Source organism: Neovison vison, chromosome 7, assembly GCF_020171115.1.
Source record: "Neovison vison isolate M4711 chromosome 7, ASM_NN_V1, whole genome shotgun sequence".
In the NCBI taxonomy this organism is placed as follows: domain Eukaryota; kingdom Metazoa; phylum Chordata; class Mammalia; order Carnivora; family Mustelidae; genus Neogale; species Neogale vison.
Genome location: NC_058097.1, coordinates 147,934,460 through 148,047,285, shown reverse-complemented (window position 1 = coordinate 148,047,285; position 112,826 = coordinate 147,934,460). Strand labels below are relative to the sequence as shown.

Genomic DNA, 112,826 nt, shown 5'->3' with positions numbered 1-112,826 from the left:
TAGCCATCTACTTCAGACCTAGCCTTCTCCTTAGGTCTCCGCTTCTCTCTCTGTTAACGGAGGGCATTTGTCCTTTCTACTCTGACCTTAGGATTCTGGGTTTATCCAGCAGCAGGAGCCTTAATTGACCCTTCTCTTTCAGGGCCAATACTGAGAATCACAGCATTCAGGTCACCCTGGAAGTGTTGGTGAGGCCTCAGAGAGTTAAAAAATGGAAGAGTGTGGAGGAAAGGAAGTCTCTTGGGATTTTGACATCTGGACCCACTGGAAACCAAGACCTTTCCTTTATTCCACCAATTTTGTGGACTCTTAGTTCAGGGACTGATCACCCTGTGAGCACCAAGCTGTGCATGGGGGTGGGGTAGAGGGCAGGGTATGGCCTGTGACCTGGCAGGCTTCCTTGGATAACAAAGACTTACCCTTAAAAGTGTTCCACAGGGGTGCCTGGGTGGCTCAGTGGATTAAGGCCTCTGCCTTTGGCTTGGGTCATGATCCCGGGGTCCTGGGATTGAGCACCGCATGGGTGGGGGGGGTCCTCTGCTCGGCGGGGAGCCTGTTTCCTCCTCTCTCTGCTTGCCTTTCTCCACCTACTTGTGATCTCTGTCTGTCAAATAAATAAATAAAATCTTAAAAAAAAAAAAAAAGCATTCCACAGTTGAGGCAGGAAGAGGTATGTAGAAACCAGTACAGCCACTCCAAGGAGATGGACACCACACCAAAGAGGAACAATTTTGTTAGTAATCGAACCTATCCTAAGAAAGAATACTGGGCTGCCTCTGTGGGGCTTGAACTCCCTGTTCTAAGAGAGGCTGTGCACTTGCCTTTGGGATACTGCAGAAGCTCCTGCCAGGGGCCACATAAAGGAACCCATGACCTCTGAGATATGTTGCGGCTCTGAGATCTGAGAGTTAAGCTTCTCTGACTCTGAGAGTTAACACTAAGATTCTCTAGATGGATTCAAAGATTTTATGGGGACTCAAGTAAGATATTACATTCTATGATGGTCACTTTTGGATTCAAGTCCTCTGATTCTTTGACCCTGACTCAAAGAGTCTGAAGCTCTTGGAACCTAAGATTTCCCACAGTCCTTTTCCTCAAGCTCTGAGCAGCAGCGCCTAACCCAGACTTGGTAGTTAGTCACCACCGGAAAGGGAAAGGGCCCTTCCCCCACCCCTGCTGCTGGGGACCCAGATGATTCACCTCAGCGGCTGAGATTCATTGGCTCCCCAAGATCCAAGGATGCACCTGGAAGACAGAAGACACTCAGCCCAGCTGAATGATTGGTTGAACGAATGAATGAATGGTCTCTCTGTCCTGTCTCTCTGCCCTGCCCTGTCCTCTCTATACTGGGCTCATCTGTTAGCCATCATTGCACTCCTGGGAGGTAGTGGGATGTCCTAAATAATCTTCTGAGGAGTTCCCTACTAACGATGCTCCTCACACTGTACATCCTTGACCATAGGGCTTTATCCTGTTCTTGGCTGCGGCTTCAGCACCTAGCACAGACATGAATACCTAGCTTAGCTCAGGGCTCAAGGGACTATCAGTTGTGGGAGGGGTGGGGTGAGAGGGTATGATAATGAGCCCTGGAGCCCTGGGAGGGGGCAGGGATAACCAAGGAGAGCGGGAGACAGGGAAGCGAGGGGGTGGGGGTGGGCGTTAGGCAAGGAATGACAGCCGCACATTTCACAGCCAAAGAAGGAACTTGGCCCGGAAAAGGCAAGTAACTTGCTTAGAATCATACAACGTATTCCTTAGTGGACAGTCAAGGTTCTCCTTCCTGTGCACTTGTCCAGACCCGGCCAAAGCACGACGTTCCCGGAGTCTCCGCCTCTGTCAGGACTTCCCAGAGTTAGGGTCAGGTATTGGGCCCGGAAGGATCCCTTTTGGGCAGGGCGGTCGCTGAGGTCGAGCTGTTCAGGATACGCTGCGGATGGAGAAAGATAACGGTCTCTCATTTCTGACCACCTCCCCTAAGACAAAGGCGGGGGACCCTGACTGAGAAGGGTTGTGTCCGGGGACCTAATTAAGTTTCCGTTCTAAAACGGGGGGGGTGGATCGCCTCGGGGCAGAGCCCCTGCCAGGGAAAGGGCTGCTGGAAGGGTGTGTGACGGGGGTAAGCCGGCATGTGGGGAGGAGGGAGCGCCTCTCCTGGGAGCTGGACCCAGGAGCTCAGTGTCCCATCCAGCTCAGCGGTTCGAACGACTGCCCTCCCCCCGCTCCCCATCTCCAGGACCTCGGAAGTCCGGAGTCTCCGCAGTGTCCGCCGAGTCAGAGGTCACCCGCGCCCTGTGCAAGTCGTGCAGGTCTCAGCGACCAGCCTCTCTGCGGGGGTTCTTCGAGCCCCGCCCGGTGTGGGGGGCAGTAGGACCCAGGGGCCGGGTGAAAGCCCGCAGAGGGAGGGGCGGGAGCCGGGGCGGTCTAGGGGAGGTCTTTGGCTTTTTGTGGCGGAGCCGGGGCGCCCTCCGGAAGCTTTTCCAACTTTCCAGAAGTTTCTCGGGACGGGCGGGAGGAGGGGAACGCCATATATAGACCTGGAGAGCCGGGAGCGGCGGAGAGTGGAATCGGTCCGCGGCTCGAGTGGGTCTCTAGTCCGGCGCCAGCCCGCCCGGCCCAGGTGAGGGCGGGGGGCCGGCGAGCGTGCAGCCGGCGCCTTGGGGGGTGCTCGGGAGAGTGAGAGGGGGTGGGAGGCCCTCGGGGAGGGGTTGGGGCCAACCTAGAGCCCGAGAACTGGAGGCCCTGGCACCCTGGGTGCTGCTGGAGCGTTTGGGATCCGGAGCCCGGGGGTAGATGGTGATGGCCGAGTGAGCCTTTAGGGGTAGGGCGGGGCGGGGAGTCGGAGCACTGGGAGGCTGGGGCAAAGTGAGGAGTTCTACAGAAGTTGGGGCAGGGGTTGCGATGGCAGAGAGGAAACAGTGGGCCTGGGAGCCAGGATGCTGGTACTCGCCTCTGTGCGGGAACCAGAAGGGAGAAGATGGGGTCTGGGGCCCTTTCCAGTTGGGGTAGGAGGCCAGGCCAGCTTTACGGCTAATGGTGCCTCCGCCTCCGGGGCTGAGGCCCAGGGGTCATCAGGGGTAGGTGGACCAGCTCCTGACGGGCTTGTTGGGGGTGGAGGGGGGCCTCCTGAAGGTAGGAAAGGAGGTGAAATAGTCTAGGCTCTTCTCAGGGCGGGGTGTGTGTGTGTCTTGGGTTCCTCACAGTTTGCGAGGGGTCACCAACCGTTGCTCCTTTTCTGATCAGCAGCCTGCATCGGTAGATGTTGGCACCTAAAGAAGGAACTTGACCAGCACCTTCTCCCCCACCTCCTTTCAGAACGGGGTGGGGGGGGGAGGAAAAAGCTGGGTCCCTATCCCCCCACCCAGGAGGGAAAGGTTAGCTGACTAGAAGGCACTCTTAACTCTGTCCACCTCCTGGTTCTGGGGGTAACTGCAGGGTTAAGGGTACTACTTCGAGAGGCCAGGGTTCCCTGCCCCCAGCCCAGGGACATTCCTGAGGTGGCTGGAGTGGAGAAAGAATGAAACCACTTCCAGCATGGCCAGGAGGCCCGGCCCCTCCTCTTCCCGGTTTCCGTCCAGCATGTCCCTCTGGGCTGTAGGGCCCGGATGGAGGCCGGAGGAAAATTTAGGGGGCCTTGGTTCCCTGGAAGTCTCTGGCTGGTACCACACCCTCCTGTCCTCAGATGGTTCATCTGCCCATCCCCCCTTCCTGAGGCCTCCCGATCTGATCCACTCCTTTTGTCTCTGGTTGCTGGGATTCCCAGCAGAATTTTTTTTTTAACTCCCTGTGTAACAGGATACCACATCCTGGCTTCCTCAGGGGGCTCTGTGGGTGCTTCTGGGAGGAAGGAGCCCTGAGCTAGGAGGCCTGACCCCCACTGATCCTTTTGGGACCTGGGGTGCGTCCCTGCCCCCTTTCTGGCCTCAGTTGCTCCCACTGCCCAGTGAGGTGGACAGCCTCCAAGGTCCCTGTGGATCTGGGACTGGGTTAAACCTTTTTTTGTGTGGGGGGGAGAGTCCCATTTTGGGGCTTAGGCCTTACAGGCCCATCCCTCACCACCACCCACCCCAGCTCTGCCCTATCCCACCCTCCTCACTCTTCTGTTTTCTTTCAGAATGAAAAAGGCAGGCATTGACCTCCCTCTGAGGCAGTTTCAAGGTACTTTAGACTCCCTCAATTGTTTGAGATCCTCTCTTGTGGACCCCCTGAAAATTTGCTACCCTTCCCCTCTTAGAGAAGCCCGGAATCCAGTCTCAGCTGAGTCTGGCTATGGGCACAGCCCTTGGCTCCTGTCCTTTGTGGGACTGTAAATTGTCTAACCATGGCCTCGGGCCTGGGATTTCTCTGTGGCAACATGGGCTGGGCTCCTGGGCTGCGGGAAGCTGGCTTGCTTGCCGTGACTTGTCTTCCTCTGTGACTGCTGCTGGATTAACAAGGCAGCCCCTCTACACAGCCACGGATCTCCCTGCAGAGCCAGATGTGCCTACTCATAGCCAAGGCCAGGGAGCCCCTGGGGCACCCCTTGGGACCTGAACCCAGGCCTCCTGCTTCCCAAGCTGGAAGCCCCCCTCTGCTGGCGGATGCAGATAATTCCGTTTCCAGCCTGTTTCCAGCCTGCCACGTCACCTAGAGCCAGAGTGGGAGCAGGAGCAAGAGCAGGAGCAGGAGCGCAGCTCTGTGGCTGCCTGAGGAATCCCAAACTAGTCATTTGGAGCTTTCTTGGAAGGCCCCTCCCAGTCCTTTGAGGTCCTAGTTGGCTGTGGGTGGGGGCTGTCAAGATGGTGTCTGCCACGTGGTAGAGCTGTGAGCTGGGCTCCTTGACTTTCTTCCAATGAGTTGCTCGTGGCCTCTGCCCAGGTTCTGTGCTCTGGCATCACAGCTGTATGAACTAGTGTTGGCTTTTTTTATAGAGTGCCATATGTTTGTTGTCCTGGTGTAATCATCAGTAGTGCTCCATTTCATTTTCTTAGGTGTCCTTGTTTGTGCAATAATCCTATGGTCATTCTGCTTTTGAGGCTCCAGGCCTGGTGGGGAAGGAGCTAGGGCTGGGAGGAAGGTGGCCTGGGCCCTGGGATAGATGATCTCCCCAGTCTGGACTCTCAGTAGGGTACAGGTCTCTCTGTGCCTTGCCTCCCCCCACCCCATCCCTCTCCCATGCATTTTTTGCTTTCCCTTTACACTGTACCTTCAAAGAGTTGGCAGCCCAGGGAAGGGGGACCTGCCCTGGTTCATAGGGTAGCTATAGTGTGGAGTCTTCCCAGAAACCCGGGGCTCCTGCAGACAGGCCTGCATGATCTGTCCTGAGGGTCCTGAGGGTCTTCCACCAGGATTCCGAATTTGCACTTTCTGGACAGCCACGAGATGGGATCTGCCAGAGCAGTGGGGTCCCAGCCTCAACTAGAGTTCTTCCAACTCTTCCCTTTGCCCTGTCATCTCGTCTGTCCTGCATGAAAGTAGGGGGGATGTATCCCATGTAGAGAGACTGTCCTGGTTGGAGGCCCCAGAGAGGTGAGTGAGGCTGGTTTTAGGGGCCACTGCTACCACTGTGGTTTGAGAGGGGTCTTGCCCACCCTGAAGCCATAGAGCAGAGGGCCTGGGTGGCAGTGACTGTCAGATGGGAGGGCAGAATGGAACCTGAGGTAGACCCAGTTTCCTGCAAACACACATCTGGCCAGCCTCTGGTGAAGGGGAGGGGGTGTCATTGCTCCACTGAGCTGTGACCTACCCCTCCTCCAGTATCCTTCCTCTCAGGAAACCTACCCCGCACTCAGCTTGTGTCCTGGGAATTTCCCCTTCACACCAGGGACCAGGGAGAGCTGGGCAGTCCTGTCCTTGCTAGGACACAGGCCTTGGGCACGGAGACCTAGACCCCGACAGCATGGAAAATGGGGACCAAGGCTGAGCAAGGAGGTGACACGCAAGGGCACCATGGGGTGAGAGAGTGGAGCATCTGGGCTTCCCTGCTTAATGAGTGAGCTAACCAGTGACTCATTAACATCCCAGGGCAGAAGGAAAGGCATGGGGGGAGGAGCAGGCCTTCGCCTGTCCCAACAGGACATCCTTTGCTCAGGCACCTGTGTTTCATGCAGACCCTCAGTCGATCTGCCCCTTTTTGCCACTGGGAGAAGGGCCCTGGGGTGGCGTGAGATCAGAGCTAATCTTTATGCAAACTGAGGACCCTGAGTCTGGCGGAGTGTCCCTGGTTTCTATTCATTCAGGAATAGCTGAGGCCTATTGTGTGCTAGGTGCTGGAGATACACAGGGAAACCAGACTGGCCAGATTTCCTGTCTTCCTGGAGGTCACAGTCTAGTTAGGCATGGAGGTAGTGCATAATGAATGCCTAAGACTGAGTGTTGTCAGTTCAGCCTCAGAAATCAATTGGGAGGAGGTGGTGGCTTGCTAGAAACGCTGTTTTGGATGAGGAGCTCAGAGAATGGGCCAAGTAAGACCTCGGATCTGTGCAGCTCTGAGTTAGGGCTGGTTTCCTCAGAACCTGGGGCTTTCTTGCTCCCATCTGCAGGGGACTTGGTGGCTGCCAGAAAGCTGGGGATGGTCATCAGGGAGGAATACCCTGGGTTTCAGGCCCACCCTCTCTGCAGCCCTCACAGGTCCTTCGTGGTGCATACCATCCGCCTCCCAGCCATGCGCTTCCTCCTGCTTACCAGCACTTGCTGCCTCCTGGCCATGGCCCTGGCTGCCGAGGTGAAGAAGCCGGCGGCCCCAGGCACAGCAGAGAAGCTGAGCCCCAAAGCGGCCACGCTGGCAGAGCGCAGTGCTGGCCTGGCCTTCAGCCTGTACCAGGCCATGGCCAAGGACCAGGCGGTGGAGAACATCCTGCTGTCGCCTGTGGTGGTGGCCTCATCCCTGGGGCTTGTGTCGCTGGGGGGCAAGGCCACCACAGCGTCCCAGGCCAAGGCGGTGCTGAGTGCAGAGCAGCTGCGTGATGAGGAGGTGCACGCGGGCCTGGGCGAGCTGCTGCGAGCCTTCAGCAACAGCACGGCGCGCAACGTGACCTGGAAGCTGGGCAGCCGCCTGTATGGGCCCAGCTCGGTGAGCTTCGCGGAGGACTTTGTGCGCAGCAGCAAGCAGCACTACAACTGCGAGCACTCCAAGATCAACTTCCGCGACAAGCGCAGCGCCCTGCAGTCCATCAATGAGTGGGCCGCACAGACCACCGATGGCAAGCTGCCTGAGGTCACCAAGGACGTGGAGCGGACGGATGGCGCGCTGCTGGTCAACGCCATGTTCTTCAAGCGTGAGTCTGGGCAGGGGTGGTGGCTGCAGCTCTGCAGGGGCCGCCCAAATGCCTGACAGGTGCCAAGTGGAGGGCGGAGGTGGGTGGTGGCTGAGCTGGGGGTCCTCCTCCGGAAGGTATTCCCCGTCACGTGGAAACAGCCAGGCCCTGACTGTAGAGCCCCATAGCTTCTGGCAGTGTCCTAGGGCCAGCACCTCAGTCCCCCAAAGTGGGGGAAGCATGTACTCCGGGGTGTGGGTGCTCAGAGGGGAAGGGGACTGCCGCTGAGCTCCAAAGACTGGAACGAAGGTGTGTTTCCCAAGCCGGGGCCTGTTTCCGATCCTGTTCTGCCTCCCACTACAGCGCACTGGGACGAGAAGTTCCACCACAAGATGGTGGACAACCGAGGCTTCATGGTGACCCGCTCGTATACCGTTGGGGTTACGATGATGCACCGCACAGGTGGGTGCCTGGTCAAGTAGGGGGCCGAGCTGGGAGTGTGAGGGTGCCTGGGGCCTGGCTCGCCCAGCGGCCTCCCTGCTGTCCCCGCAGGACTCTACAACTACTACGACGACGAGAAGGAGAAGCTGCAGATGGTGGAGATGCCCCTGGCCCACAAGCTGTCCAGCCTCCTCATCCTCATGCCGCACCACGTGGAGCCCCTGGAGCGCCTGGAGAAGCTTCTGACCAAGGAGCAGCTGAAGATCTGGATGGGGAAGATGCAGAAGAAAGCCGTCGCCATCTCCTTGCCCAAGGGGGTGGTAGAGGTGACCCACGACCTGCAGGTGAGGGGCGGCTCCACTTGGGGGCTGCAGGGCCTGCAGGAGAGGGGTGCTTGGGGCGCCCCTTTGTCCGCTCAGCAGGACTGTCCTGAGCCTCTGTCTCTGGGTGTCCAGGCAGGACTGGGCGCTGCTGAGGAAGGAGGCACGGAACCTGTCCTTGGGAACACGATAATGATCGCAGTAGCTAAATATAATGGGGCTCCTGCTATATACGGAGTACTTCATATATATTAAACTTTTCATGCTCGAAACAGCTTCATCAGGTAGGGCTGTCGAGCTCCTTAAAATGAGGAATTGGAGACTCAGGAAGGTTAAACAGCTTCTCCAGAGTCACACAGATGGTGGCTCAGGCGGCTGGTGCCAGGCTATGCCCTCAGAGAGTCTGAGGTGCCCCCAGTGACGGCCTGTTCAAGCCCACCTCAGACGCAGCAGTAAGACTAACAATGGCTGCCTGCTGTGTGGCACTAGCCATGACTGGAACCCAAAGCCACGTGCTCAACAGTCTTTTCCCCTCGTGACCACCCTGGGTGGTGGCCCGTGGCTCCGAGAGAAGCCGGGACTCGCTGAGGTCACATTGGCTAGTCAGTGGTGGAGCTGTAGTTAGTCCTCAATGTGAAAACTCAGGGTGGCCTTGTCTGTCCAGAGAGACTTCTTTATGTACTCAAAAGAGGAAGCTTTTATCTCATTCCTGCCTTGGATGCCAGAAAGGATTCCTTGGCAAGCTTCTCCCTCCCAGGATTGATTCAGAGTCACTGCTGACACAGAGGACAGAGAGCTTGAGACAAAATGGGGCACTTGTGAGACTGTACCGTGGATTGAGCTGCGCTTTCCAGACACGGACCATCCCTGTGTCCTGAGCCTGTCCCAGGCCCTTCCCAGCTCCTCCTGTAGTCACTGCTACCTGACTCCATTGTCCCCCTTTCTCTCATGTGTCTTCTTGGAATCCTTAGTGGACACTCCAGTCTAGTGGGTACACGGAGTTGGGAAATGGGAAGGGTGTAACTTGTATAGGGTCACTGGGATTGGAATCGCTGGCTGGGCCTGGAACACCTGCCTCAGGACTCCTGACCCTCAGGACCCCAGGTCAGGTGCCCGTTTGGTCCTGCCGGGGAAGTGGGCTGTTCCAAGGCTGCCAGGGACTCAGACGGCAGCCCTCCATGGCTGTGTTTTCCTCGCTGAGAGCCAGGGAGGATGTGGGACCAGGGCCCTGCTCTGGGAGAGCTCTGAGTCAGGGGCTAGAGACAGGCCCAGGCACTGAAACAGAGCAAGGCTGGGGTGCTGAGCCGCAGGAAGGCAGGGCTGCAGTCTTGGGGAGAGGGAAAGCTTCCTGGAAGATGGGGTGGTGAAAGCTCCTTACCGGGCTGTGTATCGGCCATTGAGACACCGTTGTGGGCGCTGATGGTTCAGTGAGGCTGTTGGAAAGGGAGACGGCTGGAGCCTGCTAGGGGGTGAGGCTACGGTGCAAACACAGTTCACGTGTGAAAGAGCTTGTACTTGGCTTCCAGGGCCTCTGCAGAGCCATGGAAGGTGTGTGTGTTGGGGTGTGCATGTTTGTGGGGCTGTGTTTTCTTTTTATGGAAATATATTAAAAATAGAGAGATCAGCATAATGAGCTCTCCTGTATCCATCATCCTGCTTCAACCCTCATTAACTCATGACCAATAAGGATTCACCCAAACACACCCATTCCTCCCTGGTCAGATTATTTTGAAGCAAGTCCCAGGCATCTGTCACTCTGGACAGGCTTTAACTCCTAGGGTTAGCTATCCTTAGATTAGTCTTCCTCATGTTTGAGTGTGCCAAGAGTTACCTAGACATTTTATTGAAGGTTCCCGGGTCCACCCCTGGAGACTGTGAGATAGTGGCTATGGGAGGGAGTGGGTCAGGAAATGTATGTTTCCTATAAGATCCTGGGTGCTGTCCACAACCCCTGCTTTGAGAAGCACTGATCCGGATTGCTTGGCAGGACCAGGGATAAATTCTTCCCTTTTCCCAACCTCAGTTTCCTCATCTTCGAAGTGGTGATTAGAAGGTCTTGGAGGGTTGTCATGAGCGTGACGAGGCCATGGTTCAGAGGGCCCACGTCATGTCCAGCACACAGAAGAGGACCAGGAGGGGAACAGACAGCATAGGAGGTGATGGGTGGTATGGGCGGAGGGTGAGGGTCTAGGAGCCTTGCCCACTGTGACCTCACCTGGTACCTCCCTTCTCCCACAGAAACACCTGGCTGGACTGGGTCTGACTGAGGCCATCGACAAGAACAAGGCAGACCTGTCACGCATGTCAGGCAAGAAGGACCTGTACCTGGCCAGCGTGTTCCACGCTACCGCCTTTGAGTGGGACACAGAGGGCAACCCCTTTGACCAGGACATCTACGGGCGTGAGGAGCTGCGCAGTCCCAAGCTCTTCTACGCTGACCACCCCTTCATTTTCCTGGTTCGAGACACCCAGACCGGCTCCCTGTTGTTCATTGGGCGCCTGGTCCGGCCCAAGGGTGACAAGATGCGAGATGAGCTGTAGGGCCCCAGGGATGGCAGGAGGCAGCCCAAGGCTCCTGAGACACATGGGTGCTATGGGGGGGTAGCTGAGGTACCGACCTTGGATGTGCCATGGGGTGGGGGTGGGAAAACAGAGCAGGCTTCCTGGATGTCTGAGCAGATCTTCCCAGGCAGAATTGACTCTGTCTGGATGTGGGCCCCCAGATACCGTGATGCTGAGCCCGGACACCCCACATTCTGTGGGCCCTGGGGCAGTTGGCGTGTCTTGCCTTCAGCATCCTGGGATTAAACCTGCCTCAATCAGTGTTCATATTTATAGCCAAGTGCTTTCTCATCTGTGAGACAGAATCGAGCTAGGGGGCTTCAGCCCAGCCCTGTGGAATGGGGACCCTCTTTTCCTGACCCTACCATCACCTCAGCCCTCTCTCCAGCTCTATTCCAGTTCTCTCCCAATTCCCCTCTAAAATAATGAGGTGCTGCAGCCCTGGGATAAGCACCCCCACGATGGCCCTGGCCCCAGAGAGAGGGATCAGGAACCTGCTCATGGTGGGGGACACTCATGGGCAGACTCTGATCAGGCATCATGGGGATGAACTTTTTTTCTCCTTTTGTAGATGTTCAAAGGTGGGGAGGGCAGGGGGAAAATGAGCCTTTGTTGCTGTCAAACCAAGAACTTATTTGTACAATTTCTTTTTCAATAAAACTTTTCCAGTGAAGTTTTGTTGGAGGTTGGAGGGTGATTGGATCTGAGATTCCCAGATCATTCTTCCCAGGGGACAAGGGCTCCTTCTGTGGAGCTAGGGCCCATCTCAGGCCCTGAAATGCCAGCAGATAACCGCAGGGCCGGTCCACCCTGAGTGGGGAAATTGTCTTGGCTCTGGCTTTACTGGAGAGGTGGCTACGGGGCAGGAATGGTAGTGCTGGGCCAGGAGCCCAGGGCGTTCCAGACTTGAACACTTGATATAATTTTATCCAAACCTCTTAGCAGCTTGGATAGGTTGGAATTACCCCTGTGTTAGTGGTGGGATGACTGAGGCTGAGGGAGATAACCTGCAGAGACCCCCAGCACAGCCAGGGGGCTGAGCTGGAATTGCTTCTAGTACTTTGGCTAGCTCCCCCTCCGTGCCACCCAGGAAGGGCAAGAGGGGACCTGGCCAGATTCTAAAGGTGCGTAGCCTGCTTACGGTCTATATATGTCGTCCCGCTTATTCCCCACAATAGCCCAGTTAGGCGGGAGTGATCATCCTAATGATCATCCTAACCCTACAAGCACAGCTCAGGGATGCGCAGAGACTAGACAAGGACTCCAGGACCCAGAGTTCAGCCTGCAGCAGCTCCCTAACCAGCTGGGAGCTTGCAGGAAAGGAAACCAGGCCTTCGGATGGGGGAGCGGCAACCCCCTGACACAAAGGGGGCCCTGAGGCCATTTGTTGCCATCTGGGCACATCCCAGGAGGCGATGAGAAGTTGTGCTCCCGCCTCACAGTGAAGAATGGAGTTGCTGGCATGGAAGGTGGCAGGTAGGTGGCAGAGGGGGACAGGTGAAGGGCAGGCTGGGGCTGAAAGCCAGGACAGTGTCTCCAGTGGCCCATCCAGGCCCTGTGTGAGCTTTCCAACGGAGGCCATTGGAGGGAGGTCCTGTCATTCCCACCACGCTGGTTGTTCAAGTCTCGGAGAGAGGACTGCTCAATTGTGAGGGTCTTGAGTGTAGGGCAGGTGTGGGGAGATGGAGAGTAACTTTCTCCTGAGTGCGGACTATGGGTCTGGCCCTGCTGTGGGTGATCTCATTAATTCCACAGAGCTTCCCTAAGGGGTATCACTACTGTCCCATGTTATAGATGAGAAGACTGGCTCAGAGAGGTGAAGTGGACAGCCCAAGGCTACCCAGCAGGTCAACGACAAGGCCTGGCCTCTATGGAAACACAAGCCTCCTGGTTGTGGAGGAGAAAAGTGGTGGACAGGCATGACTGTCACACTCCACAGTCACCAATGGGATTCCCTTAACCCCAAGGATCCCTGTGATCCTACACCTATGGAAGAGGAAACAGACCCCAGCTGAGACCTCCTTGAGAGCAGGCCCTGGTCTGCCTGTGTCCTGCCGCATCCTAGACCTTGCACAAGGCCTGGTACAGGGGAGGTGACTAACAGATGCTCACTCAAAGGACGTGGTCCAGCAGGTGCCCTAGTGCTTGGCGGCTGAGGCATCAGAGCCTGACAGACCTGACCTGTGGTCCTGCGTCCTGGCTTTTCCTTGGCACGGTGGCCTCAGGATTCTGAGAGGAGGAAGTCAGGAGCTAAGGCCCAGGGGCCTGGCCTCATGTCACTTCCTTCACATTCTGTCAGTCAAAGCAAGTCGTATGGTGCCCGGATCCCAGGGGTGAGGCACACGTTCCACCTCTTGACTACAGGAACAGTAAAAGAGCCTGGGTGTGCTTGCAGGCTACCCGCCAGAGGCAGGCGTTCTCATGGCCCACTCACCCCCTTGTCTCCAGTCCCACGGCTGGAGTGACATGCTCACCTGCCTCTGGGGGCTGGCCCTGGAGTCAAGTCTAGAAGGAGGACGCGTGCACACCCAAAGCATTGCAGGACTTTGCTAATTCCCATTAGCACAAAATCTGGAAAACATAGGTGGGAACGTTTTCTGTGGGTGCTAGTCCATGGAGGCAGAAATATCATTTCATCAGCCTGAATTAATTAATTAATCAATCGATTAATTCCATTCATGCTTAACCAACTGAGCCACCCAGGCATTCCTGATTTTATTTATAATACAGGATACATTTACCTGAGGTCCTAGATTCAGTGTTCCAGTTTGGGCAGTGAGGGCTGGTTTTCATTGTTGCTTAGCTTGTTGGCTGAACCCCAGATTTAATCGGGACCTGTGCTTTATTGATGCTGAAACGCCAGGAATTTCTTGCTTTAAAATAGAGGAAGGGGCACCTGGGTGGCTCAGTGGGTTAAGCCTCTGCCTTTGGCTCAGGTCATGATCCCAGGGTCCTGGGATCGAGTCCCGCATCAGGCTCTCTGCTCAGCAGGGATCCTGCTTCCCCTCTCTCTCTGCCTGCCTGCCTCTCTGCCTACTTGTGATCTCTCTCTGTCAAATAAATAAATAAATAAAATCTTTAAAAAAAAAAATAGAGGAAGGAACCCAAAGACTAAGGGAGGGAGGAAAAGCTGAGGTGGGTTTACCCGGTGTGACCTACTCACAGAGCCCCTAGCCAAGCTCCACACTCCTGACTTCCTATTACGGAGCCTGTAGGAAACTTCCTTCAGCAAGATGCTGGGAACTATGTTAGCAAGGGGAGTGTCTTTAAACTCGATGTGCTGCTTGTTCTCTGGAAGCTAGGGATGCTGGCGGAACACGCTGCCACAGAAACGGGCTCCATGATTTCAATGGAAATGTCGGGGCCCCGGGAGCAGCAGCACTTGGCCTTCTGGAACATCAGAAGTCAGGCAGTGATCGGAAGGGTCTAACTTACCCTAACTTACGTATCTTCAGCAGAGGTTAATTGTTCAGAGGCCAAATAGGACCAAAGGGACCAAACAGGCTGTTTCTAAGTCCTTCATCTGTAGAACAGAAGCAACAAAACAGTAAACAGACAGACACTTCCCTTTCGGGCTATGGGAGCCTGACTGGAGCCACTATGAGAGAGAGCTTCAGTTCTCCCCAACCACCAAATCTTTCCCGGGCCATTTGCCAGAGAACTGTGCTCTGTGAAGGGAAAATACACAGCCTTTTCAGGGGTGAGCAGACGTTGAGTCTATGTAATGCTAATCTCCGAGGGCACAGAGAAGCACTGTGCAGGGGCTCAAGTGGACCGGGCGGTCACTGGAGTTTAGACCCAAGTCCAGGCTCACGGCACCCAGTGAGACTCTGGACCCGTCCTGGAATTATTCTCTTAGTTTCAGGGTTAACAATAGAAATTTATAGGTGGGGGGCGCCTGGGTGGCTCAGTGGATTAAAGCCTCTGCCTTTGGCTCAGATCATGACCTCGGGGTCCTGGGATTGAGCCCTGCATCGGGCTCTCTGCTCAGCAGGGAGCCTGCTTCCTCCTCTCTCTCTGCCTGCTTCTCTGCCTACTTGTGATCTCTGTTGAATAAATAAATAAAATCTTAAAAAAAAAAAGAAATTTATAGGTGGAATTCACGCATGACTCACCAGGCCTATGAATAAGGGCCATTCTCATAGAAAAGGGACGAGTGAAAACTCCTAGGATGTCTGTTTCCTTCTCACCAATCAATAGCTTGAAACAATTTGAATCCGGGAGAATCACAGAAATTTGTGCCATCATCAAAGACTCCAAAGTGGCAGGGATGGTGTCTGTACCGTGTCCTTTAACTTGCCGGCATGGTCTGTGCAGAAGGCATGGGGCTCAGAGAGTGACAGGGAGCCATTAGTGGCTTGCTCAGATGAGGATTCCAGTTGTAGCTGCTATTCGAGGTGTGGATTTTATGTGCGTGTGTTTGTGTGAGCTAATGTACATATTTTTTTCACTTGATGTGAAACTCTCTGAAGCTAATTTTTTTCTCTTCCTCTATGGAGAACACCAGAAGCGGTCTTCTTTCCCTTGGCAGAGACAGCAGGATAGCTCTCTCCTCTGGTCTTGAAACCCATCGAGTTGCTGGTTCTCAGCTATGATTTAATCTTTGGGGATTTTGATTGTCCTCCCAAATGACAGGACAGCATCCTTGCCTGCTCCCTCGACTATAGCATGTTCCTAGGACTTGGAGAGTGGAAAGTAGCAGGTGCTTCAGATGCACTGATGAGGCACAGATGTGCTGAGAATGGGAGATAAATCCCATAAGAACATAAATCCTGCCCCCTGAGTGAACTTTCTGGGTGTTCTGTAGTCAGGGTTAGTGTTAACAACTCTCCATAGAAACAGGATTAGTAGAAGATACAGACATATGTGATACAGATGTAGATATAAATGTCTGTAGATAGATATAGATATAAAGAGATTTACTATAAGGAATTGGTTCACACAATTATGGAGCTGAGAAGCCCTAAGGTCAGCAGTTGGCAAGCCAGAGATCCCGGAGAGTCAATGATAATAGTTCCTGTCCAAGTTCGAAGGCCTGAGAAGCAAGTGAGTAGACGGTGTAAATTCTAGTCTGAAGGCAGAAGACCAATGTCTTCACTTGAAGACAATCAGGCAGAGAGCACATTCTCCCTTACTCAGCTTTTTGTGCTAAGGCAGCCTTCAACGGATTAGGTGAGGCCCACCTGCCCTGGGGAGGAAGTCTGCTTTGCTCAGGCCACAGATTCAATTGTTAATCTCATCCTTCACAGACACACACCCAGAAAAATGCACTACCAAGTCACCTGGCACCCTGTGACCTAGTCAAGTGGACACATAAAATTAACCATCATATCCCACAAAGGGAAAGAAAGAAAGTACTGTTGTTGGGCTTCTGTGTTTGTGGGAGGCAATCTCTACCACGATTTGGTGAGCTGCTCTGAGTTTACTGAGTTGCATGTAAGCTGCTTGCTTCCAGAGCAGGAGAAGGCTTCTGGGTGGTCCAGGCGGAAGGGAAGGCAGCTCTTCCAGGAGCTTCGATGACCCCAAAGGGATTCTGGTTATCTGCAGCCGATGAGGGTGGTGTTTGATCCCTGATAGAAGAACCGTCTAGGATTTAGGAGCAAATCCAGGCTCTCCTTGGTGAGCAATTTTCTTCCTTTCGAGAAAGAGCTCTTGGCTTATTGCTGGGCCTACCTGAGAATGGTCCCAATGGGTGGGAGGCCAGGTAATTATTTATTACCAATAAAGTAATTAATGACTGTCATCCACAGTCATCGCTTTTCTCAGAATACTTGAGGTGTGTGGGCTCAGGGATCGCTCTCTGGGATGTCAGTCAGCATCAGGGTGAAAATATACTCTGTTTCTCTCCCTTTTCCTCCTTCATTTCCTAGAATCAGGCTCTTGTTTCTTCCACTCCAGAGATTCTGTGCCAAGCTCGCCAGTGATCTCTTTACTGCGAGTGCAATGGGAATTTAAAAAAAATTATTTTGAAATAGGAAAAATTTTAAGCATACATGAAAGTTGAGAAAACAGTATAATGAACTTCATCACAAAACTTCAACATGTACTGACTTCTTACCCATTTGGTTCAGTGGACACTTCTTAACCCATATGGGAGGGAAGCACTCATGGTCTCAGATCCTGTAGGCCCCTTCTCCCCTGATGCTTTCCTGGAGGCGACATTCTTTTCTAATTTTCCTCTGACCTCTCTGCTGCTTGGCAGGCTCCCCTCAGGGGCTCCTTCCTCTCCTGTCCCTTAAATGCTGGTGTTTCCTGAGGCTTTGTCTTAGACCCTCCTCCTCTCACTTTCCACACTCTGCCTGAGTAAACACACCCTCTCTTGTGGCCTCACATATCTTTCCAGGGCTGGGGAGACCCAAATTTCAATGAGGTCCCCATCTCTGCCTTCATTCCAGATCACCGTCCAAGGCTGAGACTCCTACATCCAGGAGTCTCCTAGACACCCCTCCCCAACTGTCCCACAGGTGTCTCCCATTCAACATGTACCAAACGGAGTCCACCCTCCTGCCCCAGCCTGCGGTTGCCTGGATTCCTGTATATCCACTCAACACACACTGGATGTGTAAGAAAAAGTGGAAGATTTGGAATCAGCAAAGAAATCGCTGCTATAATAATAATAAAAAAAGGACAATAACAAGTGTTGATAAGACTGTGGAGGAATTGAGCTCTCCTCCATTGCTGGTGGGAGTGTGGGATGCCCCCCAAGAATTAGGTCTAAGCCCATTGAGGATGTTAAAGTGGCCTGCTTGAGGAGGAGAGGGGGTTCAAGTATAGGTGTTTGGGGGCATCTGGGTGGCTCAGTCAGTGAAGTGTCTGCTTTGGCTCAGGTCATTGGGTCTCAAGGTTCTGGGATTGAGCCTCACATTGGGCTCTGGGCTCAACAGGGAGTCTGCTTCTCCCTCTGCCTCTGCCCCTCCCCTCCTTGGGTTGCAGGCAGGCATGCTCGCTCCCTCTCTCTCTCAAAAAAAAAAAAAAAAAGTGTAGGTTCTTTGATGGGTGAGGAGGTAGAGTGGCCTGACTTGGGGAAGGAGGTGGGTGTGTGTACAAAGGGCAGGGAGCTGGCGAGCTGGATCGTGGGGCCTCTGGGGGATGGGTTACAGGGGTCCCTGGAGAAATGGCATAAATACCACTCAGTCTAGGAAGGCTTTGGGAGCTCCCGGCCAAGCATGGTGTAGGGGCCTGGGGCCACCAGTGCCTGCCTGGCTGAGGCTGGGAGTAGCTGCAGCGGTAACCAGTGTGTCTTCCTCTCTGGATGGCCTGAGCCTCCTGGGTTTGTGACTGGCCCTAGGGAGTGGGGAAGCCTCCTGGTAAATGACTAATAAGAGTAGAGGTTCTGCCAACCCTGGCAGTGAGAGGAGGGGACTCCAACTAGATTTCATTTGATTTATCAGAGTAAAGAAAAGCACATTTCTTGTGCCCTGAGTACTGTGACGTAATTCCCATGCAGAATTACAAATTGGGATAATTGTGAGGTATAAAAGGGATGGCCATAAAGAAAAAGGACAGATTCCCTATTTACTTAGCAGGTAGAGTGGGCATGTCGTAGTGTTGGATTAGAAGTGGGGGGCTGGAAATTGGTGCAAAAACAAAAAACAAAACAAAACCCCAAAACAAAACAAACACGCGAACATTTCCAGGTTTCTGAGAACTGGGTCCCTCAGGGTTCATTCCCCATCCTTTTCCACTAGGTCGCCCATGCTGCCCGGGACAAAGGCTACCAAAGGTACCGCCCCAGTGCCATCTGCCCCCTGTGGCCTACCGTGGATCCACTCGCACCGTGTCCTTGTCCCCCACTGTGTGGTAAGGTGTCTCCACTGCGTTGCAGGCAGGCAGACAACAGTTGCAACAGTTGTTAAGGGAAGCGATCGCTTGGTGACAGGAATATAATCTTGGCCTGTCCCGGGATCAGCCATCAGGTGCTCCAGCGAGGTCTCGGCCGGGCTCCTAGAGGGTCTCTAAGACCCGCCTTGAGGTGGAGCCCCCCTACCCTGCCCACCCCAGGCAGGGTCCAAGCCCACGCACCCCAGGTTTCCTTCTCTCACCCCCTCCCTTCATGTCTTGCCCAATGGCCCGAGGGCCCTGCGGCCGGACTGTAGGGGACGCGTGGATGGCACTGCCTGGGGCCGGGGCTCACTGATCACTCTGGGGCAGGATCCCTGGTTGGAAAGTTCCAGCCAGGTTCAGGAGCCCTTGAACTGAGTTTGGGCATCTTTGGACCCGAGTCTCGGATGTGGGCTCGGACACAGGCTGACCTGGGCTTGGCCCTGGCCTGGAACGGGAGCCTCCCCTTGCAGAGAGCTCCCCAACCTGTCCCACCCCTCCTGGCCTCCTCAGTGGGCGCCCAGACCCTTTGGTGGTGCTCTGTGTCTGTGCCTGTGGAGTGTTAGGCAGAGGGTCCTTTCACTGGCATCTCGGCTTGACCTGGGAGGGAGAAGAACGGATGAGGTGCCAGGTGCCGGGGAGGGGCCGGGACATGGCTGCAGCTGGGAAGGATCAGGCCGGGAATGAAGTCTGCTTCTGAGTTCATTATCCTGCCTTTTCCGGCCCCAGCCCTGGACAGGAGGCCTTGGCCCTCACCTCCTTCACTGGGCCCTCTTCCTATGCAGTGGAGAGCTGGTCTGTGGGGCCTAGGCCGGCAGCTCAGCCCTGGGCTGGAGGCTTCCCCCCAGCCCAGCCTGCACGATCTCTAATAGTTGTTGGGGGGGCTTTACAAGTGTGGAAACTGAGGTGATTGGCGCGGGGCTGGAGCCCAGGTCAGCCTGCTCCCCTGCTGAAGCTGCTTAACCAGCCGCCACAGCTGGGTCCTCATCTGCCCTCTCTCAGCCCTTGACTCTGGGCATTAAGGCCTGGCACCGAAGGTCCCTGGTTTCTTCTTACAGCTTGGGGCCAGCCTTCTCAGCTTTCTTTGTGCATTTCTTGTCCTACCTTTTAAAAGTCTGCAGAGCTCTGAACTGGGCCCACTTCTCTTGCGTTGGGACCCGGTCACTGGGACAGCTTTAACCTCCCGCCCGTGGAGCTGACTCCCAGAGAGCCCCCCCAACCTGCCCCACCCCTCCTGACCTCCTGGACGCCTGCCCCTGGAGGTTCCACGTCTCTGAGATGGCCCCATCACTGGCCTGGCCCATGGGGGTGTGTGAGTTACAGGACTGGGTGTGTGGGTCAGAGGGAGAACCGAAAGGAGGACAGTTTCCACGCACAACACTCCTTTCACCTCGGTGTGGCCTTTCTCTTCTGCAGGGCCCTGACTCTCAGAACTAGTATGGCAGCAAGCTTTGTGTGGGGCCAGGAAAAAACCTGTGTGTGTGTGTGTGTGTGTGTGAGAGAGAGAGAGAGAGAGGAGAGAGAGAGAGAGAGGAGAGAGGTTTCTGGGAGCAGAAAACCCTGGTGTTGTGGGGAGTGGGCCGAGGAGGCTGTCTTGGGCCAACTGCTCAAAAAACTATTTGGAAGTCATCAGTACTTTCTGTGATGGTTTCTCTCTTAACAACCCAGCCAAGCTCCTTTAAAAGGAACCCTGTAGAAAGAGACCTTTAAAGGGGGTTAGTGTCCATAATGGGTCTTAAAGGCCCTAAAGGGATAGGAGTGCTCCTTGGGAGCTGGTTTTAGTGGCTTTTGGTGGGGGCAACAGGTGAAGTTTTCCCCACTATCTTTGGGCTGTTGTGGCCCCTACAGTGGTGTCTTCACAGGACCCATCTCTGACCAAGGTGGAGCTTTGGCCCTAGATGTGCCCAGGTGTTCTTCCCCAGTCTGCCTCCCTCCCTCAGGACCTTAGATTCTGCCTGGACCTGGTTTTTTTGCCATAGAGCCCTGCCATACCCCTTGGTCAAGCTCTCATGCAAATTGGGTTCCTTTCATTCAAGGACTTCCAGAAAAGGCTTACCTTGTACTCACACCACATGAGACCCCAGGCTGTCTGTACTCCATGGTCTCTCTTTCTCCCAGAAGCCTTCCTGGCTCCCCCCACCAAGAATTCCCTCTTCACTGCCCTCTCAAAGCCACGCCTCTAGTTGTGTCCTTGGGCCTCATCCCACACCACCTTTTATTCTCATGAGACTGAGACTTCTTTACCCCTGTGACCTTAATGACTTTAGTGGATGTTAAGGAAAAGTCTGTTGTGTGTGTGAATGAATGAGGGACCTCAGGATTGTTCTGGAAGCCTTGGCTGGGCTGTCCTGGACATTGAATGGGGATTAACAGACGTTAGGTTCTACCCTCATGAGTGTCCTGGGACTCTCCGATCAGAGGCCTGGTTTTCTCAAGAAGCATGGCCTCTGGGGGTGCCTGGGTGGCTCAGCCAGTCAAGTGTCTGTGTTTGGCTCAGGTTATGATCCCAGGGTCCTGAAATTGAGACCCACATTGGGCTCCCTGCTCGGCAGGGAGGCTCTTCTCTTTCTCTCTCTGCCTGCTGCTCCCCCTGCTCATGCTCTCTCTCTCTCTCTCACTGTCAAATAAATAAAATATTTTAAAAAAAGAAGGAAAGAAAGAAAGGAAGGAAGGAAGAAAGAAAGGAAGTAAAAAAGAAACATGACCTCTGGGGACGCCTGGGTAGCTCAGTGGGTTTAAGTCTCTGCCTTCAATTCAGGTCATTATCTCAGGGTCCTGAGATGGAGCCCCGCATCGGGCTCTCTCTGTTCAGCAGGGAGCCTGCTTCCTCCTCTCTCTCTGCCTGCCTCTCTGCCAACTTGTGATCTCTGTCTGTCAAATAAATAAATAAATAAATCTTAAAAAAAAAAAAAAGAAAGAAAGAAACATGACCTCTGGATGAGCTTTAGGACTGAACCCTTGGATAACAACTGTCACCCAGAATTACCCTGGGCCAGCTGGGTCCCTGTTCCTCTTTCCTTTTTAGGCTTCAACTCTGACCAATCCAGGACTCAGCCTACTGTGGTTTGGAACCTGTTCCTCGGCTTTCATGGGACCCAACCTGTGAAATGATAGAAAATATTGGTCTCTGTCCCTGGTTCCTGGCAGAGTTCCTAAAACTCTTCCTAGGTGATAGGAACCTCCTAGGTGATAAGACTTTCTTTTGCTGTAACAAGGCAACTCTTAGTGGTCTCCTGGATAGCTTCAGGATGGGTGCTGGGCACTAGAAAGACCAAGCCATGATTAGAAGCTTGGAAATTTCAGCCCTACCCCTATCCTCTGGAAAGCGGACAGGGGATGGATATTGGGTTAATAATGTGTCGTGTCTACATGATGAAGCCTTTCAAAACCCCCACTCCCCAAAATATGGGGTTTGAAGAACTTCTGAGTTGCTGGAGGTACTGAGAGGATGGTGTGCCTGGTGAGGGCTTCATGCACCTTCCCCATGCCTTACTCAATACATCTCTTCCGTCTGGATGTACATCCATATCCTTTATCCTTTAATGGTAAACCAGTACACCTAAGTAAGTGTTACCCTGAGTTCTACGCGACATTCTAGCAAATTATGGAACCCAGGTAAGGGGTTGTGGAAATCCCAACTTATAGCCCACAGTCAGAAATATAAGTAATAACCTGGGACTTGCCATTGGCATCTGAAATGTGGGCGTGGGGACAGTGTTGTGGGACCTAGCCCTCAAAACCTGGGGGTCTGGAACCAGATAAATGATGTCAGAAGTGAGTCAAATGGCAGGACCCCAGCTGGTGTCAGATGATTGTTCCATATGTGGTGTCAGAAAGGAAGTGCTGTGGGAGTGTGAGAGTGAAGGAGAAACATGGGTTTGTCCTGTCCCACATCCTCATGATGAGGTCCCCTCCCCAATCTCCTAGCTTCTCTCACCCCTTCCCATCTTATGCTGTCTACTCGTAGGAGCTGGGATTTCTCAGAGATCTGCATGCCCAATTTTAAATGTTCATGGTGTATGTGAGCACATATTTGTGTGTGCACATGTACACACACACACACACACACACACACACACTCAAGGAGAGCCCAAGAGAAACACTGCTGAGCCAGAGGGAGAACTTTTATTAGATTCCAGCAAGACTATACGGTACATGTTTCATGCAGATTAAATATGTGTCTTTGCCGCCCCTGGGAGGGAGCACTTCCACGGCCAGCTCCTTCCTTGGCACGTCAAGGGATGAGTGTCAGGGGGAACTCTCAATATATTCTGCGTGGGGGACGGTTGGGATCATTACTGGGGGTGGAGGTGAGACAGTGGGCAGCTGGTGGCCCCTGGGACCTTGAGTCTTCAGAGGCTCAGGGACCACAGGACCTTGGTCTTTGGCTGGTGGTGGCATCAGAAGGTCTTGGTCTTTCAGAGGCACCGGAATTATAGGAACTTGACTCTTCACAGGCTCAGGGACCCCAGGACCTTGATTCTTTGGAGGCTCTGGGACCACGGGGCCTTGATCCTTGACTGGTGCTGGGACCACAGGACCTTGATTCTTTGTCTGTCCTGCAAGCACAGGCTCGAGATCCTTCGGAAGCTCTGGGACTGCTCCGCCTTGATCCTTGACTGGCTCCGACAACACTAGAGCTTGGTTCTTCACAGGCTCAGAGAGCATGGGACCTTCATTCTTTATAGGTGCTCTGACTGTAGCACTTTGACCCTTCAGCTGCTCTGAAATGGTAGGACCTTGATCCTTGACAGGTGCTGGGACGGTGGGACCTTGAGCCACAGTCTCAGGGACCATGGAGCTTTGCTCCTTGACAGGTGCCAGTACCATGGGACTTTGCTCCTTAACTGTTCCTGGAACCATAGGACTTTGATTCTTTGGAGGCACGGGGACCAAGGAAGCTTGGTCCTTCACTGGCGCTGAGATCACAGAACCTTCCTTCTTTAAAGGCTCGGGGGCCACATGATCTTGATCCTTAACTGGTATGGGGACCATGGGACCCACATCCTTCAGAGATGCCAAGACCACAGGAGCTTGACCATTCAGAGGCTCTGGGGCCGTGGGGCCTTGATCCTTCGGACGCTCTTGGATCACAGGACCTTGATCTTTCAGAGGCCCTGGGCCCGCAGGACTTTGATCCTTGCCTGGCTCTGTGGCTGTAGGACCTCGATTCTTACGTGAATCACTGGCGAGTTCAACCTGGCTCCTGCAGGGGAGAGAGAGGTAGTCACTGTGAGGGCCCAAGCTCAGACCAAGGAGCAGGCAGAGCACAGATTGCCTGATAAGTCTTGGCCTAGTGGAGCCTGGGGAGGGCAGCTCTTGCTGGAGAGCTGCGAGGAAAATCTGGTTTGCATGTTCTTAGAACAGAACATGGGGAGGAGTGAGGGGTAGGCTCAGGAATCAGTCATTCAATGTGCTTGCCAATTGATTATAACCTGCGAGTGGCACGGAGGGTGGTCCCCAGGTGACAAGGGCGGTGCCAGAGCTGGACTCAGAGTCCTCCTGTGGGCTGGGCGTCGCAGCAGCCCGTCCACCCCACTCTCCACCCAGGCTGTTCCTCCTGCCTCCGTGGTAGCTGGGCCCTCCTGCAAGCCTGTCCGCTCAGATGGCCCCATAGGCCAGCGCACTGTCTTCTCAGGGCCTTCCAAGGCTCTGTCCCCTCCCCAGATCCCTTGCTAAGGGCTAACTGTGGAGAGGAACAATAAAGAGGTCAGGGGAATGTCCCTCTGAGCACTGTCCCTGCCAGGGGGAAAGTATTTTATCATGAACATTGTTTAGAATCACTTGCACAAGGCGATAATAAAAAGCAGACTGGCTTTTGATCGGTTTTATCAGTGCATTTAATTTCTCTATCTACATTGTGCCTCATTGTTGCCCACGCCATTGCCATTGCCCCCACCTCGGGCAGATGACTGGCTGGGGCCCCCCATTGAGGCAGTGAGGAGGCCCTGCTCCCCTTGCTCTGTCCCTGCTTCTGGCTCCCTCCACCATCCCTGGGCCCTTGCCCTCACTTACTCCAAGGGTCTGGGGCTGATTTCCCTGCAGCCGAGTCCAAGCCTCCCACCAGGGTTCACTGCAGACCCCCGCCTCATCCCTTGGCCTGTCCACAGAGAATAGGTGACATCACTGACACCAAGGGCAAACCTTGCCACATTCAGAGCCCACCAGTCTGAGAATACACACTCATTCCTACAGGCCAGGCTGAAATTCGCCACTCAGGAACGGCCACTCAGCCGGTGTCACCGACCCGCGTACACCTCCAGCACAGTCCACTTTCCAGATCGCTTCTTCTCAGAGCCCATTTCAGCACCCCAGCCACCCCATGAAGCCACATGGATGTTACCACCCTCACTTTTCAGATGAAGAAACTGAGGTCCCGAGAGAGGAAGTGGGGTGGAAAGTGAGGGACCTGCATGGACTCCAGAGTCTGGGTCTTTCCACTCCCGGGGCCTGCGCTCTGTCCCCCTGCGTTGCTCAGCACAGGGTAACTATTATTACTCTCTAACACTTTGTGAGCAATCAAGTCTTACGTTTAAAACCATTTCAGCATTTTAACAGTTCCTATTAGCTTTTAGGACAATGTCTTTCTTACGTGCTGATTAAAGCTGGCCCAGTAAGACCCCTGCTTGCTCACACTTTCATAGCTGCTTATGGTTTCCTCTCTCTGGGCCCCAAGCTTGTCATCTATGTCAATGGATAGAAGGATATTTACTGAGAAATGTACGATGAGAGATAATTAGCCCCTTGTCATGGGATATTACCATGCAATATTATAATTATTTTTCTATTGACTTTGAAGTAAAGTTACACATATTTGGACCATTTTTGCTCTGACATGTCACCCCAATGATTCAGAAGCTTCTTACTGTGTTTAGCATCTTGAGCTACCCTGGGACCTGCCTCTCTCATCAGAGTACACAGTAGCAGTGGCATAGGCAGGCTCTCCGTCATCCCTCCGGATGGCTCTGAGCATCTCAGTGGACTGACAGGGGCCAGCGTGGCTCCCTGACTCAGCATGCCCAGAGCCAGATGGACAGAGCTGGCTGCCATCAGTGGGACCTTAGTGTTGGCAGAGAGAGCTAGGCAAGGCCACGAGAAGCGCACAGAATCCAAGGATGGTGTTAAAAGACGTCTAATACTTGCTGGCTGGTGAGAGAGGAACTAAAAGCCACCCAATTCAAAATAGAAGCAAGTGGAAAATCGATTAGATGAATCCTATCAGGGAGTGAACACCCTGGGTGGGGTCATCCTGAAGGGGTGACAGAGCTGAGGTAGGAGACACAAAAGTGGGGGAGCTTAACTTGATCTTGGGGGTTTGCACTGCAAGACCTACCTCACTGGCAGGACACGGACTCAGCGTCCTTGGCTGGCACGGAGATGAAACCGGGAACAGCCCCACAGCGTGGGCAAAATGCACTTCCCTGCATGTTGGAGGCCGGGGCTCCCGTGCCATGACCCACATGTCTGTTCAATAGGCCTCTCAGCCACCTGGGGGCTAACCCCGAATTTGCTTGGATGAATAACTCTAGCTTGCTTTCGCTAGGAACCTGTTTCCTTAGTAAGTATCCTTCCTTACTCATGGGAAGGTTTAGAATGAAGATTAGAAATGATAAAATCAAATCTATAATATTACCCTTTTGGGGGATTAAGTTAAGGAAAATTCTGTGTAGATTTATTTTTGAAAATACTTGTGATGTTTAAAATAATTTGGCATATCAGAATGTCTAAGAGATGAGCTTTGTGATTCCAATATAAAATACATAATGGGGGGGGTGCCTGGGTGGCTCAGTGGGTTAAGCCTCTGCCTTCGGCTCAGGTCAAGATCTCAGGGTCTTGGGATCGAGTCCCGCATCGGGCTTTCTGCTCAGCAAGGAGCCTGCTTACCCCTGTCTCTTCCTGCCTCTCTGCCTACTTGTGATCTCTCTCTCTGTCAAATAAATAAATAAAATCTTTTAAAAAATGCATAATGGAATAATTAATTCAAATTTGTGATTTTTAAGTTGAAAGGTATGGACAATTTTGTAAATTTTGAAAACAACAATGGAACTTTTATGATAACCTAATAATTATATTTTTAAGCTTACTTTATTGTAAATTACTAATAATTTAGCGGAACTGAATTACTTAGGTTTTAAAATCCTCCTTAAAGGAGATTGTTGAATTTCATTAGATTTTAAAGTGTTACTTTTATAAATTAAACATTCATTTTTAAAAACCAAAGCAGCTGGGGCATCTGGGTGGCTCAGTGGGTTAAAGCTTCTGCCTTCAGGTCAGGTCATGATCCCAGGGTCCTGGGATCGAGCCTCGCATCGGGCTCTCTGCTCAGCAGGGAACCTGCTTCCCTTCCTCTCTCTCTGCCTGCCTCTCTGCCTACTTGTGATCTCTGTCTGTCAAATAAATAAATAAAATCTTAAAAAAAAACACACAAAAAACCAAAGCAGCTTTGGGGCACCTGGCTGGCTCAGTTGGTGGAGTGTGTGACTCTTGATCTCAGTGTTGTGAGTTCGAGCCTCACACTGGATGTAGAGATTACTTAAAATAAAATCTTAAAAACAAACCAACAACACACACAAAAAAACAACCCAACGCAGCCTCAGCTGGTCTTCCTATGAACAGACCCACCCTCAAAGGCAACATAAAAACTCACATTGACCCTGACTGGCCATCATTTGGTTCCACGGTGCTCTGCCAGTCTCCCCATCTGTAAAAACGCCCCATCATGCCCAGTAAGGCTGGCAGAAGCCACATGCACAGTGCCTTCTGTGTGAGTGAGATGAAGCTGGGTGCTGAGTGGAGATGGGCTGCATTCAGCCCCGCTCAGCCCACGGGCTAGCTGTCCTTTGGCATGGCCTAACCCGCACAACCACATCTGTGGCCCCCAGCCAGCTGCGGATTGTCTCCTTCCTGCCTGCGTACCCGCTCGTAAACTAGAATAACCCTTTGGGTTTATCTTGGCTTCTGTGCTGTGTATTGCTGGCCAGATCTTGGGCCATCACTCAACTACTATAGACCTCAGTTTCCCCTGTTGTGAAATGGGGAGAATAGTACAAATGCAGGAACTGTTACAATAGAGGATCGGATGATCCTGTTGGACAGGGATATGAAATCACGATTCTTGACATTTACAAATTACATCACACAATGACCTCCATTCCCATTAGGTGCAGTAACAGCTTCCCAGATGCTCACATACTCCTTACTGCAGCCCACCCCAGACCCTCACGGCAGCCCCTGATGAAGGCAGGGAGAGGGGCGGCCAGCACTCCACACTCACCCTAGGCTGCTGCCCTCTGGCTAGCCCCTGTGATTTATCCACCCCCAGTACTTTATTGCTTTGCTCCTGCTGCCTGGATGGCCCCTTTCACCCACTTTGCTCTGCCTATCCTTGGCAGTTCCGCTTGCCCAGACCCCATCTCCTCACAAGGTCCTGGTGGCATCTTCCCAAATGAGCTTTCCCTCACTGTACCACTTTATAGTCTCTCCCACATTCACATGTGCCTCCATTAATTTAACCGCCCTGCTCCAGCCCGGTTTGACCATGAGTCCATCTTCTCCCCGGCCTGCAACCCCAGGGCCCAGCACAGTGCTGGCAACAAAGAAGATCAAATGGAAAGAGTTACAGATCATTGTTGCTGAGACCTGCTTCATCATCTATCCCATGGTCCCGGGCAGAACCCCAGGGTCCTCCCTTCTGTCTCCCTCTTCCTTAAAATCTTCACACTATCCATCAGGAACGACCCGTTCCAGCTCCTAACACTTCTCTCTGGAATATTCCCACGTCTTTCCCTTACTCCCTGCCACACCCCAAGCTGTGCCATCATCTCCGTGGACCACTGTCACAGTCCCCTAACTGGTAGCCTCTTCTATCCAATCCATTCTTCAAACAGAAATCAGAATGACCTTTCCAAAAATCACCCTCTTCCTTCCCTGCTTACAACTCTTCAAGGCTTCTTGCACTCAGAGTAAAGAGTAAAGCCTGTTGCGTGGTCCCACCTTGCTGACCAGCCTGCTCCCACCGCCTTCCCGGCTCTAGGTCCCCTCCAGCCCCTCAGGACTTTGCTCTCTTCCTCTGTATGTCCTGCTTCTTTCCATTTCTGACTTTGCGCATGCTGTTGTCTCCTGGAACATTCTCTTGCTCCCTCTTGCCTTGGTTAATGTGTACTCATCTTCCATCTCTCAGCCCAGTGGAGCACTTTCCCAGGGAAGCCTTCCCTGACCCCACTGATGAAACCCGGTCACCTGCTGCACACTCTCCTAGTCCCTGACCCTCCCCTTCCCCTTAACACAGCTCATTACTTGCATTCTTCTGGATTAATGTTTCCCCTACAGGACTGAAGCATTCAGAGGGCAGGACCAGGCTGCCTTTGCCTATCACTGTATTGTCTGTACCTAAAACAAAGGGAAGGACTCAAGTAAGTACTTGTTGAATGAATGAATAAATGAAATGAGACCTTTCTGTGCCAGGCTTTGTCCTATTTGCAAAATTTAATGTTCCAAGTTCACATGAGACATCCTAAGTCTTAGGAACTTAATTTTCTGCCCTTCTTCCTGTTACTATGGAGACAGGCAATGCCTCCTGGATACACACACACTGGCTTTGGATGCAAGCTTTATCAGAGTCTGGAAGCAGGATTATTGAACCCTGCCCAAGACTATCTGGAGAAAGGGCCTCCTTCCCTCCAGCTGGTTCCTACCCTTGCACACAATTCTAATTCCATCATGCACCCCTGTGGTTGTTTTCTTTCTTTTTCCCTTTAGACTATCTCCTGATGCATCATCATCAAAGCAGCCCAGAGCTGGGGCAGTGGTCCTGTAGGAGCGCCCTGTTCAGAAATCACGGACCTACGGCCGCGTCCATGAGTCCCCTTCCTCCACAGCTTGGAAAAGCCCTGGGGAAGGAAGAAACACCCATTGCCTGAGCAGGAACCATGTGACAGGCTCAGGGTCAGGTGCTTTAACAAAGATCATTTCTTAGAATGTAAAGAGCAGGGGCGCCTGGGTGGCTCAGTGGGTTAAGGCCTCTGCCTTCAGCTTGGGTCATGATCTCAGGGTTCTGGGATCAAGCCCCTCATTGGGCTCACTGCTCAGCTGGGAACCTGCTTCCTCCTCTCTCTCCGCCTGCCTATTTGTGATCTCTTTCAAATAAATAAGTAAATAAATAAAATCTTAAAAAAAAAAAAAGCAAAGAATGTAAAGAGCAGCCTGTTGGGGGAGAAAGTGCACAGGCTGGGCTAGGGCCAGAAGAGCTGGGTTTGAATGCCGACCCAACACCTTTCTAGCCCGTGCGATGTCATGACGGGCATGGCAGTCTCTGTACCTCAGTACCCATCATCTATACAATGGGGGTTGCAGTGCTCACCATTTAGGGAGGATTAGTGTCTGTGAACACTCATGGCATGATCCTGGAATACGGGTGATGGTTTGCAGATGTTAGTTCCAAAAAGGGACTGAGTGATCTAGTCCAGTTGTGTTACTCTGCAGATAGGAGACTGACCCAGAGTGGGCAAGTGATTCTCCAATAATCACACAGCCAATGGCTAGCAGGTCCAGGACGAAAACGCAGGCCTCTCAACCAATGTCTTAGTGATTGGGTGGGAGGGGATGGAGCAAACTCGCTTGAAGCAAAGATATGCAGGAGGGGCTAAGTCAGGACCCAGGCCTACTGCCCCTCAGGGGCTCTGGCAGAAGGTTGGGGAGACGGTGGACTGGCTTTACTCTTCTCCTGTCTGTTCCCATAAGCTTGGCACTGTGCTAGGGGCACAGGAGTAAATGACCCCGGGGCCTGTAAGGAGCCCCCGTGCAGAGCTGGGGACAGACCCGTAAACACACCGTGCACGCTGTAAAGCCAGCACGCCAGCAGCCCCGGCCCGAAGCCTTCATCAGCCTGTGTCTCTTAACCAGAGAGGCGCAAATGTCCCTTTGCTAGGGAAGTCCTCCCTCCCTGCTCTATGAAAGCACAACCCCTCTTGAGCCAAATCAAAGGTGACCAGGGCTTGAAGAACAGACCCGAGTCATCGAACCCGGTTTCTGTGGGCCTCCAGACCCTCCCATTCCTGCCCCGTCCCAGTCCCTCGGGTGTTGCCCTTTCAGAGGCAGCTGTGCTGCCTGCTCCTGGCCAGCCTTGCGGATATCTGGAAGGAGGAGCTGTTGTGTCCCCCTTCCTGGATTCCCTGGGCAGCAGACACCTGACCACAGCTCAGATGTTTGGTTTCCAGAGTCCTCACTGCCCTGACTGCTCTCCTCACAATGCATCTAGGTTGGTTCCCCACCCCTTGGCCAGTGTGACCCCCAGAGCTGACAGTGAGGTCTGCAGGCATCTCACAGCACCTCTGGAGTTGGCAGCTCTGTCCCTTGAGCTCTGGGCTTCCTCTCAGCCACGTCGCTGCCCAGCACCACTCCCCAGCCGTCTGTAATCCCCTCTCCTCCTCAGCAAGTAGAGATTTAGTGCCAGACCCCCTTCATCCGTGAAACCCTCCACCTGCAGCGGTCGGTCCTCCTTCTCCTGTGTTCCCACAGAGCTCTCCAGATGGGGGCGAGACCACGGTCTGCCTCACTATCCCTCCCTCCCTCTCTCCTCCCCTCCTTCCTTCCATGAAAATTTAGCAAGTGCCTACTATGTGCCGAGTCACTGCACAGAGCAGAGGAGCAGAGAGCTCTGGCATGGGGTGGGGACGCAGTAGGAGAGAGACGTTGTAAGCATAACTCACACAAGATCCAACTCCAGCAGCCGCCGTTACCTGACGCACAGATCCTGTCCTCTTTTAAACTTTGTTTGCCCCTTTGTGTCCTTCCAAATGTAACCTTTCCTGATGTGGCACACTATTCTCACAGCAGCCGTGTGGGCCAGGCAGGTGGGAAGGGTGCCGGGGTCTCACCCACAGCCCCCATTTTCCAGCTGCAGGTGGAAATGAGGCTCAGAAAGGGGAAGCGAGTGGTCTAAGTTCACAGAGTGAGTTTGTGGCGATATCAAGATTTTAACCAGGGAGAACAGACTTCCGTCAAGCTCTTTGCTCTCTACCACAATATCCCTGGGGGATGGGACCTCAACTAGAGAGATTCCAAATTCCTCCGCAGAGGTCTGGACAGGGTCCGCCTTGAGATGACCCTGACTTGTTCTGCCTGGTACAGGAGGCTGGTGCCACTGACCTCTGCAGGTCCCCAGCTCTAAGATCCCAACTGCATCTCCTGAAAAACTTGCCCCTCTGGGGGCCAGGCTCCCAGCAACCAGGCCCCCTTCACTTCAGCCCTTCCTGCATCCACTACACGATGACTCCCCCAGGCTTCCCACCTGGTATTCAGTAGACCCTGCAAAGAAGACAGTCCCAGACATCAGCAGCATCCTGGTCTGAGAGCGCCCACTACGTCCACGCCTGTAAGCCCTGTACAGCTGCCCCTTGGTCTGCCAGCCTACAGCCTCCCTCATCCAGAGTGCACCCAGATGTGGCACATCAGCACAGGGGAAATAGCTGGGACCACAGCTAGGAAAAATGCGGCCACCACAAGGCTTCATTCTGGTGGGAGCAGGGGGTCGTGGGGCAGAAGGTAGGTAGGGGTACTGACTGTGCGGATCAAACAGCAACAAACCTTCACCTGACTCATTTCCCACAGATGAGAAGAGTACATAGAGTCCTCGAAGGATTTGGAGCAGGGACAGGACAGGACGAAGAGGCCACTGTTTTAGGAGGAGGCACAACTTCTTTACAATGGAAATCCTAGAGGTGATCCCTCTTTGCAGGACAGAGTGGGTTTTAGTGACCCAAATTTGGATTCAAATCCTGGCCCACTTCTTACAAGTTGTGTGACTTTGCCATTTAATCACTAAGTCTTGATTTCTTTATCTGTAAAGACCTCTAAACTCTCTAGCCTTATGTGAGGGTTTAGTGAGGATGAGGGCGCCAAGGTCAGATAAATGCTCTCTCCCTTCCCCAGGGCCGGGCCAGCTCTGCATTTTACCGGCATGCAACCGATGAGGGCAGATTCCTGGCTCCAGCCACCACTCCAGGCTCCCTGCAGCAGACGCGTTCTTGTGAAGCACCGAGAGAGGGGCACACTAGGTTTTCTGCCCTGTGTTGTTGCTGTTTTCCCTTTTGCTGTTAAAATAGCTTTTCTAGATATAACCTGCTAAGAAAAACTAAATGGACTCCCCGTTGTATAATAAGAATTTCCAAAATGTGTCTTTGGTTGTTTTAATGCCAAGAAGGCAAAGGCAAAGGCAGCGTGGACTGTCTCAATGGGCTGCCAAAGAGCTGATAATTCAGCTAATGACCCTTTTAAGAAAAAAAAAATGTGAAGCACTGAACTAAGGCAACCAGACAGTAGAGGCTCAGTTCTGGTCTAGCTCTGTGCTCCTGGGAACTTGCAAATCAATTTTGGTCCTTTCTTCCTACCCCACCTAAAGCGAAGGGTAGGATCTTGAGCAATTAATCAAAATTTGTTTCATGTGTCCAGACGGGCTCGGTTAAAACAAAAGTGTAATTGTGGAAATGGAATCTGAACCTGGTGATTACAGGGTGTGCATGGAGAGAGAGGAGGGGCCGGAGAAGGGCTGCGGGAGGGAGGGCAGCAAGACCCATCGCTGGGTGGGCTTCGTCTCAGGCTGTGTGACAGAGGGAGTGGATTTAACCACATGTGGTTCCAGCCACCACACTGTGGGGACCTGGGGTGGGTCAGCAGGGAGGTCAGCAAAACCATCCACAGAATGAACTGTTGACAAGGGCGTTTCACTTTGCAGTTGATGGTGGGTTTTCCCACGGACCCTCATTGGACCCTCGTAACAGAGAGCCGTGCGGATCAGAAGTGCTATCTCCGGCCATTAGAGACCTTAGCAGCTGCTGTCCTAAACTCTAGAATCAAATAATACTATGTCCCTTGCTGACCTAACTCCTACTTTCTGGATTTGGGAACCAAACAGATTGGGAGAGTGATAGATACTTGTATTACTGCTATCTCTTTAGGGGTCAGAAAGATTAAGAGACTCAGCCAAGGTCACACAGCTAGTGAAGAGTAGAGCTTGGATTTAAAACCAGGCCTGTTGGCTCTAATTCCCCTGCCTTCTACCTAAGAGATGTCCCCAGGGGGATGTCTCTCTGCCATCATGAAGTTAGGTGATCCGCACTGGGCAGGGGGTGGGATTAGCCAACCTCATAAGATTACCCTATAACGAAGAGTCTATGATTTTTTGAAGTCAGGCCCGCTTTGAAAAAAGTGGCTACGCAAAGAACAGGGGCAGGCTGGCCATTGTAGAACCAGCCGTTGGCTGTTCTGTGATCTGTGCCATGCCCTCTCTTGAAACCACCCCTTTTCCATGCGCAGAGACAGTTACTAGTTAGTAGGCAGAATAAAGCCTTGCCGTGGCGCGTTAGTGAACATGGAGGCAGATGGCGAATAACGTCAACTCATTCGCTCACTCGTTATTCATTCAACAGACGATTTAGCAGACATTCTCCCAGGTAGACATTGGACCAGCCACTAGGGCTATAAAGGTGAACAGAGGATCCGGTCCTGGCCCCTGGGGGAGCACAGTCTAGCGAGGGGACACGCACACGAGCAGGTGGCACAGTCTATGTGATGAGTTTTGTGATGAAGACACACACAGGGAACATCTTACCCAGCCTGGGAGGTGCGGGAAGGGCTTCCCGGAGTGGTCGCCTGAGCAGAGTCTCGAAGGATGAGTTAGCCAGGTGGAGAAGCAGGAGGAGGGCATTCGGAGCAGGTGGGGCGGCGTGGGGAAAGGCATGGAGGTGAGAAGCAGCATGGTGCACTGGGGGGACAAGAAGCTTCTGTGGGCCACAAGGAGCCCAACGGATGGTTGAAGGCAGGGGGTGACATGGTCAGATTTGCATGTTCTAAAGATCCCTCTGGCAGCTTAAACCAGTAGCAGTGGCAGGAATTTATTTACCGCGGCATCTGAGGCTCCTTCGGCCCCGGATAAGATGTCTGGGTTGGGATAGTTATACATAATGTCAGGTTAATGAGTGATTGGGGACCATTTATATGAGGACAAGGGACAGAGAGTTGAGCTCAGTTCTACTGTTTGAAGTAAAAAGTGCAAAATGGTGGTCTCTGATCCAGGGCCTCAGGAAATGGACGCCAGCTTTTTCTTGGTATCTCCAGTCCCAAATAGATTCCTTATGAATGAAGAATCTGTTGGATCCTTCTGGGTTCAATAACCACGCATTTTAGTTACCCAGTCAGTTAATCTAGTACCCAAAGGAGAAAGCCTGTATATTTGGCTGAGACCGTTGAGTCAGGATGTTCGAGCCAGTTGTGTGTGGAGACCTGATCAAATTCTTAGTTCCCCCCATTTGTATTTGGAGCCCATGATTTAAAGAAGATCCTGGGTAAACCTACCGGTGGGCCTGCTGTGGGCTGACCAGACTGTGGCCCTGTGAGTTGTGGGTGTAGTTTTAGTTAAGAGTCCAGCTTGCCTGAAGCCTGACTCACCTCAGGCCAGCCCCGGCCTCCCTCACATGAGGGAGGGAAGCAGTGCGGGCTGCCGAGCAGAAGACCCAGGCTCCAGGCAGGTTCCCTCCCGTCAGAGCTTCCCTTCTCTGTCTGTTCCCTGGGGCACCCACCCACTCCACGTGGGAGGGCTCAGTGGAATGGCACAGAAGAAACGCTTTGTGGGCAGTCAATAAATGTAAACTGTTAAAATGTTATTGCTTAGGTCCGTGGACTCAAGGTGACTCAATAGCTAGAGTTCTTTAAAAGCCTTCTTCTCAGAGTGTTTGCCTCAGTCAGACTCAGGTTGTCTGAGGTGACCTAAAGTGAACTATCAGAAAGATTGTGAACATGGACATTTCAAGCAGTGTGAAGGAAAGGAGGGAGGCCTGCAATGACCTGTATTTAGTGTCCATTGTGGGTTACCTATAGCCAGCATGTCATTTCACCCTCGGTCTCTCCTCTGAGGTGAGGGTCAGTGTCTCCACCTTCAGAGGAGGACAGCAAGGCTGACAGCACTTAGGAATGACACAGCGTTGCACAGCTGGCAGCAGTGTCGTCCAAGAACATTGTAAATGCCTTGTAGGCTGCCAGTGCTAACCGGTTCTCATGATAACGGATGTGATGGTGCTGGCTCTGTTATTACAGATATTCTGGGATGGTCTAGTGTTCTGAGCATCTGGGCAGCAGAGAGTGGTGCGATGGAGGAGATTTGGGAATGTGCCTGCTTCTGTAAGAGGGGAGGCTAAGAAAGGTTTCATTCCAGTCCTTCGAGACGGTTGCCTCTCCTGTCTCTGTGGGCTCAGGTGAGGCTGGGGTAGGGCCCCCGCCTTAACTGTAGATGGTCCACAGGCTACATGCTGACAGAAACTTCTATACCTGTGGTCTTGAAAATGTAAACTGCTTTAAGACATTTTCGCAGTAAAAGGATCTTGAAACCACAATGACACAGTAAGAGGGGTTTTTAGCCTTTGTGAAGTGGGACTTAACACTCCCCAAATCTAGGAGAAACAGGTTATAAATTTTTTAAACCCTAGCAGAAAACAAAAACAAAAACAAACCAAACCAGGGAATGAATGAATAAGAACACGCAAACTGTAAGGAAGAATGATAATGTGCTTATAGCTAATTTAACAATAATGACCTATTTTAAAACTTGAGGGCTGGTTTTAATTTTGTTAGCTGTTCGGGGAGGTGACACTGGTAATGAGTTATAGATCTGCCTCCTGGGCTTGAGGCAGCATTGGGGAGCGTGGAGACACTGCGGCTCGGGGTGAGGCCCGAGGGCTGGTCACACAGATGAAGCTGGCAAGGCTCTCTCCCCACCTTCCTGCCTCCTCCCTTGCCGGGGCCTTGCCCCCGCTCGGAGTATATCTCACCTTCTCTCAGCTTATCATCAGTGTTCTCATATATGAGTTTTTCTGTGGGTCTTTTCCCCTCTCTGTCTCTGTTTCTACCTCTTTGTTTTTTTCCTGTCTTTTTACTTCTCTCCATCAATGGTTTTGATCAAAACAACTTTTGGGGCACCTGGGTGGCTCAGTGGGTTAAGCCTCTGCCTTCGGCTCAGGTCATGATCTCAGGGTCCTGGGACCGAGCCCCGCATCGGGCTCTCTGCTCAGTGGGGAGCTTGCTTCTTCCTCTCTCTCTGCCTGCCTCTCTGCCTACTTGTGATCTCTATCTGTTAAATAAATAAATAAAATCTTTAAAAAAAAAACAATTTTTAACTGGTCACACTAGAGTTGAATAATAGACCCTTATGTATTTGCAGAATTTTGTGTTCTCTGCCTTATACAAAAACAGGCAGGTGGGTGGAATGTTTCCTATTCATCTGGAAAACAAATATAGACTGGGTTTTCATATATACGATCCTTGATTGATTCCCACCATTGCTTCTCCCCCAAGCCCAGAAATTGGGGACCAGCAGTAGAATAAAAGTCCCAGCCTAGAGCTCCTAGCCTAAAGCAAGAGAGGACCTGTGGTTGTTGCCTGATATGTAGGTAAGGGCAAGAAGCATGATGGCAGGGAGCATGCAAAGGTCGGGGGGGTGGAGAGTGAAATCTGGGTGTATGGAATGGAGATCCCAGTTAGTAACCACCCACTCACATGGTACGACTTTCCATGATGGTCTCTGCCACTTTTCGGCCCTTGCCTTGACCCTCCCTGAGTGAACTGCTCCCCCAGGACCTGAGCTCACCTGGTGTCGGACCCCTCCACACCTTTGCTCTTGCAGCTCCTTCTGTCTGGCACGCCTGGGCCACCCCAGACTCTGGTCACCTGGTCATCACCTGCTCATCCATTGAAGTTCTCCCTGATCCATGGAACCAGCTAGAACAGGCTCCTCCTTCATGCCCCACAGTGACCAGAGGTGGGGTCTCAGTCCTCCTGGTTCCCTAGTGCCCAGCACATAATAGGTATTCAATCAACACATGTTAGTAAAAGGAAGAAGAATCCCATTCCAAAAGTCTATCCTCTCTTGTCTCCCACGTTAGCAGAAGGTTATCCAAGCAGTTAAACCTGGCCCTAGCTCTGATGTTCCCTCCCAGGTTTGCTCTCCTGCTTGAAGGCCTGGTCCACGTGCCCTGCACACCCATAACCCACCCACTCTCCAAGGTTCCCTCCCAGTGCAGCCTTCTGACTCCCCACCCCAGTAGGAAGAGACCTGTCCTTCATATGAGCAAGCAGCTACCTGGTCTGTTGTTACCTTACTCGGACCTCTTTTACGGCTGTTTCCACTCCCCGGTGTTAGGCACATACAAGGCTTTCCCGTTAACCCACACAGTGAGCCAGCCCCAGAGGGTGGAGCCTTCCCTGTGACCAGATTCAATGAGTTAGTTAAGGCATGTCTGCCATCCCTTGGGAGGAGAAAAACCAGAACCGCCAGTCCTGCAGGGTGACGGGAAGGGGGTGGAGACTCAGGGCCCAGCCTCCCAGTGTGGCGAGGAGGCAGTGCTGGGCACAGGCAGTCACTTGTCCCCAGCAACATGGGATCAAAACGTTACACTACCTTGTAGGCCAGTGAGTCTCTTGGTCCATCTTCGCCTTTCCCAACACTTAGCTCTGACTGCTTGCAATTAGAATCTGAGAGGCAATCTAAAAGAGTCAAGCTGCATTAGGGAGAACCCTAGAAAAACTGCAGGGCACAGCCCGTCTCGTGGGAGGTGGTTCAAATGGCAAAGGTTGGTTCCTTCACCTACTGAGCTGGGCCTTACTGAGGAAATAAGATCAAGAAAGTGGTGTTCGTCTTTAGCATTTATTTATACTTGGAAAAAAAAAACTGTTTGTTTGTTTGTTTGTTTCCGAACAAGCACAGACCACAAGCACGTCACAATCAATTGGCTATACATGAATATTTGTTGTCATTTTCTTACTAACAGCAGGAATGAAATAGCACCAAGAGAGGTGTGCGCTACACATTACATAGACAATCTGTGGTATGCAACAAAACCCAGGCCACAAAATCGTAATTAGACACTTCCTGTCTGCCTTGGAGAGGCAAAGAGAGAAGGGACCGGTTGGAAGCACCAGCAAGTAACAAAAAACTGGGGGAGCCAACGCACAGCCTTAGGGGTTATTTTTGCAGGCAAGCAAAGCAGACACTAGGAAAGCTTCAGGCCTTGCTCTCTTGCCAGGGGAACTCAGGGATCAGTAGGAAGATATAAAAAAATGGACAGCCAGGCATTGGAAGCTTGGTCATCTTCAGAAAGGCAAAACGGAAACACTGTTTGTGAAACCATGATCAGTTTCAATCAGTACATTTGAGATGCAGAATGAGACTGGCTGAGTTTTATTTGTAAACAGTCGAAATGAAAGGAGGTTTCTTGCCATGAAATGACACATTCAAGAGTCAAAGTGAACTACAAGTAAGAATTTTCCCAGTTGCAGGAGTTAAAAAGATGGGGCAGCTGAAGGGTTGAAAAGACATTATACAGGATCACGTCTCAAGCTGCAGGCGGGGCAGAGTTGGAAATTCAGTCCCTGGAGCTGCGAGGTGAGTGGGAAACCATAGTTTGGGTGAACAAACTAGAATCAGACACAGAGATCAAGTCGTATGGATCCTTCTGGTTGTGCTGTTGGGGACACAGGTGTATGTAAAGTGCCCTGCACATCTCGCACAGTGTCTGGCCCACAGGCATTCAGGACATGAATGTGGAACGAATGTTCCCCTGTGGATCGTGCACTTTGATTTACTTGACCTGCAGAACATACACGACTGTTCTACGGAGAAATCCAAAGTGCAGTTAACATCAACACACCTGACTGATGCCGGACCTCGAGACAACGAACGTCCATCGGCAATTGTCTGGGTAAAGTTAAGCTCGTGTTGATAGAGGTCTCTGGTTAACATTAAGATTAGCCATCGAATAGCTACAATCAGTACTGGGAGCTATCCTGGTCATTTCCAGACAGGCCTCCCAAACTGGGATGCTCGAACACTGAAACTCACTCATATTTTCTACCTTCTTCCAAGCTTCTTCTCAGCTGCATGCCCTGAGATAGAAAGGAAGATGACAGTGGGCCTGGCCAAGAGCCTTATTTCTAGGAGTCCCGTTCTCTTAACAGATGTGGCCCACAAAGCACACGCTCAGTGAATTTGCAGAAGACTTCTCAGTCAGCCCCAGGGTGACCGACAAAATGGTGTCAACAGAGACTTTGCTGCTTGAATGGTCAGAACAGGAGAGGACTGGGGGAGGCCCTGCTTCCTACACACCACAGGGACCGAAAGGGAGTGCTGCGGTGAGGAGCCTGGGACCCCGCTCACCGCTGCTGTCCTTCCACAGTAGGGGCGTGGCACCGGACCACAGCCCAGCCGTGTCACGGTGCTGGCAACAGAAAGGGCTTCAAGGACAGGGCAACAAAGCAAACTGAGCAATGTACACGCCACAAGGTTTGCAAATGTAATTTTTCTGGTAGGTATCTTGGGTTCCCTTGTGAGCACTGGGGGTCTTTGTACAACTCTCTAATGCCTACAACACAACTCTAGCACAACTAAGGTGCCACTTACCGCCCCCAGGGGGCGTTGGCCACACAGACACGCGAAACACAATACAGTGAGAGCTGCTTTTACTCATCAGTGAGGTCAGAAACGCTTGCTAATCACTTAGTAAGGAACTCTCCTAATCTTCAGCTAAGTCACAGAAATTTCCACTAACCTGAAACTCAGCGTCCTCTGCCCTCCCTGAGGAACAGAGCAAGCATGCGGCAAGGGAGAGTGAACACCGCCACACTTGCCACGATGTCGACTTCCCACCTTGCGTTTCTCAGAAGTGAGGAAGCCACATTCTAAGTCCACTACCCCTGGCCCCTGAACTTTCCTCCTCAGTCATCTGTGGCCAGCTGCTCTGCCAAACCGCTGGCACTGGATGGGCTGAGGGCACACAGAGGAGAACAATCTCCTCACGCCGGTGGATCTCTCCATGATGTCTAGAACGTACCTAAAACACCAAATCTTCTTACCCTGGCCTGCTTTTAATCATCAGTGGCCTATCTATTACTTGGCATACAATTTCAAGCCCACTGATAGGAAACTAAACGTAGTCACACGTTTCTAACAGAAAAGTCTATGAAAAAAATGACTTAACGGACACAATTCATCCTATGGACATTAAGGCCGAGGTTTTTTGCTTTTAAAATATTTCCACAAATGCCATCTACTGCTGAAGCCTCAAAGCGAGCTTCTCTAGCACATGATAACCTTCTGAATTTTGGAAAAGGACACATTTACCTACAGTTCAGAGTGGATCACTGACACAGACCTTGGAGGAGAAGAGGAGGAGGGCACCCTATGGGCATTCCCGAGCGTACCGGGAGACTTCCAGTCGCTGGGAATGGCCTCTGCGTGCCAAGGCCTGCCTCCATCCCTTGGCAGCCAGCGAGCAGTCTCACCTGCTGTGGGAGGCACAACCAGGGAGCAACGCTTCCCAGGGTTCCTGGTGTTCCGGGGGCCCTGCGGCATGGACCCCTGCGCCGTGCTTAGCCCGGCAAGGTCTCGATTTGGAGAGGAGGCATGCCGCTTGGGCTTGGAGACGGAATTCCTCCACTGAAAGAAACCAAACCGAAGAGCTCCTAGAACACTCAGGACCAAGGCAGATGAGAAACCTCTAAGCAATTTTGTGGCCTTTTTTGTTGGTTGGTTTAAAAAAAAAAAAGGAAAAGAAGAATAAAAGGAAAGTGCAGTGAAATTTACTCTTTAGCCTCAGCCAGTTTATTGTTCATCTCTTTACTTTGCTCCTTGTCTTCGGGTTGGGTGGCAGTGGGGCCCTCTGCGCTCTTTTTCTTGGAGGCCCGGCCTGACACCACCTGCTTGTCTTTGGCCTTCCTCGGGGGCTTATGGCTCGCTGAGGTCTTTTTTGGTTTGGAACTCTGAACGCTAGGTTTCTCCACCTGCTCGGAGAGACAGACAGACAGACCGCAAATACAGAAACACAGAAAGGGAGGGAGTGGGCGAGAGAAGTTAGAGAGAAGACATGATTAGCTCGACAGTAACCGTCATGAAGACACCTGATGGTGTCTGAAGTATTTTCAGTGACTCAGGTCATCTGGCTTTGGAACCAGATGGTCAGGGGTTTTGGCCACAGGCTCACCGGCCACAGGGGCTCCCTGGCCTGGTGGCTGTCACCACAGAACGACCGTGGTGGTAGATGGTATGGCTGTTTTGCCGATACCTGCTGCCCTCCCCATGGGAAGATTGTACCTCATTACTCTGTTCAATTCGGGCAGGCCTAGGATTTGCTTTAGTCAATGAAAGGTGAGCAGAAGGGATGGGGTCACCTCCAGAGGAAACTGGAGGGCCAAGCAGTACTTCCCCTGCTCTCTTCTCCTCGGCCACGAGAGAGGCTCTCTGTCACCCGAGGGCCACACTGTAGAGGCGGTGAGGAGTAGGGCTGCTGGCCCCCCCACATGGTGGACAGGTATTAATGAGAAATAAACCTTTGTTGGTAGAAGATGCAAAGATTCGGGGGCGGTATCACCACTGACCGTATAAACTGGCCTTTCCTGTTTCTGTCTCCAGGAAGGTGAGCTCGTGTGGAGAAATGGGCCAGGCAGTCTCACCTCAGAGAGGCCTTCACACTGCCCTCCATCCAGGCTTCCTCTCCTGCTGGCTCCCAGGACTCTCTTCCCCAGAGCAGCTCATCCACTACCCCCAAACCCTCACCTCTAACTCTGCCCCCTTATTCCCAGGAAACGGCCCGGCCCTCTCTCTCCCAAGAACTCTGGGGTCACTGTGTATGGTCCCTCGATATGCCCTCCATCTCTGGGTTCACCTTCCCCAAACTTCCCTCCTTCCTTCTCTTGAGTCTTCTTTTGTGCAAAGCGGAAGATGGCCAGAGATGCTGTTGGGCCTCCCAGGCTAAGACATTCACTCAGGGAGCTCCAGGGCTTTTCAGTCACCTCTGACCTGTACCTCCTGGTTTGCCCGAAATGAGGGCTTTGACGGAACATGGAACTCTCAGTGCTCCAAGTGGAGGAGTCCAGTCAAGCTGACTTAGTTCCCACTTTACCTAGAATTTAGTCCAGGGCCAAACAGGAAACTATCTCAGTGCAAGACTTTCAGACAAAAGCAAAGGAAAGGCTCTCACGCTTTTCCTGCTCTTATAGATAAAAGGGGATATTTGCACAACCCCATGTGGCTTGACTTCACAGAATCAGCCTTGGCATTTATGATTCCTGCTTCCAGCTGAGTCTCCAACTCGGTTCTCCCCCTCACAAGTGTGTACTGGGATGCAAATAAGGCAAAGTACTGTTATTAATGGAAATCCCTGAATCCACTGAAAGTTACTTAGAAATGTAAATCATTCACAAACTGTCTATTACAGTAACAAATTACCCGGAATACATCTTGCAGCTGATGAGACAGGTGCTCTGAGCTGATGGTGCCTAGTGTTTATGGAGGAAGAGGATAAAAAGGAGTAAGGAGTTGTCCATGGATTGGAGCCGAGGATGCTGGCAGGGGCAGGGTGGGAGGAAGCCAGCGAGACACCTCCAATGGCTAGCACTTCAGGGGCAAAAGCGGCTGTTTTAAGAAGGAGGGACTGAGGGCTCAGGTGGGGTTTTCTGCCACTTTTTTGGAGGGTGGTTTTAAAATCTAGAAGCTAGTTCTCTGAAAACCGGCCAGTCCTCAAGCAGTTTTATTTTAGGCACTGTTCCTTTTTAACATTTCTTTGAATTTAGCCAAGGTTCCTGTTCCCTGGTCTCTGTGCTACCAAAAAGAGGAGGAATTTCCCAGGAGCCCTTGGGGTGGGGCCAGGTGGGCAGTAGCCCCGCCCTCACACTTTGCTGCCCTTAGGCCCTTGTATCTAGGTTGTGCTGAGGGGTTCCCCACAATATCTAGCTCACCTTTGGGGGTTCCTTGAAAGGTTCGCTGTAGAGGCTGCGTATTCTTCTGCGATCAATGACCTTATTGTCCGCTGGTGTGGGCTTGTTGGCTTCCCCTTTGAACTGGGCACTGTAGCTGGTCTCGTGAGCCATCTTATCATCTGGAGGCTTGTACTGGGGCCTGGCTTTTATCGGTTTCACAGGCTTGATATCCGTCCATGCTCTGAATTCGTTTCTGTGAATCAAAGAAAGCATAAGCGATATGAAACACTATCTGGTGGGACACAGTGGTTCTCGAACAGGGCTGCAAGCACAGCAAAGCTCTCAGCGGGGCTCACTGCTGATGGAGGAGCGGCTCAGCAGTGAACTTCCCTGTCTCCTCATGGGGAAGCGCGTGGTTTCCTTCCTGCTGCATGGGTGCAGGCTGCGGCAGTAGCCCTTGTAGGAAGACAGGCTGCCAGCTACAACTGTGTGATCGTAGAGAGGCAATTCTAATCTCTGGGCCTTGTTTTTGCACTATCTCAGATGAGGCTGAAAACACTCAGTCCACTCCATCATGCCTGGGTTCAACCTCTAGGACTGAATGCCTGGCATGTGGGAGGTCAAGAGTGTGAGAATGAGATGTGTTAGAAGGTGTGTCTGGTGCCTTCATGCCACAGCCAAGGACCAAGGCCCCTCCCCCTCCTTGTCATGCTGAGACCCTTTGTCCTCAAGGATAATTCCTCCTCCTGTCAGCAGAGGGCTTGCTTCTTATGTTGCCAGAAATTTAACAGTCTTAATCCCTGTAGATGAAAACACTCATGAGATGTCTAAATGCTTGCAGATACAAACAAGCAAAATGTACCAAACACAGGTGGAGTCACTGTTAGGATGGGTATTTCAGTGAGTACACGCAGGACAGTCTTCGCGTGCTCTGGTGTGAATGGCTATCGGGCCTGACCTTTTAATGACCACCATCTGCAGCTCTTTCCTGAGTCAATGTGTCCATGTTCTTATCGTGGCTCCTAACCAGCTGTTTCTGATCTGTTACAGGGCTGGAGACTAGATGGGGACAATGTCTGAAGCAGGGTCGAGTACATGCGGCTGCTTATAGAGGCCATGCGGTCCATCCTGTTTGTTGAGTGCATGACATCCGGCGGATCTGTTCCCACTGGGAGCCACGAGAAGCTGTGTTGTGGGAAAGGGAAGAGGTAGGGTGTGCGTAAGTGCGGCTAGGTTCTTCCAGCGCCCTCGTCACCCTCACTGATGAGGCCCTCCTTTGGGGCTCAGAGACGAGTGGCACAAACAGGAGGGATGACGGAAAGAGCTGAGGCTGTGAGAGTCCTGCAGTCCCAGCCCCACCTCTAACGAGCTGTGGGGCAGGCCCCTCCCTTCTCTGAGTCGGTCAAAAAAAGACTCAGACCAGACAATGTCTTTATCCTATGACCTTCTAGTTCAGAGGGTCTCTGAGTTGATCAAGCTGGTTTGGTTAACACAGAGCCCCTTGTTGGTCATTTGACCTCCTGAGGGGAAGTGGCTCATTTGTGAGGAGAGAGACCACAGTTTCTTAAGGGACTGTCCTCCCCACCACCCAAGCATCAGATTCACCTTTCCAGTGCATCTTGGACCCCCACCTAGGGGCCCCACCGACTCAAATTCAACATCCCTAGAACCAAAGCATCTCGTCTCCCCCTCCAAATTGTCTTCATTCCCTCATCATTCAATTTATTTCATTCATTCATTTGCAACACATTTCCTGAGTGCCTAGGGTCTCTGGCAGGATGCTGAGCTCTGTGGAAACTCAGTAAGAGAAGCCCTGGGCGCAAGAGGGAATGAGATTTGTCCAGGATGGTAAGAAAAGAGCCATGAAAGAGGGGGGAGTGGGGAACACACCTATGCCAGCCTGGGAGGGATTCAGAGATGTGGGTTCTGGAGTGGAGTCAGAGACGGGATAGGGAGCTGGCAAGAGTTCCGGGCAGAATGAGGGGTACCTGAAGAGGCAGCTGAGACATGGCCCTTTGCACGCAGTTTGGGTGGTTGGGCTGAAGCTTGTGGGGAAGAGCACAGGAGGCTGGACAGATCGTGAGGTCCTGCCAGCCATGCTGAGGGGATGGTCTGGACTGTATCGAGGAGCTGCCAGATGGTTCCAAGCCAAAGATGAATATGGCAGATTAGTTTGGGGAGAGAGAACTTTGGCAGCAGTGTGAATGGCGCATATACGGGGAGAGGTAAGTCAGGAGGCCAGGCAGGAGACTGTGCAGTGAGCCCGGAGGAAGACAGAGGCCTGAACCAGGACAGTGGCAGTCGGGACTGAGAGTGGCTCCAAGTCAAGAGGGAAGTGGGCAGTACTTGAAAGCGGCTGAGTCGAGAGAGGCCAGGGTCAGAAGGGCATCTGGAGAGATTCAGGATTTGGGTTTGTGGATGTCAGCGCTACCCACTGAGTTGGGGAAACTGGGAGGAGAAGGGGACCTGGAGGGTTGAGACCCTCCAATTCTGTTAATGCCCCCCATCTGCTCTGGCCTCAAGGCTGCATTATATCTTTTCCTGTGCTCTCCTCCACCGTTTTACACTTCCGTGGGCTCACCCAGCTACTTCGACCTGACTTCTGAGCCATTCTGGGCTGGGCTGGGTAACACTGGGCACTGTGGCCACCATGATCCGCCCAAGTCTCCAGGCTCCCCCTCCTTCCTCCCACCCTTTAGGACCCGAGTATTGCCAAAGTGCCTTATACGTGGCTTACTGGTAACGACCTGGTTAGTGAATATATGAGGGCAGAACCCTGAGTTTTTTGCTCCTACTTCTGCCTGCTTCCAGAATCAGGATTGACACAGGTCTACACTAGCCTGAGAGCTGTTTCTGGATCATCTCTCCCAGGCCAGCCTCTGCAGCTTTCTGCATCTCTGGCCTGGCCTCTTGGCTGGCAGGCATTTCACAGTGAGCATTATCCATGGGATAATTGTCCTCGGACAATTGTCCTCGTGGGATCAGTCTGGTGACCCTGATCTTAAACAACTGATCTTCATATGAAGCTATGTAGTGAGTTCCATGATAAGGCCACTGCAATTAGGACAGACAGTTCAGCTGAAACCCAAATTCTGCTACTTAGAACTTTCTTCAAACTCGCCATAAAACCTTCCCCAGTCACAAGCCGTAACTAAGCATCTGTCACAAAAGTAGAATCAGCTACCATTCGTTACCCACCTTTTATAAGCTGGAGGGTTGTTTTGGGTTTGCTTTGGTATATTATCTGTAATCCTTACAACAACTTTGAGAGACGGTCATATTGTATCTCTCTTACAAAAGAAGGTAACCCAGGCTCAGAGGGGTTAGGTCGCTTGCATAGGCCAAAGAGCTGGCAAAGAAGCAGGACTGATCAATGAGCCCGGGTCTGCGAGGCCCCATGGCCCACATCCTTCCACTACACTTCTCCCATGTGTCGGCACTGCAGTGTGTTTGGCCTGTTCTCACTGGAGGGGCCTGTGCGGCTCAGGCCTGCTGAATGCAATGCCGTGGAGGGTTTGGTGACACAGCTGCACGAGATGACCCCTGAGCTCCTCCAGCCCTGAGATGCTCCTCTCAGAACAGCATGGGCCACGCTCTCAGCTCAGTCACGACCACAGCCTCTTGCCACCAGCCCATGGTCCCCTGTACACATGGACTCCCCTTTCCGTGCAGCTGGATTTCAGCTCGATGGTTCATTCCTTTAATCATTTGACAATTACCAAACACCAGCCATGGGTGGGGCGTGTGTCCCACAGGGCATGTGACCCAGTGGCCAAGGTGGCTACAGTTTAGTAGGTCAGAATCTGTCTGTGTGTGGTCCTAAGCAAATGGGACAGAGGGACAGAGGGACAGAGGGAAAAGGATGCTTAATTTTCAAGGGGGCACTAAAAGATGGAGACAGAGAAGTGGACAAAGGGAATTCAGGCAGCACTCTGAGTCCCTGAGGCAGGTTCAGAGAGCAGGTGAGCTGCTCAGGGTATGGAGGATGGGGTCCTTGGAAGGATGTCCAGGTGACCAGGCTAGGTGGGAGCTGGGGCCAGGCTTACAGGGCCTGGAATGCTTTGTTTACATGCTTGCAGTTGGCCTGGGGAGCTGCTGAACGTTTCTGAGTGAAGCAGTACTGTTCCTCCATTAACAATGTCCTCCTCTCAGACTGCCCCACTTTTCTTTAATCTTCAAGGCCCAGCTTGGGGTTCTCCTCTTCCAGGACTCCCTCCTGAATTTCTCAGCCCAAAGTTTCCTCTCTCTTGCCTCCTGGATACTTTACTACCTTGTCCAACTTTGTGGTGACCCATGCAGTTTTACATTGCTCTTTAATTATTTTATGAGTTCACTTTACCTCTCCTGAGGGATGAGATACATAACAGAAAATTCCAGACGGAACCCGACTTTTTAGTCCAACCTCATCTGCAAGGCTGTGAAGGGATATTCTTTAACTTACCCTATGTCAAACTGCGGGTTAGGGGCAGAGCTGGGTGAGAAACCCCCTGGTCTCTACGTGCTGTGCCAGGCCCTGGCCCTCACCCAGGCCCCCACTGAGAACCATGTTCCATATCTTTCTCACATTTTCCATGGGACTTAAGGGCTTGGCATTGAGTGACTATTTCATGGAATTAGCTCTTATTTGATCTCCTTTCTGGTCTTTTCTTCTTGTAGGAAAGAGATGTCCATACTAAAGCGAGCATCTGGTGTCTCCCAAGCTTTCGTAAAATCTACCCTCCCTAGATTGACAGGAGGCTGCCCAGAGCCCCCAGTGAGTGAAGCCACCATGGTGGCAAAGGGGTGGGGGCAGGAAGGAAGTCCTGACAATCAGGGGGCAGGTAAGGAACGGAAGAGTTTGCTAACACTTCCCAATGCCCACTTCCTTTAGGCTGAGCTCTCTGTGCATCCAGCCTTAGTTTACCCTTTCATCATCCCTGTGAGGTTGCTGTTATTAGACCCATGTTATATATGAGGAACCTGAGTACAGACAGGTGAAGAGACTCGCCAAGCCAGCAAGCCGTTATTGGACCGTGAGTCTGTCTGACTCAAAGCCCATGCCCCTTCTGCCATCACACACTTGGGGGTGGATGTGTAACCCACCGCAAGCTCATGGCAGCTTCGGCTCTGGGCAGCAATCACAAGACAGCCCTTCCCTTCAGCCAGTCTGGGTGCTCCAGTGAGGCTGTGAGCATATGGGAGGGTCCCACATCTACTGGCTGCTGCCCCTGGCATCCCAGAGAGGCTCCCCATGCCATGGCTCCTCCTATATCATGATCCAGGGTAGCCATGGGGATAGGATTTCCAACTGCATTGCCACGGGCCCATGATCCCCTCCACGGCAAATCATTCCAGACTCGATGCAGTTCTCCTCTCCTGCACAATCCCTGCAGGGACAGAGCAGGGTTTGGGATTATGATGACCCTCTGTGGCTGGGTAAACTACACAGGGAAGTAGGCTCAACCAGTATGTTCAGGTCTGGGTTTAACAGACTCCTCTAATGGCTCCTGTGTGCTGGAAAATCTGTGGAGGAAAGCTTGGGCCAGCCTCTAAGCTCCCATCAAGGAACAGCAGAGACAGGCCCAGGGTAAGCCACCTCACAGAGACCTGGTAGACAAGATGTTCCTAGACTGCTCCCACAGAGCCTTTAGATAGGTGCATTCTTGCATTCTGAGAAGTTGCTAAAGCAGTTTGCTGACCAGGCAAAGATTTTAAAGGAGGCAACAAACACCCTACTTTTGCCTCCTCCTGTCCAGTCCCCCTGTGCCATCTCACTTCAGCCCTCGAGACCTCCTCTTCCTGGACGGTGGCCTCAGAACCTCAGCATCAGAGTCCCAGGCTCTCCCTCCTCCCTCTGATTCTTCGTCACAGGTTCCAGGAGAGATTGTCCTCCAGCTCTGCCATGAGCACACTACTTCCCTGCTAAACCCTGAGGCAGAATCCCAGTCACAACAGGACCAGCTGTGCTCCAAGCCAAGGCCCCCTCTAGTTTGCTCACTCTGTGGCTCCTCAGGACGACGTGCACGGCCCTGTGACTCAGCCCCCAGTTATCCTTCTGGCCTTACTTCGTCCTCACCAGCCACCCCATCATCAGTCAGTGAGCACCTGCTCGGTGCCAGGTGCGGCACAAAGCTCCTTAAACGAATTACGAGACTAAGCCAGAGCCGCAGCTACCATGGCTGACTTTGCCAGTGACATCACCATGGCCCCTCCCCACACACCTGCCGCACTGCCCCTCCTCCGAACTTTCGCCCTTGCCTTTCCCATGCCCAGCATCCTCTTCCCTCCATACCCCCGGCTGGTGCGTGGAGCTTGTTCTCTGACCTTATCCCTCTGCAGCACTCACTGAGCATGTTAGGGCAGGTGGCCTGGGTAGGTCTCTCTCTTCCCTCCCAGAGGTGCCATCATCGAGGATCAGGACGGTCTCTCTGCATCTGTGTGATGCTGGCAGAGCCTGGGCCAGAGATTCAAAATGCAGCCTCCCCCTCTCTCTTCTGGCTGTCCCAGAAGTCCCGGCTGCCCCGGCTGGGCGAGGGCACGAGGGGGCCGTCCAAGAGTCTCTTGGCTTCGGGCATCCGTGTCACTTCTCACCATATCCACAGATTCTTGCACACTCCTCCCTCAGGTGGGACTTAGTTCCGCTTTCCTTGAATGTGATGGGACTCCGTGACTCCCTTGCAACAAAGAGAATACGGTGCCGGCGGCCGCACGGAGCTTTCCAGCCTGGGCTGCTACAGACTGGCTAAGCCTCCTGCTTGCTTCCTTGTGGAGCACTCACACTGAGGACAGAAAGTGGCCACGACAGGAGGACTCACACACACGCCCCACGGAGAGGCCTGTGTGCAAGGAACTGCAGTGTTGTGCTGAAGGGCATGTGAATGGGCCATCTTAGAGGTGGAGCTTCCAACCCCCGCAAGGATTCAGATGATGCTGGGAGAGTGCCTGGAACCATTCTAGAAGCCATTCCTTGGTTTCTGACCCTTAGAAACTGTAGGAGATAGTAAACATTGGTCGGCTTAAGCTGTTAAGTGTTGGCAGTCAGGTGTTACAGAGCAATCGATTCTAATACGCACCCTGATCAGAAATTATTCCTCTCCTCAAAAGGGGCTTAAAACACCCACACTTCACTTCAGCAAAGCAGAGAGCCCTGGTGTGAACAGAGCACAGGAACTTCAAGCTCCGGCAGAAATGTGGCACCAAGTGAACAGAAGGCCCTGCTCTGGTTGCAAGAAAATTGGGGGGTAGGGCAGGGTGGGACCATACTGTGGCCCTCACTAGGAGGTAGCAAGGCCTCCGATGCCACAAAGCGGATAAAGATGAGGCTGCCTTGAGGCCAGGTCATCAGCAGAAACAAAGAAACACAGGCTCTCAGGAGAAAACCGTGTCTCAGAGCACACGGCATATACAGGGAGGTACAGGCAGGGTTTAACAAGGTGAGAAATGGCACAGAGCCCGCGTCAGGACAGAGAAGGGGGTTCACTGGCAAGAGCACAGGCTCGGGAGTGGGATAAACCTGGGCTACAGCCCAGCTCCAACCCTCGGGCCAGGCCCTCCCCTGCTCTGAACCATAGGGAGCTTGAGACCAACATCACAGAGCTGATGCAGGGTTCAAGGAGAATGTCGTCATTGAAGAGGACCTGCCCATCTGTGTCAGTGGGACAAAGCCCATGCTGGATAACTATATAATAAATGCATTTGGTCTTTTTTTTTTTTTTTAAAGATTGTTTATTTATTTATTTATTTATTTGACAGAGAGAGATCACAAGTAGACAGAGAGGCAGTCAGAGAGAGAGAGAGGGAAGCAGGCTCCCTGCTGAGCAGAGAGCCCGATGCGGGACTCGATCCCAGGACCCTGAGATCATGACCTGAGCCAAAGGCAGCGGCTTAACCCACTGAGCCACCCAGGTGCCCTGCATTTGGTTTTCATCACAGAGTTGTTTGTTCAAGAAAAATTATTGAGTATCTTCTATATTCCAGGCCCAGAGCTAGCAATGTAGCGTGAACAGGCGGAAGCAACAACAGCCCCCACCGGCTTGGTAGTCGGGCTGGGAGATTCAGACAACCACGCTGTCAACTGTCTGTCCCCATGGCTGTAGTTCTTTCTCGTTTTTAAAAGATTTTATTTATTTGACCGAGAGAAACACAGTGAGAAAGGGAGCACTAGCAGGGGAAGTGGGAGAGAGAGAAGCAAGCTTCCCACTAAGCAGGGAGTCTGATGTGGGCTTGATCCCAGGACCCTGAGATCATGACCTGAGCCGAAGGCAGACACTTAAAAGACTGAGCCACCCAGGCACCCCCCACCCCCACCCCCCTGCGCAGTGCTTGTATTTCTGACCACTGCAGTCAACATTCCGGTGCTAGGAGAGGGCAAAATCCAGGCTGCAGCTTCCGATGCCAGGTTTATTTCTGAATGCATTTCACATTAGACTTGAACAAAGTAGCATTCAGTGAATGCCTGATTAATTGAATCTCCAATACTGAATGTCCACCATACACAGACGTTCGCTTAAGGACCTGCCCCACTTACACACATTTTCTTGCAGTGATTCAAGGGAGATACTGAAAGAGCTATTATGGGGGGAGGGGAGACTGAAGACAGGCAGGGAGCCAGTTGATTGATGAAGCCCGGCTCCAGGAGAGGGAGGAGGGCAGGCATCAGAAGAATGGCGAGAGAGTTTGGCCTTGGAGAGAAAGCATTGCCAAAGAAGAGAATAGGGGCTGCTCTTTCATTTCTAATTTGAAAAAGCCTAGCATTTACAAGAAATGATGAGATAGAATTACACAAGGAATAATTCTACTGCTGGGGAGAATATCTACATGTGTTAATTGGTGCAAATCACTTCTCCACAAAAGTAGGGACTCAGTAATGGATTACTGCCAGCCACGATAGAATATAAATTCCATGTCTCTGCCCATAAGGCCCCGATTTATTACATATCTAAGTTCTTGGGAAATAAAATTCTCTCCCCATCCTCTTGACAACAAAATTTCCAACAACATTCTTCCACTGCTTTATGATGGAAGAAAATCGTGCTGTTAAGTCTTAATGGTCTAAAATCTTCCTACGGATTCTCATAGGTAATTTACATTGTCATGGAAACATTAAGTTTCTGTTAAAAAATCTTGCCTACGTTTGTTATATTAAAGTGTTCTTGAAGAAGGGAAGCAGGCTCTTTCATGAAATCTGTTGGAAACAAGCCAGTGAACGCTGTCGGTTGCCAAGCTATTGTTAGGAGCCTATTCAAGGAAGTAGGATCTGGAGATTAAAAAGAAAAAAAAAAAAAACACCTGAGCCTAGAGGGGTGCAGGGGGCTTAGAGCGGCTTTTCTCTCTTTGGAGGGGAACGAAAGATTGTTTCTTCCTGGTAGAAATGACTGGGTCAGGAGAGGAGCTTTATGGGCTATGCCTGTGTATTTGCTTGCTTGTGTCTTTCAGCTTCTTTTGTGTGAGAGGGAGAAAGGGGATCTGATGGAGGATATCAATGTTGTAAGCATTTAGGACCACAGTTCTTGGCCATTAACATCCAGTAAACACATGCACAACACATATATAATAGTTTTCTAAAATGCAGAAGGCATGTACTTGAGCAAATCAATGTCTGTATATAAAGAAAAGCTTGAAGCTCATCTAATGTGAACAGAGAACGAGTGGAAAAGAATCCGCCCTTTCCTTTACATGGAAAGATCCACTATGGGTGGCAGTTGGCAATGACAAGATCAGGGCTTCAGTTTCTTCATTAGGTAAATGAAGATTCTGTGGGTAACTGCTAAGTCCTGTCCCAGGCTGCATGAGGCTCACAAGCCCAATGCAGGGAGCCTCATGGGAAATAGCGTTTCACACAAAGAAAGCTCATGTGCACAACATGTATAGAATTATGAGGACAAAAAGTTAAAAATAAAATTGCTCAATTAGGGGGTGCCTGGGTGGCTCAGTGGGTTAAGCCTCTGCCCTCGGCTCAGGTCATGATCCCAGGGTCCTGGGATTGAGCCCTGCATTGAGCTCTCTGCTAGGCAGGGAGCCTGCTTCCTGCCCACCCCCACCACTTGACATTTCTCTCTCTCAAATAAATAAATAAAATCTTTAAAAAAATAAAAATAAATAAAATTCCTCAATTAGGAGTCAGTGTGATTCTACACAAATTAATTGATGTTGCCATATTTACTAGGCTCTATGCTAAGAACTGTATGGAAGAAAAAAGTGCAAAATAGGAAAGCTATAGTTGTCAGGTGGAGGATAAGAGTGAGGGAGTGTGGTGGTTAAAATAAGTACACATACAAACACACCTCAGGTAGAAAAAAATAAGAACTAGAGGAGAGCTTATAGGAAAATCACAATGACTCCCTCTTTACTCTGTCCTGCTCCCCACTTCCCCATTAGTAGCTGGGCGTTTTAGTCATGGGAGTCCTGGGGTGGTTTTGCCATTAGACCACAGAGTTATCCGGCTGAGGTTGAAAACAGAAGACTGCATTCTTCTGGTTAGTTGGGTCCCAAAGCTCTGCATCCATTAGTTGCAGAAAGATGGTTCCTTAGGAAACAGAAACACTGAGAGTATATCCCCTGAAAGTGCTGCCTTCTTCTGGGGGTGGACCTAGGATTCTGGGAGGATACTCCCATGAGGTGAGCTCCACACAGTTCCAAGGATGTTGCATGATACATTTAGAGAAATGTTCAATAAGCTTAAGTTTCCTCCTTCTTTGTTTTGTGCCCAGGAAGTACTTAGTAAATATCTTTTTTGCAAATCAAGCTGGTGCTGAAGAAAATGGCATTTTGTATCTTATTGAGACCCATGCTAATTTATTCTTTAAAATGTAATTCAGTTATGCGGGAATACTAGGAGAACTTCATGTCAATATATCTGGATGAAACAGACAAATTCTTAGAAAGATGCAAATTACAAAACTGACTAAAAAATAGAAAAACTGAATAAGTACATATCAAGTAAAGAAATTGAATTAGTAATTTAAAATCTTTCCCCAAAGAAAAACCAGCCCCAGATGGTTTCTCTGGTGAGTTACATTAAACATTAAGGAAAAAATAAATACCAATCCTAACAACCTCTTTTAGAAAAGAGAATATTTCCCAACTCATTTTAAGATGGGTAATATCAGATATTTTTCTGATACCAAGCCAGTCAAAGTCCTTACAAGAAAACTACAGGCCAGTATTTCTCATAAATATAAATATTAAAACTCTTAAAAAAGAGGAGTAAATCAAATCTAGCAACATATGGAAAGGTTTATACACCATGAACAAGTGAGATTTATCTCAGGAATGCAAGGTTGGTTTACCACCCTAAAATCAGTTAATATAATATAACATTTTCATAGAATAAAGGACAGAAACCACAGATCAGCTTAATAGATATAGAAAAAGTATTTGCCAAAATCAAACACTTTTCCATGATTAAAAAAAAAACAAAAACCCTCAGCAAAGTAGGAACAGAAGGGAAGTTCATCAACCTAATAGCATCTACAAAAACCCTACAACTAACATCATGAAAGATCCCCCCGGGGCTCCAAGCACCCCGGAATGGACCCCTTCTCAGGAGGAGACCCCCGGACCCAAAAACCGAGCCGAGTCCACTGGTCAGATGCAAACAGCACGAGGTTTATTGAGTAGACACAGGTACCTGCGGGCGGTCAAGTCTTAGGAGGACTCGCGCGCCAGCCCTTTGTTCAGGGCCTTTTTATGGGGTTTGGGGAAGCGAAAGTATAGGTACAGAAGCAGAAGCATGGTTACAAAGTTTTCATTGGCTGGTTTGAATGTAAAGGCATACTTGGTGTTTGTAGATTGGCTAGTTCAAATGTAAAGGCATACTTGGCGCGCGGGAATACCCCTGATTGGTTCGCTCAGCATCCTTCATTTACATAGTGGGAAGTTACTTTCATTGGTCGTTAACAAAAGGGAAACAGACAGTATTGGCTAGATTTCAATCCTTCATTAGCATGTAGACTGACCATCGGCATTGACCAGACCACAATCCCTTATTAGCATGTAGACTGACCATCGGCATTGGTCAGACTACAATCCCTTATTTGCATGTAGACTGACCTTTCAACATTCCTTGTAGTATCTTATCACTTTTTACAACATGGGAGGAATGTTTAAGGGAGTGGGAGAAGGGGGTGTTGGCTAAGCAAAGAGAAGGGGGAAGGAGGGGGAAAGGGAGGGAGAAAACCCTTTTCAATCATACTCAATGGTGAGAGACTAAATAATTTCCTCCCAAAATCAGGAACAAGGCAAAGATGTCCACTGTCATCACTTCTATTCAACATTGTACTGTAGGTCATAGCCAGTATAATAAAGCAAGAAAAATAAATTAAAGGCACACAGATTATAAGAGAAGCATTAAAACAGTCATTATTTGTATTAATATGATCTTGCACTTAGAAAATCCTCAAGAACCTAAAAAAAGTACTAGAACAAGTGAATGAGTTTAGCACGGTTGCTGGATACTCAATATATAAAAATGAATTTTATTTCTATAGACTAGTAACAGACATTGGAAAAAGAAAAAAAATTTAAATCCATTCATCAGGAAGAGTAAAATACTTAGGAACAAGTTCAACAAAAGATGTGCAATGTCTATAACTGAAACCTACATAACACTGCTGGGAGAAATTGAAGACCTAAATAAAGACATACACCATGTCCCTAAATTGGAAGAGTCAATATTGTTAGGACGACAGTTCTAGAAATTGATCTATGAGTTCAAAGCAATCCTTATCAAAATCCCAAGAGGACTTCTGTAGACAATGGCAAGCTGATCTTAAAACTTACACGGAAATGTAAGAGATCTAGAATTGCCAACACAATTTTGAGAAAGAGAAACAAAGTCTGAAGATTTACTCCACCTGATTTCAAAAGTTATTATAAAGCTACAGTAATCAGGTATGTTACTGCATGAAGATAGACACATTGATCTAGGAACAAAAGAGATTTTTGCATATAGTTAGTGCATTGTAGCTGGCTTATCTTGGGGTACAGAGCTGATTAAATTTGTTAAATTTTCTGTAATTTGGTGAGCTGATTATTCAACTACTGGTAGCTTGAAATCAGCCATGTGAAAATATCAGGAAGTTGGCCAACACTACGAATCAGGCCCCTCCTTCTTTCCAGAGAGCTAGTTAAACATTTACCATCATACCACTGCTCACATATGTGGTTTATTTATTTTTGAAAAAATGTGCTAAGGTAATTCAGTAGGGAAAACTGTAAGTGTTTCCAGCAAATGTGTTGGGAAAAGTGGATATCCATGTGAAAAGAAAACGAATCTCAACCATTATCTTACACCATACACAAAAAATTAATTAGAAATGGACTAGAGATCTAAATGTTAATCCTAAAACCATGTAACTTATAAGACACAGAGGAAAATCTTTGTGACCTTGGAGTAGGCAAAGATTTCTTAGATCTGACAAAAAACCCCAAAACAATAAAAGAGAAAAATGATAAATTTAAGTTCATCAAAATTAAACTGTTTACTCTTCAAAAGACACCATTCAAACAGGGAAAAGACAAGCATAGTCTGAGAAAAAATATTTGCAAAACATCTGTAAAGGATTTGCATTCAGAATATGTAAAGATCTCTTAAAACTCAATGATAAGACAAAGAACCCAATTTAAAAATGGGAAAATGTTAATAGACTGTTTACAAAAGAAGACCTACAATGGCAAATAAGCACATGAAAAAATTGCAGTCATTAGGAAATACAAATTAAAACCACAGTAAGATCCCACTACATACTTGAGAAAATGGCTAAAATAAAGCACACTGATTTTGCTTGATGTTATAAAAAATGTGGAGCAATCAATCTCTTCTACATTGCTGATGGGAATGTAAAACAATACAGCTACTTTGGGAGGAAAATTTTTTTTTAAGTTAACCATACACATATCATATGACCCAGCAATTCTACTCCTAAATACCAGAAAGAAATGAAAATACACACCTACAAATGATTTATACCTGAATGTTAGTAACAGCATTATTCATGGGAGCCAAAGAGCTGGAAAGAACTCAAATGTTCATGAACTAATGAATGAATAGACAAAATGGGTAAATCCCTTGAACGGATGATACTCAGTAGCAAAAAGGAATGAACCAATATGGAGGAATCTCGGGAACATCATGCTAAATCAAAGAGGCCAGACAGAGGGGCGCCTGGGTGGCTCAGTGGGTTAAGCCGCTGCCTTCGGCTCAGGTCATGATCTCAGGGTCCTGGGATCGAGTCCCGCATCGGGCTCTCTGCTCAGCAGGGAGCCTGCTTCCCTCTCTCTCTCTCTCTGCCTGCCTCTCCATCTACTTGTGATTTATCTCTGTCAAATAAATAAATAAAATCTTTAAAAAAAAAAAAAAAAAAGAGGCCAGACAGAGAACACTGCATATTATATGATGCCATTTACATAAAATTTCTAGAAAAGGCAAACTGTAGAAACAGGAAGATCAGGAGCTGTCTAGGCCTAGGACGGGAGGATGGGTTGATTGAAAATGAACACAAGGGATGGCAGCATTCTAAAACCCTTTAAGGGATAGTTTTACCACTGTATTCCTTTATCATATCTTATCCAACTATGCACTTAAAAGGAGTGAATTGTATCTTATGTGAATTATATCTCAGTAAAGCTGTTTAAAAATCCAGCTGGAACATCTTCCCTGACCCCCCTCCTCTTGCAGGGAGGTGATCCTGGCCTGCTTCAATGCCCTGGGACTTCCCTGTACCAGCTTCTTTGCTGATTTCTCACATCGTGCTCCTGGCTATTTGTTTGCAAGCCCATCTGTGAGGCCTGGGAGGGCCAAGGTGGCTTCGAAGCAGAGTTGCAAAGAATTACTATCTTTTGTTCTTGATTCCATATCCTTATATATATGATTCCATAACCTTATGGAACCTTATAACCTTCCCTATGATACAATCATAGAAATACCTGTAATTCTACTCTGCATGTTTATTTCTTCCATTTAAATCTTTAAGCCTCTGGAAATATATTACTATTTTTGTGTGGGCTGCTCAAGTGCGAAAGGCAGCATTGCAGCCTCCGCTGGCAAGGGTGTGGGGAAAGTGCAGCCTGACTCAACCCAGCAGGACACCTCTGTGCCTCCCCCACCCCTGTCCCTGGGATCTGATACATCATCAGTCCTCACTGCATATTTGTTGACTATGTGAATTAAGGAGTGAAGCCTTTAAAACTGTTATCCTTTGATCTAGCAATGCCATTTCTAGAAACTTGTCATAAGGAAATAACTGGAAAAGAAAACATTTTTTCATGTTTTACAAACTCTTGTTTAATTATCATGTGTGAAGGCTGCAAACTATTCCTTTGTTTGGAAATACAAAGTCACTCTAAGTCTGCCAATGCTGGAGCATGACCAAACCTCAGAAATTACTAAGTAATGGTGAGCATAAAAATATTAAGTAGGTGATCCCCATGATGCCATTTTTGGTCCATTTAATGTCACGCTTGTTTTGTGTTGCTAATGATTCACTGGAAGTGACACCATTAAATTCTGCTTTGGGCTGCCTAAGCATCCTCTCAGCTGAGGTAGCGGTAGCTCTGGGGCCACAGCAGGGGGAGTGCAGCCAGGCAGCAAGAGGGTAGGCAGTCTGGTGAGGGGAATTACAGACTTCATTTACTCGGGTACAACTAAATGCTCTTGGCTTCGTTGGCTCTCTTTTCACAATGCAATTTTTTCCCCCAGCAAATCTTTCAGCAACTCTGAACTCTAAAGAAATAACAGACATACTCAGAGGCATTAGAGGCAGCAGAGTCAGAGAAAAATGTGAGACTTTTCTTCAGGCCATGAAATCTGGAGGCGTTTTTGTCAAAAATGGGATCTAGGGGCACCTGAGTGGCTCAGTGGGTTAAGCCTCTGCCTTCGGCTCAGGTCATGATCTCAGGATCCTGGGATTGAGTCCCACATCAGGCTCTCTGCTCAGTGGGGAGCCTGCTTCCCCTTCTCTCTCCGCCTGCCTTTCTGCCTACTTATGATCTCTGTCAAATAAATAAATAAAATCTTAAAAAAAAAAAACGGGACCTAGAATTTCTTCGTGAAGCTGCAGTGTCACACTCAGTCCTGTTAGTCACTTGCTGGGGCCACCAACCGGGGGACAGTACATTTGGTATGGCACCTTTGAAGGCCAGGTGTGGGACGCCCGGGGGGCTCAGTCAGTTCAGTGCCTGACTCTTGGTTTCAGCTCAGGTATGATGTCAGGATCATGAGATCAAGCCCGGCGTCAAGCTCCACGCTCAGCATGGTCTGCTTGGAGTTTCTCTCTCCCTCTGCCCCTCCCCCACCTCTCACGTAAATTGTTCTTTAAAAAAACCCATAGAGGCCAGTTGCTAAGGGGCAACAGAAAAGCCAGGGCTGCATGATTTCCTATCTCGTCTCTACACCACAGGTGGGAGGCACTTACACATATTTGCTCTCTAATCTTCAGGGTGGCCCCAGAAGGCTGGAGTCACCCAAGTCCCAGATCAGTGCAGGAATTTACATGGGGTGTCTCAGTCACTCAGGTCCAGATTTGAACCCAGGTCTGTTCAACTCCACAATTCGACCTCTTTAAGCTGCCCCGTGAAAGCTTGAAACACTTTCATTAGTTTGTGTCTTTGCAAGGGCCTGTCCTCACCTTGAATTTTGTCTTTCCACTTTCTGCTGGGGAAACAACTACTTCAAAACGCAGCTCAGACAGAGGCAAAGAAGGCGGTAGAGAGAACAGGTTAAAGACACAATCTAGCATAATCTGCGGGGCCATCAGGAAAAGGTGTGTGTTCCTGAGAAAGCACATCGCACTGTACTTTAGGTTCCTGAGGCTCCCGGCTTGGGCCCACTGGTCAGCAAACATACTAAACACGACACCTTTCGTGCAACAGGGCTTCAACCTGATCTCTTAACCATGCCTTCATGTCTCTGAGCCTCTGCCAGGTGCTCTGTTGACTAAGCATTCATGAAGCCCCTCTGAGTATCGTTCCCTTTAAGGAACTTCCAGCTTAGCGCTGAGATGTGCTCTGGGAGTTCAAGGTTCCCAAGAGAATCTGAGGGGGTTTGATAAGATAAACAGGATATTTCATAGAAGAGGAGGCACTAAAATTCGTCAGTATCCCAACACTGAGCTTTCCAGGGCTATGCAGAGGAAGATCATACCCACAAACTCTTGAACGCAAACTCAGCACTTGGACTTGCCTTGGTGGCCCTCCTGTCCCAGACAGCCTGGATTGGCAGGTTCTGGCCAGTGAGCTTGAGAGCTTTCAGCCAGGGGGAACACATTCCTTCAAAACCCCTGGTCCTTCGGAGAAGCAGTGACTATTTCATGGGAACCCTCCTTCACATCAGTGCCCTGGCACTCTTTGTCATTGTGCAGGTCACTGGGCTGGCATCCGGTGACTGGAAACCCAGTGACGGAGAGGGGAGAACAGAAAAGGGATGTGCCCAGGCCTCCAATGTGCCAGATGCCCCACAAAAACATGCTGTCACATGTCATCCCCACAGAAGTGCTCTAAGGCATTTTTCCAGATGAGAAAACCAAGGCCCAGAGAGGCGAATGATTTGCTCAAGGGCACACAGCTGCTATATGGAAGGGCCAGAAATCAAATTCCAGAGTGAATGACTAATTAAAGATCTGACATTTTCCTACTGTCTTATGTTAATCTGTTTCTGTATACAAAACAAACAAAATGAAAAATTTAAAAATGACTTTTATGTAATTATTAGAGTAAAATGTAAAGCCTAACATAATGTGCAGATTGGGCAACCAGAAGGGAGGCTGTGTTGGGAGGAGTGATTAAACGACCTCTGCTGCTTCTGTATCTGGAGGGTCAAGGCCAGACTCCTCAACCAGACCTTGGTTCTGGCCCTGCCGTGGCCCACCTCTGCAGGCCTGCTGCGTCCCACTTGCAACCCCTGAGCTGCTCAGCCATGTGCCTGCACTGGTCTTCACTACCCTGTGCTCATATTCTTCCCTCTTTCCAGAATGCTCTCCGAGGCTCTTTGCCTGACCACTCCTCATCCCTGCCTCACAATACTATGAAGCCATCACTGACCTCCAGACAGGCTTAGGACTTCTGCCACCTCCCAAAGTGTGTCCTTCCCCATCTCAACCACGTCTGGAAGACGCTTATATTCTCCTCTGGGCTAGAGGTCCTGAGGGTAGGATCCGTAGGCCAGGGCCCTGCCCAGGGTCTGGCACAGAGCAGGCATTCAGAAAAGGCGGGCTGAATGAACAGAATTGTGTGAGAATCAAAGCAGCAACGCTGGACAGGCACCCCAAGACGTCCTCACCTCATTTTACCGCCAAGGATTACATAAAGGGCAATGGAGGCAAGCCAGGTGGGATTGGGTCAAGTACAGGAATTCAGACTTGACTCTGGAGGTGGCCGGAGCCACTCAAGTGGTGGAGTGAAGAGATGACGTGGACTGGGAGGCACTTGGGTTGGGTGATTCAGGCCCCCTGGGGGCCATGAAAGCCTGGGGATAGGGAGAGACTAGAGGCTTCAGAGTCACATATGTTCTGTTTAATGATGATGTATTAGAACTTACTGTCAACTCTGCTGACAAATGATTTAATTCAATTGCTGAGCATCTGCAGCAGTTATAAGATGATCACTGTTTACTAAAGGCCTACAGTGTGCAAGGAGCTTTGTCCCCTGATGTGACTGAATCCTCAGCACTACCCTTTGGGATGGGCACTATTACTTTTCAGTTTATGGGTGAGAAAACCAAGCTCAGAGAGGTGGAGTTACTAGCTGAGGCCTGAGAAAGGGTGAGTCAGGCACCATGTGAGCATGTGGAGGTAAAGGACAAGGAGCCCACCGACTAGTGAGGGCCAGAAGAGAAAGAAATGGATTGGATTCCTGTGGTATGAACAGTGCTAGAGCAGAGAGAAGCACAGGGGGCTGGAAAGGCCCACAGCCTGGCCCCATCCACCGTGGGGTCTCATGGTGAAAGGTGACAGAAGAAACACAGCCCGAGTTGGAGACAGGCGCACTGTCCTATCACTTAGGTTTTCTCTTTTTGAAGCAAAACCAGACTAGGCAAAACCTAGGAAGAAATGACTGGAAGTGGAAGGACAAATATGCAGAGCAGCGTCACATGAGACACAAAAATCATCTTCAGGCTTGTCGTCACCTAACAGAGGCTCCTGTGTGTGACTTCCCAGCAATGGGGATTAGCCCCATCCTTCTGCCTCGGGAAACTCTGGGGCTACTGGGAGAGTCTCAGGGATCCTGAGAGACCAAGGGATGACAATCCAGCCGCAGATGGCTCTGCACGAGCCCACTACTTAATTAGATTGCTGTGAGAGACCGTGTAAAGAGATAAATGAATTTGGGAGGAGAGGGTTACAGGAGGGGGGTTACAGGAGGGCGGGTACAGGGCACCAAGGGTGCCCGGTGTAGGAAGGCCAGCATCAAAGGGGGTTAGGGACTGAGACATCTCCAAACAGCCACCACTCTGCCAGGGGAGCGGTCTGTGTGTCCTGTGCGTGTGTGCATGCGCGGGCTCTGGCCGAGCAGGGAAGGGGCGGGGCGTTGCTAACAAAAGGACCTGTAATTCCGCTTTAAGATTCATCTTGATAATGGTGATGGCAGTGAAAACTGCGGACATTACGGAGAACCTTGCCAGTGCCAGCAACTGAGGGAAGTAAGTTTAGGCACTATCTCATTTAATCACCACAGAGGCCTCTTGAGGTCGGGGGTTATTACCCTTCTCACTTTACCGATGAGGAAATTGGAGCTGAGGGTAGTTAAGTGTCCTGACCTTGGACAGCAGTAAGTGGAGATGCCGAGGTTAGACAAGAATAATACAGTTAGCAGTCCTGTCCCTGGACTGAGGTGGGGAACTCAGCTGAGGCAAGGAGACAGTACCGCATTGGAAATTAGGGCATGCTGTTAAAGGGCAGAATTTCCAGAGCAAAGGCTGAGAAAGGTACAGGGACAGGGCACTGGTGAGAACTCTGTGTGCCATGAAGGGGTTGCTTTCCCTCCAACTGAAGTCAAGAGAGAGGATCAAGGACACCTGGATCTTGGGGGATACAGTAGTGACTCTCCAGAGAAGTCTGAAGGTCAGAGATGGCTGGCTGGTCTGTCCAGAAGCAGAGAGAGAGAGAAAGGTCTTCATTGGGGGTGCCTTGAGCTGTCTGTGGTTAGGGCAAAGAACACAGGGGCCAGATGGGTTCAAGAGGACTACCTCAAGGGCAAACATGTCTCAGCAGAAAGAAATTGGAGGGACTGTGGGATGCCTAGGGTGTAGGAAGGAGTGTGGGACCTGCTAGAGGGATTCCCTTTTATCCCTCTCCTGGAAGGAGAAGTCTACAGTGATGAGTGGGGGCCTCTAGAGAACCCGGCAAAGCACCCCCAAAACACTAGTAGGAAAGCCTACTAGTCCGGAGAGCACCAATCACTGTGACCACACCAGTCCCCAAAGAACACTTCTGTTGCTTTGCTTCCTGCTCTTCACCCCTGAACCCCAAAGTTGGGCAGGTTGAATAGGGGGCAAGAAGTAGGACAAGTGAAGTAGAAGCCCCACCATGGGCTTCTCCTCTAAAGCAGACTAGGGCTGCATGAGGGAAAAAGGTAGTAACTTTAAACAGGCTGACATCTTGACTATCACATGGGATGGACATTTTCATGACAGAGGACTTTTATTTACTGAAATTTGCTGTACAAGTTATGCAACTAGCCCAAATTTTCAAGCAAGGGTAGCAAAAGAACTTGTCTCACAGAATAAATAGAAAAGGATAGTGGGAAGCAGAATTAAAGGTACCTTATAATTATGTCCTAAGAATTGCTTTTGTTCAATGTAAAAGTTATATTTCAATGTATGGAAACTTACTATATACCAAAAGTTCTAATAATTGATTTATATGCTTGATCTAATTTAATCTTAAGCCAACCAACCCTTCAAGATGAAAGTTATTCCTATTTTAGAGATTAGAATGTAGAGGCTCAGAGAGGTAAAGTGACCTTTTTAAAGTCATAGAGCTGGCAAGTGGGAATACAGTGCCCAAACTCACAAGGACTCCAAGTCTGGATCTTTCCACCATGTCTTTGCTTGGGACTCTAGCAGGTCAGCCTATGCTGAACAAAGCGGTTCCTAGGAAGGGATTTTGTTTTGTTTTGTTTTGCATCCTCAAATCACAAGTACATTTCTTCTGAATCAATTCTGTTATCAGGTGTGCAATAAAGATTCCACTAGAAAAGATAAAAAGCTTTGCTTTAAACACTGACACAAAAAATATACATATTTTTTTGAGACCAAAGAGATTGGAAAGCAGTTTATTCCATAGCTGCCATTACGTGACTGTTTGTCAAAGGATTAACATAAACTACTGTGGTCATAACTAAATACACCAACGAAAGGGGCTAGATCGAGATATGAATTCAAGTTTGGAAGACATGGCTGGAGATACACTGGTGGGGGCAATGGTGGGGGTGCACAGAGACAGGGCAGTGGGAAAATACTGAGAGGGAAGTTCAGCTGAGTGGCAGAAAATGGGCAGAGGAAAAAAAAATCAGTCAGTGAGAGTAAATCTTGTTGACATCAGAACAAAAGTCCCAATTCTTGCTCCTAAGATATATATTTAATTGTTTTATCATCTGTTAATACATTCTTTCTTATTAAGTAGGCTCTGTGCCCAGCATGGAGCCTGCCGCAGGGCCTGAACTCACGACCCTAAGATCAAGACTTGTGCTGAGATCAAGAGTCGGACACAGCCAACTGAGCCACCCAGGAGTCCCTGTTAATACATTTAAAAAATCCACAGCAATGAGATAGCTAGAGCAAGGAAAAGACCTACCCTAGAGGAGAATGCTTGACAAAAACACGCCATGTGATTTCACATCTGTGTGTGTGCATGTGTGCATGTGTGCATGTGCTGTGTAATTACAACCACTACAAGCATCACCATTATCAATGTCTTCACTGTGCTCTGTTTCAGTCCTCTCCCTGAAATCCGCCTGCCAGTCAGAGAACCAGCAGGTGACTTGGGCTTAAACACAGTCTACCTTCACTGTGGAGTCCCATGTCTTTGGTTTGGGGATCAGAGAAATACTGGCCTTCTATAATGAGTTGCGAAGTGCTCTCTCCTCTTCTATCTTTTGGAAAAGTTTGTGAAGGCTTGGCATTAATTCTTCTCTGACTGTTTGGTAGGATTCAACCACTTCTTTGTGTTTGTAGTGCACTGTACCTAGTGCACAGCTGAAGCATGAGGATGTTGAGTAGAACTGAATCTGTCTCTTTAATTTTGTATCTTACCTAATTTATTATGTTTTATCTAATTAGTTCCAAGAAGCTACTTGATATATTATAGAGTATTACAAAAGTCCAGACAGGAGGCCAAATTTCAGACTATATATACCAGGACCTGAATTTTAGAGTTGTGACCTACTAGTCGGTCCTAAAAATAAGTTCTCTCAAATTCCTCTGGGTAAAACTCGCTCAAGTGATGCTGAATTCTAGCTTCCCACTCATAGCCTTCCTAAATCCACTGTTCAGTAAAAGAGTCCGTAACTATATTTTAAATACAAAATGCTTAACTTAGAAAGGCTTCAGAAAAAGGCAGCGAGGGATTTGAAGTGATTCATTAATGACAAGGATCTATTGCTTTTTAAGAACACCTGTTCTCAGACTTGGGAGGACCAAACACCATGAGAGCATTTCTTTCCTAGTAACAAAAATTTGAACTGTTCCTACCCCTGAGGCGAAGCCCTGGGAACTGTATGTGAAATAGGCTTGTAGGGTGATTCCTATATAGTTGCTCAGAGGTCAACTCTGGTGACCCTGTGGTGAAAGGCGATGACTCTGAGGAGCTAGTGTCTGCAAAGGGCCTGGCACAGCACCTGGCTGGAGGCAGCAGGCCCACCGTGCTGGGGCAACTAGCATAATCTGACTTGCCTTGGGGAGGGTTTCCTGTGGTGAGATGTCATTGTCCACAGGCCTGTGGCCCATCCCTACCTATTTTTGGTCACTCTTCCACAATCTCCACTACTCTCAGCAATAACAAAGCATGACTGCCAGCAGGAGCTGAGGTTTAGAGCCCCAAATATGCCCTTTACCCCCTGGGTGACTCTAACAAGGTCCCCTGCCCTGTGTAAGCCTCCATTTCCTTACCTGTAAACCAGGGATGCTGTGACCTACCTTGCTATGGTACTGTGAGGATTTAACGAAATACTGTAGAAGATTTTTCTTTGAAAAAAAAATTTTTTTTTTTTTTTTTTTTTTTTTTTACTTGAGTGTAGTTGCCACAGCAGACCACCTTCATTTCAGATGCACAGTGGAGTGACCCAGCTTCTTCGGCCATGATGCCGAGTGCACCACAAGTGTGGCCCAGTATAACGCCCTTACAGTGCCACTGGCTACACTCCTTGTCCCATGCCCTTCCTTCCCAGGACTTCTCATTCCCCAGCTGGAAGCCTGAATCTCCCATCCCCATCACCCCTGCTACCCATCTCCCTGCCCTAGAAGTAATTTTCTTTTCTTTTCTTTTCTTTTTAAGATTTTATTTATTTATTTGACAGAGATCACAAGTAGGCAGAGAGGCAGGCAGAGAGAGGAGGAAGCAGGCTCCCTGCTGAGCAGAGAGCCTGAGGATGTGGAGCTTGATCCCACAACCCCAGGATTATGACCTGAGCCGAAGGCAGAGGCTTCAACCCATTGAGCCACCCAGGCACCCCTAGAAGTATTTTTCTTAATGGATTTCTGCCCTTTGCCCAACCCCCTGCCCCCACCCCTCCTTTGCATGGGCTCATTTAACACTGGGGCCAGCAGGCCACAGCACAGACATGCCTTCGCAGCTGTGGGAACGGATGGCTGCCAGGCACTCTGAGTTCACAAAATGCAGACAAGGGGAAAGGGGGGAAGGGGCACAAAGGCCGGTGACTAGAAGATTATGCGGGCTGGAGGATCAGATCCAGCCTCTGTCATTGCTCGCTTCAGAGCCCCAGCCTCAACATGAGACCAGGGAAATTCAGCTGAAAGGGAACATACTTATATCCTCAGGGGCTCTGCTATATTTAGGGGGGACAGGAAGGAATACCAAGGTCAGATCTAAGAGGAGATCAATGAAAAGTGATCATTTCTGCTGTCGCAGGAGACAGGCACTAGCTATCCGGTTGTGTAACTCAGCGGGCATAGTATAATTCGATCCCACAGATTGCCCCGGCAAAGGCATTTCTGGTGTATTTTGTTGCAGTGGACGCCAAAGTGCGTGGGTGAGCAGATCTCTCGCCATGGTGGAATTACCCCTTGGGCACCATATAGATATTTTGTACTTCAAATCCATTGGTTTAATCAACAGATAATCTAAGATCACGGACAGTCTTCTTTGACTCTTTTTACATCTATTTCCTACTAGGGCTCTGGGAATAAAAGGACTAGTCCTGTCACCTTGGGAGCAAGTTACTTTACCTCACTGAGCTTTCTTATTTAATTCTCACTTCAACCCTATTAATTCCATTCTATTTCCAGGAAAATGAGGTATAGGGGGTGCGCTACCCAAGGTCACCTGGCTAGTGAGTGGTAGACCTGAACACAGGCAGGCTTTCTCTGTGTTCTCATCCAGTGCAACTTTGAGGACTTGCCCAAAGACACCAGGTTAGGAGGCCAACATCTCCTCCCTTTCAGATGTTCTTCTGGGTCCTTCCTTGTCCAAACATCTGAGATCATAATTTGCAAGAGGGAAGATTCAATGTGTACTATTTTGTAATTCTGGTGCAAGAGTTTATAAAGAAATCTTTCAAAAACAGTCACAAGTAAACAGGCTCATGAATTTTATATGCTCCCTGATTCTTGGATGTAAGTCAACATATCTATCCCTTTTTCCTAACCTTTTCACTGAATAAATACCCTTCAGTTACCATTATTTATGTTTCGTATGACTTTCTATTCTATTGTTTTCTGTCTACTACTCAAAGCAGATATAGGGACCTTAGGAGTGTACATTAAAAAAATTCAGATAAAGAGTAGGGCTGCTCTGGGCTAGGAAAGAGTGGGAAGTGAGTGGGAAGAAGGACCCAGAACCAACCTAGAGAGTTAAGACTGGGGTGATGTCGTCGACACTACAGTCCCTGTCTGTTGCTTCAGCCAGCCAGCCAGCCAACAATCCCTAGGGCCTAGAATTTGAGAGCTGGTAGACATTCCAGAAATAATTTAATCCAGTATGTTAATTTTATAGATTGGGAAAATAGAGGGCCAGGAACTCCATCGTATCCCATAGCAAACTAGAGGCAGGGCTAGGACCAGCACTCTCAGGCCTCTCATTTTCTAGTCTAATTTTTGTTTTGTTTTGTTTGCAGCAGGATAGTCTGCTAATATACATTGTCATTAAAAACAACAATTGATAATACCTACACAAAACCCAATAGCTTGGGAACATACCTTTACATAAGCATTTCATTTGCATTACCATTTACATGGCATTAGAAATTATTCCATTGTGTTCTTCAAATTTCTTGATGCTTGCTCATAAATCCCCCATCCCATGGGACATGTGAAGGCTTTCCAATAAGTCCATCTGACTATTAGTTCTTTATGTTAATCTTCATATAACTTGAAATTAAACCTCCCTGCTTTGGCACATGCTCTGGCCGTATTTATGAGTTTCCATCAGTAGTTATTGAGGGCTCACTGGATGATGCTCAGTAACTCACTGCTTCATTTATTCCACATATATTACCTGAGGTGCCATTGAGAGGGGACTGGGATAGAACGGAAGGCAGAATAGACAAAATCCCTGCTGTCTTGGACAGCAGTGACTTACAGTCCAGTGACAGGGGATGGACACTAAACCAATAAGTCGTTCCATAATATGCCAGGTGGCAGGAAGTTCTATCAAGATTAGTAAAGGTGACAGAGAGTCATGTGTGCTTGTATGTATGTATATGTGTGCTGTGTTATCTAGGGTCAAGGGCAGCCTCTCTGATGAACTGATGTGTGCGCAGAGACCTGAAGGAAGTGAGCCTTGTGGGCTTCTGGTGAAGGAGTCCTCCTCCAGGTGGAATGCTAAGACCCTGAGGCAAGAGGTATGTGTGAGGACAAAGGCCGACTGTCACTGGATTGGAGCTGACAAAAAGGAGGGGAGGAGGAGTGGGAGATAAGACTGGAGGAGCAAGGGTGGGTGGGGTAGGGCACTGCACCTCAGAGTGAGAGATCTGATTTCATTTTAGGTGAGAAGCAGAGCCCCTGGAGGATTTGGGCACTCATCTCATGCTGAGGGGCATGATTTGCTTTTCGTTTTGGAGGTTAAGAATGAGGAGGACGAGGACACAGGCAGACCAGTTAGGAGGCTATCTGAATGATCCAGATGAAGGATGACAATGGAATGGGCTATATAGTAGCTGTGTCAGTGCCACCAGGCCAGGTGGAAGAGACTCCAAGTAAAGAGGATATTCGAATAATGCCATACAGGAAGTATATCAAAAGTGCTAAGGGCAAATAAATGAGCAGGTTTATTCTACCTATGGGAGAGAGGGCAGGAATGTAGGGGAGGACATGAGTTGAGTCTTGATGATCAAGAATTCACCAGAGATGGCATCCACAGCTTTTCATGGCCCAAAGGGTGAAAGCAAATTCCACGAAGACCCCAAGGGATGGTTGTGGTCAGAGAGTAGGGGATATTCGGGGTGTACGGCAGTCAGTAGAGCCTGACAGGGGGCATGAATGAGGAGTTATGTGACACTGAGAAGCCCTGACCCCCACTGCTCCAGTCCTCATGCTGAGAGCCGGGCCAGGGAGGCCCAAGCTGGACAAAGGCTCTGCCCAGGGGGCTTCTGAGCTGGTTTCCATAGAAGCGACTGTGCAGTGCTGTGCCAGAGACCATGGCTGGGACACTAGTCCCTTTGTCAGGGCACGTGTCTTTTCCTGTTTTTAGGACACCCTCCCCGACGTTTCTCCCTCTCCCCCAGGGACAGAGTAGTGGCAGGGCCTGTGAAGCTGGTGGTCAGGGTCTCTGCTGCTGCTCCTCTGCCCTGGAATGTTCTGAATGCTTTCACTCACTTAGGATCTGGCTCTTTAGAGGAACATGGATTGATTAAGAGATATGCTGACACTTTCCAAAATATTGGGCAGGAAAAGTTCTCCCTTTTCTTTTAATGAGGGTTTAAGGGCCATTAAAACTGTATTTGTCATTTGTAATCTTGTAGCTATGAAGAGATGCCCTCTTATTACTCTCTCACTGAGCTTTCTTACACCAGATTACTAATGAGGTAATTACCCACAAAATAATTACTGCATAATTACTGGGGGAGCGGGAAGGAAAATGTGGAGCAAAATCAGCAGCCACGACTTGGGTTGTTATGTCAGAGATCTGATAAGAATTATCTCCCCGAGGGGTGCCTGAGTGGCTAGTGGGTTAAAGCCTCTGCCTTCAGCTCAGGTCATGATCCCAGAGTCCTGAGATCAAGCCCCGCATCAGGCCCTCTGCTCATCGGCGAGCCTGCTTCCTCCTCTCTCTCTGCCTGCCTCTCTGCCTACTTGTGATCTCTGTCTGTCAAATAAGTAAATAAATAATCTTTAAAAAACAAAACAAAAGAATTATCTCCCCGAAAATCAGTAAAGTGAAAGTTTTTTGGATTCATAAAATGAGAGATGTATCATCACGGTTTTATAAAAGGAATTAGTGAGAAGCATGCCTTTTGACCCTGCCGTGGGGACCCAGCATCTTCTCAGAGGCAGTCTTGGCCGGGAAAGCATGGTGACTCTGTAGTCAGTCGGGGTCCGTAGAAGGCCCAGCCTTCCCTTCCTTCGCGTGAAGCCTGGTGCAAGGGTCTGATTCTGCCTGAGCCTCACTTTATGAAAGCAAGATGGGAAAGATGCTCCTCCCAGGTCTTGCGAGAGGACTGAAGACTTCCCTGGCTCCAGCGAGTGTGCTCACAGAGTGGTACACTCCTCTCTGACCACTTTCAGTCACGATCGGTTCCTACAGCATCTGTCTGCCAAAAACCCAATTAGGCGAGGCTGGAGGGCTTAGCAATTATTCAATAATTCTTACCCATCTATTTTCCCTTGAAAGTGCCAAAAATCTTTTGGTTAGTCTGTCGGTTCATATTTTTAGAAATGGGAGGTAAAAACAGAAACCCATGCGGATAAACATGGAATTTGAAATGGCACAGCTGCATCGGAAGCCAGGCTGTGCGGGGAGCCTGGCACAGTCTGCACTCATCCTGGGGCCCGTGGGAACATCTGGAACGTCCAGCACTGAGAGCAGCTGGCCACAGCCTGTGTGTGAGAGCCGCAGGAGGCAGGGCTTCGGGGCTGTCTCTTTGTTATGCGTTTAACACGGAGCTGGGCAGATAGATGCTCCACAAGGCAGGCCACTCAGACATAATTCTTGTCTAAGGAGCTGATACATATGAGAGACGGCGGTGGGTGAAAGCTCTCGTTTGTGATAAGTACACGGAACCCTCTTTACACATTCTAGATTCTAGAATGTGCCTAGCATTGTTTTCTCTAGGCTGGTCTCCAAATTCAGTATTCCTAAGGATCACCTCAGGTGGGAGTGAGGGGCTTGTTAAAATGCGGCCTCCTGGGCCTCACCCTCACAGTCTGACTCTGGGTCTCAGGAAGCTGAGCTTTAAACAAACACCACGGTTCTCACAGAGGTCCATGGACAGCGCACAGCAAGAGAAACACTGAAGTATTTACTTGACCTGCATAACAACTTTGGGATAGAAACAGAAGAGACATTATTCAGGGGGTTTAAATAATTAAATAATTAAATAATTGGCTCAGGGTGGGCCAAGTGGCTGAGTGGTAGGAGGAAGTACCCCCTCAACCTCCCCACGCCATCCTGCTAAAAGCCATCTCTTCCATTAAGCCTTTGTCCAAATAAGTATTCTTGAAATAATCTCTTCCTCTTAACACCCAAAGTGTGCTTCTTTTTAGTTACTTACAGGCTTCCACTTAATACAATGCTATAATTAAGCACCTGTCCTACCTCTGTATTAAGCATGTCTTTTTATTTTGGTGTTTTGGCATCTGGGGAAGCTGCTTCCCACTATCACTCCAGGGCTAGCCATTCCTAGAGGCAGTAAACATGCCTTCTGTATGCATACCCAACCCTCCATTGCCCAGACCCCAGACACTGCCTTTATTGGGTTCTCACACTTGGGCCACACTCCTCCTGCCCTAATCATCCCAGGGCTAGGCACCAGAAAACTAAGGACAGCCCCTGTGCCCCAGAGGTCACTAAAATTATTCAAACAAGCCAGTCCTTCGCCTTCTTAGCCTGCTTCCCCTGCCTGACCCACTTCTTCCTGGGAAAACCACAATGAAGTCTCTTGCCCGTGTTTCCCCTTCCTCCTTCTGCCTCCTGACCAACCCTGGGGCTTCCCCATGTGGCCTGGCATGTATGGTGTCCGCCATCCCCTCCTCTCGAGAGCAGACGATCCTTTCAATGGCAGTCATTTCTCTCAATCTGGTGCCTTGCCACGCCCGAATAAAAATAAAACCTGCATGTTGAAAGCAGTCTCCCATACTCAACTAAAAGTGACCTGAGGACAAATGCTTTCTCTCTGAACAACTATTAGATTAATTCACTGTAGTGTTCACTTTGGGTGTTCAAAAAATATTTGTTAAATTAATTTTAAAAGTCAAGTTTAGCTGAAGCCTATCAGTGATTTTGTTCACTTTGGGGGTTAGAATTTGTAGTCCATTTTTAAGCTGCTCCCAAACTTCTGTTGTTTCTCTCAAGCCAAGTGTCAAAGCAAATGGCAGATCGTGTGGAATGCTGGGTTATCACAGGCTCCCTTCAGTCATGCAAGGGAAGCATTTACTGACACCGAGAGAAACAAGGGGCAGTTCCAGCCTTCCGTTTGCCATGAAAACAGACAGTCCTGACTCACAGATAAACAATTCAGAGGACAGAAACATTTAAAAGGGCAGGTTGTGGTCTGCTCATGGGCACCCAGACATGGGCTTCAGAGCAGGAAATGGAAGAATCTAAATCTTTCTGGACTCCTGGCCCCATGCTCCCTTCTGTCTCACCAAGCGACCCACAGCTCCACCGTTCTGTTTTGCTTGTCCACATATTTCACATCCCAGCCCACAGACCACTGACTCGTAGAGAAATACTAAAGAGGACAGAAATCTTTAAAAGCGTGGAAACACATGGAGTAAAGTAAACTCAGCTACCCACGATGTCTTGGACGGCCCCACTTCGGAGAATTTCTGAGAAACACGGATTGACATGGCACCATGGTCTCCCCAGCAGGTTTTCACATTTCAGCTGGTGACATTCACTTTTTCCTCAACTGGTCACATGAGAGGTTGCACCTGCCCTTGGGACACAAGTGCTCTTGGTGCCACGGGAAAGACAGCTCGCAGTAAATGAAGGAGACATTATCCAAATTAACACTTCCTACTCCATTAGATCACATTCTGGGGTCAATACAGCAATTTTAAATCTTATTGCTGTTTTCAGAAATATCTAAGCAAAATAATTCCTCATTCTTCTCTCCCTGTTGGGAGGGTTTTTTCCCCCTTTATGCACAGGCTTTATCAAGCTGGCTCAAATACATAAGAAATAATCAATTCAAAAACTAAAATGGCACTGCTAGCTAAGATGGTGCCACAGCATCCACTTAGGAATATTCATTTTGGATTAGTTTCTCATTTTGGCCTCAGCCTCGGTTTTTAACCAGGCAAATCTGGGATGTGAATGTAGGGTGGCATCTCACTCCAAATCCCACGCTTTTTTTTTCTCAAAGCTAAATTACTCAGAAGAACTTTTTGGAAAGTCAAATACAGAACCAGAAATGCATGATTTTAACTTTATGAAAATATGAAGAGAGAAAAAGAGGAACTAATACTCAAATTACAGCATCTGTATATGAGCAGTGGGATTTGAGGCAACTGACACTGTCGGTTTTTATTTGTTTACAAATTGTACTAAAAAAACAAAACTAAGCTTCCTAATAAAGGAGGGAGGCAAGGAAGAAGAAGGGAGGGAGGAAAGGAGGGGGAGAGAGAAATACTACTCTTCAGGCTGCCTCATGCCTCAAGTGACCCTCCCGGGCACAGCTGTGCCAGCTAGAGTTGTCTGCTGGTTTCCTCTGGGCGCTGAGCCTCGGGGCTGGCTGTGCTCAGGCCCCACCCTTGCTCTCACAGCTGACCACCTCCCGCTCCGCCGAACACACATAAGTCTATCACTTTCAGTTCCACTTGATTTCCACTCTCCCCTCTGGCTGGTGGCCATGGAGTCCTCTTGGCACCCTCCCTGCTAGTTCCCATGGATACCCCCGATTCCCAGACAGGCGGCTGCTCCGAGCAGATGGTCGTTGGCACTGGACAGGGAACAGGCTGAGAGGACATCTGAGTTATCTAGTACCTGGCATCCTTCTACTTACCCCCACCCCAACATGCGTGCACACACACACACACACACACCCTTTTTCCTAGCTCCTGCTTGCTCCTAGCCTTGACAAGGAACTCACGACATTTCAAGGGTAACAAATACTATAACACCAACTGCTAGCATTTATTGAGCACCTACATCTGGCAGACAATGACCTATAAAGTGCTCTGCATAGAAAGGGAAGGGAATAATTTATCAGGACAGTTGAAAGAGTTCGATTTTTCTGACTCAAATCAAACATAATTATTTGGGCCAAGTCTTTTTGGGCGAAGTGTGGACTCTTGATGTGCATGAGGACGACTCTGAAACATGATGAAATTTCCAGTTCTGGGCCAACCTTAGAAATTCAGATCCAGAAGGCCTGGCAGGACCCAGGAGTCTGGGATGGGGCTGAGGAATCTGCACCTTCAATAGGCACTACGTGTGATTCCAGGGCAGGTGGTCTAGGCCATGTGAGAGAAAGCCTGCCCTAGCTCAGGGATTCTCCGACTGTAGGTCGGAGGTCTGGTTAAAATGCACTATGACTCAGTAGATCCGGGGTAACATCTGAGATTCTGCATACCCGATTAGCTCCCAAGAAGGGCCGATGGTACAGGTCCCTGGACCACACTTTGAGTAATAAGAACATAGATGGTCAGCCTCCCGGAGGCTAGTTCACACCACAGTGACCTGCCAAAAGCCCAATCAGGTAAGCCAAAGGACATTGCAATTATGTAATAGTTTGGCTCAGAGAGAGTGAAGCACACTGACCCCACTTTCTGCCCGTGCAATCCAGAAAGAGGACTACATCCAACACACCTACCGGTTCAGGAGTCCTTGACCCTGAGTCAACAGTGCCCAGATTTCCAGTCACAGCCCTGCCATTCCCTGGCAGGAAGGCTATACCCGGGCCTCCCTGTTTCCTGTACTTGGTTTCGTTTCTCACATCTCAAGCCTTTGCACATGCTGTTCTGGGTTTCTGGAATGCACTTCCCCTTTCACCACTTGACCTCCACTCCCGGGCACCTTCCTGACCACGCTGGCACTATGCATGCCCTGCTTCCGGCCTTGGCCCTCTCCAAACCTCTCCCCTCCCAGGTGCTAGACAGGTCTCCTGAGAATGCAGATCCAAACACTCATTCTCTCTCATTTAACATCTTTCAGTGGTTCCCTGGAGTTTCAGGATAAGGAGTCCACAAGACCCTTCATGAATGAGCTCTGCCCTCCTTCTCTGGCCTTTCCCTACTTTCCACCCATGTTCCTCAGAAGCCCTGGGATCTACCTTCCCTCAATACTGTTCCATGTGCCTGAGATGCTGCCCTCCAGTTTACACAGCAGACTTCTACTCAACCCTCAGAACCCTGCTCAAACATCAGTCTTTCAGAAGATTTCTCTGTCCTTCCGATTTCCATATCTATCTTAGATGTTGGTAGGGTGCTGGAGCCAGCTCATGCTATCTTGAGAGAGCCATGTATTAAATTTTCTGAGCCAGCTGTTAAGCACAGACAGTATAAATAAATGTAATTATATAAATATAAATTAACCTACTGTATCAAAGGAAAAGGTAACAAACGCTCAAAATATCACTTTCTAATTATTTTGCTCCATGTCACCATCATCTATGCTCTTGAGATAACTTAGGTCTATTGTACCCACTGATGGGAACGCTGTGTACTGGTGGCTTCTGTGGAGCTGTTCCAGCTCCATGGCTGGGAGCGGAAGTCAGCAAATGGGGCAAACCAAGACTGGGTTTATTGGTTTCTTGGCTGCTCAGACTTAAAAAAGTGATGGAGTACAATGTTAACAATGCAGATTAAACATAAGAGTGTGTCATCTCTGTAAGCTGTTACGTTGTAGGCAGCACAAAAAAAATGGAGGAAATATTTTTCCAGTACTCACAATGCTTAACAGAGGAAGCGAAAAGCTCACAGCGTTCGCTAATGAGTGCGGCTGTGACGCGTCTTCAGGCACCCTCATTGCTTCCCTTTCACCTTCTCCTCACCACAAACAAAAATACCAGCCAACATTTATGTCAGAACCACACTCATTTGCCAATAATTTGAGTGACTTTTTTGTTCCATCCAGGAACGGATGGATGAATGAGTGAAAAGCAGCTCCTCCCCTAGGAGGATTCTATATACTACAGTTTATATTTTCAACACCCTGGAAAACCAGAATTCTTAACTATAAGAATGACTCTACAACTATAAACTTTGAGGGACTCTGAGGTCCCTCCAAAGAACCCTACACTGTCCCATGCTTTTGTCCCAGCTTGTTCTGGAAGTGTGGCACATCAGTACCCAGGCCCTTGTCTCCCAGTTGCTCACTGGTGGTCTTGGGAAATACTCCTTCCAGCCTCTAGTTTCCAACGGTGTTCAAACCATTATGATAATAGGGGCAGTGTGATCTAGGGAGAGGGGGAAACAGGTTTTAGGTGGCCTACCTAAATTTACAGGGGTGTAAATTGTGCCTTCATTTATTAGCGGTGCCACACTGGAAAAGGTATCCAACCTCTCTGAGCCTCAGATTACAGCACCTACAGGACAGAGCTGGGAAGATGAGATAGGATGTACAGAAAGCTGATGCTATTATTTCTACTGCCACGATGGCCACGGCTGCCAATAATACTTAGGATCCTTTTATTATGTGCTGAGTACTAATCCAAGCAGTTTACATTATAGTCCATTCTTCATAGGCAACAACATGGCCAGAAGATAGTGGAGTGATATTTTTAAAGTTCTAAGAGAAAACTAATGTCTATCCAGAATTCTTCCCTCAGCAAGATATCACTAAAGTATGAGGGTGAGAAAAAAGTATTTCAGACAAAGGGCAGACTTCCAGAAATCACGAGTGAGATTCAAAAACCAGTGGTGAGCAAAATACTACTGAATACAGAGGCAAATCTAAGTAAGCAGTGGACATAACAATCTTATTACTAATTGTTTCTAAATTAGAGGATTTGTAAAGCAAAGTTGAGCTAAACTATAAGACAAGAACATGGAAGCTGAAGGGGCACTCAGAGGTCAAGTCTGGCCAACTTGAAATTATAAGTCAAACCTACAGATTAAAAAAGATGGATGGATAGACACTAAAAAACCAACCACCCAACAAAAAACTGGAAATAGAATGCACAACTTCTACACAGAAGGGAAAGAGAAAAATTAATCAATTCACTAAAAGGCTGAAATGAATCAAAAAAGGAACAAAGGGAAATCACGATAAATAGAAAATCCAAGAAATTTCTCAAAAGAGATTTTTAGAATTAACAAGAGAATTCATCAAGTTTACAGGCATACGGGAATCAATATCATTCCTATACATCACCAACAACCAATTAGGAAAGGTAACCAAAAAAACAAACAAACAAACAAACAAAAAAACCCACCTCACAATAGCCACAGAATCTAGAAAACATCTAGGAAAAAGCATAGAAAAAAAGACCTTTTGAAGGATATAAAACAAGACCTCAGTTAATGGAATGATGTATCTTGTTTATACACAGAAAGACTCAATATTACACAGATGTCAATTTTCAGATTAACTTGTAATTTTAACCCGTCTTCAAAATCTCAATAGTAATTTTTGTAGTAGTTGAAATCAAAGTCCAAAATAAATATGGGAGGGTAAATGTCTAAGTAAGACCAAGGCAATTCTGAAAAAGAACAACCAAGAGAGAGACTTGCCCTGTGAAAAATCAAAACATATCATAGGGCCATCATAATTAGGTTAAGTGTAGTATTTGTTAGGAATAGACAAATAGGTCAATGCGACAAAGCAGAGAACCCAGAAACGGACACACACAAGGGAGAGGACTTGCTATCAGAGAGAGAGGACCTTTTAAGTCAGTGGGAACAAAGGGGCTGTTAAACAAATGAATTTGGGATTGTTGGCTTTCCACATAGAAGCACATGGAAATATATTCTTATCTCACACTCATACCATTCAAAATTCGTTCCACACGTACCATGAACCTGAATGTAAAATATAAACCTTGAAACTATCAGAAGAAAATATAAAAGACTGTGTCTATCACTTTGGGAGTGAAGTCTTTCTGAAATTAGGAAAAACATACACAAACCACACAGGCAAGGACTGAACACAGTGAATACACTGAAATGAAGAATTTCCATGTGACAAAGACCCTGGAAATGGAGGCGAAAGCCAAGTCACAGAAAAGAAGATGACTTGTCAGTGTCAGTGTAGGTCAGTTAAAATGAGATCACACCTTATAGGGACTACAGGCATGGGGTGTGAACGTGTAGTCTGCAGAAGAGAAATTGGAGATTTTGATAAACACATAGAAAGTTTCTGAGCTTCGCTGAAAAGCGGGAAAATAGGAATTAAACAATGACCATTTTCTCACTATAAAATTGGCAAAATTTTAAATGGTGATATTATAAGAAAAAAGGATACTTTTTACATGATTCGTTGAAGTATAAATGAGTCCAGCCAGTAAAAAGAGCAATTTACCGATATCTAGCAAAATGCATATAACCTAGATCCAAGTGAAGAGATTCACTTCTCTTACATATTTTCACAGAGACATGTATAAGGATACTCACTGTAGCACCATTTTTGATAGTTAAAAATTAAGAAAGCCTAATATAAATAGAGTAAGATAAATAACATGTGATATACTCAATGCTAGCAGGTTTTACAGCCATTAAAAGGAAGGAACTATAAATAAGTGGGTGCTTATGGCTGCTTGTTTGTATTTCATCATATATGATGTTGGGTGAAAAAAATGAAATCACAGAATGATACACAGTGTTAGCTGTCATCTAAGTAAACACAGGGGCACCTGGCTGGCTCAGTTGGTAGAGCATGTGACTAGGGTCTTGAGGTTATGAACTGGAGGCCCACACTGGGTACAGAGATTATTAAAAAAATTAATACCTAAGAAAAAAACTTGTTAAAAAGTCATCAAATACTATATAAAAAATAAATTAACACATACACACATATGTAATTTCTTCTGTAGTTTATAGATAAAGTGATATGCACCCCAAAGTCATGAGTGGTAGCCTCCTGGGGTAGAGGGAAGAGTGGAATGCGTCTGGGTCAGGTGGGCCAAGAGGTCTTTATTATGAAAGAAAAACATGCTTTGACACAAACAAAACTGGAAGTAAATATAATAAAAAGTTAATTTTAAAAATTCTGGGTAGTGACAATATGGGTGCTGCACTCTTCTTTGTAGTATACTTTTTTTAACTTCTAAGGGAAAAAAAAGAGAAAGTTCTTCAAAGATTTCTCAGACAATGTAGCATCAGATATTTAGGAGGGAATGAGAGCAGTATCAAATGGATGAAACCAAATCCTTGGCCATGATCTGACTCTTCAATGTCATCAGTTTCCCGTCACAGTCGTGCTCTTCTCCTTGGCCCTGTGCTTTCTCCGGCAAGCCTCAGGACAGGGCGATTTGGCATCATGCCCTCGGGTGATTAAGGGGATCCTGGAATGTGGTTCCTAGCCGGGAAGGCCTGCAGAGGGGACTGGGCCAACCCATTACTGACAGACCAGGAAATGAAGCCAGAAGGAGGGGTTCCAGCCAGGCCCACAGGAGGCCAGGCAGGCTTCGAGGCTCACCTTCACCCCCCAGGCTCCAGCTCCAGCACCACCTCCTCAGACAACAGCTCCAATGCCTGGTCTAGGTTAGGCCTGTCAGGTCCCATCAAATGCTTTCCTAGCACTTTGTGCTTTCCCTGGCCCAAATTCATCACAATTATATTTAGTAACCAGCAGCTGGAATGCATGCTTAATACTGCATCTCTCATTCTCCTGCTCACTCCATGGTGAACGGCCTCTACCTTGTTCAGAGCTGTCATCCAACTTAGGTCAGAGCCTGTCCCTCGGGGACTCATCTATCTAAACTGGAGTGCAGTCAGATTCCATGCTTCCTTTTGAGTGCTAATATTTAAAATGTTGACCGTGAGGACCTAATGATTCATAAAACAGGTACACATCCATGCAACCTACGACATGTATAACATTGCGCCATGTTCTTGAGGAGGAAATTCAGGCTCAGAGATTTGAAATGACTTCACCAGGGTTACATCAGCAGTAAGTGGGAAGGTTGGGCTTTGAGCTGAGGTTTCTCTGATGCCAGGTCTTTTGGTTGGTCCTCTGCACCATGGCGATCAGATCAGTAGCTAGGATTACTAATTTTCCTTCTGTTCTTCACTTTTTCTTGTGTATTCTTCCCTATTCTATCACCCCCACCCCTAAAGTCCTTGCTTAGTTGAAAGCATCTATGCTTCTGCTGCTGCATCTCCTCCTCCTGCCCCTTCCTTCCTTTAGCATCACCATCACCATTATCACCTTCATCATCATGCTTCTCCCTACTACTGAAGTAGGAACAGACACAGACTGAATCAGGAAGTGCCAAACTGTGGACTCCGCAGTCATGTCCTCAGAGCTGAGCTGAGCGTCTTATTCATAGGAAGTACTCAACAAATAGGAACTGGGTTTAATTTATTTATTAACAAAGTAACACTCTTTCCCCAACTTCTTCCATCTAGATAGAGAGAAGGTAGCATTTATAACGTATCACCTTCCGAGAAATGTAGTTTGGGTTGGGACTATTATCATGTGCTAAATAAAAGGCTCCCCAGAGAACGGTGTGAAAAGATTAGATTCTTAGCAGCTTGAATCACCAAGACTCTCTCCAGTTCCCAGCCAGCCCTTGGAGAAGGGCCGGAACAGATCTTCTTTGAGCTGTCACCACAGTCCTCTCACGGTAGAGGTCTCTTCTGTGTTTCTCGTAGGGGTTTCATTCTAGGCAAGGGGATTTGTCCTCAGGCACCTTTTTATAGCATGTCGTCCTTATCTATTTTTTTTTTTTTAAAGCCGTGTTCCAGCTCCCGGGAGAAGCCCACATGAAATGGTCATAGCAGCCAGACACTGATACTCTTCCACAACGGCGACTCCCGTACCTTGTGTCTGTGGTTGCTGTGAGGGACGGGCTGCTGACCCATTATACATGAAGACAAAGAGACTCTCTCACACACACGTCAGTGCCCTGTTGCTCTTCAGTTGTAAGGAAACAAGAGAATGCCTATGCCACTTGGGAAGAATAAGCAATTTGCTTAATCAGAAACAGTCAAACCAAGTATTCTCAGGCACTGTGGTCAGGTTATTCGACACTTAAATAGTCTGAAACTTGATAGCATGGTGTTCTGTCCTCAACAATACAGATCGGAGGGCGTCTGGGTGGCTCAGTCAGTTAAGCAGCCAACTCCTGATTTCAGCTCAGGTCACGATCTCAGGGTCCTGGGGTCAAGCCCCAGGTCACATGGGGCTCCACGCTCAGCAGGGAGTCTGCTTGAGGATTCTCTCCCTCTCTGTCTGCCCCTCCCCCTTCTTCCCCTTCTTGCATGCTCTCTCTCAAACAAATAGATTTTTTTTAAAGATTTTATTTATTTATTTGACAGAGAGAGATCACAGGTAGGCAGAGAGGCAGGCAGAGAGAGAGAGGAGGAAGCAGGCTCCCTGCTGAGCAGAGAGCCCAATGCAGGGCTCAACCCCAGGTCCCTGAGATCATGACCTGAGCCAAAGGCAGACGCTTAACCCACTGAGCCACCCAGGCATCCCTCAAATAAATAGATATTAAAAAGTAATAATACAGATCAGAGATTGGCAAACCGGTCCATGAGCCAAATCTGTTCAGCTATGAGCTAAGAATGACTTCTGGAGATAAATATTTGTAATCAAAATGATGAGGGGGAATACTAATTTTGAATCTCATTTCAGAAAATGTTATTCCCCTAAAAAAAGCCATTCTTCTCATTGGTAGACCTATATTACAAAATATTGTATTCAATTATTACTATCATATTTTGAATTTCAACATTAAAACTTTGGGAAATTTGTTTTCTCTTCTTATATAAGGGCTGGCTGAGCCTAAAATATGTATTATCTATCCCTTTACACAAAGTTTACCAATCACTGCTCTAGACCTTTCCAGACTCATCTCCTGCTATGTCACTCCTCACACTTGGAACACTTGTCATATCTGAATGTCTGTGATTCTCCACAATGCATAGTTAGCTCTCCAGGCTCCAGCTCTCCCTTCTACCTGGAATGTGCCACCTCATGCCTGCCTAATTATTTTGCCTACAGAAATGAGACTGATGCTTCAAGATCCAGCTCAGATGCTACCCTCCCTTCTGAAGTCTTCCCCGATTCTCCAGGTCAGACTCAAAAATAGTCACAGAAAATCTTTTATTTAAGCATTTCATGGTTCTCTTTCCAGAAATTCAGAATCTGCGCACCCAGAAGGGCAAAATTGCCTCTTTCTATTAGCTGAGTGGTACTCAACCCCACTTGAGATAATGATGATGAGAATAGCTATCTTTTACTGAGTGCTTAGTATTGGCTAGGTACTATGCTAAATAGTGTACATACATCATTATTCACTTGCTCAATATCTATTAAGCATCTCCTAAATACCACGCAGTGAACTTGGTGCTGGGAGTACAATGGTAAATAAGACAGGTGAGGGGGGCACCTGGATGGCTTAGTTGGTTAAGCATCTGCCTTTGGCTCAGGTCATGATCTCAGGGTCCTGGGATCAAGCCCCATGTCAAGCCCCATGGTCGGCTCCCTTCTCCCTCTACCCTTCCCCCGTTCATGTGCTCGCATTCTCTCTCTCTCTCCCAAATAAATAAATAAAATCTTAAAAAAAAAAAAAAAAAGACAGGCAAGAGAGTCACAAGTCACAAACTTAATGGAATATTTGGTCTTTCAGTGACTTTGCAAGGTAGATATTATTGATTCTATTTTACTGAGGAAGCAAACTCAGACAAGAGACGTTAAATAACTTGCCCAAAGTCATATAGTTAACAAGTGGTGAGCAGAATTTGAACACAAGTCCCAAGATAAAGCTAGATATCTGAGAGGAGCTGAAATTACTAGTAAGTATTGTACTCTTAAGTGGCCTTCTTTGTTCTTAGCTCATTGTTAAAGACCTGCAGGAAGGAATATAAAACTCTGAACCTCTTGCCTTCCCAATGGAACTAATTCCACACTTTTGACACACTGCATAGGTACACCTCCTTCAGAAAATGGTCCCTGATTCAGACTGAGGCAGACTCCCCCCACCCTTTCCTCTATATCTCCACAGTATCTTCTCCATATTTCTATTATTGCACATACTACTAATACTATAATTTTCTCAATGTTTCTCTCGCTAGAGCTCTTTTTAGGACAGGAATATGTGCAATTCATTTCTATATCCCCATGTCCTAGCATAGTGTCTGCTACATGACCTGACAGAGGTTTGCTGAGTGAATAACTGAAAGACTTTCATTGGTTACTGACTCTAGTCTGTTCTTTCAATGATAGCAATAAATGTGGCCAGCACTTAGTGTGATGGGCATGCACTGGGGAAAGTGTTATCTCCCCCCGATCTTCCTCACAACTCTGAAGTCACTACTGTGCAAATATCTCCATTTTACTTATGAGAGAACAAAAGAATTTTTCAAGGTCACACAGATTTTTAAGTTACAGAGAAATGACTCGAGCCTAGTTTTAATGGTCAGCAAATCCCTAACAGGACACCAGTACACCTCCCAGGACTCATCCCACCATCCCATCCACGAATCTTCCAACAAAATTAACCAGCCCTTGTTGTGGCCCTAGAGATCTCTGGCCCCTGATTTGAACCTTCAGCAGGCCCTGCCTGGTGCTTTGGATGCTTGTATGCATGTTACCTGCGTCACAAGATGGCAAGCTCCTGTGAGCGGGGATCATGAGCTCTGCACCTTAAATCCTCAGAGCCCATAGCCCCAGCTTTTGCATGCTCTGAAGATGCTACACTGAACTCAGAATAAAAATAATATTAAGCCCACTGCATTATTATTATTATGCTATTATGATCAAATAAATCCAGCCTAATTCCCTGCTTTTACAGTATAAGCCTCTTTCACAATGGAATAAAAGCCCTGAAGGATGGGAGAGATTTAGAGAAGATGAGAGGAGAGCAGGAGGGAAAACTGGAAGCAAAATCCAGCCACAGTTACACACAGGGCTGGTTAAGGCCCAGGTCAGACTGTGATTTGGCTGGATCACCTTCTGGGCCCCCCATGATTGCAATGTACAACCAGAACTGAGAACCCCCAGGAAAAAGAATCAGGTGAGTGTGGGGAACAATGGGCAAAAATGCTGGGAACAACCAGACAGGTCAGATCCTGAAAAGCCTCTACTGCAGCCCGAGGTGCTAGTTCTTACTCTGGATGGGAAGGAAATCTGCGGAGAGTTCAGGATAAGGAGGAGTGAGACAGGCAACCCTCTCCCACTGCAAAAACAAGTTGGTGAAGGAGGACAGCCTGGGCTTAGGAGAGTGGGAGCCAAAAGACAGCAGGAAGTCGCTGCACGAAATAGACAGTGACCACAGGGAGCAGCACCGTGGAGGAGGCAGGAGGCAGTGTTTCAAGGAGGTACTTATGGTGTATTTTGTGGCTGGGGGCCTGAGCCCAATTTTCCCACCAAAAGAGGTTACGCCAGGCTTAGTGCTGCAGAAGTGTCTTCAGTCATTTGGGAGAAAATATACACTGGCAATGGGCTATGCTGGTCCAGCAAGGCTAGGGAAGGGTACTATGATGCTTTACATACAAGTGGGGTAGCTCCTGCAGGGAACACAGAGGCTGGAGGTAGGGGAGGTGGGAAATGGGAACAGAGCTGGGGCCTGTGCTCTCACTCCACATAGACACCAACAGCCCATCCTCATCCCCTCATCCCCCACTGACTCTTCTTCCGCCTAACCCTATGTCAGTGCTGGTTGGGCCCTGCCCCCAGTGGTCTCTTCTTCCCACCCTCTTTATGCCCCACCCACTCTGATGCCTGTGGGTTTGATCCTCACTGACAGCTCCAGGTCCAGATCTTTTCTGTTCTGCCTTTTCTCTTGAGCATCCAACCTTGATCTCCATTTACTTGGCTTGTATTTGTTTTGAAATTTTTGGTTGAAGAATAACATACATAGGATAAAGTCCATAAACCTTAATTGTTTGCATGTCTAGATCCACATAATCGCCACCCAGATCAACACATAGAACAATTCCAGTATCTCAGTAGGTTCTCTTGTGCTCCTTCTCAACTAGTTACCTGCCCCATCCCAGAGAGCACCACTATTCTGACTTCCACCACTGTCAATTCCTTTGGCCTGTTTTTGAAATCCATATAAATGGGATTGTTCAGTAAGTGTCTTGTATCTCTTCCTTTCATTCATCACCACGGCTGTGGGATATATCCATATTATAAAGTATTGCAGTAATTTTACTTTTCATACAACAGTGGTTCTCACCAGGGGCAATTTTTTCCCCTGCAGGGGTCTTCTGGCAATGCCTGGAAACATTTCTGATGCTCACAGCTTAGCAAGGGTGAGGGTGCAGTGGGGAGTGCTACGGCATGGGGTGGAGAGAGGCCAGGGATGCCATAAGGCAGAGGACAGCTCCTCACAACAAAGAATTATCCAGTCCAAAGTGTCAGAAGTGCCAAGATTGAGAAACTGTGTATTAGTTTCCTACAGGTGCTGAAATGAATTACCGCAAGTTGAATGGCTTAAAACAATGCAAATGTATTATCTTCTAGTTGTAAGTTAAAAATTTGTAATGGATTTCACTGGAAAAAATCAAGGTGTCACTAGAAGCAAGGTGTTCCTCCTGAAGGCTCCAGGAGAGAAGCCATTTCCTTGCCTTTTCCAGTTTCTTAGCACCTGCCTGCGTTCCTTGGCTCATGTCCCCTTTTTCCATCTTTGAAGCCTGCAATGTCTGGCCGAGTCTTTATCATACTGCATCACTGTGACATTGACTCTTTCACTTGTAAAGATCTCTGTGATTACACTGGGCCCATAATTCAGGATACTCCCCCACCTCAAGATGCTTAACGTAATGACAGCTGTAAAGTCCCTTTTGCTCTGTAACATAGCATATTCCCACATTCCAGGAATTAGGATGTGGACATACTTGAGTGGGGGGTTGAGGAAGGCATTATTCTGCCATATCCTGCTATGTGATAACCCACTATATGAATATGCCACAATTTGTCCCATTGTTGATGGACATTTGCGTTGTTTTTTCTTTTTTAGCTATTATTATTAAAGCTGCAATATACATTCTTGTACAATTCTTTTGTCCTCATTTCTTTTGGGTGTACATTCAAGAGGACAGTTCCTGGGTCTTAGAGTAAAACCATATGTTTACCTTGAGTAGATAATGTTGAAGAGTTTTATAGGATTGTACCAGTTTACACGCTAACAAGCAGGGCGGATTTCTATTTTCACTTTCTACTGGACATCTCCATGTCAACCTTGGAAAAAGACACCTCAAATCCAACTGGTTCATAATGGTGTTATCTACTCAGTGAATGACTGTTTCCCCGGACATCCAAAGTATGAGATCTGGGCAATGTCCTAGCCTCCTCTCTTTGCCTTTGGACCTGCTTTTCTTTGTCCAAAACATTATTGCATCCAATAGTGTCAGTGCTTTGTTGCCTTCTTTCCTTGCTGGAGGTTGTCACCATCTCTGCCCCAGACTACAGCTCCATGCCCCCCATCCATCCCCCCACCACCATCAAAGTCACCTTTTCCCAAATCCCAAAAACTAATCCTGCTCTTTTCTTTGCTTATAGGACAAAGGAACTGGCTCAGCCTCCCCACCTGGTCTTCACTATTCTATTGTCATCCCATGAGACCTCTAACTGCTGCCGGCACAGAACTGCTTACAATTTCTCTTCTCATCCATTTACTCAAATTGACCCCTTCCCACAATGTCCCCCTCTTTGAAGATCCCCTGCCAGTCCCTTCTCTCCTGAACCCTTTCTCTGACAACCCTCAGATCAAGCAGACTTAACCTCTCTCTCCTCTGTGCCCCACCAGACCCTGCAAAGACTTTTTATTAGGGTACTTTTCAGCACACTTGTCTCTGCTTATACCAGAAGCCTTTCAAGAGCAAGGACAGCTTTGTCATCCTAGGAATGAGCCTGATACAGAGTAGACACTAATCATGTTTCCTGGACTGAAACTGAGTTGAGATAATACATGTTAATATGACATGGAGGATGTGGCGTGTATTGAGAAACAGCATTAAGCCAAGTCTGTGTATTCGAGTCTAAAAGCTTCAGGGCAGACAAGAGGCCCTGAGGTCCTAAGCCCCAACAGGGAAGTACTAGTACCATTCCTGCAGGGCTATTGTAAAGGTTGTAGGAGAAAATGCATCTAAGATTTGTAGCAGTCTGCGAGGCACATAGTAGGCACTCAATTAGCTACTATTATTAACTCTAATAGTGAAAACTAGGACTTTTAGTGAACATCCAGAGAATTTTTAGTTTGTTGGCTGAGGCCCATCTTGCAGTTTTCTTCATTCAGCAGAGAATTAGAAGCTCGCAGCTCTACATTTATACAACTGACATAATTTGTAAAGCCAGAGCTGCACTGATTATAGAGATAGCTCTTTAATCTTAGTGGACATTTACTGGAGTATTTTAGTTTTGTGTCTGGGGAAATTGAGTGATTCTTAGTGATTGTAGATTTAGAACTATCACTGGCTTGACTTTTTTTTTTTAAAATTCATATATGCAGTAAGTACCTTTTGTCTCCCCCTCCCCCCAAGATAGCAACCAATAATTGCCCATATCTTATCTCCTTTCCTCTTTGTGGGTTAGTCTTGGTCAACATTATATCTCTAAGAGTTAACTGCACGAGGTCAACCAATGATCTAGAAAAATGCTTTGCACACAGTAATTCCTCAGTAAAAAATTCCAGAGAAGCATAAGGCATTGCTGAGTTAGGCACTCCATGTGGTTTCTGTGCTATGTCTCTGTTTTGATTTACCCCTCTGATCACTCCTTCTTTGTCTTTTTCATGGCTATTACTTCTGCTGTCAAAACCCCCCAAATACTTATATCCCTCAGAGCTCCATTCTCTGATAGCTAATTTTCTCTACTCCCTCATTGGGGATGATATAAATATATATGTAAACATTTCAAATAAAAAATAGCAAACCAAATTCAACACTACAAACTGTATTTTTATACAAGTAAGTTTTATCTCAGGAATGCAAAGATGGCTCAATATCAAAATAATCTAATAACAGATTCAAAAAGAAAAACCATGTGATCATCTCAGTGGATGCAGGAAAAGCAGTCAATAAAATTCAATACCCATCCATATTTTTAGAAACCCTTAGTAAATTTAGATAAAAAGAAGTTTCTTAATCTGATATGATGCTATCTCATAGAAACACAGAGCAAACCTCAAACCTGATAAAACTCAAGAAGTTTTTAAAACATAAGCAGCATTTCCACATTCTAAGACAAAGATGTCTATTATCACCTACTATCAAAACTACATCCTATGTCCTCACCAATGCAGCAGTACACACACACACAAAAGATATATAAATATTAGAAAGGAAGACAATAAATTGGTATTTGCTAAAAACATACATTATCTCCACAGACAGCGCAAGGGAGTCTGCAGACAAAACTAATTAGAGAGCATGATAAAGTTCCTCAATACAAGATCAACATCCAAAAATTAACACATATGAGCAACAAACCATTAGAAAATGTAACAAAATCTACTCCTCACAATAGGAAAATAATTGGAAATATCGTAGACAAAAAGAAAAGGTGGTAGTGTGGCATTAACTCAGAATAATGGAATAGAACAGATATCCCAGAAATATATCTAAACATATGTGACCCTTATGCAATAGAGGAGATTCATGGAGATATTAATGAGGAAAAGTTGCACGTTGGGGGTAAATGGGTTTCCATAAGACAAAAAAGAAAACTGGATTCCCTACTTTATTCCATACCTAAGGTTAAAATCCAGTTATATTACTAAAGATTTAAATATAGAACAATAAAACTTAAAAATGTGTGTGCAGGGGCGCCTGGGTGGCTCAGTGGGTTAAGCCTCTGCCTTCAGCTCAGGTCATGATCTTAGGGTCCTAGGATCGAGCCCTGCATCCGGCTCTCTGCTCAGTGGGAAGCCTGCTTCCCCCTCTCTCTCTGGCTGCCTCTCTAACTGGTTGTAATCTCTGTCAAATAAATAAAAAAATCTTTTAAAAAATGTGTGTGCATTTGTGTGTGTGTGTGTGTGTGTGTGTGTGAGAGAGAGAGAGAGAGAGAGAGAAAGAGAGACTCTTGTGCAGAAAATTACAAAATGTAAGTGAAGGACATTAAAGACTTTAAAAAATGGCAACCAACACTGCTTTTGTGTATGAGAAAACTCAATACCTTAAGGACAGCCAATTTCTCCAAGCAGTATTTTCCATCAAAATTATCTAGACTGTATGTTAAAATGTAGTTTCTTAGGCTCTACTTTAAACCTACTGCATCGGTATGCCTGATGAGGGCCTTGGATGAGGCCCAAGAATCTGTATCTTAGAAAACTAGCCAGATGATTCTTGGGTGTACTGAGTTTTAAGAACCCTTGACTTAGGGAAGTAGGTCATAACCTGAATTGCACATGAGAGTCGCCTGGGACCATTTCTGAAATATTCAGATGCTCAGGCCACACCCCAGACCAATTAAATCAGAATTTCTGGGCAAGGCCATCAGCGTTTTTAAAGCTCTCCAATGATTCCAAAGGGTAGTCAAGGTTGAGGGTCATTGCCCTGGGTGAAGGTACAAGAGATCTGTAAGGTTTGCTGCCCGTCCTCGTTTGAACATCTACTTCTAGGGCTAACCTAGTAGAGAATGGACTTTATCTTGATTAAGGCAGCCATAACATCCTTACATAAAGGTTATAAGTTATTCATCTGGTATCCCCAGCATCCTGTCTGATACACAGCAGGGGCTTTGTGGTCATTTTCTGAAATAAATCCAACTAAATAAAACTGAATGAAATGAATCAATGTGTAGGTGAACAAAATTTTCATCAAATTCTAAAAATTTACTGGATTCTGCAAACCTATATGGCACCTGGGCGCAATGTTACACTGTGAGAGATGAACAAAGTACAACCCTCTCTCCCAGTGTTTGTGATCTGGTGGCGGAGGCAGATACAGACAACAGTATCTTTAAATCGAGCAGACAATGGGAGTGCACAGAATATAGAAAGGGAATGCAAGAAGGATTGGCTCTGAATGGCAGCACCTGGAAGATATCCTTAAAGATTCAGTATCTGAGATTGGCCTTGCAGTTATCTCTGAGACTTGCCCAGGAAGAAATTAGGGAAGTGGGGAGTTGCTCCAGAAGCAAAGGGCAGTTCTGCCAGCAGAAGCCACGTCAGACGGGCCTTTCTCTAACCTTCATGGAAGACTATAGGGCAGATACGAAAGGCTCCTTTTCTTTCCAATTTCCTTGTTACTGCTCTCGTTTGTCAAATATTTTGCCTCAGATTTATTTATTCTACCTCCTGGTGCCTCAGCTGATTTCTTTCAGGAGAAGTCTCTCATTAGCATTTCTATGGGGAACACCTGCCACCCCATCTATCCCTATTAACTGATGGCTGGGGCAATGGGACCGAGAGGAGAATTTTAATCCCCTTCTCATGACTCATCTCTTTTCTAATTGAGAATGCTAGGTCTAAAGTCACAAGTGGCTGCCTGGCAAAATCCATCTTTAAGGTTCAAAGTGGTAACAGAGACATGCTTCTCAATCTTATAACATCATTATGTAAAATGAGTAAAATTTACCCCCAACTAAAAATTAATCAGCTTCATGATTGTGAATAATGAAAGGTACCTGAGATAGCACTTAATGCAAAAATCCCAGGCTAGTGCAGATAAGTTACGAATTAGATGAACTGTTGATTTGAGAAGGTTTCTCAAAATCATGGTGTCAAAGGATGTTTGGTATTTTCTACTGATTGTATATCGTAAGAGAAAAACCAATGAGTATGTATATGTCTCCGCAAGCTGACTGTATATTTTACATTATATGCCAATATGTTAAGCTGATGGATTGTGTGTCCTTTTCTCTATTTAAACCAACTGCTCACATTGATGTCATGTGACAGATGTCACTTGGAAAGCCCATGAGATGAACCAGTCACCATGTTGTAAGCCACCATGATTTATGTAGAGTGGCAGAAAAAAAGCGTTTTGTAAATCAAATTATCTTTGAAATGGAACCCAACCTGGCTTCTAATAAGGCAATATTAAGACTCATCTATGCCGGTCATGGGGCATACTTAGATTCAGGAGGTATTTGGAATCATAGCAAGGAAAAGAACATGAGACAATAGGGAAGGAAAACCAAGTTCCAGATAAGCCTACAATTTCCATACATTTTTTTCTTTATGGGGTATTTGATTAATTGTCTTATTTCTTCATGTCTACTTTCACCCAAAGTGCATTTCCCTATTGGTTGGATTTTCTTCTGAAACAGAAAACAATGTTAAATTTCACACCACCTTGGTCATGCACTTAAATTGCCCATTAAGGAAATTGATGTCTCTTAGCAACACTCGTTCTCTTAATACTTCCAAACCCTTCTGATTAAATAGCAAAATGGAACCGCTGGCCCCAAGTCACATGCATAATTAAATTTTACAGAAGACCCAAATGAGAAAAAAAAATTCTTTTGAGGTGCTCAGAGATCTTTTTTTTTTTGGACAGGTTGGTGGAGTTCTGATTCTGATAGCCACTAAAAATAATCATTTTCACCAGCTGCAAAAGCAGAGCCTTCCCCCATTCAATCCCATCACTTGCAGTATGAGTATAATCTTAATTGTAAAGCCTGACATGCTTACTATACAGTGAAGGTGGGGTTTTGGGAGAAGAGGCCATATGGAGCAAAGGTGCAAGCCAATATACCTGGAGTGGGTTGTATCTGAAGGGTAGGTCATCCCCTGACTGTCTAGCCCATTTTTTATGGACAAAGCAAATCCTATTGACTTGGAAATATAAACCGAGTTGGATCACCAAAGGAGATTTGAGAATTTGGGATCTGTCTTGATTGGCATTGACTCTCTGGAGGTGGGAAGGGGTAGTTTCCTTCATGGTGGGTGATAAGGTTCCACTTGCCACCAGGTACTACTACCCAGGAGTAGGAGCAGGGAGTGGGAGTAGGAAGATGAGGAGGACAGATCAGAAATCTGTGATGCTGGGCGAATCTTAGGGTTTTTTGGGAATGAAGTGGGGCCTGCCTTGGAAACAAGCAGAATCACAAAACTACACCTTGGTTTTGTTTTTTATGCCCACTGTTTATTTGCTTCCTTCTTTTCTTTTTGGTTCTCCCTTGGCAGTAGAACAAAGATATGGCGCAAAATCTTCTTCTGATGGCTCTGAACCAAGGAAAAGGATCTTGCCCAACCCAAAGCCATAAAAAAAGTAGTACACTCCTCTGGGACCACTGTGGTTGTGCTAACAATAAATCAAGAGAGAAATGCCAAGTGGGGTCCGGGAGGTGGGGAGATGGAGTCAGAGCCGAATATTAGCTGCACCTTCTCATTGAGAAATGCTTTCCAGACTTAAAACCTGGGAGCGAGAGGAATTTTGTCTTTAAAAAGAGGATATCTATCTCCGCTAAGCTTCCCTCAGCATATGAGGGAGTGGTTGGTATGTTCACTGGAGAAAGACATCAGTCTGGTATGAGGCTACATACAGGGTCTTGGCAAAAGACACTAACTCTGCAGTCCTCCCAACCACAGTCTTCTGCAGGAAGGAGGCAACTGGCTGTGGCATTGATGAAGGACCCCATAAGCCACATTTTGAACCCCTCTAGCACAATTTTTCATCTTGCACATCTGTTTCCCCAGAGACCCTAAAGCCTAATGTTACATGGTCAGAGTCAAATGAGATCTCTTAGTGCTTGATCTGGGTGGAAACATGAGGGGAGGATGAAGAGCTAAGCATTCAGAAAAACATATTGGAGGCACAGGGAGAGAAAGCAAGTTGGAAGGGCTGAGACTGCAGCACAGAGAGAATTCTAGAAGGATGGAGAGAGGGAGAGGCAAGGGAAGAGGGAGGGAGAAAGAAAGAGAAAATGGACATGTGCTTTCTTGAAGGCATTCATTTAGAGGGAATTTAAATGTGCTAAAGAGGAGGGTCTTGGTGGTAATGGAATGAGCAACACAACTGGAAAACATAAAGAGAAGGGAGAAAGGAAATGCTTCAATAGGGGAGAAGGCTGGAGGTATCTAGGAAGTGGAAATCAGAATAATGAGGGATCATGCACAAGACTGTAATGGCACTAAGACATTCTCATCACCTACTGTGTGCCAGGTTTAATTCTCCCCGGCCATCTCATGCAATCCTCACAATGTCTCGTGCAGTGCCAGGCATATAGTGCTGATGCTCAAAAATAAGTTAAATGTTAATATTTAATTAATAAATGAACAAGCAAGTCTAAGAGAACAATCTATGATCAACCACGTCTTACACCTAAGAACCTAAGGCCCAGAAAGGTTAAGAAACGTGCTCCGTGTGACACAGCTACTGAGAGGAGGAAGGAATCCGACTTCAAAGCCTGATGGCAGAAGGAGGAAGGTGAGCAGTAAGAGCCCCGCCGGGGAATCAAGAAAAGGGTGTGGTGTTTGGGTGTCTCCCAGGGACTGAGGTAGGGAGGGAAGAATGAAAGGCGGAGGGAACTGGGCTAGGGAGGAGGGGATTGGCCACTGAGAAAGAATTCTTCTTCTAGGAGGACGGGGCCCTGTGGGGGAGCGCCAAGCTGATCTAGGCAACAGCGGAGCCGGCAGCGAGGGGCTGATGCCGCTGAAGTGGGTGGGGCGGAATGGCACCGCCTGTGAAGAAACTGCCAAAGGTCTCGGTCCAGCAAGCGAGGATCCGAGGTGGGGCGGGGATGCGGGGAAAGATGCCCAAGTGGTAAAGGGAAAGACCTGGGCAGGCGGGGACGGATAGTACTAACAGCCTTCCCCTAAGAAAGAGCTGAAAGAAGTCAGCCATGGCAGGGTGTCAGAGCTGCGGCCCAGGAGAGGGTGTGGTCTGGCGGGGGAGGGGCTGCACGTGAGGCCCGCGGTGCGGAGAAGGACCCCCCCCCAACTCTCTACCCCAGGGCAGCCTCCGCAAAAGGGTAAGGGTGACCCGCCCCGTCGCCTGAGCGGCGGCCCGCGTCTCACCTGTAGGAGCTGCCCGCCGCGCTCGCCACCTCCTCGCGGATTTGCCTGTTGAGGGCGTCCGCCGCTGCCCGCCCTTTGCCAGCTTCCGGGCCCGCGGCCTGGACCGGGGCCTGGGCGGCGGGCAGCGGCGTCTGCTCCGGCGCCTGCCCCTCGGCGCGACGCAGCATCCAGGCGGGCCCAGGCTTCCTGCGCGTGTCGCGCTCGTCCGCCCCCGAGGGCTTTCCGGCGGCGGGGCCACCTGCTCCGCCAGGGGTCGCCTCCTGCTCTGGGGCTTCCGCGGCGGCCTGCGCGGGCCAGCGCTCCTGGCTCTGCGGCCGGCGCTTGGAGGCCCCAAGTATCGGCACCGAAGCCTGGGAGGACGCGGGGATCTGCACGGGCTTGGGGATCCACGGGTGGTCCCCGCGGCGCGGCAGCGGCCAGGCGCGGAAGTCCTTCTGGTACTGGGTCTCGCGCTCGAAGGGCGCGTCGGAAGGCTGGTACTCGCTGCGTGGCCGGCAGCTCGGCTCTGGCCGCTGCACCTTCCAGGCGCGGTAGTCCTGACGCATCACCGAGTCCGCTGGGCCTGCGCTGGAGGTGGAGCCGGAGCTCGGGACCACGCCGGTCCCGCTCCGGCCGGCCGCAGCCGCCGCCTCGCGTTCCCCGCTAGGCCCAGGCGCGGGCCCCGTTGCCCGGGCAACTGCATCCAACTCGCCCTGGGCCGGCTGCGTCTCTATGGCGACCGCCCTAGCCGAGGGGGGCGCGTGCGCCGGCTGTGCCTGCTGCTGCTGCGGCGGCGGCGGCTGCGGCGGGGCGCTCGGGGCCTCGGTGGCCTCCGAGTACTTGGTGAAAACCAGCGGCACGGCGATGTCCGCCTTGTCCAGCTGGTTCCAGAAGCGGGCAATGCAGCAGGCCCGCGTGATGCACGGCCACGCCATGATGCTAGCCGCAAAGCTGGCCTTCCCTCTTTCTTTTTGTGGCTCTAAAGCAAGTCTCTAACCTTACTTCAGTCCCTCGGCCCTCGACCAGTCTGGTTCCCACTGTTTTTTCCCTTGGTGGCCTGAGCTACCTCGCTCTCCTCCCTCAGAGAGCACCCAGGAAGGTCAAGCTATCGCTGAGATAAAGTCCGTAAAGTCCCCCCGATTACCGGCAGCAAACGCCTCCGGGAGCCGCCTGTAAAGGTCTTGGGAGCGCAGTCTGCTGCGGGCACCGATGGGTGAGCTACCCGGCGTCCCGGAGTCCCCGGGCGAGGGCGTCTGGGTCGCGCCCCTCCCTGCTGCTGCGGCGGCGCGCAGACCCCGGCCAAGAGAGGCGACGCGAGACGAGGTGGCTGAGGGCTTAAGCCATGGCGTAGAGGAAGGACCGAGCAGGGTGGCCTCAGGGGCCACGGACGAGGCTCTATTCTCCCTACCCGATGCGTCCCGTCTCAGCCGGCCACCTAGCAGGTTTGGGAGGTGATTCACCTCCAGCGGAGACCGAGAATTGCTGCAGCAGCTGCTCCCAACGATGCTGCAGCCACTGCCGCTGCTGTCTCTGCTGCAGGGAAGCGGCCCCACCCTTATCTACTGCTCGGCGACTGAGGGAAAAAATCCAGGGAAGGCGCTGAGAGAAAGCGCTCTGCAGAAAAAAATCACCTGCTGTCGTCAGCGCGCGCTGCCGGGAGCTCGCTTGGTTCTTTCCCCTCCCCCCTGCGCTCTGGCAGCTCCTCCCTCCTCGGCTCCTAGGCAACAGCAGAATCTGGGGCCTGTGTGGCTTCAAGTCCCAGGCTGGTGACGACTGGCTGTCCTTACGCCGGTCGCTTCTCCGCCGGGAGCCTCAGGCTCCTCTTTTGTAAAATGGGGCCAATCATGGAGGAGGGGGGATTCAATTTTTAAAATATGAAGGATATCCCTAGTGAAATGTCTGTCCCAGAATAGACGCTTTTAAAAAAGAAAGCTGGTGTTACTGGCCAGTTGCTGGTGGCGGAATTTGAACTCAGTTTGGCTGGTTCCTGATTCAAGCACCAGTCACTCATGCACAAACCTTGTTCAGATGTGTAGGGATGTGAGAGTTCCCAGGCTGGTGGGGCCCTGGCTGTTTCTTTATTAGGGGACCTTTGGGGAAAGGGTGTCTTAGAGCCTCCCAAGAACTACCAAGTCCCTATTCAGCCCAGAGGCCATACTGGGGAGAGCCAGGAAAAAGAAAATTCTTGGAATGGCCTTAAGTGTGGAGGTTGTGGGGGATGGAAAGGAGACAAGGAAATCGTGTTCTAGGACAGGGTCTTGCCTGATTCATAGGGACTTACTGGCATGTTCCTGACCCCTGGCTTTTGCTCTTCCTCTACTTAGGACGCACAGTAGACTTCGGAGTTCGACAGGCTTGATTTGGTTTCTGATACACTGTGTCACTTGGGCAAGCTGGGTCATCCCTGGACCTCAGTAGCCTCTTTTGTAGAATGGAGGAAATCAGAGCTATCTCAAAGTCGTTTTGTGAAGAGAGTTCAGGACTCAGAGCAGAAGCTTTGAGTCAAATGAAGTCCACAGTGATTCAAATTCTGGCTTTTACATTCCTTAGCTGTATGGCCATGGACATGTCACTGCACCTTTCTGATCCTTTAGGAGTACCAATTCTGAATTTACAGGGTTGAGAATTAAAATGAGATAATGCACTAAAAATGCTTATCACCACACCTGGTGTATAGCAATAACTCGATGAATGTTAGCTATTAGTATTCAAAGGACGCACCCAGGAAAGCCTAGGTGGAGCTTTCCAAGCAGGCCGGCCACTTGAACACCTTCTTCAGGAAGACCTCTTGTTTCTCCTACTACCTTTTGGTCTCTCCTTAATATCCCTCCGTTTACATTTCCTACATTGTTCTCTACTCCTTATCCCTAGCAACATTCACTAGCCTTCAGCTCTGTTTCTTTCCAAGACAGGCAGAGTTTTCAGCATCAAGTAAGCTGGGGGCATTGGTGTTTCTAGGGAAGAAAGTCATTTATGTGTTTAGATTAGGAACTGCAAAACACCACTGTGTTTTGGGTTTTTTTTTTTTTTTTTTAAACCTTGGAGTCTAACAGGATGAGAAGACAACTCTGATTAATCACTTATCTGTTGAACTTCCTCCTGTTTGGGTCTTCGTCTTTTATGATTTGATTTGAGTTCCATAAATAAAATGATGCCTGGCACTGTTTTCCAGTCATTAGGAGATACATTTCTACAAACAAAATAATCTGGTCTGACCCTCAATTATGTAGAACTCCGTGGGATTTGGCTGATGTCTTTCCAATAATTATTTTCAGGGCAACTAGAAATTGGAGGGGGGAACTGAGTGGTCATTGAGACTTTCCCTTTTTTCCGTTTAGCAAGTCTCATCTGCTGATGCTCACTCTGTGCCCTGGGCACTGTGGAACCCAAATGAATTCTAGCTCTGTGGGACCCCTCAGTTAGAGGGGTGTGTTATGGACAATTGGAAGACAGACAAATAATTAGCAAACAGTATGGTCAGCATAACAGAGGTTCTTTTGCAAGGTGTTGAATGAATGACTAAGGAGAGATGAGGAGAAGCTCTCCTATCAGAAGTGTAAGTAAGAGCGTTCCAGGCAACTTCATTATCAATATCACCTTCCATATTCATTCATTTGGATTTCTAAAACACATTCAGTGATACATCCTTCTCGAACCATCCAATGGCCCAAGAGATAAGTCTAATGGTTCTATGTTACCGTGGCTTGCTCAGCATCCATTCTGATGACAGCAGCATCTCATTATTTGACTTTTGGGGACCACTCCTTTCTTACTTTCAGTTCATAGGGTTTGGATGGGATTAACCCTACTTAGCCCACCTTCCACATGTGACCCACACCTATTACCAGGGCACTATGTCCCCCTCACCAAAGTGACTAGTTGATCCACACTGGGGCCATCAGGGGGAAATCCTAGACTTTAGCTAGAACTAATTGTAAGGAGGCACTCTCTTTTTTACTGGAATTGCTAAAATGAGAGACCACGAGAATAGAGTTGTTAGTGATCATCTCTGCCATCACTGGGAGTGGGGGGTAGGGGGAACTCCCTGCCCAAGGTGGAAGCAAACACAGCGAAAATCAGAAGAGGATTCTGATAATGTCTATGAAGATAGCAGTTTGTTTCCTGAAGCCCATTCTCACCTTCTTCCCTTTTAAAACAGAAGCCTCCAAGTTGTGGTTGGGTTCTCGTTCACCCAGCAAGAGACTGTGCAGCAAAGAGCTATTGTACAACTCCCAGGTCACTGCCTTAAAGGAATTTGCTTGTATTCAATTTCATCTTTCTCCCTCCCCAAAGGGTAGAACATGGGTGGTTAAAATGACTATGACTAGGTGGCTAAGAACATTCCGGTGCCAGGATTTAACCCTGGGTAGGGCAGGGTAGCAGAACAAGATGGAAGAAACCTATCTTGGGAGACCTAATAGGATGCAGCTGCTTAACAGCCTCAGGCCATGTGATTGCGTGAGAAAGGAAGAGCACTTTCTAGTTTGAACCACTGCTTTGAAGATCTCTGTTTTCATTTATTAGTCATTTGAGCATTTGGATCTGGCCATGCTTAAACTAATTTGAGGGCTATGAAAACAGCATTTTAATACTGGAAAATAATATGTCTGATGGGAGGGAATGATCATATTTCAATATTTTAAAGTCCTTATTTGTTTGTAAGGAGAGTGGAGGTACTGATGAACTTATAACCTAAAATGCAGATCAACTTAAAAATGTGTATTACAAGAAAGAAAAGAGAATACAGAAAACTTCATTAAGGCCAGAAAAAGGGTAAAAATAAGCAAAGGAAAAAAACACGGCAAATGGCAAAAGCAATATAAAGTGGCATAAATATTTCCAAATATATTAGTGATGGGGGTAAATGTAAATAATGAAAACTTTTAAGATAAAAGATAAGGAATGTCAGATTAGAGAAAAACACAAAACAAAGCAAAATGCAACCAGACATTGTTTCATTAAAACATACTGACACATATGGGGCTTCTGGGTGGTTCAGACTCTTGGTTTCTGCTCAGGTCATGATTTCAGGTCTGTGAGATCCAGCCCTGCGTCACTCAGCAGGGAGTCTGTTTGAGATTCTCACCCTCTCCCTTTGCCCCTCTCCCTGCTTGGGCATGCTCGCTTTCTCTCAAATAAATAATTTTTTTTAAACCATACTGAAACTTAAACATAGGGGAAAATATGATGGGAAAAGATATAGTAGAAAAATACTCTAACCAAAAAGAAGCTGTACGGGGCGCCTGGGTGGCTCAGTGGGTTAAGCCGCTGCCTTCGGCTCGGGTCATGATCTCAGAGTCCTGGGATCGAGTCCCACGTCGGGCTCTCTGCTCGGCAGGGGGCCTGCTTCCCTCCCTCTCTCTGCCTGCCTCTCCATCTACTTGTGATTTCTCTCTGTCAAATAAATAAATAAAATCTTTAAAAAAAAAAAAAAGAAGCTGTACGATTACATTACCATCAGGCAAAATTGGTCTTAAAACAAAAGGCATTACTGAGGGTAAAAATGGTCATCACAGACGGGGTGCCTGGCTGGTTCACTTGGTGGAGTATGCAACTCTTGATCTCAGGGTTGTGAGTTCAAGACCCATGTTGAGTATAGAGATTACTTAAATATCTTTTTCTAAAAATCATTGCGTAAAAGTAGAAGAAACATTTCACCATACATAGTATGGTTTGCACCTAACAACATAACTTCAAAATATATACAGCAAAACTTGGCAGAATTTCAAGAAGAAATGCACAAATTCATCATCATCATTAGATTTTTTTTTAAACACATCTAAATAACTTGTAAAACAAACACATAAAATGTTGTAGGAACACAGAAGATTTAAACAATAAAGTGGATCTAATGGACCCTGCACCCAGCAATTAGAGAATATACATTCTTTACAAATGTATAAGGAATGTATAAAACTTGACCACGTATTAGGGCACAAAGAAAATATAAACAAGTACCAAAGACAAACAAATCCCCTTTTCTGGTGACAGTACAATGATATTAGGAACCAGTAACATAAGATAGTCACAAACCTCCATATGTTCAGAAAGTAAAATGCTTCAAAATTGATTCATGAGTTTGAAAAGAAATTATACAGTATACTAGAAAATAATCAGGGCTGAGAGGAAACAAAAACATTGCATAGCAAAGCTTATGAGCTACAGCTAAAAACACACAGAGAAATGTGTAACCAAAAACATAGTTTAGTAACAAAAACGAGTAAAAATACTCTAGTGATTAAACTCAAGAAGTGAGAGAGAGTACAGAACAAACCAAAGCAAGCCAAAGGGGGAAAAATGAAAGAAAATAGTAAGGCGATTAAATATCAATCAAACATATGTTAGAGACCATTAAAATATCCAAAAAGTTCTTCCTTAACTTAGATAAAATCTCTGACAGACTTTTCCAGAAACAAAAAACAACAGACAAGGATTGTAAAGACAGACAGTTGTAGATACAGCAGATGACTGGCAAATACTAACAGTTACTTTCTGCTGATAAATTTGCAAAACCTTATGGGGTAGTTAACTTCCAGGATGGCCTACCATGATCTTGACTTCCTGGTGGCCCAGCTTTGTGAAGTCCTCTCCCACACTGACTAGAGCTGACCTGTGTAACCATTAGGATCTTGTGAAAATGACTGCATTTGACTTTCACAACTAGGTCAGAAAATTCAATGTGGTTCCCTTTGGGCTCTCTCTCAGGGATTTCACTCTGGGGCAGCCAGCCACCATCTTGTGGATACCCAAGCAATGCTAGGGAGAGCTCCATGTGCTGAAGGACTGAGGACTCCTGCTATCTGCCAGGTGAGTGACCCAAATTACAGTGTATTTTCTGGACCCACTCAAATGTTCAAATGATTGCTACCTTGGCTGACATCTTGACCACAACTTCATATGAGACCCTGAACCAGAAGTATACCCACTAGTCATTCCTGACCAGGAATCTAGGAATCTGACCTATAGAAACAACACTAGATTAAGAAATATTTCTTGTTATTGAAAGTGCTAAGTTTGGGGGTAATTCATTTTATTTTATTTTATTTAAGATTTTGTTTATTTATTTGACAGAGAGAGAGATCACAAGTAGGCAGAGAGAGAGAGAGGGAGAAGCGGGCTCCCTGCTGAGCAGAGAGCTTGATGCGGGGCTCGATCCCAGGACCCTGAGATCATGACCTGAGCCGAAGGCAAGGCTTAACCCACTGAGCCACTCAGGTGCCCCGGGGTAATTCTTTTTAAATAGACCTTGTTTACATATTTATTTTAAATAGACTAATTTTTAGAGAGATTTTAGGTTCTCAGCAAAATTGAGCAGAAACCACAAAGAGTTCCCCTCTACTCCTCTTCCTGCACCCACACATCTCCCCCCACTATCGACATCCTATGCCAGAATGGTACATTTATTTATTTATTTATTAAGATTTTATTCATTTATTTGACAGACAGAGATCACAAGTAGGCGGAGAGGCAGGCAGAGAGAGAGAGGAGGAAGCAGGCTCCCTGCTGAGCAGAGAGCCCGATGCGGGGCTCGATCCCAGGACCCTGGGATCATGACCTGAGCCGAAGGCAGAGGCTTTAGCCCACTGAGCCACCCAGGCGCCCCAGAATGGTACATTTATGATCGATGAGCCCACAGTGGTGCCACATCACCCAAAGTCCATAGTCTACATTAGGGTTAACTCTTGGTGTTTTACCTTCTATGGGTTTTGACAAATGTGTAATAACATGTGTCCACCATCACTGCATTATACAAAATCACTTTACTGCCGAAAATATTCTCTCTGCTCTGCAGACTCATCCCTCTCTCCCTCCAAACTCTGGCAATCATTGATCTTCTTAACGTCTACATGGTGTTGCTTTTTCCAGAATACCATACAATTGGAATCATACAGTACGGAACCTTTTCAGATTGGCTTCTTTCACTTAGTGATGCACATCTAAGCTTCCTCCATGTCTTTACATGGCTTGATGGCTCACTTCTTTTTGGCATTCAACAATATTTCGTTAGATGTACCACAGTTAACATATCCATTCACTCACTGAGGGATATCCTGGCTTCCAAGTTCTGGAAAATATAAATAAAACCGCTATAAACATCCGTGTGCAAGTGTTTGTACTGACATAGATTTTCAGCTCATTTGAGTAAATACGAAAGAACGTGATTACTGCATCGTATGATAAGGCTATATTTAGTTTTGTAAGAAACCGCCAAGCTGACTTCCAAAGTACCATTTCCATTCCCAGGAGCAGAGTGAGAATTCCTGTTGCTCCACACCCTCACCAGCATTTGATGAAGCCAGCGTTCCAGATTTTGGCCGTTCTAATAGGTGTGTAGTAGTATCTCATTGTTTTCTGAATTTGCATTTACCTAATCATGTGTGATGTAGGGCATCTTTTCTTATGTGATTTACCATTTGTACATCTTCTCTGGTGAGGTGTCTGCTCAGGTCCTCTGCCTATTTTTAAATCAGATTGTTCATTTTCTTGTTGGAAATTTTTAGAGTTTTTACTCTATTTTGGATAATAGTTTTTTATCACATATGTCTTTTGCAAATATTTTCTCCTAGTCTGTGGCTTGTCTTCTCATTCTCTTGAATGCAGAATAGAAGTGTTTGATTTAATTCAATTTGATTTTTCAAAAGATTTTATTTATTTATTTGAAAGAGCATGTGCACACGAGCAGGGTGGAGGGACAGGAGGAGAGAGAGAAGCAGGCTTCGCACTGAGCAGGGGGCATAACCTGGGGCTCCACCACAGGACCCTGGGATCATAACCTGAGCCGAATGCAGATGCTTATACAACGGAACCACCCATGCACGGTGGAAGTGCTTAATTTTAAATGAAATCCAGCTTGCCAATTTTTTTCTTTAATGGATTGTGCCTTTGTTGTTACATCTAAAAAGTCACTGGCATACCCAGGGTCATGTAGATTTTCTCCTGTGTTATCTTCGAGGAGTTTTATAGTTTCCTGTTTTACATATAGGTCTATGATCATTAAGTTTTGTGAAAGGCTAACACCTAGAGCCTTTTCTTTAAATCGTGTGGATGTCTAGTTGTTCCAGCACCATTTGCTGAAAAGACTATTTTTTCAGGGGCGCCTGGGTGGCTCAGTGGGTTGGGCTGCTGCCTTCGGCTCAGGTCATGGTCTCGGGGTCCTGGGATCCTGGGATCAAGCCCCGCGTCGGGCTCTCTGCTCAGCGGGGAGCCTGCTTCCTCCTCTCTCTCTGCCTGCCTCTCTGCCTGCTTGTGATCTCTCTCTCTCTCTCTCTGTCAAATAAATTTAAAAAAAAAAAAAAAAAGACTATTTTTTCTTCCTGTGTTGCCTTTGCTCCCTTGTCAAAGATCAGTGGCACATATTCATGTAAGTGCATTCTTGAGTACTGTCCTGTCCTATGGATCTAGTTGCCCCTTCCTTCACCGTACCACACTGTCCTGATTACTGCAGCTTTATAGTAAGTCTTGAAGTCAGGTACCATCAGTCCTTCAATTTAGTTCTCTTTCAGTATTGCGTTGGCTATTGTGGGTCTTTTGACTCTCTGTATAAGCTTTAGAATAAGTTTATCGATATCCACAAAATAACTTCCTGGGACTTTCATTGGAATTGCATTGAAGTTTGGGGGTGATTTCTTATGTGGCAAGAGACAACTGACTGACTCAGGGGAATAAGTAAATCTTAGGAAAAATATCTTACTAAAACTGATTTAAGAAGGACTAGAAAACCTGAATAATTCAATAAATTGAATCAGTAGTTAAAAAATGTACCTGCAAAGGAAAACCGAACAAGATAAAACAAAATATGTGATCTATTTGATTTTACAGATGAGTCTCACAAAACTTACATAGAACAGACAATCTGTATTTATGGTAAATTATTCCATTAAACAGAAAAAAAGGGGGGAACGTTCCCATTTCAGTTTAGAAAGCCAGTATAATAGATGTACCGAGACAAACCAGACAAGAATAATATGAAAAGGAATAAATTATAAGCCAATCATATATACAAAGATCTTAAATGAAATGCTAGCAAACAATTCAGAATTGTACATAACAATCATGATTTATCAATAATAAGTTATGTTTATACAAGAATGAACACTGATTTAATAACAGAAAATCTGTAGATATAATACTACATGCTAACAGATTCAATAGAAATATCACACAACCATCTCACATAGATGTATTTTGAGAAACACGATAAAAATTTGCACACTTTAATTAATTTTAAAAGCTCTTTGCAAGGTAGAACTTCCTACTGTGTCACAGGATATATACCAAAAACCTACTAGAAATAGTATATTTTAGGGTTAAATGCTGGAAGCCTTCGCTTTATCTTCAAGACACAAGCAGGGGAGAGTTGATCCCATTCATAAAGGTTGGGTAGGAAGGTCTAATGCATTTGGATTTCCAGTTATGAAGCTAAGTGAGATTTAGAGTCAAATACCTCAGTGCTTTTACTATGACTGGAAAGACCACAGAAACAGGTATTATAACAAAATCATGAAATCTTTGTATCCTGGAACAGAATAAAAGAATGAGAATCTTGGAATCATATTTGGAGTCCTAGAATCTCAGAGTAATAGAATGATACAGTCCTAGAATCCTAGAATAAATGAATATTAAAATTCCTTGAGTCTGGGAATAATTTAATATGTTTCTGAACATTTTTTCCCCCACTTACTGTTGCAGGCTAAAAAATTCTTCCTTATATTGAGCCAAAATAGAAATTCTTGCAATTTCCATCTTTCCTCAAGACCCCATATGACAGAATTTCAAAGTCATATTAAAAAAACAACTGTCATATTCCCTGATCTTCTCTTCTCAGGATAAATATTCCAATTTCTTCATTTAGTATAATACCTAAATATTATACTAAAGCCAGATACTTTGAGACTCTATAGATCTCCTGTTACTCATCAAATTTTCATCCATGACTTTTAACAACCATTGATGGCTGTTGCCTGAGACAATTAATACTACAATGTTTGCCAAGTAAGTGATTTTCCAACTCCATTATTCCTTCTACATTTAGTCATTGGCATCTTCGTTTATACTAGCATGGATTCATGAATTCTTATTTTTTCCAAAGACGTTAATCTATTACTATCCCCTTCTATTTTGCTGCTCAAGCTGTTCCATCGTTTTCTCAGTGGGTGATTGCTCTGCAACTCCCTTATATAAAATGACACAGGCACGTGTAACTTCCAGAGGGAACACACACCCTGCCTTCCTTCCTCCAATGTTACCGCCATGTGGAAGACCGTGAGCATCCATGTTTCCACACATTTATAAATACACAAGCATTAAATAAATAAATTCATGTGTATTAAACATTTATGATTTGACATTTTTTTCTGAAGCACGTCAAACTTTATGAAACCTTTACGATGTGCTTTTTCTCCTCACCAATAGGAATTTGAGATTCACCCATTTTGTATACCCAGGACTAGTTAGGCCATCATAACTGGTCTCTAGCAGCATGTTGTATGATAAACCACTTAAAAAAAAATCTGTTCCTCCCCTGAGGAATAGTTAAATTGTTTCAAATTTTTAACTATTACAAATAGTACAACATATTTTTTCTTATGTGTGTCTCCATACCCCATGCCAGAGCATTTCTCTAGGGTAAGTAACCCAGAAGTAAAATTTCTAGGCCATACAATACGTACCTCTTGCAATATATGAAAAACAACTTGCTCTCCAAAGGCGTTGTCCCGTTTACATGCCCACCTGTGATATGCAAGAGTTCCTGTTTCTCAAAGTCGTCACCGATATTTGGAATGACTAGACTTTTAGACTCTTGCCACCCTGCTGAGTGTCAATGTTGTTACAGGAGTTTAAATTTGAATATAAATAAGGTTGAGTATCTTCATTTGCTTATTGTCCTACTGGAGTTTTTGTATATTGCCTGTTCATATCCTTTGCCCATTTTTCTCTGTTAGGCTGTTTAAAGAATTATTTTATATGAATTCTTTATGTGCATTAATCACTCATGGCTTCTATGTATTGTGAAGATCTTCTCCCAGTATGTGGCTTATCTTTTAATATTGTTTATAGTATATTTGGACACACAGAGGTTTAAATTTTTAATGTAGTTAAACACATTAGTCAAAGTTTATGCTTGCTGCATCTTTAAGAACTCTTCCCTGCTCTGCTAGTAATAAGAATATTCTCCTTTACCGCCCTTGAGAAGTTTTTCTCTCTATATTTTCAACCTATTTTTTGTGCACCATGTAAAGTTGTGGTGGCAGGCTGCCCTTCTGCCCGACTTACAATATGCTCAAGTTATTTCAATGCAGGCCCACCTTTCCCGACTTCCTTGTGGCCAGAAGTGGTCACTGAGGTATAAGCAGAAGACTGCTAGAGATTTCTGGGAAAACATTGACTCAAGAGTGTTTTCCCTTCCACCCCCCTTTTTTCTTCTATTACTTCTTTTCTTAAAAATAGACAGAGGCTAGAGGTGAATCAGCCTTTTGCCACTAAGAGGTGACAATCTTAAAGACAGAAGCGGCAAGCTAAAGACTGTGGAGGAACAGACAGAAAGAACCCGGAGCAGGGTTGCCTGGGTGGCTCAGTCTTGGTTGAATGTCCAGCTCTTGGTTTTGGCTCCGCTCGTGGTCTTGGGTGGTGATCTCAGGGTTGTGGGATCAAGCTCCGTATCAGGCTCTGAGCTCATCGGGGAGTTGGCCTGAGACTCTCTCCCTCTCCATCTGCCCCTCCCCCCCCCACTCATGCATGCTCACTCTCTTTCTCATGAATAAATAAATTTCAAAAAAACAAACAAATTTAAAAAAGCAAAAAAAAGAAAGAAAGAGAGGAAAGAACCTGGACCATTAATGACACTGTGGGGCTGCTACACCAGTCTGCCTCTGGACTTTGTTGTTGACTCTTAATTTTTGTGATTGTTTTTCTTTTGTTCATATTTAGAATTCTTCTTATAAGAAAAAGGAAATCCATTTTTGGTTAGGCCATTTTTGGGTGACTTATAGCAGAATGCAAATCTTAATACAGAAAAGGACCTAGGGTGTTTTTTTTTTTTTCCATATAAACACCCAATTCTGTTTTTTGGTTTTTTTAACTAGAAAGGTTACAGTTGACACATGATGTTACATTAGTTTCAGGTGTACAACATGTGATTTCATACTTCTATACATTATGCTGTGCTCACCGCGAGTATAGCTACCTGCCTTCCATCACCATATGACACATGCCCATTCTTTAAGCATGTTTGAAGTTTATCTTTTCTCCACTGATTGAAAATGCTTCCTCTGGTAGATAATGAGTTTTCATATGTATGTGGATGTGTTTCTAAACTTTATATTCTATTTTATTAGTCTGTTTACTTACCCCATGCCGATATTACAGTCTAAAATTATTGCAGGTCTCAATATTTGGTAGGCAAACCTCTCTTCTTCCTCTCATTTTAGATTGTCATCCATTTGTTCACAAATATTTTTTGAGCACCCACCAGGGACCAGGCACTGTTCCAGATTCTGGGGTATGGAACTGAACAAGATAGATAACTATCTCTATGGTCATGGAACTTTCATTGCATTGGAAGTCTTGCCCTTAATTCTTCCATAAGAACCTTTGAATCAACTTGTCGAATACTTTGGAGACTTTTATGAGAACAAAAAGTCTTATGAGATGTTTTCTGAAATTTCACTGAATTTATTTAGTCTTTAAGAGGAATTTCCATTGTGGGGATTTTGAGACTTTCTACTCATGTAGAGAGGCAAAGCTCTGTTTATTGAGTTCTTTTATGTTCTTTTGTCATATTTTTTGTTGTAACTGGAAATAGCACTGTCTTTTCCTTTTTATTTTTAAATAATTATAAGGGACGCCTGGGTGGCGCAGTTGGTTGGACGACTGCCTTCGGCTCAGGGCGTGATCCTGGAGTCCCGGGATCGAGTCCCACATCAGGCTCCCAGCTCCATGGGGAGTCTGCTTCGCTCTCTGACCTTCTCCTCGCTCGTGCTCTCTCTCACTGTCTCTCTCTCTCTCAAATAAATAAATAAAATCTTAAAAAAATAAATAAATAAATAAATAAATAATTATAAACTTAGAGAAGTTGCAGAAACACTACAGAGAGACCCCTGTAGCTGCCACCTCCATTCTTCCAGTGCTAAACACCTCAAATACATACAGTACATTACCAAAACGAGGACTTTTACATTAATACCATGCAATTAACTTGACTGCAGACCTTGCTTGGGTTTCACCAGTTTTTGCATGCACTCATTTTTGAACATACCTTCATGCAGAGTTCTACGACCTCTTATCACGTATATGGATTTGTATAAGCACCACTGCCATCAAAATACAGGACTGGGGCACCTGGGTGGCTCAGTGGGTTAAGCTGCTGCCTTCGGCTCAGGTCATGATCTCAGGGTCCTGGGATTGAGTCCCGCATCGGGCTCTCTGCTCAGCAGGGAGCCTGCTTCCCTCTCTCTCTCTGCCTGCCTCTCTGTCTACTTGTGATTTCTCTCTGTCAAATAAATAAATAAATAATCTTTAAAAAAAAATACAGGACTGTTCTATCACCACAAAGGATCTCTCTCTTGCTACCTCTTCATTATCACACCCTTCCCCAATTTCCCTGGTTTCCTTGGCAACCACCAATCCATTCTCCATCTCTGAGCTTTTGACATTCTAGAACATCATTAGCTGGAATCATATTGTTTGTAAGCTTTTCCTCTCAGCATAATTGCCTTAAGAGTCACCCAAATCGTTGCGTACATCACCACTTTTTTCCTTTTTATTGCTGAGGTATTATTATTCCATTGTGTACACAGAGTTCATTTTGTTTGTCCACCCACGGAAGGATATTTGGGTTGTTTGCAGTTTGGGGATATTGCAAATAAAGGTGCTGTGAAGATGCATGTAAAGTTTTTCTGTGAACGCATTTTCACTTCTCTAGGATAAGTGCTCAGGAGCCATTTCAGCATATTTTTAGCTTTATGAGAAACTGCCATATACTTTCCAGAATGGTTCCGCCATCTTGCATTCTTACCAGCAGTGGAGGGAAGATCCAGGTCTGGACTTCCTTGCCAGTATTTGGTATTATCATTTCTTTTTTATCTTAGCCACTCTGATACGTGGGCAGTGATATCTCATCACGGTTTTAATTTAGTGTCACCCTAATGGCTACTGATGTTGAACATCTTTTCATATGCTCCTGTGAACTAACATATTTTTAAATGTTATCTTTTATTATAGTCATGCACAGCAGGACTGTTGGTTTTTTGCATGTATTGATCTCTGTTTATCAACCATACTCAACTTTCTAATTAGTTTTAATAGTTTATAGATTTATCGTTCACCAACTGTATCTCCTATTTCTGATTTATATCTTTCATCTCTTCCTCTTTCCCAGTTGCTCCTAATGTGCCTGTAGAACTGTTGTTCCCGGCTTCTATGGGAACGTTTCCAGTATCTCATCATTTAGCATGATGTTGACTTTTGGCACAAAATATTCAGAAACTATCCATTTGCTCCGATTTTACTAAGAAAATTTTTAAACATCCAGAATAGATGGTGAATTTATCAAATGTCTTTTCAGTCTCTTCAGACATGCTCATGTCTTTTTCACTTTGATTTTTCAACACATGTAATTATCACGTAGCTTACTACTATCAAACTCTTCTTGGCTTTTTTGGTATAATGTCAATTTGGTTGTGGTGTGTTGTTCTTTTAAAGTGCTTCAGAGTTTTACTTACTAAAACTTAGAAAGATTTTTTTTGGTATGGATACTTATAAAGCAGCTCAGTGTGTTTCCTTTTAGCTGTGCCTTTGTTTGGGGGGGGGGGATGTGCACCAGAGCTATGATGACTCTACAAAAAGCATTTGGAGGATGCTTTCCTTTTCTGTGCACTGTAACGGTTTAAATGGAATTGGAGATGGTTTAAATGGAATTGGAGTTAACCCTTTCTTAATGGCTTAAGATAACTCACCTGTGAATCATCTGCACCTGGGGCTGTTGGGGTGGGGTGGGGGGAGCTCTTTACCTATCTGCCAGAGGGGTCATGTCATTCCCCTGCTTGAAACTTTTATTGAAAAGTTGCCACTGCTCTTGGAATAAAATCTGACTCCTGTCCATGGCCTTCAAGCCCCTGCTGGACCTGGTTCCAGTCTGTTAACACCTCCTCTCCTATAGTCTTCTGCTGTTCACAGCACTCCAGCCACATCTGCCCCCCTTTTCTGTTCCTGTAACACACCAGGCTCTTTCCAGCCCGGGAAGATTTGTTCTTGCTGGTTCCTCTGCTTAGAATGTTCTTTCAGCTCTTCTACTAAATGGCTTATTCTTATCCTTTGGGTCCTGGTTAATAGTAAATCTTCAAACAAGTCTTCCCTCCCCATCTTATTAGTGTGATATCCCTTAGTTCTCTTTCGTTATTCTCTGTATTTCCTTACAGTATCACTCGTTTTGCTCTGGAATTATCTTGTTAACTTCTTACTTGCCTGTTGTCTGCTATGCTATCTTCCACCCCACTGTTGACTGTGACTCCCCTGAGTTCCTGAAACTTGTCTGTCTTATTCATACTGTTTCCATTCTCTAGAACTGTGCTTGGCATGTAGCAGACAGCCCAAAACACACACAAGTACAAAATATTGTTGACTGAATGAACCAATCAGAGGACCTGTGATGGGGACCTTGGGAAGAATAGCAGCACTATTGTCAGAAAAGAAATAAGAGATCAGCTGGGGTAGAGTTTAGGTTTGTACTGGTTCAGTTTTACATGACAGCAAAGGTGCCAAGTGGAAAGCTCTGACAGGCGTTTGGAGATATAAGAGTGGGGTGAACTGGAGAAGGTTACAAATGTAGATTTGAGAGTTTTCCTTAACCACCTATTAGTGCACTTAATCACTCCCTCACTGATTCACATATTTCTTCATTCATCTGTCCATGCGTCCATATATTCATTCATAGATTCAGACAACAGATTTTTGAGTAAACCATGAGTAAATCATGAACCAAGCCCTAGGTTCCAGGGATACACTGACCAATAGACAGTCTGTCCTCAAGGAGTATAAGTGTGGAGGGGATGGGAGAGTAGTGGCCATAAAATAATAACAGACTGGTAAGCACTGCTGTAAGGTGCCCGCCTGTGCATTATACAGAGCATGGATGAAGACATGTGGGTGAAAATGAAGAATTTAATCTTGAAGGCATGCCAGAAATTAGGGAGGATTGGAGAGGAGGTGCTAATATGAGCTGATAAACAAAGGAAGAGGTGTGTCGGGGTGATAAAAGGAGAAAGAGGACAGAAATTATATCACAGTAGAAAAAAACTTAGGCATTAGAGTCAGAATGACCACACTTTGCCTCTCAACCCTACTTTTTTCCAGCTGGGTGATTTTGGAGAAATGACTTATTCTCTCTGGGCCTCAGTTTTCTTCATGGAAAATAGATACTAACCTCAAAACTATGTGGAGTAGATCCTGCCAGATCCATAGTAGACATTCATAGATGATGGTTGGATGGTGGTAATGATGGTTGGATGGTGGTGATGATGGTGGTGTTGGGGATGGTAGTGGTGGTGTTGGTGATAGTGGTGGTAGTGGTGATGGTGTTGATGGTGATGATGGTGGTGGTGGTAGGGGTGGGGTTGTGGATGGTTGTGGAGTTGGTGATGGTGGTAGTGTTGATGATTTTAGTGGTGATGGTGTTGGTGATGGGTCGCATTAGTGGTGATGGTATTGGGGATCGTGGTATGATGATGGTGATGGTGGTGGTGGTGATGGTGGTGGTGTTGATGATGTTAGTGGTGATGATGCTGGTTATGGTCGTAGTAGTGGTGATGGTGTTGGGGATGGTGGTGTTGATGACTGGTGGTGGTGATGAGGATGATGGTGAAAGTAACTGGAAGACAGTTTAGAAACTTACTTCTTGCTTCTTGAGCAGTATTTGACCTAAATTTCTTGAAACATTGCCCCTGGAATTGAGAAAGCCACATGAAGTTTTGGTGGAGAGTGGAAGGGTGGGCCCAGTTTGTGTTGCCATCTTTTATAGTTTTGATGGAAGCTGGATACCAGCCATCTGCTTTCTGCAAGGAAAATGCATTAGCCACAATCCATTATATTGGTTTGCTGACTCAGAATCTTTCATGATGACTGCTTAAATTAAGTAATTACATTTTTTTTTCTATTTTAAAAGGTATGCCTTCGTGCGGGCCTTAAATAGTAGGGTCAAGTGCAATGGTCAGGGGAAGCAATGTTTAGTTAGAATCAACATTCTCTTGATGAATATGGGAGACTGTGGTTTGAAACTTGACCAAGAGGAGCCATATTCTGCCTTCTACCTCTCTGCAGAGTGGTGGAGCACTGGGAAAACTGAAAGTGGAGAAGGGGAGCCAGCCTGTCAGGAAAAGATAAAGATTTCTGTCAGGTAGGTCTTAAATAGTGCCACCTG

The 112,826-nt window shown here is 47.6% G+C and overlaps 2 protein-coding genes and 1 long non-coding RNA gene across 4 annotated transcripts; 1 reads left to right on the top strand and 2 right to left on the bottom strand.

The window, feature by feature from the left end:
- Window positions 1-572: 572 nt before the first annotated feature.
- Window positions 573-1,767, bottom strand: LOC122912574. The gene is made up of 3 exons (XR_006385658.1): window positions 1,745-1,767; window positions 1,201-1,245; window positions 573-604 (listed from the first exon to the last, which is right to left on the bottom strand). It is a non-coding gene; the product is annotated as an uncharacterized LOC122912574 (long non-coding RNA).
- Window positions 1,768-2,474: 707 nt separating this feature from the next.
- SERPINH1 (serpin family H member 1) lies at window positions 2,475-11,228 on the top strand. 2 transcript variants are annotated; one of them, XM_044258512.1, is made up of 6 exons: window positions 2,475-2,617; window positions 4,112-4,155; window positions 6,598-7,253; window positions 7,596-7,694; window positions 7,785-8,017; window positions 10,232-11,228. In XM_044258512.1, the coding sequence occupies exons 3-6, from the start codon at window positions 6,641-6,643 to the stop codon at window positions 10,532-10,534; spliced, it is 1,248 nt and encodes a 415-aa protein (XP_044114447.1). In that variant the 5' UTR covers window positions 2,475-2,617; window positions 4,112-4,155; window positions 6,598-6,640; the 3' UTR covers window positions 10,535-11,228. The 2 variants fall into 2 exon arrangements, with proteins under 2 accessions (XP_044114447.1, XP_044114446.1); XM_044258511.1 differs by lacking the exon at window positions 4,112-4,155.
- An 11,254-nt stretch (window positions 11,229-22,482) lies between these two features.
- Window positions 22,483-96,069, bottom strand: MAP6 (microtubule associated protein 6). Its single transcript, XM_044258510.1, has 4 exons — window positions 94,436-96,069; window positions 43,151-43,364; window positions 41,001-41,197; window positions 22,483-23,582 (listed from the first exon to the last, which is right to left on the bottom strand). The coding sequence occupies exons 1-4, from the start codon at window positions 95,347-95,349 to the stop codon at window positions 22,625-22,627; spliced, it is 2,283 nt and encodes a 760-aa protein (XP_044114445.1). The 5' UTR covers window positions 95,350-96,069; the 3' UTR covers window positions 22,483-22,624.
- Window positions 96,070-112,826: the final 16,757 nt, after the last annotated feature.

Bases quoted from the DNA above. Each gene is read 5' to 3' on its own strand.
- SERPINH1 (XM_044258511.1), top strand. From the start codon at position 6,641: ATGCGCTTCCTCCTGCTTACCAGCACTTGCTGCCTCCTGGCCATGGCC. The intron at 7,695-7,784 runs GTGGGTGCCTGG...CTGTCCCCGCAG, and splicing joins TACGATGATGCACCGCACAG to GACTCTACAACTACTACGAC. The intron at 8,018-10,231 runs GTGAGGGGCGGC...CTTCTCCCACAG, and splicing joins AGGTGACCCACGACCTGCAG to AAACACCTGGCTGGACTGGG.
- MAP6 (XM_044258510.1), bottom strand. From the start codon at position 95,349: ATGGCGTGGCCGTGCATCACGCGGGCCTGCTGCATTGCCCGCTTCTGG. The intron at 43,365-94,435 runs GTGAGACGCGGG...TTTGATTCACAG, and splicing joins GCGGCGGGCAGCTCCTACAG to AAACGAATTCAGAGCATGGA. The intron at 23,583-41,000 runs GTAAATTTCACT...TCTCCCCTGCAG, and splicing joins AAACTGGCTGAGGCTAAAGA to GAGCCAGGTTGAACTCGCCA.